This window comes from Odocoileus virginianus, chromosome 33 (assembly GCF_023699985.2).
Source record: "Odocoileus virginianus isolate 20LAN1187 ecotype Illinois chromosome 33, Ovbor_1.2, whole genome shotgun sequence".
Taxonomy (NCBI): domain Eukaryota; kingdom Metazoa; phylum Chordata; class Mammalia; order Artiodactyla; family Cervidae; genus Odocoileus; species Odocoileus virginianus.
In genome coordinates this window covers 2,128,380-2,265,624 of record NC_069706.1, presented here as the reverse complement: position 1 = coordinate 2,265,624, position 137,245 = coordinate 2,128,380, and the positions used below count along the sequence as shown (strand labels likewise).

At 52.3% G+C, this 137,245-nt stretch overlaps 8 protein-coding genes and 4 long non-coding RNA genes across 30 annotated transcripts in view; 6 read left to right on the top strand and 6 right to left on the bottom strand.

Moving 5' to 3' along the window:
* FLYWCH1 (FLYWCH-type zinc finger 1) overlaps positions 1 to 28,154 on the bottom strand; it is a 41,992-nt gene extending 13,838 nt beyond the window's left edge. The window contains exons 1-3 of one of the 2 annotated variants that reach the window (XM_070460753.1): positions 13,562 to 13,834; positions 10,641 to 10,753; positions 1 to 69 (exon numbers count right to left, since the gene is read on the bottom strand). The exon at positions 1 to 69 is cut by the window's left edge and continues 363 nt beyond it. The gene's annotated coding sequence lies outside the window, so the exon portion shown is untranslated. Of the gene's footprint in view, positions 70 to 10,640; positions 10,754 to 13,561; positions 13,835 to 28,067 lie in introns of those variants that run through there. The other variant, XM_070460754.1, reaches the window with a different exon arrangement.
* FLYWCH2 (FLYWCH family member 2) lies at positions 21,798 to 28,156 on the bottom strand. The gene is made up of 3 exons (XM_020910401.2): positions 28,068 to 28,156; positions 23,318 to 23,746; positions 21,798 to 22,109 (listed from the first exon to the last, which is right to left on the bottom strand). The coding sequence occupies exons 2-3, from the start codon at positions 23,646 to 23,648 to the stop codon at positions 22,006 to 22,008; spliced, it is 435 nt and encodes a 144-aa protein (XP_020766060.1). The 5' UTR covers positions 23,649 to 23,746; positions 28,068 to 28,156; the 3' UTR covers positions 21,798 to 22,005.
* Positions 28,157 to 35,383: 7,227 nt separating this feature from the next.
* Positions 35,384 to 37,225, bottom strand: LOC110148423 (uncharacterized). The gene is made up of 4 exons (XR_002317165.2): positions 37,069 to 37,225; positions 36,627 to 36,687; positions 35,747 to 35,892; positions 35,384 to 35,552 (listed from the first exon to the last, which is right to left on the bottom strand). It is a non-coding gene; the product is annotated as an uncharacterized lncRNA (long non-coding RNA).
* A 139-nt stretch (positions 37,226 to 37,364) lies between these two features.
* LOC139032703 (uncharacterized) lies at positions 37,365 to 39,576 on the top strand. The gene is made up of 2 exons (XR_011485271.1): positions 37,365 to 37,514; positions 39,322 to 39,576. It is a non-coding gene; the product is annotated as an uncharacterized lncRNA (long non-coding RNA).
* A 4,130-nt stretch (positions 39,577 to 43,706) lies between these two features.
* On the top strand, positions 43,707 to 62,812 carry SRRM2 (serine/arginine repetitive matrix 2). Of its 12 annotated transcripts, none has more exons than XM_020910396.2 (15): positions 44,784 to 44,970; positions 48,106 to 48,377; positions 49,284 to 49,391; positions 49,581 to 49,745; positions 49,911 to 49,988; positions 50,452 to 50,511; positions 50,603 to 50,635; positions 50,847 to 50,897; positions 51,042 to 51,134; positions 51,795 to 51,993; positions 53,023 to 59,699; positions 60,451 to 60,735; positions 61,801 to 61,914; positions 62,050 to 62,160; positions 62,251 to 62,812. In XM_020910396.2, exons 2-15 carry the CDS (start codon positions 48,136 to 48,138, stop codon positions 62,258 to 62,260), a joined length of 8,226 nt encoding a protein of 2,741 aa, XP_020766055.2. In that variant the 5' UTR covers positions 44,784 to 44,970; positions 48,106 to 48,135; the 3' UTR covers positions 62,261 to 62,812. The 12 variants fall into 12 exon arrangements, 10 of the variants coding, with proteins under 10 accessions (XP_070316377.1, XP_020766055.2, XP_020766054.2 ...); XM_020910395.2 differs by having other exon boundaries at positions 50,449 to 50,511; positions 62,053 to 62,160; XM_070460272.1 differs by having other exon boundaries at positions 50,449 to 50,511.
* Positions 62,813 to 63,108: 296 nt separating this feature from the next.
* Positions 63,109 to 67,167, bottom strand: ELOB (elongin B). Its single transcript, XM_070460279.1, has 4 exons — positions 67,062 to 67,167; positions 66,806 to 66,940; positions 65,466 to 65,571; positions 63,109 to 63,267 (listed from the first exon to the last, which is right to left on the bottom strand). Exons 1-4 carry the CDS (start codon positions 67,062 to 67,064, stop codon positions 63,155 to 63,157), a joined length of 357 nt encoding a protein of 118 aa, XP_070316380.1. The 5' UTR covers positions 67,065 to 67,167; the 3' UTR covers positions 63,109 to 63,154.
* A 132-nt stretch (positions 67,168 to 67,299) lies between these two features.
* LOC139032710 (uncharacterized) lies at positions 67,300 to 68,647 on the top strand. Its single transcript, XR_011485284.1, has 2 exons — positions 67,300 to 67,475; positions 67,953 to 68,647. It is a non-coding gene; the product is annotated as an uncharacterized lncRNA (long non-coding RNA).
* A 5,262-nt stretch (positions 68,648 to 73,909) lies between these two features.
* On the bottom strand, positions 73,910 to 76,295 carry PRSS33 (serine protease 33; the record flags this gene model as incomplete). The annotated part of the gene is made up of 4 exons (XM_070461098.1): positions 73,910 to 74,720; positions 74,918 to 75,087; positions 75,493 to 75,764; positions 76,075 to 76,295. Coding segments are annotated over 4 exons (822 nt in total), but the record flags the coding sequence as incomplete, so codon positions are not given.
* Positions 76,296 to 83,358: 7,063 nt separating this feature from the next.
* LOC110148440 (serine protease 41-like) lies at positions 83,359 to 94,125 on the bottom strand. 3 transcript variants are annotated; one of them, XM_070460187.1, is made up of 8 exons: positions 94,034 to 94,125; positions 93,907 to 93,936; positions 93,795 to 93,821; positions 93,417 to 93,582; positions 92,723 to 92,743; positions 92,460 to 92,617; positions 84,016 to 84,170; positions 83,359 to 83,740 (listed from the first exon to the last, which is right to left on the bottom strand). In XM_070460187.1, exons 1-8 carry the CDS (start codon positions 94,098 to 94,100, stop codon positions 83,492 to 83,494), a joined length of 873 nt encoding a protein of 290 aa, XP_070316288.1. In that variant the 5' UTR covers positions 94,101 to 94,125; the 3' UTR covers positions 83,359 to 83,491. The 3 variants fall into 3 exon arrangements, with proteins under 3 accessions (XP_070316288.1, XP_070316289.1, XP_070316287.1); XM_070460188.1 differs by having other exon boundaries at positions 83,359 to 83,582; positions 92,460 to 92,743; XM_070460186.1 differs by having other exon boundaries at positions 92,460 to 92,743; positions 94,034 to 94,122.
* Positions 94,126 to 100,989: 6,864 nt separating this feature from the next.
* On the top strand, positions 100,990 to 107,021 carry LOC110148439 (testisin-like). Of its 5 annotated transcripts, XR_002317168.2 has the most exons (8): positions 100,990 to 101,059; positions 101,157 to 101,186; positions 101,272 to 101,298; positions 101,516 to 101,681; positions 102,345 to 102,628; positions 104,929 to 105,083; positions 106,255 to 106,361; positions 106,536 to 107,021. XR_002317168.2 is itself a non-coding variant. In XM_070460765.1 (7 exons), exons 1-7 carry the CDS (start codon positions 100,993 to 100,995, stop codon positions 105,713 to 105,715), a joined length of 873 nt encoding a protein of 290 aa, XP_070316866.1. In that variant the 5' UTR covers positions 100,990 to 100,992; the 3' UTR covers positions 105,716 to 105,739. The 5 variants fall into 5 exon arrangements, 4 of the variants coding, with proteins under 4 accessions (XP_070316866.1, XP_020766098.1, XP_020766096.1 ...); XM_070460765.1 differs by lacking the exons at positions 106,255 to 106,361; positions 106,536 to 107,021 and adding an exon at positions 105,572 to 105,739; XM_020910439.2 differs by lacking the exons at positions 106,255 to 106,361; positions 106,536 to 107,021 and adding an exon at positions 105,435 to 105,739.
* A 6,414-nt stretch (positions 107,022 to 113,435) lies between these two features.
* LOC110148438 (uncharacterized) lies at positions 113,436 to 115,396 on the top strand. The gene is made up of 3 exons (XR_002317167.2): positions 113,436 to 113,499; positions 113,715 to 113,820; positions 114,940 to 115,396. It is a non-coding gene; the product is annotated as an uncharacterized lncRNA (long non-coding RNA).
* Positions 115,397 to 121,774: 6,378 nt separating this feature from the next.
* On the top strand, positions 121,775 to 128,380 carry ZG16B (zymogen granule protein 16B). The gene is made up of 7 exons (XM_020910436.2): positions 121,775 to 121,821; positions 124,702 to 124,866; positions 125,702 to 125,771; positions 125,950 to 126,042; positions 126,135 to 126,216; positions 126,443 to 126,548; positions 127,895 to 128,380. Exons 1-7 carry the CDS (start codon positions 121,775 to 121,777, stop codon positions 128,262 to 128,264), a joined length of 933 nt encoding a protein of 310 aa, XP_020766095.2. The 3' UTR covers positions 128,265 to 128,380.
* Positions 128,381 to 137,245: the final 8,865 nt, after the last annotated feature.

The following is a 137,245-nucleotide window of genomic DNA, read 5'->3' as shown; positions in this document are numbered from 1 at the left end:
ACGCTCAGGTCTCGGTAGGATTTGTCCTCCACCTCCCTGCAAGGAACCTGGCAGTCCAGGGGCTCTGTCCTGAGGGAGGAGGCAAAAATCCCATCAGTGGGGACGTCCCTGGCAGTCCAGTGGATAAGACTCTGTGCTTCTAATGCAGGAGACATAGGTTCGATCCCTGGCTGGGGAACTAAGATCTCACATGGGAAAAAGAAGTCCCATCAGTGGAGGGGCCCTTGGGCCAGGGTTCAGGAGGAATCTGGGCTGGAGGTCAGGGCAGGAGGGGCTGCCCTGTGTCCCCCACGCCCGCCCCCACCTTGGGGAAGGACCTGAATGCAGCTGGAGAACCTGGGCCGGCATGTCTGTTGTCTTGGCAGCCTCGTGACCATCACCTCCCCCCACCAAACGTCACTCCCCATCTGTAAAATGTGCCAGAAACAGGGCTCTCCAGGGACTGCTGGGGTGACCAAGGTGCTGACAGCCGTGAGTTACTAGGAGTCCAGGCCCACAGGTGCTGAGCTCAGGGTGGAGTGCTTCCACGGGTGTTTCCCGTTTAACCTTCACCCCACATTATGGAAGTTGATCATTCCCATTGACCCAGGTTACAGATGAGAACACGGAGCACATGGCCATGCAGCAGAGCGGGGGGTCTGGTTGAGCTGGTCCAGGGCCCGCCCCGCACTGCACCTGGGTGACCTGCGCCAGGATAACAGGAGCCGGTCTTCCTGAGCAACGGGCGTCGGGCAAAAGCACTGGGGGATGTGAGCTCAGGTCACTGACCCTCCCAGAAGGCCTGCTGCCCTTCACCCCGACAGTGTCTGTGTCACCAGGAGCAGAGGCTGGGCCCCCAGGGCACTGTGCAGACCCCAGAGGGGAGCCAGGCCCTGGGAGGCAGGACTCTGGGTTCCCAAATAGATCCAGTCCCCTTCCCAGGCCAGAGGCCCGAGCCACCCAGGGCTAGGGGATGCCAGGGCCCCAGGAGGGCAGTGACTTCTGTCTGAGCTGGTGCTGGCGCTGCCCCAGCTGAGTGGGGACAGGGCTGTGGAGGTGTCCAGAGGAGCCGTGGTCACTGAGGGCTCCCTGGCTGCTGGTCTGGAGAAGCAGAAAGGATGGCTGACAGGGGCCGGGCTGGCCTGGAGACCTGGGCCCTGGGGCATCGGTGGCCGGTTTTTCCTCTTGGGGGACTGGGTGGGAAGCATGTTGGGTCTTCCCCACCTCTCATAACAGCCCAGAATCGGACCTCAGCCTCCGGGTAAGTTTCGGCTTCCCCATCTGTGAGCTGTCAGCCCCATTCTGTGTTCTGCGGTCCCGATACCCGGGTCCCCCGTTCCTGCCGCCTGGCGTTTCCTGGTCTGGGGCCCACATGCAGCTCCCCAAGGTCTATCAGATCACGCGCGGCGCTCCTGGGTCCCCGTAGAGGCAGAGTCAAGGCCACCGAGGGCAGCAGCAAAGCCCCGTCCCGATGGGCGGGGATTCAAGGAAACCCAGGGTACAGGTAAGGGGACGCCTGACGGATTCCCCGGCCCGGTCCTTCCTCTAGCGTCAGTCCTCCCACCCCTGCTGCCCCGGTGAGGCCCTTCCCACACCGCCCCTAAGGCCGGCGCGGCGGCCCTGGGCACCCGGGGTCACGTGTGATGGCCGAGGCGGGACAGCGGCGGCGCCTCGGCGCGCGCGGCCGCTCTGGCGGAAAAGGCCCCCACGATGAGCCCCGCCCCCTGGCCGCCCCGCCCCCGCGCGCTGATTGGCCCCGGGGGCACGTCCGTCCGCCAGGAGCCCGCCCCCGGGGCTTGAGTGTTCGGGGTTGAGCGGCTCAGAAACGCGGTGTCGACCCCGCGTCCTTCCCAGGACACTGCGAAAGGCCTCAGGGAGCCGGCCCTCCCTTCCACAGGCTGTTCAGACAGCTCAGGCCGCCAAAACGTTGCGGTCACTGCCCACCCAGCACGCACATTCCTACGGGACCCTGCGCTCGGTCCACAGAGGAGGCAGCAAGGACCCTGACTTCAGTCTCAGGCGATCAGAGGCCGAAGCCTTCCGATAGAGAGCCCCCACATTCCGGTGGAACTGCACCCAGAGTCATGGGCACCCCGAGTCAGTGTAATTCTCTCAACTGAAGCTTCTGTTTACAAAGCTTAAAATATACCACTCCAGTATTCTTGCCTGGAGAATCCCCATGGACAAAAGGAGCCTGGAGGGCTGCAGGCCATGGGGTCGCAAACAGTGGGACATGACTGAGCGACTAAGCACTCACAAAGGATGTACCTCAAAGGATATGGAACAAATTCCAGTGCAACAAAAGACCTCGAACTGTGGCGGACCACAGGCTGTGGAAAGGCTTGGGTCCTTGCAAGGGGCTGCAATTTAGATTTGATTGAGGGTTCCCATTCTCAACCACTAAAGGGCCTTGAAGTGTAGATTGTTTAATGACCGCAAATCCTCCCATAAAGTATGCAGGCCCCTCTGCAATGTGGTCTTGAACCTGGTCTCCAGCCCAGACTGGTCACTTGCTATAGCCAATAGTGCATGGCAGAAGCTTGCTGTTGGGGGGTCACCCTCTGAGACAGCCAGGGAAGGAAGCTATATGAGGGGCCACAAGCAGGATGGAGGCAATGCCTGGCCTGGAGGGGGGCCATCTCCACTGTCAAGTTCAGCGACCCTCCAGCTGTGTGTAACCACAAGAGCCAGGGGAAAGTGGCCCACGCACCCCATGGAATCCTGATCAATAATAGACTACAGTTATTTTAAGCCAGTAAGATCAGGGCTCATTAGTTACGCAGCAATAACTGATATTCTTGGCAAGCAACTGAACATAGTCAGTTTTGACTTTTTGATAGATGGAGTAATACTAATGGATGTGGAATATCCAATATCAAAGGGCTTTTGAACTCTTGAACTCTAAGGGTCATCCAACACAAATTTTAAATCCCTCAAATGCTCACATTTGAAAGGCTGGTAACTCAATGAGAGGAACAAAATATTAAGTATAAAGGATATCAAATGAGAATTGTGCATTTTAAGAATCTGTAACATGATATAAGCCAAACACAAGAGGACAAATGCTCTATGATTCCATACATGATGTAGCTAGAGTAGTCAAATTCAAAGAGACATAGAGACATAGTCAAATTCATAGTTGACAGGGGCTGGCAGGGAGGAGGAATGGGGAGTTAGTGTTTAATGGGATCATTTTGGGCTTCCCCGATAAAGAACCCACCTGCAGTGCAGGAGACACAGGAGAGGAGATGTGGGTTCAACAACCCACTCCAGCATTGTTGCCTAGAGAATCCCATGGACAGAGGAGCCTGGTGGGCTATGTCACAGTCAGATACGACTGCGCATGCACTCATGGGGAACGTTTCAGTTTGGGAAGATGAAAAATTTCTGGAGATGGATGGTGGTGATGATTGAACAACAATGTGAATGTACTTAATGCCACTGAACTGTCACTTAAAAGTGGTTAAAGTAGTAAGTTTTTGTTATGTTTATCACACATGCAAATAAAATTATTTTTTAAAAAACCCCACAACTATAGCAAACTATACACAGTAATGCTCCATTTATCATACTGCTGAATGAGGTTCTCCACACAATGTATATTTCTGATGAAAGTTATTCCTCCATGATTCCAAATTTTACAATTTCTCTTTCACAGTTCATCCATTGAGGATGAATGCTTCTTAAGCTCTAATGACTCATCACTGGATAAAGAGAGCATATAAATTTTATCCTGATTTGGAGAACGAAGTGTCCAATCCAGTTCCCTTGGTACCCCCACACCGGGGCCTTTTCTCCATCTGAACGATCTGCTTTCCCTGGCCCCCAAACCTCTCTGCCTCCTCTGGGTCTCTGCATTTAGGGTTCTCAGGCCTAAGCTTCTCATTGTTGCTGTCTGTCACTCAGTCGTGTCCGACTCTGCGACCCCGTGGACTGCAGCACACCAGGCTCCTCTGTCCTTCATCGTCTCCTGGAGTTTGCTCAAACTCATGTCCTTTGAGTCAAAGATGCCTAAGCTTCTTACATCTCCTAAATCCTAAAACAAAAGCTCACAAAACCCCTCCTTCCCTCAACAGTTAGACTTTTTGAAACAGTCCACACCCCTTCCTTCTCCGCTAGGCCATCTAGCACCTGCCCCCTACTCTTCAGACCACCATCTTCCTCTTTGGCCTGAGCACAGAATTGGCACCTGCTGGGTTAACCCAAAATCCATGCTTCTCTCCCAAACACCTGGTCTGGCCTATATGTGGTCTATCCATGCAATGGAATTTATTCAGCCTTAAAAATGAATGAGGGCTTCCCTGATGGCTCAGTGGTTAAAAAAAAAAAAAAAAATCCACTCGCCAAGCAGGAGACATAGGTTCAACCCCTGGATCAGGAAGATCCCCTGGAGAAGAAAATGGCAACCCACTTTGCCTGGAAAATCCCATGGACAGAGGAGCCTCATGGGCTAGAGTCCACGAGGTCTCAGAAGAGTCAGACATGACTGAGCAACTAGACAATAAAACAAAAGGAATGAAGTTCTGATACATGTTACCATGTGGATGAACCTTGAAGACAGTATGCTCAGCGAAAGATCCCAGACACTAAAGGCAGCGTGTGGTATGAATCCATTCATGTGAGATGTCCACTAAGGATGGAAATGAGATTTGTGGTTGATGGGGGCTGGACAGGAAGGAGGGGGAGATTCAGGAGTGATGCAAAGGAAAATAGGGTTTCTTCTTGGGGGAATGAAAATGTTATAAAGTTGACTGTGAATACACTAAAAACACTGAATTCTACACTTTAGATGGGGGAATTGTATGTTTATGGGAATCATATCTCAATAAAGTTGTTTAAGAAAAATCCTCAAAGAGAGTTCCCTGGACTCAGACTCAGTGCTTTCACAGCCGTGGGCCTAGGGTCAGTCCCTGGTCTGGGAACTAAGAGTCTAAAGCCAAGCAGTGCAGCCAAAAAAAACAAATCACTGTAGGTATGACTTGAGTCCCCAGGGTCACTTGGATAAAAACAGTCTTCACCATAAACAGGCTTCTCACTCTATGGCTTGGTTTCCTCACAAAAGTTGCGGCAGGGAAAGGGGGCATGGATTTGTAAGTTGTTAATATCATATTGTTAAAAACTTTATTGAAAACACTTTTAAATGTTGAGAATGTAACACTGATAAATTATCCTTGATTCTGCCACTCAAATGCACTTGTTTCAATTCTTGTATTAGTGTCTTTAATATACATTTAACTTTCTGTTGCACATACATGTGTTCAACATGTTTGCTATTTTATTCCTCTTTATAGTGGGAGGCCCCCACCTGCAGACCAGATGGATCCCTCCTAAAGGACCAAAGTATTATGTTGTGTAACCAGGCCCCGAACATGAACACAAATCTAAGTCCTCAGCGCAATACCATAATAAAGCCACAAGAGGGTAATGTTACTCCTTGAAAGTACAGCATCCTTGCTAGAATTAGATGTACTACAGGGGGCGCCAGTGATAAAGAACCCACCTGCCAATGCAGGAGACAGACATTTAGAGATAGGGGTTAAATTCCTGGGTGGGGAAGAACCCCTGGAGGAGGGCATAGCAACCCACTCCAGTATTCTTGCCTGGAGAATCCCATGGACGGAGGAGCCTGGCGTTACATGGACCCTACAGTCCATGGCGTTGAAAAGGGTCAGACATGACTGAAGGGACTTGGCATGCACACAGTGTTTATGGAACTAGAATTTGGGAGTTTTTCCATGTTGGATGAATAATTCAGGAAGACTTCCAAAAAAAAAGTTTGTATTTACAAAATATATTAGGCAGAAAGCAAAATCCAATGAACAAATTCAGCAAAGATTACAATTTCTAAGCTAAGTTTGCTCTTTTTTGAAAAACCAAAATATTCCTTGGACAGTGACACTGCCTCTAGACCTCAATACACTTCATTTCTTCTGGCTCATCTCAAGTCTTGTCACATTTGTTATTTATTGACTAATTTATGTATTTGTGACTTAAAAAAAAAGAAAAAAAACCTTCTATCACTAGGAGGAAATACCTCACAACGTTAAAACTAGTAAGAAAAGCGATTAATTTTTTTCCATTAAATTTCTTCTGTTTTCTCAACATTGTTTACAATGTGCATGAGCTCTTTACCATGGGGAAATATTACACACTTTAAAGATAAGCTGCAACTCCTTGCTTGGTAATTGTTTTCTTTAATTCCATATCTCTCAGGAAAAGCAGGGATTCCATTCCTCCCCAAGATGTGTCATAAAAGAAAATAAAGAGGAATATAGATCATGGGGCAGAGAAACAAGTGAAAATCAAGAATCTTGTGGTCTCCGCTGTGGGCCTTGCAGAGCCTCAAAGACTTCCCCCAACACATGTATTAACCACAAAGGGAGAGATAATGACTTGACAGTGGAGAAATCTCACAGACACAGCCTTAAGTGCTCAAGGCCAGCTTCACCAGTAATGAGACATGTCAGCACCATGACCTTCTTGACGAGACGCACCCAGGAGGACACAGCATCATCTCTGGGGATGTTCCTGCCCCGAATGAGCGACCCTAGACAAGTCACTTGGAGGGACATTCTAAACGACTGACCAGGACATGTCACAGTGTCAAGGTCATCATGGAGAAGGAAAGACTGAGGACCTGTCACTGGAGACTAAGGAGACACAAGGACAAGATGCAACATGGGATTCGAGAACAAAGGACGTCAGGGGACAAGCTGGTGAAATGTGCATAAGGTCAATAGTTCAGGTTAATGGAACAGGACTGATTTCCCGGACTTGATCACTGCATGTTTGGTAAGATGTTGACATTCACATGGGTAATGAGCACAGGGGAATTCTTTATATTTTTTTTTGCAACTTTTTTTTTAAAGTGTCTAATAGTAACTCAAAAGGATTTTGAAAACCCAGGTTTTAGACACAGTGGAAGTTGACAGAGAAAATAAGTGAGCCATAGGCCTTCTGGGTGGAAGCAGGGAGGGTGGGGTGGAGGAGAGGAGGGGACACCAAGGTGATACTCTGACCCAGAGCCATGAGGCTGGTCCTCAAGCTGGGACCTGAGCCAAGAACAAACATCCTATGACGTCACGGGTACCTCAAGTGTGGGGATCCATTGATCTCTCTGCATCATTGCCCCCTCTGCTCCTGGGGAAACTGAGGCTGGGGCCTGACACGAGTGGCCCAAGACCACATGGTAGTGAGAGCCAGGCCTTCAGAGCTGCACTGACTGGCCCTACACACCAGCTATTTTATGGCTTAGTACTGCAGCTTGGAGAAGGGAATGGCAACCCACTCCAGTATTTCTGTCTGGAGAATTCCAAGGACAGAGGAGCTTGGTGGGCTACAGTCCATGGGGTTGCAGAGAGTCAGACCCGACTGAGCATCTAACACACTGTGGCTTCCAGCTAATCTGGCCACCAGGAGCCACTGTGGGGGGCTGGAGGGTGGCGCGGGGAGCAAGGAGGGTGTCCCCGAAGCGACCTGCTTGGCGTGGCTGCCCAGCACTGTCTGCTCAGCGACCCCACCCCCAGCCCCGGCTGCTGCACCACTGCTAAGCCATTTCCGGTTTAGCTTCTCAGCTTTCACCAGCAGGGAGAGCGATGTAACTCCCAGTGAAATCTTACAGTACTTTCTTTTCCCAGGTGGGTTCCGACTACACATGCTTCCGGAATCCAAAGGACTGTGGTTACAATGCCTCATAGTCGCCACATGCCATTGAGGTGCCTGGGGCTAGGCGAGGGCTCTGCACAGGTTATTTCATTTTATCTCCCAAATACCCTTATCCTTTAGGCCTGCTGTTCTTTCATTCACTGGTGGCTCAGACGGTAAAGAATTCACCTGCAATGTGGGAGATCTGGGTTCAATCCCTGGGTTGGGAGTGATCCCTGGAGAAGGGAACAGCTACCCACTCCAGGACTCTTGCCTGGAGAATCCCATGTACAGAGGAGCCTGGTGGGCTACAGTCCATGAGGCTCACAAAGAGTCAGACATGACTGAGTGACTTTCACTTTCTTTCACTCACAGAGGAGGAAACTAAAGCTCACTATTAGCTTCCTGTGACCAGGGAGCTGGGCCACTAAAGGACAGCCAGCATGCAAATCTCCTGTGTCTGTTTTCAGGGCTTATATTCCTAAAGTAAGTTAAAAATGGTTCTTTACAAGTTGAGGATTCTAACCCATAGGTATTGACAGGTATCCACTACGGAGTAGGGTTAAGGCCAGTGGTTGTCAGTCAGGGTGGTCTGCCCCCCAGGTGACACGTGGCAAGGTCAGGAGACACTGCTAGCTGTCACAAGTGGAGTGCAGGACAGGCTCCTGGCCTCCGTGGGTGGGGGCCGAGGATGCAGCTCAGATCTCGGGGAGCCCCCACGATCCCCAGGAGGAAGGATCTGGTCTAAAACAGCAGCAAAGTCGAGGCTGAGGAATCCTGATTAAAAGCAGTGTTTAAAAAACAGCACAGAAAAGGTGCACCCATATAATGAGGTTAAGTTCAGTTTTCAGGAAGCTTTTATTTCAATTATCTGTGTATGTAATTCTGGTCTCCGTAAAAATTACTTGGGGAGTTTGATACTTTTATTTTTAAATTTACTTTTTATCGGAGCACTTGATAAAAATGCAGATACTTGGGGTTGGAGATTCCTGGAGCTCTGCCTGGTTACCTCCCCACCAGCCAATTAGAAGAAAGTCACGCACCCTGCAGCCTCCACCCCAAATTTTGCCTATAGAAACTTTCCCCTGAAAGTCTTCGAGAGGTTGGGGGCAGTTTCTGACCATGAGCCACCCATTCTCCTTGCTTGGCCCTGAAATAAACCTTTTGCTGCTTAAAAAAAAAAAAATTCAGATGCCTATATTTCCCATCCAAAATTGTGAGGGTGAGTCTAGAGTCAAATTCAAGAATCTGGATTTTTAACAAGTACCCCTTGAGGCTCTGGTCCTGGTGGATCACGGACTTGGCTTTGAGAAACACTGGACTAGATGCGCTTGAGGTTCGGTGGCCGGAAGATCTGTGGCCACCGAGAGAAGGATTTGACATTCCCTTTGTGCAGGGCATCACATGAAGTGTTTCTCACATGTTATTTCATCTGTCACAACGTACAGGTTCCTTCATTAGCATGTTAAACAGATGTTAATGTTTGTTTATTTTTACATTGATGGGAGAGTCATGATTGCATCTTGTTAAAATGATCCTCTAATAACAATCTAACAGGTCTCAGACACCTTAAGGTATTTTGGGGACCTTAAGAAGAGTGGAATTTGCCCAAATTTTTAAGTAGTACAGATGAAATCTGGGGGAGAAAGCTTGTTGGGCATGGCTTCAGTACCTTGTGATAACATATACCAGATTTTTAAAAGTCCAAACTGAGGTTCCTTACAGAAACTTCCAGCAAAGCAAACTCAAGAAGGCCTATGAGGTGAATTAGCAAGTGTGCCACACCTGTGTAAATGATCAGACCTCCCACCCAATCGGATAGGACCCCCTCATTTCATGCAAAAAATATCTTTCATTGAAATTATGAGGCTTTGGGGGAAATTTGTGCATCAGTGGAAAATTGGGCTTTGTTGGGAGCACAGCCTTTCCGGTTATACCATTCTAGCCTCTTGTTGCCTTTGAGCTGCTTTCATAACTCTGCACAGGTAACAGAACAAGGCAAAATAGTTCTAGCCTGTAGACCTGTTCTTGCTTTCTCACCATGTAAATTAATACAGATAAGTAAGCAATTTCTCCAGGTTTGCCTCTATGTATGCATTCATGTCAATACTCCTGACCTACAGTCTTCTAGAATCTTCTTTGGGTTCCCTTGCAAACTGGTTATAAGATCTTACTGGTTCCTGGGTTAATGGGTTAAGCAAAAGCTTGAACACGCGTTCATTTTATATCTGCAGGAAAGAGTTTTATTTCCTCTGTTTTGATCTTAAGCAAATCTCCCTGGTCATTGGTATTATAATCTGTGGGCTCCAGTCTGCAATTTTATTTACTTATTTTTTTTTTAATTTATTTTACTATTTTGTTTGGCTGTGCCAGGTTTTAGTTGTGGCACTCAGGATCTTCAATCTTCATTGCGGCATATAGGATCTTTAGCTGCAGCACATGGGGTCTAGTTCCCTGACCAGAGATCAAACCTCGCCCCCTGCACTGGAAGTGTAGATCTTAGCCACTGGACCACCAGAGAAGTCCCCAATCAGCAATTTAAAAAATCACATAGGAAATAACTAACCAGCATTGCATGTAATAAAAGTAAGCATTATTTTATGAAACTTCTATTTGCATTATATTTGTATATTTGTTCTAGGTGGATTTCAATTTTTTTCTCTTTTTTTTTTTTGGATGATCACTGTTTGGAGGTAAATACTTGGGCCCTAATGTGTTTGTTTTATAATATTTTATTTTCACTCAGTAAAGAGTGACTGGAGTATTTTTAAGTCAGGCAGATGTGAATGGAAAGTGTGAGAACCTCACAGTTTACGGTTAATCGCTCTCTGATGCTCTTTTCCTCCCCTCCCAAATCGAGGTACAGAGCAAATCTGAGTGCAATACTCAGCTTGCCTGCTCTGATAAACCCAACACCCAAGAGACATGTAATATTACATACAAACTGTTTTCAAACACCAGTGGGTCCAAGCCCTAAGATCCCCACTCAGCTGCTGATGGAGGAGCAAGAGAATTACCTTCATAGACAAGTGAGAACCACCTTCACGGTTCACCAACACCCATCATCAGCGCTGGCTTGCAGGGTGGGAGACCAGGGGCAAATCCCATCACTTCTCTGGACTGATTTCACCTGGGAAACAGGGAAAGTGGTGAATGAGATATCAAATGTGAAATTCTTCCATAAACTGTGAGTCATCACATAAGAGAAGAGGGCGACAGAGGATGAGACAGTTTGATGGCACCACTGACTCAATGGACATGAATTTAAGCAAACTCAGGGAGATGGTGAAGGACAGGACGCCTGGCATGCTGCACTCTTTGGGGGTCACAAAGAGTCCGACACGACTGAATGAACAACAAGCATCACATAAGAACAGGAAGTACATTGTCCAGGCCCAGGAGGGGATCCGAAGGGTAGAAAGGGGAGGTGCAAAGGTCCTGACCTTTGAAAAAGGTCCTGGATGATTCTAAAAGCTGCCCGCCCCCCACTAGGACATGCCCACTGACTGGCTCATGGGCCCTCCTATGATCTGTATGTAGTCTCCAAGTGTGCACACGGGCATTAGTGCTGGGAGAGGCGAAGGTGGCAGTGATCCCCCCAAAGATTAAGGATTCTGTTCCGAAGCAGGGCTTCTCAACCTCAACATCGCTGACATTTTGCACAGATGATTCTTTGTCATGGGGGCTGTCCTGTGGAATGAAGGATGTTCAGCAGCATCCCTAGCCTCTGCCTGCAAGATGCCAGTGCGTGCTCAGTCATGCCCGACTCTTTGCGACCCCATGGACTGTAGCCCACCAGGCTCCTCCGTCCATGGAATTTGCAAGCGAGAATACTGGAGTGGTTTGCCATTTCCTCCTCCAGGAGATCTTCCCGACACAGGGATCGAATCCGAATCTCTTGAGTCTCCTGCATTGGTAGGCAGGTTCTTTACCACCAACGCCACCTGGGAGATGCCAGTCGCATCCCTCAAATCCTGACAACCCAGGTTTGCTGAATGTCCCCTGAGGACCACTGCTCCAAAGCAATTTAGAGGCAGAGGGCACAGAAAGGGAGATTCCAGCTAATGGGACACCCAGCCCCAAATCTCTTAACTCCTGTAGATCACAATCATGGCAGTTTTCACGCTTCCCGTATTAGGCCTAACTCGTCACATCTCTGGACACCGGGTCACACCATCTTCCACGCCCTCCCACCCCACATCACCTCGGGGCTTCCTCTCCCACCACCTCCCTTTTTAAAAAAATATTTCTGCGTGTGTCTGTTGGGGCCAGGCCTTGGTCGCAGCGTGCGGGCTCTCTGGTCATCATCCCGGCACTGGTGATCTTCTCCTTGCCTCGTGTAGACTCTCAGTTGAGGTGTGGGGGCTCTAGTTTCCTGGGTGTGCATGCTCAGTCGTGCGCAACTCTTTTGTGACCCCATGGACTGTAGCCCACCACACTCTTCTGCCTACGGGATTTCCCAGGCAAGAATACTGAAGTGGGTTGCCATTTCCTTCTGCAGGGGATCATCCTGACCCAGGAATGGAGCCTGAGACTCCTGCATCGGCAGGCAGATTCTTTCACCACCTGGTTTCCTGACCAGGGATCAAACCTGGGCCTCCTGCATTGGAAGCCCAGAGTCTTAGCCTCTGGATTACCAGGGAAATTCTGCCTCCTTTTTTTTTTTAAATTGAGCTGCAGGGACCCAAGGGACTGGGTCTGGGAACTCAGTTGTGGCATGCAGGATCTAGTTCCCTGACCAGAGATTGAACCCAGGCCCCCTGCACTGGGAGCAGAGTCTTAGCCATTTGGCCACCAGGGAAGTCCCCCCACCATTTCCTCAACTGCCTTTCTGCCCAGCATCTGGATTCTCCCTACGAAGTACTGACTTCCTAAAGCTCAGCTCGAATCATTTCCTTCTCCAACGACAGTGGAGTCCATCTCCGTTATAAACACTCCACAATCTAGCTCCAGCTTCCCCAAGTCCTTCTAGGAGCTTTTGGGAGAGGAACAAGGTAAAATTGCCTGAACTGAACTAAGTCTTAGAAATGGTTTTGGCCTGGAAAAGCATTAAAGTCAGAATGATAAAAAAATATACCCTTTCTTTGGAACTGAAGTTTACACGTGATTGATTATCTGTTACTGGAGTTCAGCATCCTCCAAACGCAAGGGGTAATGGTAGCGAAAGTGTGTGTGTGTGTGTGTGTGTGTGTGTGTATGTGTGTGTGCGTGTGTGTGCTCAGTCGCGTCAGGCTATTTTGGAGCCCCTGTGGTGGTTAAAGCAAGGGCTTCAAACTGGTCAGACTCATTAGGTCCTGAAATCAGTTTAATGGGTTAGCAATAGTCTTTTTCAAAAAATGGAAAGAAGAGAATAGACTAGAACAAGATAGGATAGAATTTGAACCCAGGTAGAATAGATCTGACTGCGTCATGTGAGGTTGGGGTAAGAATCTCCCTTTAAACTTCTCTCTCAGTAATAGGCATCTACAGGCATGTCAGATATATTTCTCACTGTAGGTTGAGTCTAAAAAGTTTGAAAGCACCAACAGGCAATATATATATTCAGCAGTGGAAGCAGGTGTAACTACAGCAAAAAGTGCAAGGTCACTGGACCTCCGGAGCTGCAAAATCGGGATGGGGCTGGGGTGGATGCCAGGGCGGGGGCAGTGCTGGGTGGGGCGGCCACGATCAAGGAAAGGCAAGCCCATGTGGGGCTCCCTGTCTTGGGGTGTCGGGGCTCAGTCCCGGGGGGTCGGGTGGGCTGCGGGGGAGGAGGAGGAAGGAGGATGCGAATCGCAGGTGAAGGACAAGGGGGCGGCCTGATCGAGGGACGTAGAGTTCGAGGACACCCCACTCCCCAGCATCAGCAGCCCTGGGGACCCCCGGGAGAGCCCGGCTTGGGGCGCAACCACGCCGAGGGACCCGAGACCCTCCCCGATCCGTTGGGGCCCGTCCTCACCGGGCACCGGCCGGGCGGCGACAACAGCGGGGCCCTCCCTCTCCGGAGACCGAGCCTCGCGGCGGGTCCTCTGGCCTCGGGCCGCTGCAGCCACAGGCGTCGACCTCGCGGCCCAGGCGCCTCCGGCCACCGCAACCCGGGTGTCCACTCCCCGCCCCCACCTGCCCTCTCGGGAGCGAGCCCCGTGTCGCGCGCGCCGCTCCGCTGGCCGTAGGGAGCGAGCGCCGCCCCGCCGGGGAGCCAGCCTCTAGCAGCGCACTCGCGGGTTCCTCTCGAGCATGCGCAGCAGGGCCGCAGGGGCTCCATTCTTCCGACAAACTCCGCTTCTCCGGGTCTTCAGTGCGCGGCGGCTGGCGGCCTGACCAATCGGCGCGGGGAGGCGGGGCCAGGGTTCGCGAAAGAGGCGGGGCAAGCCCAGGATTGGGCGGCGACGCCCGCTTAACGAGAGTCACTCAGACCTGAGACTTGGACTGGAGGTCCAGTGCGGTGACGCTGAGAGAGAGCTGGGGGGGCCTTGAGACTTCCGAACCGCCCCAGGATTTGATTCTGCGCTAATTGAGCGGAAGCGATCGTTGAAGTGCATCCTTAGGCCCGTCACTTTCCTTAGGCTGCGGAAGGAGATTTCTTCTGCACGTCACTGAGAGGTAAAATGACCAACCTCAAAGTTGGGCCAGTTTGGTTCAAATTAAATAATGATAATAACAGGTTGTAACTGAGTAAAACAAGAACCCATGACCGATAGTGATGTAGATAAGTAAACGGAGAGATGAGAAGTCTCTTACAGTAGGATGCCGACTAATAAATGAAGAAGGAATGAAACAGAAAATCACCATTTGGCGACCATCGTTAAGTAATAGGATGGACTTCCCCGGTGGCTCAGACGATAAAGCGTCTGCCTACAATGCGGGAGACCCGGGTTCAATCCCTGGGTTGGGAAGATCTCCTGGATAAGGAAATGGCAACCCACTCCAGTATTCTTGCCTGGAGAATCCCATGGAAGGAGGAACCTGGTAGGCTACAGTCCATGGGGTCGAAAAGAGTCGGACACGACTGAGCAACTTCACGACGACGACATTAAGTAATAACTGATTTGGACAAAAATAAATGGCCTCTAAGACCGGAGGGTGAAAGTTAACAAGGAACTAGTATTTGCATATTCCCAAATTACATATTTCTCCACAAGATATTAATTAATTGCAAGAGGGAAAATATTTATTTTACAGTAGAGAAACGGTCCTCAAAGTCTCTGGGGTTTCTGGAAGTCCTCATGGGATATTCCAAAGGTTATATGCCGTGTACCAGGTTGAATGCTGAAGCACATATGAGATCGTGTAGTGCTCCATTTACCTACATTAAAGAGATTTACGCCCCCTCCCCCCAAAAAGTAAAACGCCATTTTTATAAAATTTGTTTTGGAAAATACAATGATTTTCATTAAAATGTTATGCTAACACATACAAGTTTTATTGTATCTTTTTTGGTAACAGATTTATTGGATATAATTCACTTACCATACAATTCACCCAATTAACATGTACAATTGAAACGGTTTTAGTATATTCACAGAGATGCGGATGTAACCACAATCAGTTTTAGAACAATTTCATCACTCCAAAAGAAACACACCTCAGTCCCCCATCCTCCCAACCTAAGCAACTATTAATCTACTTTCTGTCTCTATAGATAGGCATATTCTGGACATGTCACTTAAATGGAATCATACAACCTTTGGTCTTTAGTGTCTGGCTTCTTTCACTTAGCATAGTGTTTTCAAAGTCCATCCATGTTGTAGCATGCCAGCAGTACTTCATTCTTTTTATCATCAAATAATATTGCACTGTATAGACATACCTCAATTTGTTTACCCTTTCATCTGTTGAATAATGTTGGGTTGTTTCCACTTTTGGGCTACTATGAATAGTGCTGCTGTGAACATTCATGTGCAAATTTGTGTGGACAGATGTTTTCAATTATTTTTCCACCTAGGAGTAGACTTGCTGGGTCAATGTTTAACCATTTCAGGAATTGCTAAATTGTTTTCCCCAGGGTCTGCTCCATTTTACATTCTTACCAGCAATGTGTGAGGATTCCAATTTCTGCACATCCTGGTCAACACGTGTTAATATCTGTCTTTCTGATTAGCATGGCATTTCATTGTGAAGTGAAGTGGCACTTCACTGTGGTTTTGATTTGCATTTCCCTGATGGCTGATGATGTTGATCCTCTTCTCAAGTACTTATTTGTGATTTGCATATTTTCTTTGGAGAATGTCTATTTAGAGCCTTTACCCATTTTGAAGTTGAGTTGTCATTTTATTATTAAGCCCCAAAATTCTTTATATATCCTAGATACATGTCCATTGTCAGAGATATGATTTGCAAAAAGTTTCCCCCATTCTGTGGATTGTCTTTTCATTTTATTGCCCCCAGTTAAAACAGGGTCCTCTGAAGCACAGAAGCTCTTAATTTTGATGATGTCCAGTTTATCTCTTTTTTTTTCTTTTCTGATTGTGCTTTTGATGTCACATCTAAGAAATCATTGCCTAGTCCAAGTTCACAAAGATTTACCCCTACATATTCTAAAAAGTTTGGTAGTTTACTTCTTAACATTTGAGACTTAAACCCATTTTGAGTTATCCTTTGTGTATGGGCAAAGTACGGGGCTTCCTAGGTGGCTCAGTGGTGAAGACTCCGCTTGCCAATGCAGGAGACTCAGATTCGATCCCAGGGTCGGGAAGATTCCCTGGAGAAGGAAATGGCAACCCACTCCAGTATTCTTGCCTGGAAAATCCCACGGACAGAGGAGCCTGGCAGACTATAGTCCATGGGATTGCAAAGAGTTGCACATGACTTAATGACTAAGTATGCACAGGCAAAGTAGGGCTGTGATTTCATTTTCTTTCTTTTGTTTTTTGCATATGAACATCCTAGTTGTTGAACATCCTAGTTGTTGCATATGAACATCCATTTGTTGAAAAGACTGTTCTTTTCTCCCTGTAATTCTTTTGGCTCTGCTGTTGAAAAACAATTAACTGTAAATATGAGGATTTATTTCTGGACTCTCAATTCTATTCATGGTCTGTGTCTACCTTGTGCCACCACCACCCTGACACAGTTACTGTTGCTTTGTGGTAAGTTTTGAAATCAGAGAGTGAATTCTCCAACTTCATTCCTTCTCAGGATGGCTTTCGACCCCTTAAGTTTACAGTTGTCATCTTTCTTGTCAGTCTTCTCGAAAATAGATCTCTATTTTAAACTTTGCATCATTGCAAACACACTCCATGGCAATTATTTTCAAGTATTCTTGCTTTTTCCACCTACCTGTATATTATAATGCTCCCCAATATTATAAGCCTATTTACATATGACTGGCTATCTAACTTAGTTATTTTTCTATTGGACACTCATTTCTAAATTTTGCTATTGCTGCTGTGACTGCTTCATTCCTAAGTTTCGGGGTACCTCGGTAAAAAGTATATGGGAATGCTTTGTACACTTCTTGCAATTTTTCTGCATGAAATCATGTCAAAATAAAACGTCAGACGAAAAAAAATCAAAAAAAGAAATAGAAAAGAAAAATGCCCTTTGGCATTTAGTGAGAGGAAAGCATCTTTTTCAGAAGTGATCCAGCCCCTGCCCAGCTATCCGATGCTCGTCCATGAGTCCGGCCATCGCCCATAGGTCCAGCACCCACTCACAGCGCACAGTCACCGCCCGCTTATTCTCTGACCGCCCTGTGCGGAGGGGACCGGGATTGCTCTGGTGCAGGGAGCTGTGGGGCCTGGGAGTGCTCTCCTGGACACTTGGCGGGTGGCGATCCGAGTGGTCCAGCATCCTCCGAGCCGGCCCTGCCTCTCACCCGCCCCAGGTGCAACGACGCCCCCGCTCCCCTCCCGCACCACGCCTGCGCCCTCTGCCCGCCGCGACGCTTCCCAGCCCTCCGCCCGCCCCACCCGGCTCCGCCTTCGTCCGGCTGGAGCCCCCAGACTTCTGGCCGCGCGTCCTCACGTGGACAGAAAGAAGACACTGCTCCTCTAGAAAATGCCGCTCCCCTGACGCCCCTCCCCTCCGCTTCCTTCCTCCGCGCCTCGCCGCATACCCGCGCTCCGGGCAGGTGCGGGTCCAGGTCGCGCGGGGCCCTCCTGCCCACATTCTCCGCACCTTCGGTCGAATCCCCTCCTTCCTGCGTTCTGCGTCCTACGCCTCCCTTTCGGGCCTAAGCTCCGCCTGACCTCCGGCTCGGCGTTCCAGGTCCCCGCATCTCCGCCCCTTGCCGGGGCTTCGCGTCCCGCACCCCTGCCTGTCCGCCCTGAGCGCCTCGCGGAAATCAACAAAAACCGCCGCCCCCGCGTACTTGAGCCTAAGTTAAGGAGCAGGAGGGTGGGGGGGAGAAGTCATAGATCTTAATAAACAGTGAGTCACGTGGTGTCTTGGAAGCGGTACCTGCTGGGGGAAATCAGACACGGCGGAGGAGGGTCTGCGACTTGGGTCGGAGGGTCTGTCGGAGAAGGACTGGGAGCACGGATCTCGGATAGCCGGCCATCTGCCGGATCGCCACTGAGGAATCCTCCCTGGTCCCAGCAGAAGTCACTTTGGAGCCGAGGCCCCGGCCGCAAAGGGCCTGGGTGGGCGTCCCAGGTCCGCTGGACCAGACGGCCTCCGGGCGCGCCGCCTCCCGGCCTCCCGGAGCATCAGCCACGCGGGGAAGGGGAGGGGGCATCCCTGGACCGGCTCTTCAGGCTAGCGGTGGCAGCCCCCAGGAGAAAACATGCGGGGGGATGTGCCGGAAGATGAAGCGGGGAAGGGGCCCGTTGTCAATATTTTATTTTCCAATGGTGTTGCGGGTGCTGGCAAGGATTCCTGAGCGCCGGGTGGAAATGTTGGGAGCGGTGACCCTCCCTGGAGCTGCTATCTCACCCAAGACTTTTGAGAGGATCGTTATCGACCTGGACACAACCGGGATACGTCCAGCGGGACTGGCTGGATGAATGATCCCCACCCCTGTGGTGGTACGTTGTGGTACGCTGTGAAATGGACGCTGGAAAGGCCTTTGTAATATATTAAGAAAGAAATAGGGAATTCCCTGGCTGTCCAGTTGTTAGGATTCGGTGTCACTGCTGCCGCCCAGGTTTGACTCTCCAGAGGAAGTTCAGATCCCGCAAGTCAGAGGGAATGTCCAAGAAAATAAAAGAACTGTATGACCCCAATTTTCTGAATATAAAAATATTTACTACAAACCTATCTCTAGGTGATGGAATTATTGGAAATATTTGTAATATTTTTTCTTAATATTTTCTTATTTATTTCATGACCATGAATTACATTATTTTTAGCTTGAAAGAAAGACCAATGCAAATTATTTTTAAAAAGAAAGTGTACCGTCATCCTATGTATTTTTTTACATTTTATTGCTTATTTATTTATTTATTTATTTATGGCTGTGCTAGGTCTTTGTGACTGTGAGCGTTTTTCTCTAATTGCAGCCGGCAGGGGCTACTTTTCATTGCTTTGCTGGGGCTTCTTTTGGTGGCCTCTCTTGTTGCCGAGCACCGGCTCTAGGGCCCTCCACCTTCAGTAACTTCAGATCAGTGGGGCAGCAGCTGTGGTTCCCCAGCTCTAGAGCACAGGCTCAGTAGTTGTGGCCCACAGGCTTAGTTGCTGTGAGGCATGTGGGATCTTCCTGGATCAGGGATCAAACTGGTGTCTCCTGCGTTAGCAGGCAGATTCTTTACCACTGAGCTACCAGCTGGGCAGGCCAGTCCTCTCTCCCTCAAACCCAGTTCCCTGAAAGAGACCGCCGGCTCCGAGCCCTTTTCAGCCCCCTCCAGCACCTCCAACCACCCTTCCCTTTCCTCTACCCTGAGGCGGGGGGAGGGAGTTGTGTGTGGGGTGGTCTCCTGACTGTTCTCTCAGCTCCCACTTTGGACGCCCCCACCCCACCTCGCATCCATTCTCCTCCAGGTGTCTGGTGAGTTTTGTAAAACCACGCTGACTAGGTTCCCCCTCTGGGAGAATCCTTCCCCACCTCCCTCTATGTTCCATGAACCTGGACCTGCCCGTGGCCTCTAGGCCCCTGGGCTCTGGGCCACTAGCCTCTGCCCATCCTGCCTGCCTCGTGGCCTTCCTGTCCTTCTCTCTCTGGGCCCAAGTCTCGCCTCTCCCAAGCATGCCGTCCTTACCCTTCAGCTCCCTTCACGGGGCTTCCCCAGGCCCCTGTCATACGCTGAGGAGCTCCTGGCCTTTTTTTCGGCAGCCCTTAGCCCCAGTTTTCATGGACTTGTTGCAGGAAGTTCCGTGCTTCCTGTCCAGCTCTGGGAGCCTGGGCTGTGATCCGTTGACCACTGGGTCCTGTGTGTCCTGCTCTGTGAAGACATTAAGTTTCTCCAAAGGTGGGACTTCCCGGTGGTCCAGTGGTTAAGACTGCACATCCAATGCCCACGGCCTGGCTTCAGTCCCTGGTCAGGGAACTAGATCCCATGTGCCACAGCTAATGATCCCGCATGGGGCACAGAAGATCCTGTGTGCCCCAGCCAAGACCTACTGCAGCCAAATAAATATACATTAAAATGAATATAAGACAGAAAAACATATACAATATTGGTCTGGGTGTGTTAAAGAAAGAAAGAAGAAGTCAAGGGGGAAGAAAGCAGCAGGAGGGAGAGGTGAATCTAGGTGGTGCTTCCTGCATGCTTGTACAACTTCTATGGGAGTTTGCAATGTTTCAAAACTTAAAAAATAAGAAAACTTCAACACCTCTGGATTCAGCGTGTGGGCTCCCATCCCGGCTCGGCAGAGGCTTCCTGCCCCGCAGTCCTGACCACCTTTCAGGCAGGGCCACTTGGGCCCCCAGAGGGAGGTACCCTCTTGCTGCTCCTCCATGCAGCCTCCAGGGACCAGTGAGTCAACCAGGCCCCCTCACTGGGGCCCGAGTGCCACTCCCAGCCTTGCCTGGTAGTTGCAGAAAGGGTCGATGGTGCCACAGCACAGTTCAAGGGAGTAGATGCCCGCTGGGACCCTGTCCAGGCCAGGACTGCCTGGAGACCAGGCTGAGGGGCAGGGGTCAGCTCCTTTCCCCACTGCCTCTTCTCCAGGCCCGCTCCACCATTGAATGGTCCCCCCCAGCCCCCCAGCACCCTCAGAACCAGCCCACCACGGGGATGACTCAGGTCTCGGGAAAGGAGAACCGGGTGGGGAATGGGAATCTATTTAAATATAGAATCCAGACAAAAGAACTGTTCAAGTTATGGGTACAGAATGTAAATGTTACAGAGAACCACGCTGTAAAAATAACAGCTGAATGGAGAGTTGGGCAAGGAAGATGCCACTAACTCACTTTTCCCAAGAGGGAGTCAACAGATAACAGATTAAATTTGGAAAATGTTTGAAAACAGAAGTCCTCTAAACTCTGCCTTAAAAAAATAATAATCCATTTCGTTTTGCTCAAAGGCAGTTTCCAAATGACGAGGAACACGTGGGCTAAAGCATCTTGAAGGTATCAGTTGCTCAGTCGTGACTCTTTGCGACCCCATGGATTGTCGCCTGCCAGGCTCTGTCCGTGGAATTCTCCAGGCAAGAACACTGGAGCGGGTTGGGGAACCCCGACTTCTGGTTGAAGGAGGGCAGCAGCAGGGCAGCACCCCAGGGACCTGGAGGCAGGGTGCTCAGGCTCCCAAGAATCGACCTCAGCCCCCACACCACCCAGAGGGAACACAACGGGGCACCGTACACTTCCGTTGGGGTGCCCCCTCAGACTGCAGGCCCACCTCCTCCTCAGCAGAACCTGGGGCTGCCATGAACATTAGGGCCCCTGTGCAGGGGAGCTGTCCTGTGCGGCTCCCTGGAGGAGGCGGCCTTTCTGAGGGTCCAGGAGGAAGGAGCAGGCTGAGGCCTCCTGGGGACTGGCTCTGGAGGGAGAGCCAGGGACAGGCAGGATCCGCTTCCCAGGTGTTCTGGGCTGGAGACCAAAGGCAGCAGAAAGAGGAGGCCTCCAAGTCTCCACCTCATCTCTGGGTCAGAGGCTGGTTGTCCAGGCTAAGAAGGCCCAGGGGTGTGAGGTCCTGGGGGACAGAGGCCCCTGCAGAGCCCCCTGGGGTCTGAAAGATGGTCCAGGCCAGTAAGTGCTAGAGGGGAGGCAGGGGGTGGGGGGGATGGTGGGGGGAGGGGCGCAGGGCGGTTGGAGCTAGGGTCTCAAAGGAGCCAGAATCATGGAATTTTAAAAACCTGTCTACGATAGGACCTAGTGTACAGCTTCTTTTATTCTCCTAAAAAAATTTTTTTTTCTGCTACAAAAGTAAATTATGCTTGATCGGGGCGGGGGCGGGGGGAATTACAGTGCTGAAAGTGAAAACCAGTCAGGGGCTGGGCCCCAGGAGAAGCCCAGTGGAACGTGTAGAAGGCGCAGCCAAGTTCACTGACCCGGGCAGGACGCACCCTCGGTTGTCAGGGCTACGGGGCCGCCCTGGGCTCCACAGGGCCCGAGGTGGACTCCTCCCTGTCCACCGAGGGGCTGGGGGCAGGAGGCCCTGCCAAGCTTCCGTCTTCTTTTCCATCTGGAAGAGAAGGGGGTGGGTCAGGCTGTTGTCAAAGGAACAGGGGGTGGAGGGGTGGGGGGGGGCAAACTTGGGGGTCCTGGCTGCCAGGGGAGGGGTTCGGAGCTGTTGGCTGGCTTAGACAAGTAACTGCTGACTCCAGACACGCTTGCAAAGGCCACTGTCCCAGGGACAGAGGTTGTTTCCAGAAAACTTTGGGCCGATTCTGGGCTGAGCACCGGGAAGCCGCTGCTACCCCTGCTGCCTGGCCAGGGGACGGGGCAGGAGGCAGGAAGCGCTGTGGACAGGTCTGGGGGTAAAGGTGGAGGGGCAGGGCAAGGGGTGCCCATGAGCGCCTGCCCAGGGGCGCCTGGGACCTGCATGTAGCCCCTGTTCCACGCCCCATCTCTGTGTCCAAGGAAGGTAGATTTGTCCTAATTCTCACAAAGGTGCCCTATGGGTTGAGGCCTACGTGGCTCCAGGGCCCAGGCTGATCTGAGAAGTGAGCAGAGGTCTCAGCTGGTGTGGAGGGAGCCCCGGGGATGGCCTGTCACACCCAGCCCAGCTGGAGAAACGGGCTCTGAGCCAGATGCGCGCCCCCCCAACCCATCCTTTGCAGCGACTGGCTGATGGTCTCAGGGCGGTGACTTGGCTCCTCTGAGCCCTGCTTCCCCACAGGTGACCAGGAAGGACCCTCTCCCCCCAGAGAGGCAGGTAGACGCGAGGAGGCACTTGGAATGGAACAGGCCAGCAGAAGGGCTCAAGGGTGAGCCGGGCCCCTTGCAGAGGGGCCTCCGGGCTCTGGGTTCCCTGACTCCTTGAGGATGGCTCCGTGATGGAGCCTGAGGGGTCCCTTAAGTTCCCTGAGAACTCTAGGCTGGTAGCTGGGGATGCCCCCATCTCATGAAAAAGACACATGAATATGTAAATGCCAAAGAGCAGACATGGAGAGAAATAGGCCCAGGAACACAGACACACAAAGACCCATGCAAAGTTACCCTCCTAGGCAAATACACATGTAAAGAGACAGAACCTTAGACACACACATACATGCACGTTGTCATGGAGGCCTACAGACACGCAGAGATTCACACTGAGACATATTTAGACAGACACACAAATGTCCACGGCACATGCACACTCTCCAGGCCAGCCAAGCCTGGCGGTCCCCCTGACTTCGGCCCTCAGAAGGCCCTGCTCCTGTCCTGCTTGCTGGGACCAGGCCTCACCTGTGTCCAGCTTGCTGCGTTTCTGCTCAGGCTCCTGGGGGGTGGCCTCAATGGCCCGCTGAGCCTCAGGATGGATCTTCAGGAGGGCTTTGGCAAGGGTGGCAGGGCCAGGCACCCCCAGGGACATGATGCAGTGCACACCTTTGCGCTTGGCCCCTTCAACTTTGGCACTGTCCTTGGAGGCCGTCAGCAGGACCAGTTTGGAGAACTTCCTGGGCTTCTTGGGGGCTGCAGGGACGACATCTGTGCCCGGCTCAGGGGGCTCAGGCGAGGGCTCCTGGCCGGCCTTCACACTCTCGCCCTCCTGCTCGCTGGGCTCAGGCAGGGGCATTCTGGGACGGGCGGCCAGGCCTCCAGGCCACACTCAGGTCTCAGTAGGATTTGTCCTCCACCTCCCTGCAAGGAACCTGGCAGTCCAGGGCCTCTGTCCTAAGGGAGGAGGCAAAATCCCATCAGCGGGGACGTCCCTGGCAGTCCAGTGGATAAGACTCTGTGCTTCTAATGCAGGAGACATAGGTTCGATCCCTGGCTGGGGAACTAAGATCTCACATGGGAAAAAGAAGTCCCATCAGTGGAGGGGCCTTTGGGCCAGGGTTCAGGAGGAATCTGGGCTGGAGGTCAGGGCAGGAGGGCTGCCCTGTGCCCCCCACGCCTGCCCCCACCTTGGGGAAGGACCTGAATGCAGCTGGAGAACCCGGGCTGCCTTGTCTGCTGTCTTGGCAGCCTCGGGACCATCACCTTCCCCCGCCAAACGTCATTCCCCATCTGTAAAATGTGCCAGAAATAGGGCTCTCCAGGGACTGCTGGGGTGACCAAGGTGCTGACAGCCGTGAGTTACTAGGAGTCCAGGCCCACAGGTGCTGAGCTCGGGGTGGAGTGCTTCCACGGGTGTTTCCCGTTTAACCTTCACCCCACATTATGGAAGTTGATCATTCCCATCGACCCAGGTTACAGATGAGAACACGGAGCACACGGCCATGCAGCAGAGCGGGGGGTCTGGTTGAGCTGGTCCAGGGCCCGCCCCGCACTGCACCTGGGTGACCTGCGCCAGGATAACAGGAGCCGGTCTTCCTGAGCAACGGGCATCGGAGAAAAGCACTGGGGGATGTGAGCTCAGGTCACTGACCCTCCCAGAAGGCCTGCTGCCCTTCACCCCGACAGTGTCTGTGTCACCAGGAGCGGGGGCTGGGCCCCCAGGGCACTCTGCAGACCCCAGAGGGGAGCCAGGCCCTGGGAGGCGGGACTCTGGGTTCCCAAATAGATCCAGTCCCCTTCCCAGGCCAGAGGCCCGGGCCACCCAGGGATAGGGGATGCCAGGGCCCCAGGAGGGCAGCTACTTCTGTCTGAGCTGGTGCTGGTGCTGCCCCAGCTGAGTGGGGACAGGGCTGTGGAGGTGTCCAGAGGAGCCGTGGTCACTGAGGGCTCCCTGGCTGCTGGTCTGGAGAAGCAGAAAGGATGGCTGACAGGGGCCGGGCTGGCCTGGAGACCCGGGCTCTGGGGCATTGGTGTGGGGGTGTCTGTTGGGGGTGACTGGGTGGTGGGCAAATGGTGGGGGTCTTTCTCCGTTTAGCCCAGAAACAAGGCTGTCGCCTTGGCAGACGTCTCATATGCTGTGTTCAGGAAACAGGGGGCAGTGAAGCCCATACTCTTACCTGCCCCTCTGGACCTGCTTCTCTGACCTGGCTTTGAACTGTTTCTTTGAGTTTGTAGTCCATGGGTTGCAAAGAGTCGGACATGACTGAGCAACTGAACAACAGACTCACATGGCTTGAAGGGTCCATGCCCCGCACTTCAAAGTCTTCCAAGACCCCATCTCCCATGACAGGAGCCTGAAGTGCAAGATCAATGTGTGGTTGGGGTACCTTGCCCCCTACAAGTTCCCCTGACAATTAGATATGAGAGCAGAGACCTCCCACTGTGACAGGGAGGACATCTCAGGGGGGGGTGTCCTCAGGTCTATGCTGCCTGGTAGCAAGTCCCCTGACCACTGGCACCCCTAGGATTGATGTTTCATTATCTTTCCCGTGTCTGGTCCAGCTTCTGGATGAGCCAACCCCTGCTCCTCCCATGTTGTCCTTCCCGGCTCTGCCCACACCTGCCCCACAGGGTGGACAACATGGTGGTATCGGGGGCCTGGGGGACACAGGGTCCAGCAGAAAAGATGCTGCCAGTGCCTCCCCTGGCAGAGTCATTCTGGGCAGGAAAGGGTTATGGTGGGAAGTCCCGCCCGCAGGCCTCTGATTGGCCCTGGGGCACATCCCTGGCCTAGCCCAAACCTTTGTGGTCCAGGGATGAAACTCCAGGTGGTTGGACCCCTTCCTCAAACCACATCCAAAAAATTAACTCTAAATGACCACAGGCTTAAACATGAGAGCTAGTGATAAAACTCTTAAAAAAAGAGTTGGATTAGGCAAAGAACTAAAAGTACAGATAACCAAAGAAGAAACACGTAAATTGGACATCATCAAAATTTAAAACTTTTGTGAGTCAAAGAGACTCACAATCTAGAGAGTCAAAAGGCAACCCATAGGATAGGAGAACACTTTTTGCAGATCATGTATCTGATAAAGGGCTTTCTGGTGGTTCAGTGGTGAGAAACACACCTGCCAATGCAGGAGACCCGGGTTTGATCCCTGGGTCGGAAAGATTCCCTGGAGAAGGAAACAGCAACCCCCTCCAGTATTCTTGCTTGGTATTTCCCATAGACAGAGGAGTCTGGCATATAGTCCATGGGGCCGCAAAAGAGTCAGACACAACTTAGCGACTAAAACAACAACATATCTGATGAAGGACCTGTGTCTGGAATTTATAAAGAACTCTTACAACTCAGTAATAAAAAGACAAATAACTCAATTTAAAAATGGGCAAAGAATCTGAAAAGGCCTTTCTCCAAAGAAACTATAGAAGTGGCACATGAGATGTTCAACATCATTAGTCGTGAGGGAAACGTGGATCATGAGATACTATTTCACACTATTAGGATGGATCTAATAAAACAAAACAAAAAACAGACAATAACAAGTGATGGTGAGGTTGAGAAGAAAATAGAGCCTTGACATACTGCTGGTGGTGGTGTATATAGGTGCGGCCAGTTTGGAAAACAATCTGGCGATTTCTCAAAAGGTTAAACATAAAGTTACCATATATCCCACCAATTCCACTCCTAGTTGTTCCTCCAAGAGAAATGGAAACTGACATCCACATAAAAACTTGTACATAGAATGCTTGCAGCAGCATTATTCACAGACACCAAAAAATGAAAGAGCCCAAATATCCATCAACAGGTAAATGAATAAACAGAATGTGAGGTGTCCACACAATGGAATATTATTTGATAATTTGAAAAATTCATGCCATACACGAATAAGCCTTGGAAAGATTAGCTAAGTGAAAAAAAAAAAAAAGCCTGTCATCAAAGATGGCAATTATACATTCCATTTCTATAAAATGACCTGAAGTCTAGAAAATTGGTACAGTAGAAAAATCCATAGGGACAGAAGGTAAATTTGTGGTTTTCTAGGGTTAGCGATGGGAGGGATGGGGGCCAGAAGAGTGAATACTAGTATGGGGGTTTCTGGGATTATGAAAATTTTCCAAAACTGATGGTGGTGATGGCTGCAGAACTTGGTGAATTTACTAAAAGCCATTGAATTGCACATTGTGAGTGAATTCGCGGTATGTAAGCTATCTCAATAAAACTCATATATTAAGAAAAGGGAAATTTTAAGTCTATGACCAGTGGTTTCCCAACTTAACGATACCTAAGAATCTTCCAGAATTCTTGTTTAAAATGCCCAATCCTGGACTCCTCCAACCCCAGACTTCTTTCTCAGTGCGTCTGGAGAGGGGCCTGAGGATCAACTTTTTTTTTTTTAAACCAGTACTCTACTTGATTCTGATACTTTGTGAAACATGGCTGATGCCATGGGTCCTCAGCTTAGGAAGTTTCTAATCTCTCCTTCATAGTTGAACTGTTCTTTGGCCACTCCATAATCACTGTCACATGTGCTTCTTGGAGGGCTGTGATGGTGCTGCTGGTGAGGTGATGGGTTCACTTAGGCATCAGGTTCATATCCTCACAGGGAGATTTTCAAAGTAGCAATAAGATCCAAAATGGGTCAAGAATTGCTATTTGATGGTGTGCAGGGAACGATTTCCCCAAAGTGGGGATTTCATGTAATGACATCTCTTTCCCCTGATCACCATGGCTTAGAATCATCACCAGAGGTAGTCTTAGAGTTAGTTTTACTCCTTCTTACCCGCTGTATTTTGCCCCTAGACCTATCTATGCTGCGCTCAAATGGCCCCCGCTCCCCACCTCTCCCCTCTCGCGTCAGGATCGCCCCTCCTGACCAAGCCGCATGAGTGTCTCCCCTGTCCCTACATCTCAGACCACCAACCGCCAGCCCTGTGAGCATCGCTAGAGCCACAGGGATGGGACGGGACCGGGGCTGGGTGCAGGGCAGGGGCGGTACTGGGTGGGGCGGACGCGGTCAAGGATAGACAACCCAGAGTGGGGTTCCCTGATTTGGAGTGTGAGGGCTCAATCCTGGGGTCGGGGTGGTTGGGGGCAAGGAGGAACGAGGAGAAAGGAGCTTAAATCGCGGATGAAGGACAAGGAGGTGGCCTGAGCGCTGGGAGGCATAAGTGGGGAGCACCCCGCCCCCCAGCATCAGTAACCCTTGGGGACCCCCAGGAGAGCCCGGCAGGGACCTGAGACCCTCCCCGATCCGCTGGGGTCCGTCCTCACCGGGCACCGGCCGAGCGGCGACGGCAGAGGGGCCCTCTCTCTCCGGAGGCCAAGCAGCGGCAGGTCCCTCGGCCTCGGTGTCTGGGGGCCCCCGCCTAGGTTCGGGCTGTCACCTCAGGCTGGGGTCAAGGAACGAGCATGCGCAGTAGGGCTTGTGAGGGGCCGGTTCCTTGGGCCAAAGTGGTTTCTCCGGGTCTTCCCCGCGCGGGGCCGAGCTGGCGGCCTGGCCAATCGGCGCGAGGGGGCGGGGCCATGCGGGTACTGGGCGGGGCTGAGCGTCCTGGGGCTGGCCAGACTACGAACCTTGGGCGGGGCTCTCCCGGGACCGGAGGGTGGGTTTAACTGAGACCTTCCGACCTCCCCCAGTGTTTGACTTAGGCTCGACACTGAGGAAGCCTGGGCACTTGTTTAAGGGCCTCGATCGTCCTCGTCTTCTGAGCAAACAGAGAGAACTTTCTTTATGCTCATCAAAGCCACTGATTCCTCTCTGCCCCCAGCATCCCTGAGGGCACCGCATCTTTGGCATTGATGCTTCTTGGACCCTCGGTCCAACTCTCGGCATTGGTCTCTTCCTCGCTACTGGTACCCCCAAACGCCCACGGGTCCAGTACTCATCTATCGGTCCGTCTATCGCCCATCGGTCCAGGCCCCACCACAGCGCACAGTCACTGCCCGCTTATTCTGTGACCGCCCTGTGCGGTGGGGACCGGGATTGCTCTGGTGCGGGGAGCTGTGGGTCCTGGGAGTGCTCTCCTGGACACTTGGCGGGTGGCGATCCGAGTGGTCCAGCATCTCCGAGCTGAAGCCAGCCCTGCCTCTCACCCGCCCCGGGTGCAACGACGCCCCTGCTCCCCTCCCGCACCGCGCCTGCGCCCTCCGCTAGCCTCAACCTTTCCCAGTCCAACACTCCCCGCCCCCACCCCGGCCCTTCGCCCGGCTGGAGCCCCCAGTCTTCTAGCTGTGTGTCCTCATATGGACAGAATGAAGACGCTGTTCCTCTAGAAAATGCCACTCTCCTGACACCCCTCCCCTCCGCCCCCCTCCTCTTGGTCTAAGTCTGCTCCTGGGTTCCCTGGGCAGAGCAGGTCCAGGTCCCTTGGGGCCCGCCTGCCCGGGATGTCAGGCATTTCCCACGTTCTCTGCATCTTCTCCATCCTGTGTCCTTCAGCTCACCCGCATTCTCCTGTATCCTACTCCTCAAGTCCAAACATCAGCAGAACCTGTGTCTGCCTCCCAAAGGCTCCCAGCTCCCTCCTCCCCATCTGCAGACTCCTCAGCCCCACCGTCGGTTCAGATTCAGCAGTCAGACTTTCAACACCCTCCAATCCTTTCTCCAGGGGTCACGTCATTTCCTAGGTATTTTCCAGGTTCATTCAAAGGTCTTAGTAAGTTTCTTTTCCATTATCTATTAATAATCCACTGACTACTGGTTGTTTCTAATTTTATTATGTTATAAATATCTTTGTATCCAAATGATTATCTCTGATTACCCCCTTTCATAAAATTTCAAAATGAAAGAGTCAAAGAAGGCAAATATCTTTAAGGGCTTTTAGAACCTATTGTCAGATTGTCCCTAAGGAAATGCACAAGATTGGAGTCAGATGCCTGGATTCAAATCCCAGCTCTGGCGTTTGCTAGCTGTGTGACAAGCAACTGCTTCCCCTGTCTGTGTCTCAGTTTTTTCATCTAGTAAATGGGTATAATAATATCACCCACCTCAGGGAGTCATTGTGAGAATTCACAGAGTAACATTCTGTGGGCCTTGGGTTCCAACATTTATATTTCTTTGTCTTGCAGTTCTCAGAAATTTTGGTCTCAGATCTCCTTTATAGAGTGATTACGCTCTTTAAATTATTGAGCAGGTCAAAGAGCTTTTGTTTTTATAGGTTTCGTTTATCAATATTTCCAATATCAAAGTTAATCTGAAAATATAAAATAGCAATGATAAATTCACTGACCATTTCTTCAAACCAAAAATGAGTGAGAAGAATGGCAGTGTGCTACATTTAAAAAAAATCTAATTGGGGACTTCCCTGGCAGTCCAGTGGTTAATACTCAGTACTCCCACTGCAGGGGTCATCAGTTCTACCCTTGGCTGGGGAAATAAGACCCCACATGATTTGTGGCATGGCCCAAAAAATAATCTGTTTCATATCACGTTTGAGAAAAGACAGCTGGCTTCTCATATCTGTGTCTGCCTTCACTCTGTAAGAATACATTGATTTGATTGAAGTGCATGAAGAAAATTTAGCCTCAGATTTTAAAAAAATTGGAAAAGAAAGTAGTCTTTTTAGAGCCTTTTCAGATAATTATGGTTATTCTTTGATACTACACCAACACTCAGAATGTGGAGGTTTTTTAAAGGTTAGCAGCAACATGGAATCTCAGATGATATTCGTGTGCTTTTTGTGTTCTCTTACATGAAAACCCACTGATCTTACATGAAAACCCACTTTGAAAGGATCTTTTACTCGCATGTGATTTTGTAAATCACATGTTGGTCTTTCCAAACATATTTGTTCACTGACTAGATCTTGTGACCGTTGACACATCTTATTATACAATATGGAAAAAATATATATAACATTCATGAATATTGCAACTCTGTCAATATCAGGAAGTTGTGAAGCTAAAGGTGGCAGATACAATCTCCAAAATTGTACTTTTTGCCAAAAGCCTTAGAATTTTATTATTGGCAACAAATTCTGTCAGTTTGGTGTCACTATCTTGATTCACACTAAGAACCATCACTGCTTTCACAACATTGGTGCAAACTCACCACAGTGAAAAAGGCCACAGTTGCCTCAGTATTATTAATACTATGAAATATTCATGGGCCTCCTGAAAGGGCTTTGGAAACCCCTAGAGGCCACCAGAATACACTTTGAGACCTGCGGCACTATTCATTTTTCTTTCTTTCTTTCTTTTTTTATGAGTTAAGTTTTTATTTAGGCAATATAAGGACCTCAATCTTGGAGACAGAACCTCAGACGGCTCTGAGAAACTGCTCCAAAGACGTTGCGGGAAGAACAGCATATATGTGATTTTGGTAAAGGGGAATAGATGCAGTCAAGCACGTTTATTTTTTTAGAAAGTTTCTGCTGGTCTTGTGAAGCTTCTGCTAGTCACGGAAACAGTCGTCACCATATCTAGTGTTTTTCTAGATATGAGGAGGTACTAGAATTGGACTCATAAAATCAGCTCCTGAGAACCTCTCTCTGAAGACCTGTCCTACCAGCTTTCTGGAGAACCGAGTGCCTCGTTTCTGCTCTCCACCCTGGCCTTCAGGGGAGGCCGGAGGGCAGCCGCTGCAGCAGCACATGATTTAATCCTTGTAGAGGCAGATGGCAAGCACCCTGGCAAGTGCCAACATGTGGTTGACAGTGATTTAGTTGCTAAGTCGTGTTCAACTCTTGTGACCCCATGGACAGTAGCTCACCAGGCTCCTCTGTCCATGGGATTTCCCAGCAAGAATACTGGAGTGGGTTGCCATTTCCTCCTCCATCATTTTTCTATGAACTTGTTCATCTTTTGCTTACTGATTTAAGAAACCTTACTGAATTCAGTTAACCCTAGCATTCCATATTTGATGGAAACCTTATCATTTGCATCTGGTGGGGGAGGTGGTTAGGAAACTTGGTGTATGCATCTACACATCTGAATATTTATTTATTTATTGGCCATGCCTCCCCACTTGTGAGATCTTGGTCCCCAACCAGGAATCAAACCAGGGCCCTAGAAAGTGCAAGCAGAGTCCTAACCACTGCACCACCAGGGAATTCCATATTCAGCTAAATCTAATGGTCTTTTCCAATTTTAGTTTCTTGTTTTTTAAAAAAAATCATCCTGGCCTTCTCCAGTGGTACAGTTGATAAGAACCACCTGCCAAGACAGGGGACATGGGTTTGATCCCTGGTCCAGGAAAATTCCACATGCCCTGTGCAACTAAATCCCGTGTACTACAATTATTGAAGCCCAAGCACCCTAGTGCCTACATGCTGCAAATACTGAAGCCCATGTGCCTAGAACCTGTGCTCCACAACAAGAGAAGCTACCACAGTGAGAAGCCCTGGCACCACAATGAAGAGTGGCCCTCTCTCATCGCAACTAGAGAAAGCCCAGCCACAACAACGAAGACCCAGTACAACCAAAAATAGATCAATAAATAAAATTTTGAAAATTAAATAATCCTAAGCAAGTTCTTCCCATATTAGTATTAGTGTGTAAGTATCACAAATGGAGTGGCTGAAACAATAGAAAATTCTCATCTGATAGATCTGGAAGCCAGAAATTTGAGGTCAAGGTGTGGACAGGATGGGTTCCTTCTGAGGGTTGAGTTGCTCAGTCGCTCAGTTGTGTCTGACTCTTTGCGACCCCATGAACTGCAGCACACTAGGCTCCCCCTGTCCTTCACTGTCTCCCGGGATTTGCTCAAACTCGTGTCCTTTGAGTAGGTGATGCCATCCAACCATCTCAGGGCTGGGAGGGAGAGTCTGTTCCAGGCCTCCCTCCTTGGCTTCTAGTTGCATCACCCCGATCTCTGCCTTCACCTTCATAGAGTGTCCTCCTGTGTGCATTTCTGTGTCCACATTTCCCCTTTTCATAAGGACACCTGTCATTTGAACTGGGTCCACCCTAGCAACTTCATCTTAATACGATCATCTTAAGGACTTGATGGCAAAGTCCTTATTTCTAAACAAGGTCACATTCACAAGCACTGGGGATTAGGACTTGAACTTCTCTGTATGGGGAGTGGGAACACAATTCAATTCATAGCATTTGCTTTGACTTGTTTCTAATGGCTTGATAATTTCTCCCTTTCTGTTCGATTCTCTCATGTTTTGGAATTTTTTTTTTGATATATTGCCAAATTGTTTCAAAACACCGATAATGCTTAGAGACTTGTCTATAATTTTAACTGATTGAAAATTGAATTTCTCATTGCCCCTATCAAATAGTTTTTTCGGCATGTGGGATCTTAATTCCCTGACCACAGATCAAGTCCATGCTCCCTGCAGTGGAAGCTGGGAATCTTAACCACTGGACCACCAGGGAATTCCCCTGGGATTTATTTATTCAATAAATACATGTCTAATAATGACTAATGTATATTTCCAAAGGGAAAATTTTATTCTGTGTCAACTGTACTTCAAGGACATTGCTTTTATAAAAAGTAAGTATTGTGAAAGGAAGAAAGAAAGAAGGGAGGGAGGAAAGAAATAAAGAGAGGAAGGAGATGGAAGAGGGGCCTGCAATTAGCATTGAGCTTTATGTCGGAGGAATTTGGAGTGAAGGATATCGCCTGTATTCTTCAGATAGCCAGCCATCTGTCGGGTGGTCAGTGAGGGATCCTTCCTGGCCGAATCACCACCCTCCCCCAACCCCTGCAGAAGATAAGTTAGACTGGTGACCAGGCCTCAAAAGAGTTGGATGGGCCTCCGGGGTCGGCTGGCTCAGACGGCGTCCCCATGCGCCCCTTCCCTGTCGCTAGGAGCATCAGCTGCAGCGTGTCCTCGGGTGGGAAACGTGGGTCTGCTCTCCATGTTGACCTGGGACAAGCAGAGGTCGTGTGCACAGAAAGGCGGTTTGGTTTCTCTGGTCTTCTGTTCCCCTGACCCCATTACTGAATAACTAGAAGACTTCCTGTTTATCCTCTGACATAGTTGTTTCGTGGCCAGTTTCACTCTTTGGCCTATCCTGAGGTGACCCAGATTTAGCCTCAGGCTTTTTGAGTTATTTATAACAGAGAAACAAATATGACATAACTTGGATGTCCATCCACTGATTTGTGGATAAATAAATGCTGGCTATCCCTCAATGCAGCATTACTCAGCCACGTGCTGTGTCTGTGCTAAGTCGCTTCAGTCGTGTCCGACTCTTTGTGACTTATGGATTCGTTGCCTGCCGGGCTCCTCTGTCTGTGGTGTTCTCCAGGCAACAACACTGGAGTGGGTTGCCATTTCCCTCTCCAGGGGATCTTCCCGACCCAGGGATGGAGCTCGGGTCTCCCGCATTTTGTGCAAATTCTTTACTGTCTGAGCCACCATAATAAGGGACCAAATACAGATACCTGTATACCGTGGAGGAACCTGGGAGACCTCACTGCTGGGTGAAAGAAGCCAGACAGTAGATGACAAATACTGTGTGTTCCATTTACGTGAAACGCAGAGAAAAGGCAAATCCATAGAGACAGAAAGTAGACTAGTAATGGCTGGGGGCTGAGAGATTTGGGGGGAAATGAGGAGTGACCACTGAAAGGGGACTGCGTTTCTTTGGGGGTCATGACGGCATTCTGTAATTAGATAATGGTGATGGTTGTAAATGTACTATTACTAAAAGCCACAAAGCTGTACATGCTGAAATGGTGAATATTGGGAATTCCCTGTTGCTCTAGTGCTTAGGATTCAGGGCTTTCACAGCCCTGCAAGGGTGTGGTAGTGGGAGGGGAATTCCATCCCTGGTGGGGGAACTGAGGTCCTGCAAGCTGTGTGGCCAAAATTTTTTTAGTTGCTTAAATTAAAAATGGTGAATATTATGGCATAATATGAAATCTAAATATTATTTAGATTTCAACTAAATCTCAGTTGAAAAAAAAAGAAAAAAAAAAACAGAGAATTCCCTGTGGTGTTTAGGAGTTCATGATTCCATTGCAGGGGGCACAGGTTTGATTGATCTCTGTTCAGGGAACTAGGATCCCACATGCTGCCACATAGCATGGCAGATAAAAAGAAAAAGAAAAAATAATAAATGTGGGAGTTTGGGATTAGCAGATGCAAATTATTACATATAAGTTGGATAAACAACAAGGTCCTCCTGTATAGCACAGGGAACTATATTCAATATCCTGTAATAAATCATAACAGGAAAGAATATGAAAGAGTATATATATGTGTGTGTGTAACTGAATCACTTTCCTGTACAACAGCAGAAATTAACACAGCATTGCAAATCAACTCTACGTCAGTAAAATAAATCAAAGCATAGGTGTCATAAAAATCTCAGTGGTTGCCCACAGGAAGTCGGAAAACTGGCAGATGTGATCAATCCCACATCTGGTGTGAGACGTGTTGGTGTGTGACTGTGAGTGCAGGAGAGGAAAAGCAGGGTGCTTTTCCCTTGTCAGGGCTTCAGAGCACAGAGGCCCCAAGGGGCCCCCCGTGGGCTGAGACGTGGCCCAGGCCAGGCAGCCCTGGAGAAGGGCCAGGAGCCTGTTTGGGGTGGGGAGGGCTGCTCAGGTTAGAGCTGGGCCTCCAAGGACTCTGAATCCTGGGATTCAGAGACCAGTTCTGTAACAAGAGTCAGGCACATTTAATACATGTGTGTTCAACAAATTTATTTTTATGCCCACAAATTATTTTGTTCAAACCCCAAAGATAAAATGTTGCTTCAAAGGATTCCTGACTCCAGGAAGGTGGATCCTCCAGTCTGCAGGGGGCTGGGAGAGGATTCCTTTCAATACATTTTAGGGTTCTTGTTCATTTTTACCTGCAAGAGAAGCAGCTGGGGTCAGGCAGGGCCCAGAACTGACCATGGGAGGAGGACAAAGGCGGCCAGTTGGGTGGGGCCACTAGACCCCCAGGCCAATGGAGGGAGTCCCACCACCTTCTCCCCACTGCACCTGTGCCTCCCCCAAACCACGCCCAGGCTTCCCTCTTACTCACACACTCCCCAATCCCTACCTGTGGTCAACCTAGGACCTCTTAGGGCACGATGTTTCAGCGCTCCTCTTCCAGGCGTAAAGGGCCATCCCAGCGACCACTACTAGTGCAGCGGGCCACACCGCCGACCCTATGGCCATTAAACCCACAGACACAGAGCCCTTTGCCTACAAGGGGGGAATGAGGTCAGGTGACCTGAGTGACCCCAGGGTGACCCCACAGGATGGAGACAGTGAGGGGATTGTGGGGCTCGGGATCCCAGACTGACGGGAGGAGGTGCAGGAACCAGAGAAAAGACAGGGACACTCAACAAGATGGCCCCATCCCTGCCCCTGCACCCCAGCTGAGCAGGAAGAACAAACCCTAAGGTGGATTTACCTGCCAGAGAAGCAGGTGGGGTCAGGCAGGGCCCAGAACTGACCATGGAAGGAGGACAAAGGTGGCCAGTTGGGTGGAGCCACTAGCCTTGCCCCTCCCTCTGCAGTAATTTCAGGGCAGCGACTTGGCCCTCATGGAGACGGCACCCTCTGCCTCCTGGCTTGGTGGGAGGAAACAAGTGCCCACCAGGGGTAGGGGGGGCATCTGGGCCAGGACTGCCTGGGGGAGCCCTCCAGGTGAGCCAGGTATGGGCTCTAGGGTCTGGGGTGAGGGGGGCACTCTGGCTGCTAAAGCATGACTCCAGCCAGACCCGGGCTCCCACAGGTCCCCGGAACCTCCTGGTCTGTAGCTGGGGATGTGCTGGGGTCTCAGTCCAAGGGAAGCAGTCCCTCCACCCTCACCCCCAGGTCCCTGGAGACTTCATCTGTTCTGGAAACAATCAGGGTCCTGCTCTTGGGCCGGGAGCTGTTGGCTGGGCCTGGTCAGGTCTGGCTGGTTTCGGGGTGGGGGACTTGTCTCTCACCATGAAGAAGATTATCCCGCTTTTCACGCCAGTCATCTTCTCAAGGTATCAGAGTTCACCCCTGTGGGGGGACACCTGTAATCTTCCTTCCCACACGCTCCAACTCCCCCAAGGTCCCCCAGGTCCCCCTGGAGAGACTGAGGCCCCTCCGCAACCCTTCTGGAGGGGTTGCCCAGACAAGAGACGACTGCCACTTACCTGGAGCTGACCGGGCGGGGGGGGGGGGGGGGGGGGGGGGTGGTCTGCTGGAAGGTGACAGTGGGGTGCAGGCTGGGCCACCCCAGGGATTGCTGGGTGTGGAGAAAGGAGCATCAAGGCCCCCCCTCTCCCCTCCCCACCCACTTCCTGCCCAACTGCCCCCACCCCGAGCCTGTTCAAAGGCACCCCCACATGTTGGTGCAGCAGCAATCCCACTCTGGTCCCCCGTCTGGCACCCCCTCACCTTTTGAAGGAAGCCGAGCTCTCTCCTCTCCAACTCTCAGCTGTAACTCGGACAGACCCGCAAATGCACTTGGGAGCGCTACTTGCTTTCTCCTCCCTCCCGTGCACCGCACCGCACCACCAGGCAGGGCTTCTTAGAAAAGCACTAGCTTCCCGGAAACCATGTTTCTGAGATCTCGCATGCGTAGTTGCTCAGTCGTGTCCGACTCTTTGCGACCCCTATGGGCCGTAGTCCACCAGGCTCCTCTGTCCATGGGATTCTCCAGGCAAGAATACTGGAGTGGATTGCTGTGCCCGTTCCAGAGGATTTTCTCAACCCAGAGATTAAACCTGCGTCTCTTACATCTCCTGTATTGGCAGGCGGGTTCTTTACCACTACCGCCACTGGGAAGCAATGGTTTGTTCCATTGTTCTCTTTCTCCTGCTAAGCAACAAAAGCTTTTAAAGGTACCAGCTGGGAGACAACTCAGGGCTCTATGGGTGCAGATGAGGGGGAGAGGGAGCGCCCAGCATCTGGGCGAGCTTCCCACATAGCTGGTAAAGGAGCCATGGAGAGGCGGTAGGCCACAGGCTGCAGAAAATGGAGCCAAAGACCCTGTAACTTGGAGCTCTTTGGAGAGGAGGCTGAGCTGCGTAAACACAGCTGCAAGTCCAGCCGCTCAGTCCAGTGCCTGCCCACTCAGTAGCCTCCAGCTCCTACTGATCAGAGTCCCTGTAGCCAATAGTTTTGGCAGCAGACATTTACTCTGGGAGTAAGGGTCCCAGCCGGGAGCCTTCAGTCCTGGGAAACTTCCTGGAGGAGGTGACAATTGGTCTTGGGAGGGCAGTGACTTGGGGAGGGCTGTGTCCTGGGGAGGGCTAGCTAGCAGGAGGAAGCCTGAGGCTTCCTGGGGACAGGTCCTGCAGGGGGAGGCCCTGAGTCTCTTGACACATACCAAACACCACTTATCTTACCATTCACCACCCACCACCCCTGTGTCATCTACTTCCCTATGTTGGCAGAAAATACAGCCTGCCTGATGCATGTGCCTTGACAGCCAGGAGAACAGAGTTGCTCTTTTAATGCAAGGTTTTTTCACCATTACTTCTATCTATCCTATAGATGGGCATTTAGGTTTTTCCCATTTTTTTCATATTATGAATTTGTGCCAATACTATGCATGCACGGATGTCTCCTTTTGACCTTCAGCTGGCATCATGCTCTGTGGCCTCTCCAGGGAGCGGCTCCCACCAATGCTCTGAGGGCTCTGTAGTGTGGGGTACCAGCTGAGGGAGTGCCACTTTATATTTTTGTAAAATATGTTTACATTTTTATAAAGAATGTTTGTATTTTTATAAAATATTTATATTTTATAAAATACATTTATATTTTATAAAATATGCTTATTTTATAAAATATAAATGTATTTTTGTTATATGCTTATAATTTTTAAGTGATAGGATTTTGATTGGGCTTTTATAAAATATAAAATATATAAAATGTTTTTATTTTTATGAAATACATTTGTAATTTTTAAGTGATGGGATTTTGATTGGTTGGTCTTTTATTTTCAGTGTTTAGGGGTTTTTTTTCCCTCAGTATTTTTTAAGATTAAAAATGTGTCATACTTCATTTGAATTTTCATGAAGCCTCAACTGCTAAGAAATAAAGGTAGTGCTCTAAAAAAGCTCTAGAAACCCCCAAGTTGCAGAGAGCATCCACCCAGAGAAGAAAGGGGTGGGAGGCACAGTGTATCCCTGGTCTGTGGCTTACCTGTATGCGTGAGCTTCCCAGGGCTGCCGTAGCAAATTGCCACAAACTATGTGGCTCAAAACAACAGGAATTTGTCTCCCGCAATCTGGAGGCCAGAAGTTCTAACTCGAACCATTGCAGTCTCCCACCCTTCCAGAGGCCCTGGGGGAGGCGTCTCCCAGCCTCTCCCAGCATCTGATAGCTGCTGGCATCCCTTGGTTTGTGTTTGCATCCCTGTTATCTCCGCCTTCATCTCCATAAGGCCTTTTCTCCCGTGCATCTGTCTCCTCTCTCAACTCATGGTGATTTCATCTGGAGATCCTTCACTGGTGACCTCTGCCAAGCCCCTTGCTCTAAACAAAGTCACATTCTGAGATTCCAGATGAACACGAAGTTTGGGGGGGGGCCACTAGTCAACACACTACACTGTAGGATACAAATTACATTTCAAAGAAAAAGTAAGAAATCTTTTTGGGGACTTCCCTGGTGGCTCAGGGGTAAAGAATCTGCCTACCATTGCAGGAGACGCGGGTTTGATCCCTGATCTGGGAAGATCCCACAAGCCATGGAGCAACTGAGCCCAAGGGGCAAAACTGCTGAGCCTGTGCTCTAGAGCCCAGGAGCCGCAGCAAGAGAAGCCACTGCAATGAGAAGCCAAAGCACCGCAACTAGTGAGTAGCCCCTACTCACTGCAACTAGGAAAAAACCTGAGCAGCAATGAAGACCCAATAAGGCCAAAAATAAATAAATAAATACAATTTTAAAAGAAAAAAAAAATCTTTTAGGAGGTTTCATGAAGATTGGAGGGGAAGCCCAGAGGCTGGGAGCCTGGAGAGGAGACTGTCTGTAGAGTCCAGAAATGAAAACACTTGTCCCCACAGTAACCTGCATACTAATGTTCACAGCAGCACTATTCCCAATAGCCACAATGTGGAAACAACTCAGAAGTCCGTCAGTGAATGCATGGGTAAACAAAATGTGGTATATATACATTCAACGGGATATTACTGTCATAAAAAAAAGAATGAAATGCTGACACATGCTACAACATAAACCTTAGAAACATTATGTATTAAGCTTAGAAGCTTAGTACAATAAGCTGGGTGCGAAAGGACAGATAGACTCCACCCTGTGAGTGCTGGGGTGCGCACAGTGGGCCTAATATACTTTCCCAGCTTTAAGAATGCAGAAACAGCCTGGATTGGCAACAGAGACATCAATGGTTTAATGAACAGGGGGATCTTAACACATCTGAGCAGGCCTTCCCTGGTGGCTCAGACAGTAAAGAATCTTAATGCAAGAGACCTGGGTTTGATCCCTGGGTTAGGAAGATCCCCTTGAGAAGGAAATGACTACCCACTTCAGTATTCTTTCCTGGAAAATTCCATGGATGAGGAGCCTAGCAGGCTATACAGTCCATGGAGGTGCTAAGAATTGGACACAAGTGAGCAACTTTCACTTACATGTCTGAGCAAGGTCCTGGAGCAACCACCTCACCATGTGGGGTTGACAGTGGGCAAGACAAAGTGGCAGCCTTGGCTCCCAGGCACACTCCTTAGTGCCCCTTTCATAAGAACAATCAGTAGCTGGGGCCTGGGGCGAGGTCAGTCTTATGCTTAAGATGCAAGTGAAGCAGGCATTGGTCGGAGAGGGCGTGCACAGAGAGCGGAGAATGGCTGTCTTGAGGGCCGATCGAGCAATGAGGAATCTAGAACTGATGCAAGGAGGGGTCCCCTTCTGGGTCTGACAGTGGGCTCTTGTCTAACACTCAGAAGTGAATTGTCTGAGGAGACACACATGCTGGCAAAGCAAGAGACTTTACTGAGGAGGGGTGTCTGTGCAGAGAGCCGCAGGGGAGGAGAACTCAGGGGTCTCGAGGTTTGCAGTCTCGGGGTTTATGGTGACGAGGTTAGTCCTTCTGACTCAGGGTGCTTCTTGGTGGTGAGCGCATCGCTCAGCCAAGCTGGATTCCAGGAAGAAGGATTCTGGGAGGACATGTGGACTGGTGTCTCCTTTTGACCTTTTGCTAGTTCTTTGTTTGGAGGTGGCTTGTTAGTTTCATGTTCCTTATTAGGATCTCCTGTTGTAGAATAACTCATGCCAATGTTAACTGTGGTGCCTGGCCAGGACGGACAGTTTCAGTTAGAATAGGCAAATTCATAGAGAGAAAATAGAATAGAGTTTACCAAAGGCTGGGGGGTAGGAAGTAGTTACTGTTTAACGAGTACAGAGTTTTAGTTTGGGGGATGAAAAAGTTCTGGAAATGGATAGTGGTGATGGTTGCACAACACCATGAATGTATTTAATGCCACAGAACTATACATTCAGAAATTAGTTTAAATGGTAAAATTTACATTCATGTGCACTTTACCACACACACAACAGCTACACTGTAGTAATATTCCTGACCTATGAGGTTAGCCAAAATGGAAAAGCACTGTAAGGTAGTCTATTGGTGAAGCAGCGGGAAACAGGCCCTCTCATATTCTGCCAGTGGGAATGCAAACTGGTACAACCCTTACAGAGAGGGATCAGTCCTTACTAACAAAACTATGTTTGTCTTTATCTTTTGCCCTAGCAATCCAACTTCTAGGAATTTACTTTGAAGATATTGTTGTTGTGACCCTATAGCCTGTAGCCCAGTAGGCTCCTCTGCCCAGCGGATTTTCCAGGCAAGGATACTGGAGGATTAAAAAAAAAAAAAAATGAACATTGGAGGGATTGCCATTTCCTCCTCCAGGGGATCCTCCAGATCTAGGAATCGAACCCCAGTCTACTGCATTACAGGCAGATTCTTTACCACTGACCCACCTGGGAAGCCTACCTTGAAGATATACACTCCAACAAATATGAAAATATGTATGCACCTGGTTACTCATTGCAGCATGGTTTGTGATCACAAAACACTGGCAACAATTTAGGTGCTCATGTATAAAAGAGTAGGGCTTCCCTGGTGGCTCAGATGGTAAAGAATCTGCCTGTGATGTAGGAGATCTGGGTTCGACCCCTGGGTTGGGAAGATCCCCTGGAGAAGGGAATGGCTATCTATTTCAGTATTCTTGCCTGGAGAATTTCATGGACAGTGGAGCGTGGTGGGCTATAGTCCATGGGGTTGAAAAGAGATGGACATCACTGAGCAACACATACTTTCACAAACTAGAAATTTCACGAGATAATTGGTTGACTCCTTCTTAACCAAATGACCAAAGTCAGCGTTGGCAGTAATGGAACTACCGTGTAGAATGTATCTCTTCCTACTGTACACGAAGAACATGTATCACTTCCCTGATCTTCCTGCCAAAAATGTGTAACCTGCATTTTAAAAATATGATGAAACATCAGACATACCCACATTGAGGGACCTTCTACAAAATAAATGGCTTGTACTCTTCAAAGATTGTAATGCCATGAATTACAAAGAATAAGCAACTCTTCTGGATTAAGATGTCTAAGAACACAACATTTATGATTTTGAATTTTCTTTTGCTATTCAGGGTATTATCAGAACAATTGATAACACCTCTATAGAAAGTTTCTAGATTATTTCAATGTTACTTTATTTTGAAAACCATACTGTGGATATGTCAGCTTCCCAGGTTGCACAGTGGTAAAGAATCCACCTGCTAATGCAGGAGATGTGGGTTCAATCCCTGGGTTGGGGAGATCCCCCTGGAGTAGAAAAGGACAATCTGCTCCAGTATTCTTGCCTGGAAAATTCCATGGACAGAGGAGCCTGGTGGACTACAGTCCATGGGGTTACAAAGAGTCGGACACAACTGAACAACTGAGCACAGACTGTGGATATGTAAATGAATTCATAGTTCTCATAATTCATCCTTTTCTCATAGGAATAGGATGTTCTCACAAGCATTAAATGCAGTGATCCACATACAGAACTTAGCACAAAATATTCAGTAAATACAGGTGAAACCATTCACCTCAGATTGGGACTTGAACCCATGTGCCAGGATTTGAACCCAGTCAAAACCCTGCTCGGGACTCAAACCTACAGCTTTCCAACTGAGATGACACACCTGGTTTCAGGACCTAATGAAGCTCAGGTTCTTGGTGTCTTATGGCAAAGAGAACTTAGTGAGATCAGGATGGTAGGGCGGGGGTGCAAACATGTGCCTGTGCCTGATCCCTGTGTGGCAGGGGCTACCACCTTGTTGTGAAGTGATTGTCCTCCAATTAAAATAAATCAACTTTAAAAAAAACCCTCAGCAAGAGACAGTGATATGTAAGAAGTTAATTTATTTAGAGAGAAACTCAATCCACAGAGTGTGGGCCATCTCAGAGGGTGAGTGCAGCCTCAAAAGGTGGTGGTGGCTTTCATGGACTGGGTAACTTCATAGGCTAATGAGTGGGAGGATTCTTCCAACTAATTTGGGGAAGGGGCAGAGATTTCCAGGAATTGGACCACTGCCCAGTTTTTGGTCTTTGATGGTTGGCCTTGGAACTGTCATGGGGCCTTTCGGTGGGTCATCTAGCTCACTGATATGTTAAAATGAGTGTATACAGAGGCTCACATTCTAGACAAAGTTGACTTGTGTGCCATCTTGAACCCATTTAATTCTAATCAGTGTTTACCTCGGGTCCTCAGGATATATCATTTTTTCAAAGATTATGCCCCACCTCCTACCCCTTGGGAAGAGTATCACTGAGAATTTGGTTACAGGAAAGGGCCTTACTGAAGGTGGTGGGTTTTAAGAAACTATCACCCTTCACCCTCACCTGAGAAATATCAGCTTAAGCCCAGAAAGGACAGCCTTTTTCACTTTGCCATAAACCATTCCAAAGGTGCGTCCAGCTCCAGGAAGCACTTGCTAGGAGTTCAAGAAGGTAAGATTACAACATCAGCCCCGGCACCTTTAAGCCAAAGCTACAGCTCCTACACCAAGCGGCGGGTGCCCCGGTCCAGCATATGAGGTGAGTTTATCTTTCCACGATTACAAAGAAAACCTAATAACATCAGATACAAAGTCAAAGGGACCACAGTTCATTAAGTGGCTGCTGCTACAGGCTGCACCCCCCCCCCTCCCCCAGAGATAACCAGGACGACTGGCCTGCCTGAGAATCTCAGCTTCTCCCAACTCTGCTCTGAAAGAGACTGGCTGGTCCTCAGGCTAAAGCAAAACGGACTTAAAAACATTAACCTAAGACATTCTGCAGAGGGCTGAAAAACTTTCGGCGGGAGGGGAGGGTTGTAACATTTTTACCCTGCCACGTATGTAACACGCCTCATGTTCTGCAGGAGAAAATTGCACCTCTGTCTGGCCCCCTTACTCGTAGTCATAAAAAAAAAAATCATTCCTCAGGGGCAACCAGCCCGGTTCAGCGGACGGAAGCTGCGAACATCCCCCTTTGCTGGCTCAGCTCTTGGCTCAGGCCCTGGGCCTATAGCTGGGCTCTGGGATTACCGGGGTGTCCGCCGTCCAGGGTCTGGGGGGAGGGTACTCTTGGGTCCAGAATGATGGGTGCAGCACGGCCCCCGGGCTCACCCCGGGAGGCGTGCGGTGACTTGGAGGCAGCGGTGTTATTGGCCTCGGGCCCACTGCCTCCTAACATGGTGAGACAAAATGGCGGCTTCGTGGGGGGGGGGGGCGCGGGGGAGAGCGAAGCTACCTACGGGTTCCACGCCATGCTAGAACTACAACTCCCAGGATGCTCTGGGTCGAAAGCGGGCGCGATCGAGGGCTAGCGTCGCTAGGCTGTTTGTCCCCTTGCTCCCAGTCGAAAACCCCCTGGAAAGCGTTGCTTGCTCCGGGCCGCTCCCCTGCCCCTCCTCGCAACTGGCTGACGGGAATCGTAGTTCATCGACAACAGAGTTGAATCTCTTTCGGGACTCAAGAAACTACACATCCCGTGCTGATTCGGCGCCTGCGCACAAGGCCGCGGAGCGTACTACGGTTCCCGGCGGGCCTTGCGACGCGCGCGGCTGCGTGCTGACGCGTTTAGTTGGTCGTGCTGACGTGCAACGCGGCCCAGGCGGGGTGCGAGTGGCGCAGTCGGAGCCCGCTGCGGCCCCTGAGGAAGCGAGGAGTCGGCGGTGTCGGCTGAGTCGGGCGGACCGGCGAGCCAGAGCCGCGGCTCCAGGCCCTGAAGGACTCAGGAGCTCGATCTGCGGCAGCACTTCTCCCCCTCGGAGGCGGCGGGCGGAGGCGGCGGCGGGTGAGAGGGTGAGGGAGCGAGCGAGCCGGGTGGGGGAGGGGCGGCGGCCCAGGCGCCAGGCCAAAGCGCGCGGAGAACGGCCCAGGCCGCCGCGCGCACGCGCGTTCGCCGCCCCTAGCTCGCGCGGACGTCCCTGCTCTCCTGCCTCCCCTCCCCCTCTCCCGCGGTTCTTGTCTCGCGCGGGCTTTTATTCCCCCTCCCCCCTGGCAACGGCGCGCGCCGCCGAGTGCACTTGGACTCGCGCGCGTTCTCGGTGAGGAGCGGGTAGCGCGCGACTCGGGCTTCTTGGCTCCTGGACGCGTGCGGCGACGAGGCCCTGTTGCAGCTGTCCTTGCCGACATCTTGTTTTCGGGGAGGGGGCTGCGGCGGCGGGGGCCGGCTGTCGGCTCCTTTGCCCCGCGCCTCGCCGGTGTCCGGCCCATCCGTCCCTCCCCGGGGCTTGGGGTCTGGCCCTGAGCCTCCCAGACTACCGGGCGCCGCGCAGCCCCCTCCCCCATCCCTCAAGGCCGAAAATAGGTCTTGGCGTCTCAGCCTGTGCAAAGAAGGTCTTGAACTAGATGCCTCCTAGATTTAGATAATTTGGATTTGTTACTGTCTGCCATGAAGTATTAAGAAGCGAAGCTTCAAAATGTTTTTGTTTTGTTTTTAATTAAGTGTTCAGTCTAGGTATGTTAAGGCACACCACGTGCTCTTTTCTTTTCTTGCACCTCTTTATGATCTCCTCCAAAGTTGTGTTGAAGCTGGGTAGGCGGCTGCCAGCCCTTTTTTGAGGAGAAAGCTCAGGGTTTTGTTACAATTTGACTCAAAACTCTTCCAGACCTTGGTTTTCACGCAAACGCTTATGTAAGATATTTCTTGGGTCAAAAATTTTAAAAGTTGTGTTTTCTTTGCTTTTGAGTGTGTTGAGTCTAGGCCTCTTTTACTGAGCTGGCGCTTCAGCTTTTTGGGTTCCATAGTCCCTCGTCAGCTACTATGGTGCCCCAGTGCTGAACTTGATGTGCTTACGTATTACTTCGTTTCATTTTCCTGCACTCTCCGCTCCCTTTTTGGTGCGTTTCTTTCCTTGACTGTCATAATACTGAATTTTAAGACTCCTTTTGTCTTGTTAGTTTGACATGTGATAATTCTCCAACAGAAAAAACTGCTTTTTATCTTCTTTTGCAGCTTGCTTTTACTGTCTGCCTTTAGCTTGGGTGACTTTTGCATGCCCATAGTCCGTGGACCCCAGTTTAAGTATCTCCATTTAGGTTTTGGTGATTTGTGTATGTGTCTTTTTGATACACTTCTGTCCATCTGTCCTTTTTGAGCATTGTCTTGGATGCCATGGTATTTCTGTTTTTTGTTTTCTTTGCTGGCTCATTCTCTAAAAGTAGTCTTTTGTGATTGAATACCCTTTGCTTAGCAGCTGCTGGTTATCCTTCTCCAGGGAGTGGGAGGATTATTGTGTGAGGTCGTATGGAAGTGTGGGTGAATGGTTAAACTGAAGAATTATTTGCAGGTCAGAAGCTTTCTGCAAGGGAAGCAGAAACTAGGTAGCGTATAGAGAGCCAGAGAAAATCTAGCTAAAGAGTAAGGAGAAATTTTGAGAAAGTAAAAGCAAAGATTGGAAGATTTCTTGCACTATAAAGAAATTTTTCATTTCTTCACACAGTTCCGCTTACCTTTCCTAGATTTAGCATCATCCTTTACCCCATTATGGTTATTTTTTTGTTTTGTTTTCAGATCTCTAGAGTCTACAACTGGGATTGGTAGGGACCCAGCCTTAGAGTTGGGAGTCGGGGGTAAGGGGTACCAAACTGTTCTAGAGTTGAGCTGTTTTCTTTTCATTCAACATCTACCTGTAAAAGGGGAGGTTACATTTTTCCAGGTGTTTGTATAATGTTTCTTCCAGAGTATTTTAAATGAAACTTTCCTTTTTATCCAGTTCTGTGTTTTTTTCCTTCTGCCTTCACTAATCTCTCCACTTTGTTCCTTGGGTTCTTTCCTGGGGTCCTTTTCACTCACATTTCCCTTGTGAAACTGTCTCGGACAGGAGTTGTTGAAGAAAAAAAGAGTACATGTAGCAGGAGAAAGGAATAGAGTCTATGTAGTCAAGAAATTTAATCAGAAAAAAATTAGCATTTGAGGGTTTTTTCAGAGTCATGTGGGCCTGGATGAGAAAAACTAGGAAGTAAGATAACGAGGGGACTGTTAAAGAAAGTCAACAGTTTGATATTAATGAAGGTGAGGGAGAAAGAGTGGGGTTTTTGTGAATAAGTGTAGGGAAAGGAATGTAGAGAAGGTATGGGGAGCAGTTGACTAGAGGAGGCCGGTTTGATATATGGAGAGCGTTGAGTTGAAAACATAATCTTTTAACAGGAGCTAGGGAGAATTGGGTGAGCCACAAACCATGTGAGAAATCCTATTGGGAAGGAAATTGAAGAAATAACATGTCAGTCAGGATAGTTGATTGGACATGCCCCTTACTTGAGAGATGAAGTATATGAGGATTACGTATCCAGGCTCCATGTGTTTCTGCAGTGCGTGCTGGCCTTTTAGGTTAGGCCTCCTTTGGGATATCTAGGGGTTCTGGAGTCAATTTGTATTCATAATTTCTGGCTACCTTCAGGGTAGCTAGCCTGAAATGCTTAGGTCAGTTCTTGGAAGACTAGACTTGACTGCAGGGCCTTGTGTGCCACAGATCTCTCTCTCTCTCTCTCTCTCTGTTTTTATTTTTTTGTTGGTGTTTGTTGTGCCCTGTTTGGAGGCCTCAGTCAGTTGCCAAGGGTTACGAATCAGAGTAGTTGGTAACGATATCACTTGTGCATATTGGGTTCAAAGGAGAATAAAGGGATAGTGTGGAGAAATTTGGGAGAAATGGGATCTTTGGGGTGGGTAAGGAAAAGCTAGGTACAAACAGAAGTGGCTCTTGCACACTGAGCGTAAAGACTGTAAGAGCTGGTCTTGATTTGGCAGAAAGAAAGGGAAGGATGAAGGAAGGGTTTGTTTGGGAGACCAGGAAGATTATGCAGCCAAAGGAGGTTTAGTGTGGAGAGACCTGTTGAAGTAGGGTTGCAGAAGAGCAGGGATTTGGGTGGTGGTGAGTGGCTAGTTTGGGGCCAGGGGCCTGACCCGTGTCTCCCCGCTCCCCTTCAGGAGCGGTGGTGCCCCCCCGGGCACGGGGCCATGTACAACGGGATCGGGCTGCCGACGCCCCGGGGCAGCGGCACCAACGGCTACGTCCAGCGCAACCTGTCCCTGGTGCGGGGCCGCCGGGGTGAGCGGCCTGACTACAAGGGAGAGGAGGAACTGCGGCGCCTGGAGGCTGCCCTGGTGAAGCGGCCTAATCCTGACATCCTGGACCACGAGCGCAAGCGGCGCGTGGAGCTGCGATGCCTCGAGCTGGAGGAGATGATGGAGGAGCAGGGGTGAGGGAGGTCTTGGGGAGAGCCACGCACCCAGCGAGTGCAGAGCCGGGAGTTAGGTGGGCTGTAGGGAGCGCCAGGCAAGTTGAAAGAGGCCTGGAGAGGAGTGAGTTGTAGGAGGGGAGGCGGTAAAGAAGCTAGCGAATTGAAAGGAGTTGAGGGGCAGTTCAAAGTGGAACCTGTGTCTGGAACATAAAAGGGAGCCTGAGGGAGTCTGAATTATTTAGATGAAGGCATAGGGGAAAGGGGGGCCATTGAGAAATACATGCTTTAAGGGAGAAGTGGGGAAGCAGACCAGGCAAGACACAAGAGCTCGGTAAGCTGATACGTGGTGTTATTGGTAGAGAAAAGGAAGGTGAATGGATGTAAGGGTTGAGGTCTTGGAGAGTAGCAAAGGAAGGAAAACAGGAAATTGGAATAATACCTAGATAAAGGGGATCATGAGTTGGGTAGGGAGGTGAGATTTGTGGAAAAGGAGCACGCTCAGGCAGAAAACCTTTTAGAGCAGTGGTTTTCAAACTTCAGCAGTGGCGTCCCCCCTGTTTTTTTTGTTTTTTTTGTTTTTTTTTTTAACAATGCATGTTACTTTGGAATCCCATGAAATGAAAGACCTGTTCATGTTGATTGAAGTTGGGGAGGAACACTTGGAACTCTGCCTGCTTAACTTTCCTCTTTTGGCCCCGGAGTGTAGCATGTTTAAAATCCACTGTTCTAGAGGGTGTAGTCAGTGGAGGGAAGAAATTACAGGAAAAGAGCAGAATTTAAGAGGGGGGCCCTTTGGGTGACAGTGAGTGAAAGATTCTATGTGTGCATGGACAGGGAGGGATCCTGCTGGGAACAGGGATTGTGACCCTGGGTCTGGGGAGGGTGTCTAGGCAGGCTCTAACCCTGAAGGCTTTTGTTCTTCAGGTACGAGGAACAGCAAATTCAGGAAAAAGTGGCGACCTTTCGACTCATGTTGCTGGAGAAGGATGTGAACCCTGGGGGGAAGGAGGAGAACCCAGGGCAGAGGCCAGCGTGAGTGTTTCCCTCTCCATTTTCTCCGGACTCGCTTCTGCGTTCGCTGTTCTCTCTCCTTACTGTGTGCTGTCTCCCGCTCTTGTCTGCCTTTTCTCGTGGCTGTTAGGTCCATGCCTGCGACTGTGTGGATATGACTCTGCATTTTGTTGTTTATCTCCTTTAGACCTTTGACCTTTTCTCCTCTAGGGTAACTGAGACTCACCAGTTGGCAGAATTGAATGAGAAGAAGAATGAGCGACTCCGAGCTGCCTTTGGCATCAGTGATTCCTACGTGGATGGTAGCTCTTTTGATCCCCAGCGTCGTGCTCGAGAAGCTAAACAACCAGCTCCTGAGCCTCCCAAACCTTACAGGTACACGAGATTAGCGCCAGTTTCTCTTCCTAATTCTAAGCGCTTTGCTCCATTTTTTGTGTGTGAATTATTTCTTCTCAAATTCTTCAGATTTTGTTCTGAAGTTGAAATGTTTGAGAAAATTCATCTTAGCACCCATCTTTGCTTCTTTTCATCTTCACTCAGCCTTGTCCGGGAGTCTAGCAGTTCTCGCTCACCAACACCAAAGCAAAAGAAGAAGAAAAAGAAGAAAGATAGAGGACGGTAAGTTAGTTGGAAAGTTATTTTAGTAGCCAGAGGACTGCACCGGTCAGGCTTTTTCTCTTTGGAAATAGAGAATTTTATTTCTAGGAAGCAGGAGGGAGTTGTCAGGAAAGTCAGGGAAGAGGCATTATCATTCAGGTCTCAGCTGAGAGAAAATACATGTGCTGCTTCAGTGGGGAAAGGCAGCTCTTTTGATCCCCAGCGTCGTGCTCGAGAAGCTGAACAACCAGCTCCTGATTGTGTAGCTCCGCAGAACCGATCAGAGTTTTGAAACTGTGTTCTCTTCTGAAGTTTGTTGCTATAGGTACTTACGCTGCTTAGAGAGTAAAGTTCTGGGTGTAGATCTGGCACATAGGTGCTGTTGGAATGGTTCTGTGCACCCTTTTGAGGATGGATTGTAAGTAGTGTGGGCCAGGGAAGGAGGCAGGCTGAATGACTGTGTTTCTGAACCCATGTTTAGCAGGTCAGAAAGCAGCTCTCCTCGAAGAGAGAGGAAGAAGAGTTCTAAGAAGAAGAAGCACAGGTATGAGGTGGGAGTACATGGAACGATGGGAGAAGCTTGGTGAGTTCAGGCATAGATAATGGTTTATGTTTTATTTATTTTTTATCCACAGGTCAGAATCTGAATCCAAGAAAAGGAAGCATAGGTAAGAGCTCTTTGTGGCTTAGGGAGCGTAGTGGCACATAGAGTGGTGAGCCATTGCTGTGTGATGGCTTTGTTTGCTCTTTTTTTTTCTCCTTAGAATAAAGCTCACTTCCTTGATTTCCTGCTGTTGATTCTCCTGAATAATTCTACTTTTCATTGTTTTTTTCTTTAAAAATGATTTTTATTTTAAATAATCTTGCCTTATTTCCCAGGTCTCCTACTCCAAAGAGCAAACGTAAATCTAAGGACAAGAAGCGGAAGCGGTGAGTAAATTAGCGGGAAATTTGCTTAATGGGTAGATGAGTGCTGCTTGTGAATAGGGCAGTCCAGTAGAAGGTTGAGGGATGGATAAGGGGAGCCTTGTAGACGTGACTGTGCCCTGAGCTGTGATATTGGTCTTTCTTCAGATCTCGAAGTACAACTCCAGCCCCCAAGAGCCGACGGGCCCACCGTTCAACTTCTGCTGACTCTGCTTCTTCTTCAGATACTTCCCGCAGTCGGTAAGGGGTGGTCCAGGAGGAAGGGAGGGAGAGGGACTTGTGGGTTAATCAATTTAATATTTATTGAGCGCCCACGGTGTGCTAGGCGCTGCACAGACCATTCGGAAGACACGGTCCCTGCCCTCTAGGAGCTGACAGGCTAAAGCAACAGGATGGACAGACATATACATTTCCCCTTCTCTTTTTTTTTTTTGTTTTTTGTTTTTGTTTATTTTATTTATTTTGTTATTTTTTGTTTTGTTCTGATATATATGGACTGCCAGAATAGGGGGGGTGGTGGTTTGTTCGTGGTGTCTGGGGGAGGAAGGAATCCTTACCCTGGCTTCCTTAATCGGGGAAGGCTTCCTGAAGGAGGTGGGCTCAGAGGTGAGTTGTAAATGAAGCGGGTAGGGAATGGACTGGGTGGAGGGTTCTGGGAGGTTTGGGGGAGGTAAATATGAAGGGGTAGAGGGAGAACATTTTTGGGAATTGATGTTGAGAAGGAACAAAATGAACTGGACCTGAATTTCAACATGAGTAATTTGAATCTTATGAGTGAGAGAAGGCTTTTTGGAGGAGGGTTATAGTCAGGAAAGGTAGATGGGAGCTGGGGAGGGGGTTTTTTGTTCTCTCCTGAACTGATTTTCTTTCTCTCTTCCCGTCCTCAATTACCTCCCTCAGGTCTCGAAGTGCTGTAGCTAAAACCCATACAACTGCCTTGACTGGACGAAGTCCTTCGCCTGCTTTGGGGCGTCGAGGGGAGGGAGATGTACCTCCCAGGGAACCAGGTACTACCAACATAGGGCAGCCTAGTAGTCCTGAGCCTTCCACAAAGCAGCCTAGCAGTCCCTGTGAAGACAAAGATAAAGACAAGAAGGAGGTATGTTCTTGAGTTAATGGATGTTCTTGGGGTTGCAAGGCTGTGGATTCTGGATAGCTGTTTAAAGTTAAGGGAGGAGTAAGATCAAGTTTTGTTTTCTGATTTGTGTCTTGGTATTCATGAAATTCTCTTTTGCATCTGCAAATCATTCAGAATTGTGAGTTTCAAACTTCACTAGGTATTAATAAATAGGTTTTACCTTACTGTTCCTGTTTGTAAATGTAAGATAAAACTCGGAACAAAAAATTTTCTTTACACTTACTAGCCTTTTACTATTCAGTGTCTTTAGTATTTATTTCATTAAATGCTGGTTGTAGCTTAACTCAGTCCACTGAGTTGCTGCTTGCAGTATGAAAACTACTTTTGGAAAGATCTTTTCCATACCTTTTCTTTTATATTTGCTATTCTAATTCAAATCCTAATCATGTTTTCTTATTTCAACCATCACAATATATTTTTAATTGCTCTTTGTTAAAGTTGTAGCTCTCCTGTTATTTTTCACGTTCTCCAGAGTTGCTTTTCCAAACTGCAAGTTGGATCACCTCAGAAACATAATTTATTTCCTATTTCTCTTGGCTTATGTTTTAAGATTTTTATAACTTGGTCTCTTTTTCTGTGTTTTCCTATACTTTATCCTAGTTTTTGTTATTCACATGCCATGTTCTCAAACCTTTTTTTTTTCCCTTTAATATAGTTATTTTTTTAAGGGTGAAGTCAATCACTTTGGGAAATTGCATTATCTTTATTTTTAAAAATACTCTTCTGCATTCAGCATGTTATAGTGGTTGTGAACTAATAGTACATTAGATTGCATTGTTTTTTTTTCTAGATGAGAAGACTCTTGAGATTATTATAGACTCTGTTTTCATATATTTTTAACTGTATTTTGTATTATGTGATTATTGAATGAATATGACTGCCTGTCGTGAGAAAAAGGTGTTTCATTGGAAGGGGTGTTGGGACCTTACAGATGATAGGAAGTTTTGGTGCTTACATTATCCCTACCCCTACCCTCTTTTCTGCTCTTAGAAATCTGCAGTTCGACCTAGTCCCTCTCCAGAAAGGAGCAACACAGGGCCAGAACCACCGGCTCCCACTCTGCTCCTTGCTGAGCAACATGGCGGCTCCCCACAACCCCTTGCAACAACCCCCTTAAGTCAGGAGCCAGTGAACCCCCCTTCTGAGGCTTCTCCAGCCCAGGGTCATTCACCACCTAAGTCTCCTGAGAAACCTCCCCAATCTTCTTCAGAGAGCTGCCCACCATCCCCTCAACCTACCAAAGTTTCTCGGCATGCCAGCTCTTCCCCTGAAAGCCCTAAACCGGCACCAGCTCCTGGGTCCCGCCGAGAGAGTTCTTCTCCTGCATCCAAGAGTCGCTCGCATGGCCGAGCAAAACGGGCTAAGTCACATTCTCATACTCCTTCCCGTAGGGTGGGGAGGTCCCGTAGTCCTACCACCACTAAGAGGGGGCGGTCTCGGTCTCGAACCCCTACCAAGAGAGGTCATTCTCGGTCCCGGTCACCTCAGTGGCGTAGGTCACGTTCTGCACAGAGGTGGGGACGATCTAGAAGCCCCCAGCGACGTGGCCGCTCTAGGTCTCCTCAGCGACCAGGCTGGTCCAGGAGCAGAAATGCACAGAGAAGAGGCAGGTCTAGATCAGCAAGACGAGGCAGGTCACACTCTAGATCCCCTGCAACTAGGGGCAGATCTCGTTCTAGAACACCTGCCCGGAGAGGCAGGTCTCGGTCTAGAACACCCACCAGGCGGAGGTCACGATCTAGAACACCAGCCAGGCGGAGGTCACGATCTAGAACACCCGCCCGGAGAGGCAGGTCTCGGTCTAGAACACCTGCTAGGCGCAGATCTAGGACCCGATCACCTGTACGACGGAGGTCTCGTAGTAGATCACCAGCCAGGAGAAGTGGCAGGTCACGTTCCAGAAGCCCAGCCAGGCGTGGGCGCTCACGTTCTAGAACACCAGCAAGACGAAGTGGCCGGTCACGCTCTAGAACGCCAACTAGACGAAGTGGCCGGTCACGCTCTAGAACCCCAAACAGGAGAGGGAGATCTCAGTCTAGGACACCAGCAAGACGGGGAAGATCCCGTAGTAGAAGCCTAGTTAGACGGGGAAGATCTCACACTAGAACACCACCAAGAAGGGGCAGGTCTGGCTCATCATCAGAGCGGAAGAACAAATCCCGCACATCACAGAGAAGGAGTAGGTCCAACTCAAGTCCAGAAATGAAGAAATCACGGCTTTCCTCTAGGCGGAGCAGGTCTCTCTCTTCACCAAGGTCCAAAGCAAAATCCCGCTTGTCTGTGAGGCGAAGCCTTTCAGAGTCCTCTCCATGCCCTAAACAAAAGTCTCAGACACCACCAAGGCGCAGTCGCTCTGGGTCATCCCAGCGCAAAGCTAAATCTAGAACACCACTGAGACGAAGTCGCTCTGGTTCTTCTCCGCCTGGTAATCAGAAATCTAAAACACCATCAAGGCAAAGTCATTCCAGTTCATCTCCTCAGCCTAAGATGAAGTCTGGGACGCCACCAAGGCAAGGGTCCATAACAAGTCCCCAGGTAAATGAAGAGTCTGCAACGCCACAAAGACGGAGCCATTCTGAGTCATCACCTGACCCTGAGGTGAAGTCTAGGACCCCTTCAAGACATAGCTGCTCTGGGTCTTCTCCTTCTAGAGTGAAATCTGGCACACCTCCAAGACGGAGCCGATCTGGGTCTTCATCTCCACAACCCAAAGTGAAGGCAGTGACATCACCAGTCCAAAGCCATTCTGGCTTCTCTTCTCCAAGTCCTAGTAGGATGGCATCTAAAACACCTCCAAGGCAAAGCAGATCAGTGTCTCCATGCTCTAAGACAGAATCTAGATTGTTGCAAAGACACAGCCATTCTAGATCTTCCTCTCCAGATACCAAAGTGAAACCTGGAACACCACCAAGACAGAGTCACTCAGGGTCTACTTCGCCATGCCCCAAAGCCAAGCCCCAAACTCCACCAGGGCATAATCTTGGATCAAAGTCCCCATGTTCCCAAGAGAAGTCTAAAGATTCACTAGCACAAAGTTGCTCTGGATCCTTCTCCCTCTGTCCAGGAGTGAAGTCTAGCACGCCACCCTCATTTCTACAACAGAAAGGACAATCTCCAACTTCACCAGACTCCAGATCTGGTACTTCAAGCCCAGAAATGAGACCAAGTCATTCTGAATCTCCATATCTGCAGAGCAAATCTCAAACACCTCCTAAGAGCAGCTGCTCTAGGTCCTCATCTCCAGTCGCTGAGCTGGCACCCAGATCTCCCACAAGAGGTGAATTGTCAGCAAGTCCTAAGCTGAAATCTGGAATATCTCCAGAACAGAGAAGGTCCCAGTCTGACTCTTTCTCATATCCTGCCATAGACTCTAACACTCTTCTGGGGCAGAGCAGATTAGAGCCTTCTGAATCAAAAGAAAAAACTGGCTTAATCCTGCAGGAGGATGTTAGTGCATCACCTCTAAGACCAAGAGACAAGTTGAGTCCTCCTCCAGTGCAAAATAGGCTTGAGTCCTCACCAATACTCAGAGATACCCCTAGAACTCCATCAAGGGAAAGAGGTGGTGTTGGGTCATCTCCAGATAAAAAAGACCAAAGTTCTGCATTAGCTAAGCCAAGCCAAGATGAAGAATTAATGGAAGTAGTAGAGAAACATGAAGAATCCTCAAACCAAGTCCTGCCACATTTGTCTCCAGAACTTAAAGAAACGGCTGGAAGTAATGTTGAATCATCTCCAGAAATAGAAAGGCCTGCTGTACCTTTGACTCTTGACCAAAGCCAGTTGCAGGCTTCTTCAGAAGAAGTCCCTGCAATGGCCTCAGCTTGGAGTGGGCCACACTTCTCTCCAGAACATAAAGAACTATCAAACTCTCCTCCCAGGGAGAATAGCTTTGGATCACCTTTAGAATTTAGAAACTCAGGAGGCCCTGTTGCAGAAATGAATACTGGATTTTCTCCTGAGGGTAAAGATTTGAATGGACCTTTTCCTAATCAGCTAGAGACAGATCCATCTCTAGATGTGAAAGAACAATCAACAAGGTCTTCCAGACACAGCAGCTCTGAGTTATCCCCAGATGTGGTGGAAAAAGCAGGAATGTCTTCAAACCAGAGTGTGTCTTCGCCAGTACTTGATACTATACCCAGAACACCTTCAAGGGAAAGAAGTAGTTCTGCGTCTTCTCCTGAACTGAAAGATGGCTTACCCAGAACCCCCTCAAGGAGAAGCAGGTCTGGGTCTTCCCCAGGACTTAGAGATGGATCTGGGACTCCCTCCAGGCACAGCCTATCTGGGTCATCTCCCGGAATGAAAGATATACCTAGAACACCATCCAGGGGGAGAAGTGAATGTGATTCCTCTCCAGAACCAAAAGCTTTGCCTCAGACCCCTAGGCCAAGGAGTCGTTCTCCATCTTCCCCGGAGCTCAACAATAAGTGTCTTACCCCTCAGAGAGAGAGAAGTGGGTCAGAGTCATCAGTTGAACAGAAGACTGTGGCTAGGACACCTCTTGGGCAGAGACGTCGGTCTGGATCTTCTCAGGAACTTGATGGGAAACCCAGTGCATCCCCTCAGGAGAGAAGCGAGTCGGACTCTTCTCCAGATTCTAAAGCTAAGACACGGATGCCACTCAGGCAGAGGAGTCACTCTGGATCCTCTCCGGAGGTGGACAGCAAATCCCGGCCTTCTCCTCGGCGTAGTAGGTCTGGCTCATCCCCTGAGGTTAAAGAGAAGCCAAGAGCAGCACCCAGGGCACAGAGTGGTTCTGATTCCTCTCCTGAACCCAAGGCTCCTGCCCCTCGAGTCCTTCCAAGACGAAGCAGATCAGGTTCATCAAGCAAAGGCAGAGGCCCTTCTCCTGAAGGAAGCAGCAGTTCCGAGTCCTCTCCAGAACACCCTCCAAAATCCAGAACTGCTAGAAGAAGCTCTCGGTCATCACCAGAGCCAAAGACTAAGTCTCGTACTCCGCCACGCCGTCGCAGCTCCCGGTCATCTCCTGAGCTGACTAGGAAGGCCCGGCTCTCCCGTAGGAGCCGTTCTGCATCATCCTCACCAGAGACCCGCTCTAGAACTCCCCCAAGACGCCGAAGAAGTCCCTCAGTATCTTCCCCAGAGCCGGCTGAAAAGTCGAGATCCTCACGCCGGCGGCGTTCAGCATCCTCTCCACGCACTAAGACAGCTTCAAGGAGAGGCCGTTCTCCTTCACCAAAGCCTCGTGGGCTCCAGAGGTCCCGTTCCCGCTCGAGGAGGGAGAAAACCAGGGCCACCCGACGTCGGGATAGGTCTGGATCTTCTCAGTCAACCTCTCGGAGAAGACAGCGGAGCCGGTCGAGGTCTCGGGTTACTCGCCGTCGGAGGGGAGGCTCTGGTTACCATTCAAGATCTCCTGCTCGGCAGGAGAGTTCCAGAACCTCCTCTCGACGTCGCAGAGGTCGCTCTCGGACGCCCCCAACCAGTCGGAAGCGTTCCCGCTCACGGACATCACCAGCGCCATGGAAACGCTCCAGGTCTCGGGCTTCTCCAGCTACTCACCGGCGATCCAGGTCCAGAACACCCCTGGTTAGCCGACGGAGGTCCAGGTCTCGAACTTCACCAGTCAGTCGGAGACGATCCAGGTCTAGGACATCAGTGACTAGACGAAGATCCCGATCGAGAGCTTCACCCGTGAGTCGAAGGCGATCTAGGTCCAGAACACCACCAGTAACCCGCCGACGTTCAAGGTCCAGAACACCGACCCGCCGGCGTTCCCGTTCTAGAACGCCACCAGTGACTCGAAGGAGGTCCAGATCTAGGACTCCACCAGTAACCCGGAGGCGATCTCGAAGCCGAACCTCCCCTATCACTCGCAGAAGATCGAGATCCAGAACATCCCCAGTCACCCGAAGGAGATCACGATCTCGCACTTCTCCAGTAACTCGAAGAAGGTCTCGCTCTCGAACCTCTCCAGTGACACGCCGCCGATCTAGATCCCGAACTCCTCCAGCTATTCGGCGCCGCTCCAGGTCTCGAACCCCATTGCTGCCACGCAAGCGTTCTCGAAGTCGCTCGCCACTTGCTATTCGCCGCCGTTCCCGATCCCGTACTCCACGAACAACTCGGGGCAAACGGTCCTTAACAAGATCTCCTCCGGCCATCCGCAGGCGTTCTGCCTCTGGAAGCAGTTCCGATCGATCACGTTCTGCTACTCCTCCAGCAACAAGAAACCATTCTGGTTCTCGGACACCGCCTGTAGCTCTCAATAGCTCCAGAATGGGCTGCTTCAGCCGTCCTAGCATGTCACCAACTCCTCTTGACCGCTGTAGGTCACCCGGAGTGCTTGAGCCCCTCGGCAGCTCCAGAACACCCATGTCTGTCCTGCAGCAAGCTGGAGGTTCCATGATGGATGGTCCAGGTCCCCGAATTCCTGATCACCCGCGAGCATCTGTACCTGAAAACCATGCACAGTCGAGAATTGCACTTGCCCTGACGGCCATCAGCCTTGGCACCGCGCGGCCGCCTCCGTCCATGTCTGCGGCTGGCCTTGCTGCGAGAATGTCCCAGGTTCCAGCCCCAGTGCCTCTCATGAGTCTCCGAACGGCCCCTGCGGCCAGTCTTGCCAGCAGGATCCCTGCAGCCTCTGCAGCAGCCATGAACCTGGCCAGCGCCAGGACACCTGCCCTGCCCTCAGCAGTTAACCTAGCTGACTCCAGAACACCAGCTGCGGCCGCAGCCATGAACTTGGCCAGCCCCAGAACAGCGGTGGCACCTTCGGCTGTGAACCTCGCTGACCCTCGTACTCCCACAGCCCCAGCTGTGAACCTAGCAGGAGCCAGAACCCCTGCTGCTTTGGCAGCTCTGAGTCTCACGGGTTCTGGCACAGCCCCGACTGCTGCAAACTATCCGTCCAGCTCCAGAGCACCCCAGGCTCCAGCCCCTGCAAACCTGGTGGGTCCTAGGTCTGCACATGCCACAGCACCTGTGAATATAGCCAGCTCAAGAACCCCTCCAGCCTTGGCCCCTGCAAACCTCACTAGTGCTAGAATGGCTCCAGCCTTGTCTGGTGCAAACCTCACCAGTCCCAGGGTGCCCCTCTCTGCCTATGAGCGTGTTAGTGGGAGAACCTCACCACCACTCCTTGACCGAGCCAGGTCCAGAACCCCACCAGGGGGCCCAGGCTCCAGAACCCCGCCATCTGCCCCAAGCCAGTCTAGAGTGACCTCTGAGCGGGCTCCCTCTCCCGCTTCTAGAATGGTCCAGGCTCCCTCACAGTCTGCTCTTCCTCCAGCTCAGGATCGGCCTAGGTCCCCTGTGCCATCTGCTTTTTCTGACCAATCTCGATCTTTGCTTGCCCAGACCCCCCCTGTAGCAGGGTCTCAGTCCCTTTCCTCCGGGACGGTGGCAAAGACCACGTCCTCTGCTGGTGACCACAATGGCATGCTCTCTGGCCCTGTCCCCGGGGTGTCCCACCCAGAGGGTGGGGACCCACCTGCCTGTGCGGGGGCCCAGCAGCCTTCCACATTGGCTGCCCTGCAGCCAGCCAAGGAGCGGCGGAGTTCCTCGTCCTCGTCGTCCTCTAGCTCCTCCTCCTCCTCCTCGTCGTCCTCGTCCTCGTCCTCCTCCTCCTCTGGCTCCAGCTCTAGTGACTCGGAGGGCTCTAGCCTTCCCGCTCAACCTGAGGTAGCACTGAAAAGGTGAGGGGGCTTTGTAGGACTCTTGTACGGGGAGGGCTCCGGGGATGGTTGGTGGGAGTGGGGAGGGAGAAGCCCTATCCAGAGGTTCTTTGCTCTTTGCGAAGAGGTACGGGGACCCTGACCCTTAAGTTGGGGGTAGAAGAGAATGCTGGGGTGGGGGTTAACGGGGGGAGGGATGGGACAGGTAAAAGTCGACGAAGGTTAATTCTCTAGAGGATAATGATAAGTTTTCCGTCTCTACAGAGGACAGAACTAGAGGAAATGGACTTAATTTTACAGCAGGAGGGATGGCAGTTAGACCTCAAGAGGAACTCCCTGGGCTGGAAGGATCTTCAGAGGTCATCCTATCCCTCTCCCTGCCTCCAGGCAGGACGGCCCCTCCCCCAGCCAACCCGCACACACAGTGGCCTCCCCAAGCTGCGGCTCTCCTCTCCAAGGACGGAGACCACCCAGCTCGGCTTCCACACCTGAGCCCAGGGGCCTTATTCCTCCTTCAGGGACATTCTTGAGGTTTAACCTTGATCCCTTTTGCTGCGGGCCCCAGCCTGTTGCTTGTGTTAGCAGAGGTTGGGTCAGCTGGGGCCACGCTCTCCAGAGAATGCGCTCACAGGCTCCCGGCTCAGCTCTCAGCTCGGGAGAGCTCCCAGGGCCTTCCTCAGCACCCCTCCCCCACTGCCGTTCCTCCAGGCCAAGGAAGGTAGGGTTGGGGCTGGGGCAGCTTGTCTCCACGTGACACCTTCTTCTCCCACAGGGTCCCCAGCCCTGCCCCAGCACCCAAGGAGGCTGTTCGAGAGGGCCGTCCTCAGGAGCCAGCCCCAGCCAAGCGGAAGAGGCGTTCTAGCAGCTCCAGTTCCAGCTCCTCCTCCTCTTCTTCATCATCCTCCTCCTCTTCCTCCTCCTCCTCCTCCTCTTCCTCATCCTCCTCCTCCTCCTCCTCCTCCTCCTCCACTTCTTCCTCCCCCTCCCCTGCTAAGCCTGGCCCTCAGGCCTTGCCCAAACCTGCAAGCCCCAAGAAGGCACCCCCTGGCGAGCGGAGGTGAGTGCTGCCTTGCTGGACACAAGGGTGGGGTGTGACCCTGGGGTGTGTCTGCTCGTACAGGAGGAGTTGGGCTCTCCTCTCCCTGCCTGCTCTTGTGCCCTGTTCTGGCGGAGGGCTTCGCCATCCAAGCGGGTGCGTGAGCCAGAATTGGGGAGTCCTAGGTTCCTTCCTCTCCCTGCCCCTGACATATAGTCTGGTCCCAGGTCCCAGGGATTCTAGCTTTTACGTCAACCTGTTACTGTTACCAGGGCTCTGGTCTGGCCACCGTCATCTTCTCCCGACTCTGTCCACAGCCTCTTCCCTGTCTCCCTGCCTCCACGCCATTCTCTTCCACACGTAGCCAGAGGGATCTTTCTAAAACCGCACATCTGGTTACTCCCTTCACTCCACAAATCCTTCCGGGACGCCCTGTGGCCTGCAGGATAAAGCCCCACCTCTGCGGGAATGGCGTGTGAGGCTCTTCACCAACTGGCCTTGCCTGCCCTGTGTTCTCCTCTCCTGCCCGCCCCCACACATGCCCTGTGCTCCAGCCACACTCAACAGCGCCTTGCAGTCTAAGGAGAACCCCATGCCTTTGGACATGCTGTTCCTCCTGCCTGGAATTCCCTTGTCCGCCTGGTGAACTCCTCGTTCTGCAAGACTCCGCTCAAACAGCACCTTCGAGAAGACTGCCCTGCCCCTTCCCTACCCTGCCCTTGTCTTCCCTCCCTTGGGTCCCCAGACCTTGTGTACACCCTGTGTACGACTGTGGGGCTGCTTCCCACACATGGGGCCCAGCGAGCCTCCCTTGGCCTCCCTTCACCATCAGACTCAGCCCCTCCAAGGGCAGGGACTGTCTTTATCTTTGCGTCCCCCGCTGCACCCCGTGCCCCACCTGTTGGGGGACTCGGTGGATGGTGTGCGGGCGGATGGGTGAGTGAGCGGATGAAGGTGGGTCTGAGGTTGGCCCTGTGTGGTATGAGGTTTGGCGGTCAGGACCTGGGGTGGGGTGGGGGTGGTCCTGAGTGTTGGCTGCTGGGTTTGGAAGAGTGTGGCACTATGGAGACCTGCTCTGATCCCCAGGTCCCGCAGCCCCCGGAAGCCAATAGACTCCCTCCGGGATTCCCGGTCCCTCAGCTACTCGCCCGCTGAGCGCCGCCGCCCCTCACCCCAGCCCTCACCGCGGGACCAGCAGAGGTACAGTCGCCACTGTGCTCTCCTGCCAATTGCCCAGTCTAGCTGCTGCTTTCTGCAGAATGTTGTTTTAAGGCTCCAAGGTACCAGGTGTTGGTGATGTGCTCTGTGTGGTCTCATGATGGTTCTCTGTTGCAGCAGCAGCGAGCGGGGTTCCCGGAGAAGCCAGCGTGGGGACAGCCGCTCCCCTGGTCACAAGCGCAGGAAGGAGACACCCAGCCCCCGCCCCGTGCGGCATCGCTCCTCGAGGTGAGTCCTTGTCACACTGCGGGGCTGGGCTCACTGCTGAGAGCGCCGGGCTGCCTGGGCCTCTGCACTGATGACTCTCTTCCGTTTCAGGTCTCCGTGAATCCTTTCAGGGGAATTCCATCCTGCCCCAAGTTCTGGAGCCGTGGGGCGCGCCCTCCTTTTCTCCCCAACAGAGCCGGGGGATGGGGTCTTGTCTGCCCTCCCCCAACCCTGGCAACATCCCATGGGGGAGGGCTCCCTTATTTCCTTCCCTCCTTTTTTTTCTTTGTTCTGTGAAATGTTAATCTCCGTGAGTTTTTCCTGGTTCACATGTTTTGGGGGGTTTGGGGTGGGTTGGGAATGAGAATGGGAGTTGCGGGAGGGGAGGATATGGTTTGGGACTCCCAGGTCTTGACTCAGAAAGGACTTTGAAGGCACTGCCCCTCTTTAACCCTGAGTTCCTGGGGGGATGATGGTTTGGAACCTGCAGACCTGTGCGAGTTACACCCAGAAGGAAGGGGAGTTGACATCAGTTGGCTCCTCCTGGCCTCCCAGTGAGGTTGTGGCCCCTCCCCCCAACTTTTCTTCACGTTTCTTAAAGGCATTTTGGTTTTTTAAAATCTGTACAGCAAGAGCAACTTTTTCTGTCAAATAAAAATGAGAAATGCAGGAATTCGGTCTACAAACTTTATTGGGGGTGGGAGGGCTAGGAGAGGAGCTGCTTTTGCTTTCTGGCTGCATCCCCTGCCCCCAAGGGCCACGTCTTAGGGGAGCCTGGTGAGGCTGCCTAGATCCCCCACAGAACCCAGCCAGCGTGCTGGGAGGGGCTGCCCTGGAGAAACAAAGCGCAAGATCCTTTTTGTTCCCAGGCTGAGAAGGCTGGGCTGGAAGAGGCTGAGGGTGGGCCACACAACAGGGAGGGGGATGCCTGAGTCAGGAGAGGGTGTGCAGAAAAAGGCAGCAACCAGGTGGACACCCAAATCTTTTATTCAGAGGGGACAGTTGGGGAGACCTCTCACTGCACAGCCTGTTCGTTGGCGCTGCTTCCTGAGTCCTGTGGCTTCATCACATCCGGCAGCTCAGGTGGGCTGGAGAAGGGCTCGATGCGCAGGGCCTCGAATGCCTCATCTGGGGGAGAGAAAAGGGGGCCTTGCTGGAGTTGGGGCGGCCTCCGCTGCCCTCCCCCAGCCTGGCCACGCAGGGGCCCTCTTCCTTACCCTCTGTCTCCTTGAGTGAGCCTCTGGGCTTATCTGCATCCACCTACAATCTCCCCCATCTCCCCATTCCCTTCACACTTCTTCCTGCTTCACATCATGCCATTATGTTGCTCCACATGTTCCCACATCAAGCTTTTTCTTGCCTTGCCCTCTGCCACTTAGAATGGCTGCTGCCTCCTAGCACCCAAGGGCATTCAGATATCACCTCGTTCCTCTTCAGAGAAACCTTCCCCAGGCACCCTATACAGTCCCTCTGTTCCCAATGCCCAGGACACACAACCACCAGTTGGGAATGCCCCATTTCTCAGGACCACTGCTCTACTAGGAACAGCGGGTCCCAGGATGCTTAACCTATCTTGTTCTCAGAGCAACTGAACTGCACTTTTTCTTCTGCATGAAAAACCTCTCCACCTGGCTCAGGATCTCAACCAATTAGGCTCCCTGGCTAATCGGTTGAAACTGGCCTCTAGTGGGGAGATGACTATCTCTACTAGGAGCCGGAGATGCTAAGCATCCTGCAATGCAGATGACATCACCACCAGAATCATCCAGCCCCAATGTCAACAGTGAAGACACCTGGCCCAGCTTAATCACCTCTCCCCATTCTCTGTGGAAATGGTCTGCAAGGTGCCATTTAGCACTTGACACTGTCATCATAGCTCCCTACCTACGCAGCCACTTTGGGGGGTAGAGACCTGTCTCTACACAGGGAGACAACTCCCCACCCATAAGTGTACTTTGTGAGTAGAATATCAGCCTGTCTTCAGTCCACACCACAGCCCCCATCAAAATGGCAATTCCTTACCTGAGGTGCTGCCACCCAAGGTGCAGTCACCACAATGTATGCCACAACTGGGGGTCATGGGGAAAAACCACCTCACTGCACTGTGACAGTTTTCACCTGCAAGATGGTTGAGGTGCTGCAAGTCCACAGAGTGCCTTTGTTCAAATCAGAGGAACAGATACTTTCTCTTGGATACATGCACATACTTGCAGCCTGGCCTAGCTTAGGAAGAACACATGTACTTTCAGCCCTCCCCTACCTGCCTCAGAGAACACATTTATAGAGCACTGCACCTGCCTGCCCACGACTGAGACTCAAGGGAACCCACAGAAAGGCCCCCAGAATTGCCTTTTCCTGAGTACCCATGGGGTCTGGGTGCACGAGGGCTCGCCCCCTCGCTGTGAGGCTGGTCCCGGAGTCCTCTTTGGAGACCACGCCAGTCTGGGAGGCACGGGGCATGAAGTAGCTGTTCGAGGACACAGCTGCTGAGGCTTCACTTGCTTTGTCCTCAACAGAACAGGATATTTGTGAGGCTAAAGTGTAACTGAGGCTATATGCTCCCTCCTGAGCCCTCGCTAAGATTTCTTACAAGCTATAAAAATAAACTTGTAGCTTCATCCAAATTCACCAGCCCCTGGGTCTACAACTGTGAAAAGACCCTATAACCCCTGTTTAAATTTTCAGAGGCAAAGGATAAAATTTAAATCTTTTTCTTGGGAAAAAGATACACACTGGAGCAACATAACCACCCCCACCACTCAGGTATCTTAAGCTTTGGTCAGGCTGGCACGCGGTTGAGCAGAGTATCGGCTCTGAGGGCAAGAAAGGGCAGAACCCAATCTAGCCTCTGCAGGCTAAGCTCACTCATCCTTAAAATGATCCTAATAAAAGTCTGCCCAGTACAGAGATGCACCATGGAGACAGCAGGTGGCATGGCTCAAATAAGGTGGCCCCGCTCAAACAAGGGCCTGGCAGCCTGCATCTGAGACTGACAGCAAGCCTGGGCATCCGAGGCTCCCAAATGGGGATGGCAGTGCTTACCCCTCAGGGCTAGCCAGAGGACTGGACTGGACTGGACAATGGAAATAAAATGCAGAGTGCAGGGCCAGGCCTTTAGTCCTCTGTAAGTGTAAGCCAGTACTGTGACTAAGGATCTGTGAATCTTCCAAGTAATGGGTTTCAGCTTCCACAAGCATCTCACATGCTTTACATTGCTTGTATTTGGTGTACGGGGAGACGGGGTTCACGAGATTTGGAGGAACAACTGCAGGCTCCCTGAACACCCCTTTCACTGGCTGTTTCCACCCTGTCGCTGCCCCTCTCACCTGCCCTGAAGGCTAGCCCCACAGTAGCGGGGGCCTGAGGCCGTGCTGTCTGACTGGTGAAGCCACACTCGCCCAACGTCTTGCCGTCGTCCAGAAGCTGGTCGTCCTGAGGAGAGAGGAAGGCAGGGTCTTAGGAGAGGCCCCAAGAGGGGCAAGGCACAAAGACTTCTCTGGTCAATAGTTACACTGAAAGTCACAAGAGGGAAGAGACACAGCCCCAAGTAGGGCCCAGAACCACCCCAGAGTATGTAAGTTTCCAGGGCTACACCCAAGACTCTCCATATCAGAATCTCCCAGGATAGGGCTCTGGAATCTCCCCTGCTCCCCACCCCCCCACCCCCTAACTCTAGGTGAATGCAATTTCAAGTGCCAGTGAACCAATCTGGCCACAGGTAGATTTGGTTGCACCCCAGCTCTACCACCTTGGACAAACAGGTTCCTTTGATGTGAAGTTTTCTTATCTGTAAAATACAAGTTATTGGAATTCTCAATTCATAGGGCAGCCAAGAGGCTTCAATGAGCAAAGGACACACAGTAGAACAAACTCAGGCAGCAGGAAACGTCCTTATCACAGAAATCCCAGTAGATGAGGAAAAAAAGCCTTTACAGACAAAGGGAGTGGAGCAAAAGATCAGTTTCCAGGCAGAAGCAGATCAATGCACTTGGGTGAGCGACCTCTTGCCGAAAGACTTGAAAGAGGGGCGATACTCTGGACTGCCCCCAAAACGCCAAACCCCAAGCCATCCTTGCTGAGTAATTGCGACTGGTTTGTAAGGGGAAACGGAGGAGGGCAGGGGGCTTTTAGAACATTACCAGTAAACTGAGGAGTAACAAACAGTTGTTGGGGGAAGAAGTGGTGGGACCTGACGCATTTCAACACCCTCCATTTCTTTACATTAAAGAGTGTCTGGGCCGAGGGGCGAGGGATAGGCTTTCAGAGGATTAAGAGCATCGCGGCTAGCATCGCGGCTGAAATCCTGACTCTACCAACGACCTTGGGTTGGTCAACTGGCCACCTCCGAGCCTCAGTTTTCTTCACGGCCGAGCTAGGAAGTCAAGCGCCAGAACGTCGCAAGGGGACCGTAGTTAAGAATGAGATGAGACGCCGGCCCTCGGCGCTCAGCATAGGGTCTGGCGCGAGCAGCTCACGCCCTCCTAATCGAGAACCTCGGTGCAGTGAGCGCTATCGGGGCTTCACCTCCCCGAGTTCGAGCAACGGCCCCAAGCGGGGGAGTTCCGGCCCGCGGAGGCCGGTCGCCGATGTTTACATCAACGACGCTGCCGCCGTGCGCCCACGGGCGCCTGCAGCCCCCGGGCGCCCGGAACCTACGGGACCGCACCTTGTACAGCCGCTGCTCATCCGGCGGCCGCTTGAGGATACCCTCGACGATGCGCTTCAGCTCGAACACGGTGCTCGACTCCTTGGCGTCCGTGAAGACGGTGGTCTTGTGGCGCCGGATCATGAGGAACACGTCCTGGGGGCGGCGGGCCGGCGTGAGCGCGGCCCCGCGGCCCCCCCGCGCGGCCCCACGCCCCCGCCGCCCCCGGCCCCGGCCCCGGCCCCGGCCCGGCGCCCCTCCCCCCGCGCCCGCTCACCATCGCGGCGACTGCCTCTCCCCCTCGACGCGCCGGCGCGGCCGCGCTCCGCCCCGTTCCCGGCAGCCCGCGCGCCGGCCCCAGCGTGCCCCGCGCCCAACGGCCCCGCCCCGTACCGCCATTTTAAGTAATCCGCCGGGGCGGGGCGCTCCGGCCGAGTGTCTGGCCGCCATCTTGGCGCCGTGGCGCGGGCGGGGCCGGTTGGCGGAGTGGGGGAGGCGGTGGAGTCGGGCGGGGACCGAGCGCGGGAGGGACTGTGGGCGGTGGAGCCATCTTGGTTGTGGCAAAGGCGAGGTCCGCGTGTTGATGCAGTCAGGCGGAGGCCTGGGCGCAAGTCCATCATTCTTGCAGGGAATACAGGGCTGAAGTTCGCAAGTGTAGGGTGCCTCACGTCCCAAGGAGAGTGTATGAATGGTATGTCTTGGTCATCGCGGAGTCAAGACAGTCACATCACAGAGAGACCTGGGCTGCCGTAGACGTGGTATTCATCACAGTCAGACCTAGTAATCTGACTCATGATTATGGAACTCCCTGGTGGCCATTTTGAGCAGGTGTTAAATTCCGGATCTTTCGGCCACCGTATCAGAAAACTGTACTGTCTCCCCCGACAGCCTAGGTTGTGAGGATTATTTAAACCAGTTTAGCGAGGCTTTAGGCCCTGTAAGGACCCTTGAATGCTGTTGTTGGTGTGAGGCAGTGTGAAAGCAGCTCTTTGCAGGAAACTGCCCTCAGTAGGAAGCTCCTTTTCTTGTTACTAGCAAAGCTAAATTGTAAACAAGTTTTGAACGAGCACGCACATCCCCTCCTTGAAACCATGCTTTACCCATCTCTAGGCTAAGCACACCTTTCAAATTTTTAATCGCACAGTATCTTGCCATATTCTTTCCACAGATCAAAAAAGGAGAAATGAAGAATTCAGCAGGTGACTGGATTGCTTCCCTAGCCTCTACTTCAGTAATCTGAACAAACTATGAACAAGATAGCCTCTAGAGGAAGAGCACAAGAAGTTGACTACTTGGGTGAAACAGGAGGGAAGCGGGAAGGCACAACTTTTGAAAGAATGACATAACCAGAGGGCATAGCACAAACCGATTAGAACCAAATGGGTCCAAGGTGGCAGACAAATCAAGTTGACTAGACCTTGCTCCTCAGTATAAAATAATTATAACACAGCAGCAATCTAATGTGAGCCACCATGACAGTTTGGCCCTCAAAGATCTCAAAGGTTGACCCTCAAAGACCAAAAAGTGGGCAGTGACTCAACCCCTGGAAATCTCCAACCCCTTCCCCAAAATAGTTGGAATAATCCTCCCACTCATTAGCCTGTCCCCGGAGTAGGAAATGGCAACCCACTCCAGTATTCTTGTCTGGAGAATCCATTGGACAAACTAGCCTGGCGGGCTACAGTCCCTGGGGTCGCAGAGAGTCTGACACGAGTGAGTAACACTAACACATTAGCCTATGAAATTACCCAGCCCATAAAAGCTAACCACACCATATTTTAAGGCCACAGCACTCACCCTCTGCGACGGCCTGCACGCAATGGAGTGTGTTTCTTTCTGAATAAATACATTTCTTAGCTATCACTTTGTGTCTCACTGAATTCTTTCTGATATGAGGTTTGTTAGGTCCTGAAACCAGGTCTGAGATCTCAGTTCGAAGACTATTGGTTTTGGCCGGGTTCAAGTCCCAAACTTGTGAGTTTAAGTCCCAAGCAATGTTTTGGCTGAGTTGGAGCCCCAGCACATGGATTCAAGTTCCAATCTGAGGTAAACAGTTTCATAGGGTGATGGTGACAATTCTGACACACAGTCTCAAGGACTAACTGAGATTTCTTCCCTTTAAAAGTTTTTGGGGGAGGTTGAGTCCACCATCTCCCCAGATTGCCAGCATTCTGACCTGCCTATTGAGAAACTTGTATGCAGGTCAGGAAGCAACAGTTAGAACTGGACGTGGAACAACAGACTGGTTCCAAATAGGAAAAGGAGTACATCAAGTCTGTATATTGTCACCCTGCTTATTTAACTTATATGCAGAGTACATCATGAGAAACCCTGGGCTGGAAGAAGCACAAGCTGGAATCAAGATTGCTGGGAGAAATATCAATAACCTCAGATATGCAGATGACACCACCCTAATGGCAGAAAGTGAAGAGGGCCTAAAGAGCCTCTTGGTGAAAGTGAAGGAGGAGAGTGAAAAAGTTGGCTTAAAGCTCAACATTTAGAAAACTAAGATCATGGCATCTTGTCCCATCACTTCGTGACAAATGAATGGGGAAACAATGGAAACAGTGGCTGACTTTATTTTGGGGGGCTCAAAAATCACTGTAGATGGTGATTGCAGCCATGAAATTAAAAGATGCTTACTCCTTGGAAGGTAATTTATGACCAACCTGGACAGCATATTAAAAAGCAGAGACATTACTTTGTCAACAAAGGTCTGTCAAGTCAAGGCTATGGTTTTTCCAGTGGTCATGTATGAATGTGAGAGTTGGACTATAAAGCTGAGAGCACCAGAATTGATGCTTTTGAACTGTGGTGTTGGTGAAGACTCGTAAGAGTCCCTTGGACTGCAAGGAGATCCAACCAATCCATCCTAAAGGAGATCAGTCCTGGGTGTTCACTGGAAGGACTGATGTTGAAACTGAAACTCTAATACTTTGGCCACCTGATGCGAAGAGCTGACTCATTGGAAAAGACCCTGATGCTGGGAGGGATTGGGGGCAGGAGGAGAAGGGGACAACAGAGGATGAGATGGTTGGATGGCATCACCAACTGGATGGACTTGGGTTTGGGTAGACTCCGGGAGTGGGCGATGGACAGGGAGGCCTGGCGTGCTGTGGTTCATGGGGTTGCAAAGAGTCAGACACGACTGAGTGACTGAACTGAACTAATTAAAAGCACCTTTCTTTTGCCACCAACATTTGTGAGTATATAATTGATTTTGTGAGTGGCAAGCAGTAGGACCTCCATTTGATAACTAATTAGGCCATCGAACAGCCTAACTTGTTAGAAGCACCATGCATGGCCAAAGTTGGTGTTCCGTCTTCCCAGGCAGAGGGTGCCCTGGGCACCTACCTATTCTTCTGCCCAGGTCCACTGTAGCTCTTGAAGGGCATGTGGACTTTGCTTCCCTGTCTGGCCACCCCTCATCCCTACTAACAGCCTAGGACTTCCTCCTTGGACACTCTCCTGTGTCACCCCAAATTGCAGTTATGCGAGAGCAAGGCAAGGAGGCTTTTCTCACAACCTCTCCCAGGGAGAAGGAGAATCTCATCTGGGTCATTGCAGGCATGTGCCAGAGAGGCATGCTGTGGCAGCACTGAGAAATGAGCCAGTGGTGATCCTGGATGCTGAGCAGCTCAGTAGTTACCGAGGCCACAAACTGGTAATTCTGTGAAGTGGGCAGAATCTGAAGATGCTGCTGCCTTGGCCCCTGAATCAGGTTGGTGGCTAGCCATGCAGGCTCTGGTCTCAGACCTGCTGAGATTCAAATCCTTGCTCTGGCACTGAGTGTGCAGCCTTGGGCAGTTAACCTCACTAAAGCCCAGTTTCCACCTCTCTGAAGCGGCAGAATAGCTGTTTGTAAAGTTTGTGGAGCCTTACTGTAAGCAGATGGGGGTGTGTGTCCCTGGAGAAAGTGAACCTAGTATGGTTTTATTGACAGAAGAGAAGCCATTTTTGGCCTAGGCCATTTTGTGATCTAAGCCTGGCCTCAAGGCAACCCCCTTCATGAATATGCATGTACCCTTAGCTTAGAACTTCCTCACTTCTGCTGTCCAGGGAGACACTGCTTTTGAAGAGATACTCAAAGTGTTCTCCTCACTTGCCACAAATAATGAATCCTTACTTCTTGGTTGTGTCTTTTTGCTCAACACCCACTAAGAAGCAAACCCAGCTTTTGGGTAATATCACCGAGAGTTAGTACTCAATAAATATAGATGTTTCCTAAACTATAGCCATAGTTATGATTTTTGACTTCTGACCTCTGGCTCCTTAGGAGTCCTCTGAAGCCCCTTTCCTTCCTGGGTCTCCTCCCTCCCTAGGCCTCAAGGCAGCCCTTCCCCTCACATGGGATCTCTATGCACCCTACGGTGCTGTGGTGGGGGGTAGGTTGCAGGAGATAACTTCCGTCCTCGTGTCAGTGAGTACAATGACACCTCCTGCAGGGAGCAGGGGGTCAGGAGAGGCTTGAGGGAGGTGTAGAGGTTCAGCCCCCAGCCCCCAGCTCTGTAGCTGGGTGCAGACCCTCCTCAAGATGGCAGGTAAGGCAGCTGGCCAGCTGCTCTTGCTTTCCTGCACAGGAAGTCCGCCTGGGTCCTTTCTGCCCTGTTGCTTCAACCACTCAAAGCTCACCATGGAAACTCTCCCTGGCTTCTAAACTAAGTGTGTAGGGTCTTGGCTGGTGGACCTTCTCCTTTGCTCTATTTAAATTTCTTAAAATGTTATTAATGAATAGCAATTGTCAGGGACTTCCCTGGTGATCCAGTGGCTAAGATTGTGTGCTCCCAATGCAGGGAGCTGGGGGCTTCCCAGGTGGCTCAGTGGTAAAGAACCACTTGCCAATGCAGGGGATATAAGATACACAGGTTCGATCCCTGGGTCGGGAAGATCCCTTGGAAGAGGGCATGGCAACCCACTCCACTATTCTTGCCTGGAGAATCCCAAGGACAGAGGAGCCCGGTGGACTACAGTCCATGGGGTCACAAAGAGTTGGACATGACTGAAGTGACTCAGCACGCACACACTGGGTTTGATTCCCTGGGCAGGGAACTAGATCCCACATGCCACAACTAAGACCCAGTGCAGCCAAATAAACAAAATACATATTAAAAATAAATAGTAATTGTCAATCACTGCTAGTTACTAGTGTGTCATTCATTTCTAGCATTTTACAACTATTTTCTATAAGGGAAGTGACATAACTCACTGTGGAATTTGAGTCCATGGCCCAGATTCAAATCTAGCTTCACATCCTGCCTGCTGTGGGTCGTGGGGCACATAACCTAGCCTCTTTGGGCCTGTTTCCCTATTCATGAAACGGGAACACCTCCCGAGTGTTCAGAGATCAGTTGAGAGCCCACCAATGCCTGGCACAACCCGAGTGCTCGCTGGGCAGATGGCTCGCTGAGTCATTTTGACTCACCTGACAGCCCTAATGGGGCAGATGTTACCAGGTCAGATCACAGATGGGGAAACAGGTGCATCAATACTCCGAGGAGAGGCTGGGCCATCTGGCTGCAGCGCTACCAACTGGAGCAGGTGAAAGGCTAAAAAATACCTGCATGGAGAGAAGCCCAGCGTCCTGTCCCCGGCAGGGGTGGTTCTCAGGGCTACTCTGAATGCCCCTCCTGGCAGGTCAGGCAGGCTTTCTGAGGCCTGCGGGGACGGGGTGCAGCGTGAGACTGATGCTGGGCCCAGTCTACCCCTCACACACCCCCTCCGGGCTCACTGGCCTTGCTGATGGCGGGATGCAGCGGCGCAGGGTGCTGTCCACTGAGCCTGCGGGCACAGAGGAGCAGTAGAGTCTGCATTACACCTCCTGGGCCCTTGTACCCCCATTCCCGAGAGCCGCAACTGAGCCCCCGAGCCCGTGCTCTGCAACGAGAGAAGCCACCGCAAGGGGAAGCTTAAGTGTTGCAGCCAGAGAAAGACTGTACAGCAATGAACGCCCACCACAGCCAGAATTTAAATAAATAAATAAAAAATATAAATTATATAGAAGTAAATTATATATATATAAAAGAAACACTGAGCTCTGAATGGGCCCCATTACTCTGATCATGGCAGGCCCAAGGCTGAAGCATCCTGGCTCTTAGTCCCTGGCTTGTTCTGGTCTCAATGCCTTGGGAGGCGTCTTGAGGATGTTCTCTTGGCAGGCCCCAGGCTGAAGGCGGGATGGGAGGACAGTCAGCATCGCCCAGCCGGGGCTACTAGGGCCCCACCGCGATACGCTCACAGCCTTTCGCCTGGCCCGCCATGGCCAACCTCTGCCTATGATGGACGGCACTCAGCCTAGGGGAGGCGGCAGCCTGGAGCTCACTCGCTGTTCACAGACCCACCCTCCTTCCCAGCCGGGTCTGGCCCAGCAGCCACCACCTGCTGCAGTCACTTTTTTCCCCTGGGACAAAAGAACAAAAAAGGAGGGGGAGTTCCCTGGCAGTCTGCTGGTGGGGACTCAGCACTTTCACAGCAGAGGGCAGTGGTTCAATCCCTGGTTGGGGAACTAAGATCCCACAAGACACATGGAGTGGCACAAAAAAAGAAAAGAAAAGGAAGGGAGCCACGGCTCAGGCCTGCGCGGGAGCAGCCGCACTCAGCGCCGTCCAGCCAGGCTGCCCCTTCAGGAACAGCCCCCCTCGCTCCCCTGCCCCCCACCCCCGCCCCTGTCAGCTCCGAAGGCTGGAGTCTCCAGGTTCTGTTCAGGTTCATGTTCCTCCTGATGCTCTAGAAACTTAGCTGTCTACATAGGCGGATGACCCTTGGCCTGGGGGTGAGAAGATGGCAGAGGGGGCGAGGACACCAGGTACCAGCACGTGAGGGTGGTCAGGGAGCTGAAAGGGCCTAGGTCTCCAGGTGCAGGTGGGGCAGGGAGGTCCTGGGCCGGGAAGCCCAGACCCACCCAGGGCACGGAAAGGGGGAGTGGCAGAAAAAGCTAAGGACAGCAGAAACTACGGCCAGGCCTACCTGGGGGCCCCTCTTGGTAAAGAGCATGATGCCAAGTGCCCCAGGCTCCTGAATGCATGGGAAGGCCAGGGCTGGTGGCCGCCAACCTGCCTCCTGGGGCACCTTCACTACAGCGGGGCAAATAGGAGTTTTCTACTGCTATGGCAGATGACTACAGACACAGCAGCTTAAACACTAATTTATTACATCACAACCCTGTGGGTGGGCTCAACGGGCTGAAATCAAGGGAATAGACTGTCAGGTCTCTGGTCCGCAGGCTGGGGGAGGAGTTGTTGGCCTCCAAGCCTGTTCAGGTTATTGGCCAAATTTGGTCCCGTGCAGCTGTTGTGCCGAGGCGCTCCTCTCCCCACTGGCTGTCTGCCCGGGGCCACCCTCGGCTCCTCGATATGTGGCCCCTCCACCTTCAAAGCTAGCAAAGGATGATCGTCTCCTTGGGGTTGGGTCCTGGTCACGTTTGAATCTCTCTGACTCCTTCCGGAAAAGAGAGGCACACAGACCAGACCCAGCACTGACTCACTTGCCTGTCTCTGGGTGCCTTGGCTGGAGTTCAGGGCGGGTGAATAAGAGCAGGAAGGGAACAGAGGGCATGTGAGACCCCTAGACACACGGGAGGCTCCTAGAGGAGGGTTGGCAACTCGCATTTGGTGAGCTCCATGGAGGATGCCGGAGACAGACAGACGAATGGATGGATGGGTGGCTCCTTGGCTTTATCAGGCCTCTGAGCCTTCGGTCAGAAGGGTGAGGGATGTGTCAGTCCCCAGACAGACTGGGCAGCCGAGGGTCCCCAGAGTCTGGCTTCAGGTCAGTCACTGCATCAGATGTTGAGGTGAGCCTGAATCCAAGGGCTGTAGGTGGCCACATTGGTATAGACCCCTGGACGGTTGGGCAGGGCACAGCCCTTGCCCCAGCTCACCACACCCACCAGGACCCAGCGCCCAGACTTCATGCAGACCAGGGGTCCTCCAGAGTCACCCTGCAGGAGAAAGGAGAGCTTAGGTCCCAGCCCCCCAGGGACTCTGGGTCCCAGGCTGCCATCCCTCAGTGGTGCCTCTGGGTCGGGGTTCAGTACACTGAGCCTGCAGGTGGTACATCCTGGGTCCCGGGTTCTAAGGAGATAGGGTGCTGGCCACAGGGGCGTGGGCCCCAGACGTTCTAGGCAGCTTCGCGCACCTGGCAGGCATCCTTCTGGCCCCCAACGTAGCCGGCGCACAGGCTCCCTGGCAGTACTATGTGCTCGACCCGGGGCACGCTGGTGCCCTGGTGGTAGAGGTGGTCACAGGTGCGAGCGTCCAGCAGTGGCACCCTCACTCCCTGCAAGGGTCGCCACTCCGGGAGCGGCACTGGAGGAGAAGGGGGAGGTCTAAGAGGTGGCAGAGACTTCTCAGATGGCACTAGTGGTAAAGAACCCGCCTGCCAATGTAGGAGACTTAAGAGGTGTGGGTTTGATCCCTGGGTTGGGAAGATCCCCTGGAGGAGGGCATGGCAACCAGTATTTTCGCTTGGAGAATCCCATGGACCGAGGAGTCTGGTGGGCTACAGTCCGTGGGGTTGCAAGAGTCGGACACCCAGGAAGAGCCCGCAGAGGGTGAGGTGGAAAGCAGGTATTGGTGGGAAAAGCCTCACCTGCCAGCCCAGGGTTCCCTGGCCTGACAGGGAGGATGTCTGAGTCCCTGGAGGTCAGAGCGAGCTGGGGAGAGAGCCCCTGGCCCTCCCCCAGTGCCCCTGTGCCCTGCCTTCTGCCTCACCTCCTGGGCGGAGGCTGCCCCAGCCAGTGACCCAGCAGGGTGTGCCAGGAGGCGGGCGGGCCCCAGGCTCGGGCAGGCAGACGGGCTGGACTCGGGTGCTCAGGGGTGCTGGGCGGCGCAGCAGCAGCAACGCCAGGTCCCCGCGGGCCCCGTCCTCCGAGTAGTCCGGGGGCAGCAGCACCCTCCGCACGGGCGCCAGGAGAGCAGGGGGCGAGCTGGGACCCAGGTGCAGCGCCCCGAGGCGCACGCGGTACTCAGCGGGCAGCGCCTTCCTGCGTGACGGGGGCGCTAGGTCTAATTAAAGCAGCTCCCCCTCCAGCCCAGGAGCGCTCATCCCCGCCGCCCTCTCTCTTAGAGCCCGGGGTGAGACTTGGGCGAAGTCTGGGCGTGGGGTCCCGGTGGCTGTGGGACGCTGGAACGAGGGCTGTGCCCTGCCCAACAACCCGGGGGTCTGTACCAACATGGCCCCCGGATCCAAGACCTTCCCTGGGTCTTGCTCCACCCGCCCCGCCCCGGCAAACCTCGACGAGGAGCCCTAGGGGTAGGGGACCGTCCCTCGGCGGGGCCTGGCTGCCTGCTGACCTGGGGAAGCAGTGTGCCGCCGTCAGCACCCACTGCGGGGCGATGAGCGAGCCCCCGCACACGTGCGTCCCGCGGTGCTGGATGCTCGCCTGCCACGGCCACTCTCCGGCCCGGGCGTCCCGGCCGCCCACGATACGACTGGACACCCGAGGCTGCCCACAAGCTGGGAGGACAAGGGGACTTGGGGTGGGCAGAGCAGTGGGGGACGGGGAGGCGGGGGGGCGGGGTTAGGGAGGGGGTGGGGCGGGGTTAGGGAGGTGGGTGGGGCGGGATTAGGGAGGCTGTGGGGCCTGGGAGACGGGTGGGGGCGGGGTTAGGGAGGCTGTGGGGCGGGGAGACGGGTGGGGGCGGGGTTCGGGGGCGGGGTTCGGGAGGTGGGGGGGCGGGGTTCGGGAGGTGGGTGGGGCGGGGTTCGGGAGGTGGGTGGGGCGGGATTAGGCAGGCTGTGGGGCGGGGAGACGGGTGGGGGCGGGGTTCGGGAGGCTGTGGGGCGGGGAGACGGGTGGGACCGGGGTTCGGGAAGGGTGGGGCCGGGGAGACGGGGAGCGGGGTTATGGAGGGGTAGGCACAGGGGGTTTCTGCGGCTTCCTTACCTTCAGATGCCAGGGTCCCGGCTGCTCCTGGAGGTGGAAGCAGGGTAGCGACTGGATTAAGGGTCTGGTGTCAGGTAACGGGGTGACGGGGAGGGCGGTCACAGATTAGGAAGGAGGGTGGCATGTATATGTCGCACTGACTTGATGCCAGATTTTTGTGCAATCGGCTACAGGATTAAACCCTCCCCAGATCCCTGTGAGGTGGGGACGTACACCCATTACACAGACGAGCACAACCAGAGTCAGAGAGCCCAAGGTCAGTGACAGAACTTGAACCCCTGGAGCCAGTAGTGGGGGTGTGCTAGGTCACTTCAGTCATGTCCGACTCTATTCAACCCCAGGGACTGTAGCCCACCAGTTCATGGGGTTCTCCAGGCAAGAATGCTGGAGTGGGTTGCCATTTCCTTCTCCCAGGGATCTTCCCCACCCAGGGATTTAACCTGCGTCTCCTGTGGCTCCTGCATTGAGGCAGACTCTACCGCTGAGTCACTGGGGAAGCTCTGGAGCCAAGAATAGGATGCCTGAACTTCCCTGGTGGTCCAGTGGTTAAGAATCTGCCTCCCAATGCGGACTGGGAGACAGGTTCAATCCCTAGTTGGGGAAGATCCTACATGCAACAAGAGAAGCCACAGCAGTGAGAAGCCCACACACGGCAGCTAGAGAAAGCCTGGAAGGAGCAAGGAAGACCCAGTGCAGCCAAAAATAGAAAAAAGGGTAGGATGCCTTAGAGTGCTCTAGAGGAAGCAGGAAGTCTGGGCAGATGGAAGCCAACGCTCCTGTGGTCAGCACCCCCAGCCCCGCCCCCCACTTACCCAGCAGCAGTAGGAGCAGGACCTGGAGGGAGGAAGCCCACTTCATTCTGTCTTCAGGGCTGGGCCCAGTAAGGGTGGTACTGCCCAGGACTAGCCTGGCTGGAGCCAGGCAAGAGAAGAGGAGGATCAACCCCCGCCCCAACCCTGAGCTCCTTTTGTCTTCCTTCAGACGCTGGTTGGTCCCAGACCTAGCCCTGTGGCCCAGGTTCTATGCCCTATGCCCAGGCCCCAGGGACCACCCCTGCCCCCTCAAGTGCTGCACGATTTGGGCGCCTTAAGTCTCCATGCAAGCTCTGGAGCCCAGCCCCTCCCCCATCTTGTATTTCCCTGATAGGTGCCCCCCAACCCTGTTCCCCGCAGGCCCCGTATCCTTTTCTCACCCTTGCAGTTGGTGTCCTCCCTGCTAACTGGGCTGGGGGAGGATCTGGGGGCTTAAAGAGCCAGGAGGGGGGTGGGGGCCAGGAGGTAATTAAGGAGGTCAGGGCGGGGCTGTGGCTTCCTCAGTCCAGCCTTGAACAAAGATGCTTTGAACAGTGCTTTTGCTGTGGCAAGAAAGGGACACCTGGGTTTCTTGAAGGAAGCCTGGCTTGGGCCAAGGTGCATGGAACTGGGGGTGGGAGCCTGAGTCCAGCCAGGCAAGGGTGGAGTGGAGGGTGGGGTGAATGGCATGGGGTGGGGGTGGGGGCCTGGGCTGTACCCACCCCCTGGAAAGGCTCCTGAACCTCCTTTAACCAAGTCAGTGCCCCCTCCAGCAGCTGTCCGCTTGGTTCCCCGTCCTGGGGGCCTTTCTGTCCAGCACACCCCCTCCTTGGCTGTGTCCCAAGGTGATGTGTGACAGGGGAGATCTGATTCATGCCTGTTTGTTTCCCCTCCATGAGGCAGGGTCTGGGTCTCTGTCCCTGTCTTAACGCAGGCTGCCAGGACAGCACACCACAGTGTCCGTCACTCAGTCGTGGCCAACTCTTTGCGACCGCACGGTCTGTCCATGGAATGCTCCAGGCAAGAATACTGGAGTGGTTTGCCACTGCCTTCTCCAGGGGATCTTCCCAATCCAGGGATCAAACCTGGGTCTTCTGCATGGCAGGTAGGTTCTTTACCATCTGAGCCCACAGACTGGGGCTCAAGTTCCATTCTGGAGGCTGGACGTCCAAGAACAAGGAACTGGCCAGATGTGAGCCTCTTCTCTTGGCTTGTAGGGGGCTTCCCTGCCATCTCACTGAGTGATCACACAGCCTTCTCTTTGTGTCTGCTGGGCATGAAGGGTAGTTGGGGGGGGGGGGTGCTGCTGTCTTTTTATCTTTTCTGGTTGTGCTGTATGGCATGAAGGATCTTAGTCCTCTGGCCAAGGATTGAACCCAGGCCCCCAGCAGTGGAAGCATATATTCCTAACCACTGTACTGCCAGGGAAGTCCCCTGGTGTCTCACTCTTTTTTTTAAAAAAAAATTATTTATTTATTGGCTGTGCCAGGTCTTAGCTGTGGCAAGTGGGATCTAGTTCCCTGACCCGGGGTCAAACTGGGCCCCCTGCATTGGGAGCTCAGAGTCCCAGCCACTGGACCATCAGGAAAGTCCCTGGTATCTCCTTCTATAAGGACACTAATAAGTCCACCCTATTACTTCATTTAATTACATCCAGAGTCATTGGGGTTAAAGATTCAACATATAAATTTTGGAAAGTTCACACATGTTCTTCCCAGGTGGCTCAGTGGTAAAGAACCCACCTGTCAATGAAGGAGACACAGGAGACACGGGTTCAATCCCTGGGTCAGGAAGATCCCCTGGAGGAGGAAATGATAACCCACCCCAGTATTCTTGCCTGGAGAATCCCAGGGACAGAGGAGCCTGGTGGGCTACAGTCCACGGGATCACGAACAGCTGGACACGACTGAGCACATGCACAAATATCCAGTCCCCAATGGCAAGAGCAGTGCCATCACGGAGTGGGCACTGAGTGTTCGGGAGTAAGTGCGAGGGGCCAGTAGGCACGGGGGGTGGCGAGGGTGAAGGAGACGAATGAGGGGAGCTAGTGGCGAACCAGCCCCAGGCCTTCCATGCAAAACAAGGGAGGGCGGCCTGGGGCCTGACTTCCACTGTCCACGGTCCAGGACCAGGCTCAAGCCCACGCTCCAGTCTCTGGAGCTGGTTTGTAGAATGTCGCCCCTCCCACCCCCGAGACCTTGGGAGAGTTTCCTCTTCTGTAAAACCCGCCCCCCTCCCCAGGTGGTCGTGAAGTTTAACGGTTAGCCCTTGCAGTGCCTGGAACCGCGCCAGGCTGATGGAAACGCTCTAGAAGGGCCACGAGAATAAAAGCAGCACTCTCCTTGAGGTGCCTGACCTTGGTTACCCCAGATCCAGCCGCCACTGGAGGACTTGGCTGCAGTGGACCCAAGTGGGCAGAGCTGGGGCAGCTGGAGAGGCTGGTGGGATGGAGAGTGACCCATGACTCTGGGGACACACAGCCATCTCTGGGGATGTGGGCCATACCTTGAGGGGGGGTTCACTGGAAGGCTGGATGCCCAGTCCAGCAGGGAAGCTGAGGGGGGCATCTACCTGTTGCAATTTGGGAGGCCTGGAGGACACTTGAAGGCAGGGACCCCGAAACAAATTCCTCCTGAGGAACTGGCTTATGGTGGGAGGATCTGAAGCTGGTTGACTAATGGGCAATCAAACCTGAGAGGAGTAGGAAGGGAACCCCTTCCCAGGGGTTTACCCCAACCCAGCTCCGTGCCTCAGATCGAGAAACTGAGGCACAGGCCCCTGCTGGCCCACATGCCCTCAGTCTCACCCCTGAGTCACCCTGCACAAACGGACCCTGGACAAATGTCACCTGCTTGCCCGTCTCACCACCCTCCTCCTGGGGGCCAGGCGGAGGAGGCCAGCTTTTTCTGCTGCCGGACCTGCCCCGACTCCCAGGTATGGGCAAATGATCCAAACAGGGCCAGCATCCCACCATGGCCCCTAGGTAACAGTGATGGGTCAAGAGGTGACATGTGACCCCAGACCAGCCAATCAGAATCCTCCCCTGAGATTTTCACCCTGGAGGAGGGAGGGAGGGAGGACCAATGGGCCCAGACAGGGGAAGCCATGGCTGGGGCCACAGGCAAGGACTCTCAGCTGGCTCGAGAGCCTGGAAGCTTCCAGACTGAGGAACAGTGCCCTGTAGAATTGGAGCTCCTCATTCCAGCCATCCTTAGGCTCGGCGGGCTGCCCTGTATCCTTCTAAACCAACTTTCCTTCACTCATGCTGGTTCTGAGAGTTGTAAGGCTGCTTCCAATCAAAGTCTTTAAGTGCCAAGAATGAAAACAAAGTAACATTCAACAAACGTGGAGGGGAGGTGTGCCCCGAGCCGGCTGCCCTGCCAGTGTGTTTCAGGATGGCGGCACCCAGCCCACCGCATGCAGCACAAGACTCGTCTCTGATGAGCGCCCAGCTCTGCTCTTGGCCAGACTCACCGGCACCCTGCAGATCTGGCAGCAGATGAGGTGGGGGGTGGGGTGGCCTTCCCGGGACCCAGGTGTTTTTCCCACTGATGTCCCAGCGCAACACAGGCCCTCTAGGAGGGCTGCAGCCTGAGCCCACCCCACGCCAACCCCAACAACCGGAGTCATGCAAGGAGGGACAACGGTGTGAGGTGAGCCGGGCCGCAGGGAGGGGTGCACTGTGGCACCGGGCTGGGGTAAGTGGCCCTGAATAGGACGCTATGGGGAATGTGTGCCTGGGCGGGCTTGGCGGTATTTCTGTGGACGAGACTGTCACGCAGGCACTAGGCCACCAGAGGGTACTCGGCCTGCTGCTGGAGGAGGGGCTGTGACACGCTGCCAGGCAGGCCTGCGGACAGTGTCACGGGGCAGCGGGGTCTGGGGCCCAGCGCTTCACAGGCATTAAATCACGCGGTCCTCCGGTAACACACGGGACACCAGGCAGAGAGCGTTCTGTGTGGGGCCAGCCCGGAGAGCCTTTGTGGGAGATGAGTGGGAACGCCCTCAGGTTTTGACTGCTCCGAAGGGCAGATGGCAGAGGGTGGAAATCTCAAAGCAGGTGAGTCCCACCTGGGAGACATGGAAGACAGCAGCCACCAGGTGCCTGCCGGCCCCTCTGAGTCACGCACACCACACAGCCTGGGGTCGACATGGGCCGCTGTGAGCTAGGTGACTTAAGATTCTGTCACCTCTCTGGGACTCAGTTTCATCATTTTTAAAAAAACATTTATTTACTTTTGATGTTGAAGAATTGATGCTTTTGAACTGTGGTGTTGGTGAAGACTCGTAAGAGTCCCTTGGACTGCAAGGAGATCCAACCAGTCCATCCTAAAAGAGATCAGTCCTGGGTGTTCATTGGAAGGACTGATGTTGAAGCTGAAACTCCAATACTTTGGCCACCTGATGTGAAGAGCTGACTCATTGGAAAAGACCCTGATACTGGGAAAGATTGAGGGCAGGAGGAGAAGGGGACAACAGAGGATGGGATGGCTGGATGGCATCACCGACTCGATGGACACGGGTTTGGGTGGACTCCGGGAGTGATGGACAGGGAGGCCTGGCGTACTGTGGTTCACGGGGTCGCAAGGAGTCGGACACGACTGAGCGACTGAACTGAACTGAACTGATTTCCTTTTGACTGTGCTGGGTCTTCGTTACTATGTGGGCTTTCCCCCGTCGTGGCGAGCGGGGGCTGGCTACTGTCCGGCCGTGCTGCCTGGCCTTCTCGTTGCAGTGGCCTCTCTCGTTACGGGGCACGGGCTCAGTAGTTATGAGGCTTACTGGCTCTGCAGCATGTGGGATCTTTCCAGAACAGGGATCATACCCATGTCTGCTGCATTGGCAGCCGGGTTCTATACCACCAAGCCACCAAGGAAGCCCCTCATCATTTTTAAAACTTATTTATTTTATTAAAAAATATTTATTTATTTGGCTGAGTCAGGTCTTCACTGCGGCCTGTGGGCTCAGTAGTTGGGGAAGGGAGAGCTCCAGCTTTGGGGGCTGCTAAGGGGCATGAAAGTGGTGTCACGGCCGATGTGGCTTTTGGGCAGGCAGGAGTGACGAGGACACCCCTCCCAGACTCCTCCGCCTGCCCCTCCACAGTGACCAGCCCTAGCCAGACCAGAGCTTCTAGCACCTTCTGTGCTCGAAGCACCTGTGGGTCCCATGAAAATGCAGATCTGCCCGAGCAGTTCCCAGGGGCCCCAGACAACACTGCTGACCTGTCCATTGGCCACACTGAGGCTGTGTTCTGGGAGCCCAGTGGGGCCGGGGCAGACATGCTTGATGCTACCCCCTCCACCCAGGCCACACGATGGAGCTTGGAGCCTCCATGCCCCCAGGACAGCCCTCAACCACAGGGAATCAGGAGAAAAGTGCCCACACTGGGTCTTTGTCCCCAGGCGATGCTGAGGTGTGTCTGTGTGAACTCTCGGGGCAGGGAGGGGGCCCAGCCAGACTGTGCCTCAGCTGCCACAAGGGTCAAATGTCACTGGCTCTCACCCCTTCTGCCTCAGTTTCCCCACTCTTCACTGGGGCTTCTTGGCATTGCCTCCTGAATGAACTACCCGCACCCTTGTGCTGGTCCCAGCTCAGCCTTTGGGGACCGTGGTGAGACCAGAGTGTCTGTGTCTGTGTGGTGGGGGACACGGTTTGAGCACTGGGGAGTCTGGGGGCATTTCCGCACAGCACCCCCACTCCAGCCCTCCGAGCCCCCAGCCACCCTGGTGCTACTAACGTCCTCTCAGATTGAACTACCTGAGAGGGTTCTGTTGTTTGCAACCCAGACCTGGGTGGATGATGATTTAGGAGTTGAGGAGTGGTCTTGGGGTGGACAGGACGCAGGTGACCATGAGGGTGTCCAGGAAGCCACCCGGAGCCACGGAATGTGCTGCGGGGCATCAACTTGAATATACACACTTTATTAGCAAAGGGGACAGAAGGGGACGAGGCCTGATCCAGCAGGCCGTCCTGCCACCAGGGTGCCCCCAGCCCTTGGTGAATGTGCCCGGAGCTGCGGTAACTACAGCATCCTCATGGACTCAAGTGTGCACAGGCCATCCACAGGAGTAAGGGAGTCCAGAGCAGAGCCAGCAGCCACCGACAGGGGTCTGGCCTGGGTGTGCTGCGGGCCGTCAGCAATTGGATCCAGTTGAAGTAAAGACTGACATTGGTGTAGACACCAGGCCGGTTGCGCCTACCACAGCCCACTCCCCAGCTCACAATTCCAATCTGAATCCACCGCCCATTCTTTTCGCAGACCAAGGGTCCGCCTGAGTCACCCTGGAAAGCAGTGTGGGTGAGCAAGGCCGAGGGTGGGGCATGAGGGCCCCCAGGAGAGGCTGGGAGAGCAGAGTCTGTCCTCTGGATTTCACATAAAGATCCAAGGAGGTACAATGAGTGTGAAACAGGAAGCTTCTTTTACAGACTGGATAAATGAGGTCTACAGTGACCTCATGAATAAACTCTGAGGGTGGATTGGTGGGGGGTCAAGGGGGTTGCCCTCAGAACCAAGATGGGGAGGAGTGGTATGGCCCTCACTGGAGCAGGGTACTCACTTTGCAGCTGTCAGCGTTGCCATCCTCAGAGCCAGCACAAATCATGTCATAATTGATGTTGCTGTGGTAATAAGGCTGCTGGAACAGGTAGGAACACCTGGATCTGTTTATGATGGAGACCTGCACTTCTTGGAGATTGTAGGGAGGTGGCAGCTCTGCCAGGGGTTGAGGGCGGGAGAGAGAAAGAAACAACCTTAGCCTCTCCTCTGCCATCTGGGGAAACGGGGTAAGAAGGTTGGGAGTGGACTTCCTGGGACACCCACAGTACCCAGGACATGGCTCCCCTGCTCCAGCCCAGCGCCCAGCACATGGTGGACCACAGAAGGGCCCAATGGATGGGGAGGCTGTTACAGCTCCTCCCCCAGATTCAGTTTCCCTCTCGTGGCATGCAGATGACAGGCCCTGCCTGGACCAGTGGGGAGAGATCCTGGCTGAAGCATACACAGAGGGGAGGGGCTGATGCGGCTGATCTTGTTTGTAATCAGTGTACTACAGCTGCATGATCCGGGCTGAAGAGTTCCCAAATTTGATGAAAGATACGACTCAGTGATAAAGAATCCGTCTGCCAGTGCAGGAGATGTGGCTTCAATCCTTGGGCTGGGAAGATTCCCTGGGGTAGGAAATGGCAACCCACTCCAGTACTCTTGCCTGGAAAATTCCATGGACAAAGGAGCCAGGTGGGCTACAGTCCATGGAATTGCAAAGAGTCAGACATGACTGAGCACGCACACACACGTGAATCTATACATTCAAGAAGATGAACAAACTCCAAGTAGGATAAACACAAGGAGATCCACATCGAGATACATTCTCATCAAAATATCAAAAGGCAAAGGGAGAATCTTATTAAAAAAAAACGTTGAGAGAGAAGACACACATCAAATATAAGGGATCTTTGGCAAGACTGACAGCTAAATTCTTTCCAGACACCCTGGAGCCCAAGAGGCAGTGGGATGACATATGTAAAGTGCTAAGAGAAAACAGTCAACCAAGCATTCAATATCATGCAAAACTACCTTTCAAAAAATATGAAGACGAGATTAAGACATTCCCAGATAAAGAAATGCTGAGACTGTTCATCATAGTAGGCCTGCCCTTCAAGAAATGGAAAAGGGACCCTTTCAGGCTGAAATGAAAGGACAGTAGACAGAAACTTAAACCCACAGGAAGAAATAGAGAACAATGGTGAAGGTAACTACACAGGTAAATATAAAAGCCAGTATTATTATAATTTTGGTTCATAACTTTTTTCTCTATACAATTTAAAAGACAAATGCATAAGGATAATTATAAACCTGTTAATGACTACACAAAATATAAAGATGTAAACTGTGACAATAACAACTTAAAGGAGAAGAATAGAGTTGTATAGGAACAGAATTTTTGTATGCTATTGAACCTAAGTTGGTATTAATTCAAAACAGACTGTTACAAGTTTAAGTTATTAACTTATCTCCAGAGCAACTGCTGAGAAAATAACTAAAAAATACACAGAACAGGAAATGAGAAGAACATCAATACAGTATACTAATAAAAATCAATTAAACAAAATAAGAAATAAGATATAAGGCATAGGTATAGATATAAGATATAGATACAAAATATCTATATCTTCTACATCTGACAGCATATAGAAAACCAACAGAATAAAGGAAGCAGTAAATTCTTCCCTATCAGTGATTAATTTTAATGTAAGTGGATTAAACATCAATTAAAAGGCAGAGATTGGCAGAATAGATTAAAAACAAGGATCCAACTATATCCTGTCTGTATGGTTAGAAGTTATTCCGTCATGTCTGACTCTTTATGACCCCATGGACTGTAGGCTGCCAGGCTTCTCTGTCCATGGGATTCTCCAGGCAAGAATACTGGAGTGGGTTGCCATATCCTGTCTACAAGACAATAGTTTTAGATCCAAATGCAAATATAGGTTGAAGGTGAAAGGTTGGAAAAAGACATTCCATGCAAATAGTAACCAAAAAGAGCTGAGGTTGCTGTACTGTTAGACAAAATAGATTTTGAGTCAGAACGTGTCATAAGAGTCAAAGAAGGACATTACATATTGATAAATGTGTCAGGTCTTCAAGATAAAATAATTATAAATATCTACACATCTAACAACTGAGCCCCAAACTACATGACACAAAATTGATGTAACTGCTGGGAAAAATAGACAGTTCTAGAATAACAGCCAGAGACTTCAATGTCCCACTTTTATTAATGGAAAGAACAATCAAAGAGAAGACCACTAAGAAAATAGAAGTCTTGAAGAGTCAGTAGACCAGAACAATCCCCCCAAAGAAGAGCAGAACACACTTATTCTTTTTAAGTGGATACAAAACATTCTCCAAGATAGATGTCAGACCACAGAATGAGTTAGAATAAAGTAGAAAAGACTGACCGCATAGAAAACAGCTGATTGAGGCTAGAATTCTGTTCCTTCAATAACAGAAGGAAAACTGAAAAATTCACTATATGGAAATTCAACAACATACTCCTAACCAAAGAAGGAATCATGAGGAAAATTAGAAAGCACTGTGAGATGAATGGAAATAAAAACACAATATATCAAAAACTCATTGCAGTGCAGCAAAAGCAGCTCTCACAAGGAAATTTATAGCTGGAAATGACTATGTTAATAAAGGAGAAAAATCTCAAGTTAATCATCTAACTTACGGAACTAGAAAAAGAAGAGCAAATTAAACCCAAAGATAGAAGGAGGAAGGAAATAATAAAGAGATAGATGCAGGTTAAAAAACAACTAGGAGAGGGAAAAACAATAGCGAAAAATCAACGAAAGCAAAAGCTGGTTCTTTGAAAGATCAACAAAACTGAGAGTGAAAGTGAGGACACGATCACTGACCATAAAGAAAATTTAAGGACTATCAGTGATACTATGAACAATTGTCTGCCAACAAATTAGATAACCTCGAAGAAGGGAGCAAATTCCTAGAAACACACAAAATACCAAAACAAATTCAAGAAGAAATAGAAAATCTAGGTAAAGAGATTTAGTCAGTAGTCAGAAATCTCCCAATGAGAAGTTCTGGGCCAGAGAACTTAAATGGTGGCATTTATCAAACACAGCAACAGGGGTTTTCCCAGGTGGTCCAGTGGTTAAGAATCTGCCTTGTAATGCAAAGGATGAGGGTTCGAACTAGGATCCCACATGCTGCAACTAAGAGCCCACAGAGCCAAGCAAGTAAATATATATATATTTTTAAACATAGAAATAAATTAACATCAAACCTTTTTGAACAACACTTCCTAACTCGTTCTGTGACAACAAAGCCCAGATAAGCTATCTCACAAAAGAAACTACAGATCAACATATATGCAACAATCCTCAACAAAATACTAGCAAGCTGACTTCAGCAGCATTGCTGTTGTTTGGTTGTTCAGTCGTATCCAACTCTTGGCAACCCCCTGGACCACAGCACGCCAGGCTTCCCTGTCCTTCATATTAAAGGAATTCTAACACCATGACCAAGTGAGATTTATCTGAAGAGTGCAAGGGGGGTCCAATATATAAAAATCAATCAATATACTGTATACTGTAGTAATAGAACAAAGGAAAAAACCCACATGGTTATCCTGATTGATGCAGGAAAATCCAACGCTCTTTCATTATAAAGACAACCAGTAAGCATAGAGAGAACTTTCCTAACCTGATAATGATCATATGTGAAGCATCCACAGCTAATATCATATAGAACTGTGAAAGACTGAAAGCTTTCCCCCTAAGACAAGGATGCCAGATTTTTTTGCCACTTCCACTTAATATTTTATTGGAAGTTCTAGTCAGAGCAATTAGGCAAGAAAAAGAAATAAAAACATATTCAAGTTGGAAAGGAAGAAGTGAAACTCTCTTTATTCACAGATGACATGATCTTGTATACAGAAAATCATAAAGAATATACAAGAAAGGACTAGAATTAATAAACTTCACAAATCTGCAGATCTGAAATTGACATAAAAATCAATTATATTTCTGTACACTGCCAATGAACAATTCCAAAACAATATCAGAAAAGAAAATTCATTTATGTAATAGCATCAATAAGAATAAAATAGTTAAAAATAGATTTAATTGAGGAGATGAAAGATCTGTACACAAGAAGCACTACAAAAGATTGCTGAAAGATATTAAAGAAGATCTAAATAAATGGAAACATATCTCATGTTAACAGACTGGAGACTTAATATTATTTCAATGACAGTACTCTCCTAAAGCAATTTACAGATTCAATGCAACCTCTATCCAAACTCCAAAGGTCTTTTGAGTGGAAATTGACAAGCTGATTCTAAAATTTATGTAAAATATCAAGAGACCCCAAATAACAAAACCAATATTTGAAAAAGTAGAATAAAGTTGGAGGACACACGCTTCTCAATTTCAAAGCATGATTGGAAGGTACAGGCATCAAACAATGGAGTCCTGGCAAACGGATAGAAACACAGACCAATGGAACATAATTTTGAGTGTAGAAAAACAAAACAAACCCTTTCTTCTTTGGCCAACTAATTTTTGGCAAGGGTGCCAAGACAATTCAGTAGAGTAGAGAACAGTCTTTTCATCAACTGGTGTTGAGACAACTAGATATCCAAATGCAAAAAAATGAAGCCAGACCCCTTATCTCCCACCATAAACAAAGATCAACTCAAAATGAGTCAAAGACATACTTATCAATATAAGAGCTAAAACTATAACAAAACTTAAACACTTCAAGAAAAATGAGAGTACATTTTCATGACCTTGAACTTGAAAATGATTTCTTAGACATGACATCAAAAGCTAACGCAGAAAAAGAAAAAAGCAACCAGAACTTCATCAAAGTTAAAAATGTTGTGCATCAACAGACACTATCATGAACTTCCCTGGTGGTTCAGTGGTTAAGAATCCACCTGTCAGTGCAGGGGACACAAGTTCAATCCCTGGTCCTCGAAGATCCCACATGCCATAACTACTGAGCCTGCAAGCCGCAATTACTGAGGTTACATGCCGCAACTACGGAAGCTGCAGGCCCTGGAATCCATGCTCCACAATAAGAGAAGTTACTGCAATGAGAAGAAGCTTGCACACTGCAACTAAAGAAAGCCCATGAGCAGCAGCAAAGACCCAGTGCAGCCAAAAATAAATAATTAAATATATTTTTAAAAAATAGACACTATCATGAAAGTGAAAAGAGATGTGGTCCGTGAGTCTTGGTTCAGCCCTGCGTCTGAAGTGCTATTCCCGCATCAACACCAGGGACTGACAACATGGAGCAACCTGGGAGGAGGGAGGTTATGATCCCTATTTCGAGGAATTTGAAGTTATGTAAGAGGATTCAAAACACAATTTTCAGACACTAAAGCCTACCTGTTCGACAGAACTTGGGCGAAGTCTTCATTTCAACTTTCAAATCTTTAGCTCTTTATCCGTTTCCTGGAGATTATCGTAACCCTCCTTCCTGGCATCACTTGGCCCTCTGCTCATTATGAACCCCAACAAACCAGCTGGTCTCACCCCTAGCTACATATTAGAATCACCTGGGAAGCTTTAAAATACCCCAGCATCCATGCCACATCCCAGACCAATTAAATTTATGCAGTGAGACCCAGGTACCAGTTTAAAAAAAAAAAAGAAAAAGAAAAAAAAAAAGGGAGGGGGAAGAAAAAAAAAAAGAAACCCACAAAATAGGAACAAATATTTGCAAATCACATCTCTAAAGAGTCTAGTATCCAGAATATATAAGGAACTATTACAACTCAACTGCAAAGGCAACTCAATTTTAAAATGGGTTGGGGTCTTCCCTGGTGATTCAGTGGCTAAGACTCCCTGCCCCAATGCAGGAGGCCCAGGTTCTGTCCCTTCTCAGGGAACTAGCTCCCACATACAGCAACTAAAAAAAAGAAATCCCTCATGCTGCAACGAAGACCAACGATCCCTTGTGCAGTAACTAAGACCAGGATCAGCCAAATAAATTAATTGAATATTTTTAAAAATGAGTTGGGAACTCCCTGGTGGTCCAGTGGTTACAACTGCTTTCACCGTTGAGGATCCGGGTTCAATACTTAAGATCACACAAGTCGTGTAGTGTGGCAAAAAAAAAAAAAAAAAAAAAAAGGGTAAGGTACTTAAATAGGCATTACTCCAGGGAAGATACACAAATGGCCAACTAGCATGTGAAAAAATGCTCAACATCACAGGTCATTAGAGAAAATGCAAATCAAAACCACAGTGAGAGGGTGCTTCCCTGGTGGCTCAATGCTTATGAATCCTCCTGCCAAAGCAGATGTAGGTTTCATCCCTAGCCTGGGAAGATCCCATATGCTGTGGAGCAACTAAGCTGGTGGGCCACAACTACTGAGCCTGTGCTCTAGAGCCCAGGAGCCGCAACTGCTGAAGCCCATGTACCCTAGAGCCCAAGCTCTGCAACAGAAGAAGCCACTGCGATGAGAAGTCTGCACCCCACAACAGGAGGAAAAAAGCCTGCACAACAACAAAGACCCAGCACAGCCAAAAATAAATGAATATTATTATTTAAAAAAAACCACAGTGAGACACCACTTCACACTCATTAGGATGCCCTCCCCCCAAACAACAAAAACCTGGAAAACAATAAGTGTGGAGGAGAATGGAGAGAAATTATAACCCTCATTGTTGATGGGAATATAAAATGGAGCAGCTGCTATGGAACACTGTCAGCCCCTCAAGAAGTTAAAATAGAATTATCATGTGATCCAGGATTGCACTGCTAAATGCATTCACAAAATAACCGAAAAGAGATATTCAAGCACAAATTTGTATACTAATATTGACACAAATACCCAAAAGATGGAACGACACAGTCATCAGTGAATGAATGAATAAACAAATTGTGATACATCTATACAATGGAATATTATTCAGCTGTAAAAAAAGAATGAAGTTTTGATACATACTATAACATGGATGAATCTTGAAAACTTTATGCTAAGTGAAGGAAGCCAAACATGAAAGGTGACATCGTGGATGATTCCATTTTACTTGAAATACCCAGAAAACATAAATCCATAGAGACAAAAAGCTGGTAGTGGTTGCTAAGGGCTGGCAGGAGGGCTGTAATGGGGAGTGATTACTTAATGGTTATGGAATTTCCTTTGGGTGTGATGAAAATATTTTTGAACTTGATAGAGTCAATGGTTATGCACTGTGCATGTTTGAAATGCCATTGAATTATAGACTTTATTTTTGATGTGGACCATTTTAAAAATCTTTATTGAATTTGTTACAACATCACTTCTGTTCTATGTTTTGTTTTGTTTTTTGACCGCAAGGCATGTGGGATCCAGCATGCTGCAGTCCGTGGGGTCACAAAGTCGGACTCGGCTTAGCAACTGAACAACAACAACATGTGGGATGTTAGTCCCCTGACCAGGGATAGAACCCACACCCGCTGCGTTGGAAGGTGAAATCTCGACCCCTGAACCAAGAGGGAAGTCTCGAATTATACATTTTTAAATGGTTGATATGAGAAATAACGCAAAAAGAAAGAAGGAATGAAGTATTGACACATGCCAAAACAAAAATGAACATTGAAAATGTTATGCTCATGGCTAATTCATTTTGTCATATGACAAAAACCACTGCAATGATGTAAAGTAATTAGCCTCCAACTAATAAAAATAAATGAAAAAAAAAAAAAAGAAAATGTTATGCTGAGTGAGAGAAGCTAGGCACCAAAGACCGTATGTTGTAGATCGTGTTCATATGAAGTGATCAGAGTAGGTAAATCCATAGAGACAGAAAGCAGATTAGTGGTTGCCAGGGACTATGGCCAAGGACAATGAGGAATAAGGAGTAATGGGTAATAAGCTTGGGATTTCATTTTGAGATGATGAAAATGTTCCATAATTAGATAGTGGTGATACCCACACCACTCTGAGTATCCCCCCCCCAAAAAAAAATAACCCCTCTGAATTTTATGCCTTTTTTTTTTTTTTTGGTCATACCACATAGTATGTGGGATTTCAGTTCCCCAGCCAGGGATTGAACCCATGCCCCCCTGCAGTGGAAGGGCAGAGTCTTAACCACCAGACCACCAGGGAAGTCCCTGAATTGTACACTTTAAAAGGATGATTTTTATGCTTTGTGAACTGTATCTCCAAAAAAAAAAAAAGCCCGGTGCTTTTCTGATAAGTGCACCCCAAAACCTCATGCACCCCAAAACCTCTCACACCCCTGCAGGCTGGGGCTGCAGGTCTGGGCAGGGGGGGCCTCTGGAAGGGAGGGGGAGCTGAGTGTGGGTGCAGAAAGCCCTGCTCTGCAGTGGGGGAGGAGGTGAGGGCCGACGGCTGAGGGGACGAAGCCAGCAGAGTGGGCACAGACCGAGGTGGGGCCCCTGGAGCTGGTGTGCGGGGCGGGCACAGGGTCTGGTGGATACCGCTCCCCGCCCCCGCCCGTCTGTCCCCAACCTCACTCTCTATCTCACTGATGTCCCCCCAGCCAGTCACCCAGCAGTCATTCCGGTTCTTGAACTCGGAGGAGGAGGACACGATGCAGATGGGCTGGACGTGCTTATTGAAGGTAACCGGGGAGGAGAGCTTGACCAGCGCGATGTCGTGCTGTGATTTTCTCCTGAATTGGGGGAATGTGATAATATCCTGGACTCCATATCGACGCAGGAAGGCCCGCAGGCTCCAAATGGATGGCGTGGAAGACAGTTCCCCGAACTGGACTGACCATTCGGAGGGATAACTGTTCCTGGCAAGGGAGGAGAAAGCCCTCAGGGGTCTTCAGAGGGAGGGTGGGACCCCCCAGCGAGCCTGGGGCTGTTCCCAGAGCCTGAGACCTCTGGGATGCTGCCCGGCTCACCCTGGACCCCGTTAGCACGTCCTCCTTCCACAAAGAGGCCAGGGTAGAAACGGGGAGAGCCCCAAAAGCCCCAACCAAAGTCCCACACCTGGGGACTTCGGGCAGGAGGGTGCTTCCCCTGCCAGCTGATCTGGCTGGTCAACTCAACCATCTGTCGCCTCCAGGGCCCTGCTCTCAGGTCCCGCCTCAGGGGACCAGCAGGTTCACCGGGGTCACACAGGCTGGGCTCCAAACAGCCTCGGGGGCCACTGACCCCACCAGCCGGGCTCCTGTCCAGCACTTACCTCAGCTCATTCCTCCCCCCGGGGCACACCTCCGCTGGGAGGTGGGGTGAGGAAGGTGGAGGCTGGAGGTGCCATTTGGGGACAAATGAAGCGAGAAAGAGAACAGGACACACAAATGTTCCGGAAGAAACCGCACAGGTTCTCGCGCCCGTGTGCAACGGGCTGCAGCCCAGCCTGGGGCTCAGGAGCACACGAGGGCCGCGGCCACGTGGGACATGGGCGCGCGTCCTGACAGACCCGGGACGCAGGGTCAGCGGGTCCCCTGCCCCCAGACTCACTTTTCAAAGCAGTGCGCGGCGGAGAGCACCCAGCGGCGGTTGAGCAGGCTCGCTCCGCAGCTGTGGACTTTATTCCAGCGCAGGCTGCCCTGCCACGGCCAGCGCCCAAGCTTGGCCTCATTTCCACCCACCACGCGCACCTGGATGCCCTGGAGGCCACAAGGCCCTGGGATGGACAGACGGACACCAGGCCGAGCTGCAGGAGGCAGGCTCATCCTGCCCACCCTCACCTACTGGGAAGGGAAGGGACCCCCCGGGGGAACCGCGCGTCCTGGGGTGTGCCACCCAGGAAGCGTCGAACGCTGGGGACCCGCCCCTCGTGGCCCGCGGGCGCCCGCCCCATCCTGCCCCCCCGGCCCCCCGGGGCCCATCAGTTACATGAGAGCATCGACGAGTTCTGAAAACCTGGAGGGGGAGAGGGAAAGCTGAGGCGACCTTCGCGCTCGGGCCCACGAGCCCTCCGCGGGGAAGCGCCTCCCGCACGCCTTACCTGGAAGCAGCAGGTCCTTGTCCCGAAAGGCTGGGGGCAGGAGACGAGATGAGCTCCCCTCTGCCTCCTCGCGCCCCAGCCGCCCCAGTCACCCCGGCTCGCGCCCGCAGCCCTCGCCCGAGCTCACCCTGCTCGGCGATTTCGATCCGCACCAGCAGCAGCGCCAGCAGCTGCGCCGCCCCCTGCGGGCGCATGGCCTCGCCCCCCGCCGCCCGGCGCCCTCTCTGATCCCACCCGGCGCCCTCTCTGATCCCTCCCGCTCCAGGGCCCCGCTGAGCGCCCCCTGGGGGAGAGGGAGCCGCGGGAACCCTGGGCGCCCCCGCCGGGCCGTCGATCTGGCTGGTCCAAGGTTTGTTTGGGTACCTGGGACGTCACAGTGCCCGGCTTTGAGCTTGTTACTGGGACTGGTCCCCAACGACGTACCTTGCTGTGGCCCGGGAACCGGTGCGAGCAGCCGACCCCTCTCGTCCGCCACGCTGGGGGCCTGGCCGCCCCCTGCTGCCCTCTGTACTAGCCGCTTCTTCCTCTAGCAAGGACCAAGGACCTGGCCCACCGTCAGGACTCTCATGAAAGCACAGTCCCAAGTCCTCACTGAGTGCCGATTGGGGCCGGGCACTGTTGGGCTGAGCCGGGAGGAGAAGACCACCCACAAGCCTCTCCTGGGGGACTGGTGGTCTTGGGTCTCGTCCTTCCCTCTGCGGGCCTTAGGCTGGTCCCCGCTTGTGGCCCAAGCTGCCCCCTAGTGGCAGGTTCCAGCTCTTTTTGTCACCCTCCTCAGGGTGATTTTCAAGTTGAAATCGCCTTTTACAAACGTTCTTACCTGGGTCCTACGGGGAAGGAAATGGCAAAAAAAAAAAAAAAAAAAAAGGAAGAGGGAAACACCGCTGGTTATTCATTCCCGTGTCCCTGTGACTCTACAGACAATAACCCGGGAGGAACCTGTGCCTCCTTGGTGCCCCTATGTGTGCACCCAGTGATGAGTCCCCAGGCATTGGCTTCTGGGGGTGGGGTCCCTCCAGGCAGGGGAGGCAGTCTGGAGTCTGGACTTGGAAGACTATCCCAAGGAGGTGGGATATCCCAGGGATACTGGGCCCTGGTACCCTCAGTGGGGCCCAGGTGGTGACTCTAAGTGAATGAGTCGCTGGGGGCCAGAGCAGGCAGAGCAGGGTGTTCTTGACCTGGGGAGCATTGGGGATACACGGGGGGCATGCCTGGTGCTTGGGGAGCATGGAAGCTTCTCCAGAGGTTGAAGCTGGGCTGTCAGCACCCCTCCTGGACTTCACACGCTGCAGAAGGGGCAGTGGGCGTGGGCTCCGGCTGGTGGGCTCAGGGGCACTCTGTGTGCAACAAGGGGTGGGGTTTCCCCTAAGAAGGCCCCCTCTGTGGTCTTTGTTACACAGCGCTTGTGAACGGCCAGTCCCCGTGAGCTCCCCGGGTCAGGGCTGAGTGCAGCCCCTTGCAAGAGATGAGGCGCAGTACCAGCACCTGCCTCCCCCGCACCCAAGGGACCGCTTACACAGGTCCTGCCCTGGTCCTTGACAATGGTCCCGGAGCTCTCGCCTCCTCCTGACCGCCTACCTGCCTGTCCCCTGCCCCAACTGTCCTTTCCTGGTGAATACCAAGCTTGCTCCAGCCTCGGGCCGGCCTCTTCCTGAGGACTTCTTGCCCAGATGGTCACAGGGCAAGCTTCTTCTGAGCCTTCAAGTCAAGCCCATATGCCCCCACTGACTGTCCTTCTCACTGACCTGTTGTATTTCCTTCCTGAAAGTGAAAGTGAAGTCCCTCAGTCGTGTGCGACTCTTTGCAACCCCATGGACTATAGCCTACCAGGCTCCTCTGTCCATGGGATTAGGCAAGAGTACTGGAGTGGGTTGTGCCATTTCCTTCTCCAGGGGATCTTCCCGACCCAGGGGTCAAACCCCGGTCTCCTGCATTGCAGGCAGAGGCTTTACCATCTGCACCATCAGGGAAGTCCATTTCCTTCCTAGAACTTGGCAATATCCAAAATGATCTTGTTCCATCCTTTGCATATGCAGCTGTCGACTGCCTCCAGGTACTGTGTGTGACACAGCTGGTGAACGTTCAAGGAACTGGAAGACTGATGGAGGTCCCAAAGGACCCCCGCCCCTGCCTCCTCTCCCTGCCCCTGAACCTGCGGCCCTGCCCTGTGCTCCCTGCGCCGGTGGCTGGCCTACATTTCTCCAGCCAGTCCTTAGGCTTCCCTGGAAAGATAGGGGTTGGAGAAAGAGGAAAAGAGATATGGAGCAAGCCCAGGGACTTCTCTGCTGGTCCAGTGGTTAAGAATCCACCTTCCAATGCAGGAACCCTGATTCCCTGATCAGGGTACTAAGATCCCACATACTGTGCAGTGCAGCCAAAAGATTAAAAAAAAAAAAAGTACCTATCTTGGATTGCTCCTCGCATCAGCCTAGCCTGCAGGCAGCTCCCCCTCCAAGGAGCTCCGTGGGTCTCTGAGAAGCCCCGAATACTTGCATACGTGCTCACTCTCAGTCACGTCTGACTCTTTGTGACCCTGTGGACGTACCCCACCAGGCCCCTCAGCCCGTGGGATTCTCCAGGCAAGAATACTAGAGTGGGTTACCATTTCATTCTCCACCCAAATGCTTGACTGAGGCCAAAGTCATGCTCAGTACTGCATTATTGCTTTTTCATTTACCTGATCTCTTGATTTCCGAGAGAAAAAAACTGGATTTATTAGTTTTTTGAGTATTGAGAACATTTTTATCTTATTTTTATGTATAATATCTTATGTTTTACTTTTATTATTTCAAAATAAAAATTGTTATTGGGGTATAAAAGCTCATGCCTCTTATATCTTTTCAAGGGCTTATAACTCTTACCAATGTAAAATACCCCTGTGGCTCATAGCTCATTCTCAAGACTTTGAGCCTTGGGTTCTATTTTATCTGAAAGTATCTTGTACGTGATAGTCCACAGCCACTTTCATCTTGCTTGCGACTTTCCCACCAATATATATCCTCAGTCAAAACAAAATAAAAAGATGTTTAGAAAGAAATTGAAAGAAAGAAAGTGAAAGTGAAGTTGTTTAGTCGTGTCCACCGCATGGACTGTAGCCTACCAGGTTCCTCCATCCATGGGATTTCCCAGGCAAGAATACTGGAGTGGGTTGCCATTTCTTTCTCTGGGTGATCTTCCCAACCCAAGGATAAAGCCTGTGTCTCCTGCATTGTAGGCAGATGCTTTACCATCTGAACCACCAGGCAAGTCCTAGAAAGAAATTACAAGAAGTTAAATTTCTTAATCTACTTATGTGTGCATGCTAAGTCGTGTCTGACTCTTTTTGACCCTCTGGAGTGTAGCCCACCGGGGTCTGTCCATGGGGTTTGCTAGCCAAATACTGCTGTGGACTGCCATGCCCTTCTCCAGGGAATCTTCCCGAGTCTCTTATGTCTCCTGCACTGGCAGGCAGGTTCTTTGCCACTAGTGCCACCTGGAAAGCCTGACCTACATATGCTTGGCCTTTATTGGAATAGACTTGCTGGAATCCTTGTAAAATAGTAAAGTACCTCCACTAACAGTATTACAGATTTTTTATTATTGGAAAAAACAAACAAACAGAAGTTTCATGATTTACTGACACCTTACGGGGATGAAGAAAGACATGTCCTGCCTGTTTGTGATTTTTTGTTTCTTTGGTCCCAGAAATTATTTTGAGAATGTCTAGATTATCAGAATTATGTAAGAGCCAGTGCATTTACTAATCTGATTTACTAATCTGATGTAAAGACATCCTTGTAATCAGCTATACCCCAATACAAAATAAAAAGTTTTGTTAAAGAAGAGAAAAAAAGAAAGATAATACCATTTGTAGCAACATGGATGGACACAGACATTATCATACTAAGTGAAGTAAGTCAAAGAAAGACAAACATCATATGATATCACTTACATGTGGAATCTAAAGAGAATGAAACAAATGAACTTATTTATGAAACAGAAATAGACTCACAGACATAGAAAATAAACATATGGTTACGAAAGGGGGGAGGGATAAATTTGGAGTTTGGGATTAAAATATACATACTGCTATATATAAAATAGACAACCAACAAAGACCTCCTTTATAGCACAGGGAACTATACTTAATGTCTTGTAATAGCCTATAATGGAAGGGAATCTGAAAAAGAATGTGTGTGTGTGTGTTTGTGTGTAAACCTGGGACTTTCCTGGTGGTCCAGTGATTAAGACTCTGAGCTTCCACTGCCAGGAGGTACAGGTTTGATCTCTGGTCAGGGAACTAAGATCCCACATGCCACATGGCACGGCCGAAAAAGCAAACAAAAAACAGAGTCACTTTGCTGCCACCTGAAACTAACACAGCATTGTAAATCAACTATAGTTCAATTCAAAATTTTTTAATAAGTCATAAAAATAAAGGCATGCTGACACTCCTGATCATCAAATGTCCCTTAGAACTCACAGCCATTCAACAACTCTTTTGTTATTTTGTTGGTGGTGTTAATTTAATGCATCTCTTTTTGGTGTGCTGGGTCTTCCTTGCTATGCGGGCTTTTCTCTAGCTGTGCCGAGCAGAGTGTACTCTCTACTCGTGGTGCTCGGGCTTCTCTTTGCAGGGGCTTCTCTTGTGGCGGAACAGGGGCCCTAGGGTACTCGGACTCCAGTGGTTGTGGCTCCCAGGTTCTGAGGCACAGGCTCAGCAGTCGTAGTGCACAGCATGTGGGATCCTCCCAGATCAGGGATCGAACCCATGTCTCCTGCACTGGCATGCGGATTCCTCACCCCTGAGCCACCAGGGAAGCTCTCAATTACTCTTTCTGTGCTCACGAGTGTCTGCTCACCTATTCAGAATGATACTGAGGAGGTAAAAATCGATATGGAACCAATATCGTGTACAGACATGCTTTTTTTCCCTCCCTTTGGCTGCGGTAGGCCCTTGTTGCTACTGGTGTGCTTTCTCTAGTTGCAGCCAGCAGAGGCTACTCTTTGTTGAGTTGCACGGACTTCTCCTTGCAGTGACTCCCCTTGTTGCAGAGCATGGGCTCCAGGCGCACAGGCCTCAGTAATTGAGGTACACGGTCTTAGTTGCCCTGCAGCTTATGGGATCTTCCCGCATCACTTGCATTGGCAGGAGGATTTTTAATGACTGGATCACCAGGGAAGCCCCCCGACCTGCCTTTCTAATGGTTTGCTAATGGGGATTCTAGAGGCAAGCCTGATCGTCACCTTTTCTCAACCCCCTATTTTATTTCACTTAAAGCACTTTTTATTGTGGAGAAATGGAGAGACAAGAACCACTCTTTCTTCATTATTGCTTGTTTGGCTGTGGTGGGTGTTAGTTGCGTCATGCAGGGTATCTTCCTGTGATATGCACGGACTCTCTAGCTGTGTCTCTCAGACTTCAGTAGTTGTGGCGACATGTGGGATCTTAGTTCTCCAACCAGGGATCAAACCCTCGTCCCCTGCATTGCAGTGCAGATTCTTAACCACTGGGAAGTCCCAACAAGAACCAGTCTTGACTGTCACTCCATGTCTCTACGTTTCTCTTTCATGTAATACGTCCCCTTTAAACTCTGGCTCTGAGTTCTCCGTGTTTCACTGCTCCGTCTTCAAGTTTGCCAATTCATTTTTTAGCTATGTCCATTTTCTTATTCAGGTGTTTGGCTAAGCTGCTTTACTTCAGCAATATTTTAAATTTCCAGACACTCTTTCTTGTTCTCTGATTGCTTTGTCTTCTGTAGTATAATTCTTATTTAATGCTGATAAACGCCTCTTCAGGCTTTCTGAGGAAACCAGTTAGAATTTTTCAAGCTGTCAGCTGTTCCATGTAATATCTCAGTTTCCTCTGGAGTCAGTTCAGTTTATTTGAACAGATCCTTCCACTGCATGCACACATTTTCTGTGAACATTTCTTCATTCTTGGTTGCTGTGCAGTAAAAGCTTAACTGAACAGGTCTAGGATGGTCAAACCCTTCATAGTCCAAAGAAAGGGCTGGCCCTTTAACAGCTCAGGAAATAACATCCAGCCCTTGGAGAGTCCTGCCTGAAAAGGCTGTCTGTAGATCTGGGGTCCTGGGGCCTCTCCAGATGGTTGCTAATGATGTAGTTTATGCTGCGGCCTTGGGTCAGACTGGATCAGCTGGACCTCTGGAGGGGCTGCAGTCTGAGAACTAAGGTCAGCCACGTGGGCACTCCATACCTTTGTGATGAAATCCCGATAGAAACTCCAGACACCAAAGTTTAGGTGAGTGCCCCTGGTTAACAGCAGTTCATGAGTGGGAAAATTAAGCAGTGCCCATCCGACCCCTCTGGAAGAGGACAGCTGGAAGCCTGCACCCGGTCTCTCCCAGACTCTTCTCTGCACCTTTGGCATGTGCTGATGTTATCTGTATCCATTCACTGTAAGGTGCGATAATCACGAGAGGAACAGCTTTTCTGAGTTCTGTGAATCCTCCTAAAAAATTACTGACTTTGACTTTGTGCCCACAAAGTGACTTTGGTGCCCGCAACTGTGTCCACAAGGAGTGGAAGCAACCTGTAGGCTCTGCAGAGATAAATGAGGCTCCGTGTCTGGCAACGGGCAGGCAGGGAGGTTAGGAGCCCCCTAGATGGTCAAATCAGGCCAGCGTTTATTCTGTGGGTCCCTGGAAGGTCATCACTTTTATTTAACAGCCGATAAAACAGTGCCCGGCCCCAATCGGCACTCAGTGAGGACTTGGGACTGTGCTTTCATGAGAGTCCTGACGGTGGGCCAGGTCCTTGGTCCTTGCTAGAGGAAGGAGCGGCTAGTACAGAGGGCAGCAGGGGGCGGCCAGGCCCCCAGCGTGGCGGACGAGAGAGGGGTCGGCTGCTCGCACCGGTTCCCGGGCCACAGCAAGGTACGTCGTTGGGGACCAGTCCCAGTAACAAGCTCAAAGCCGGGCACTGTGACGTCCCAGGTACCCAAACAAACCTTGGACCAGCCAGATCGACGGCCCGGCGGGGGCGCCCAGGGTTCCCGCGGCTCCCTCTCCCCCAGGGGGCGCTCAGCGGGGCCCTGGAGCGGGTGGGATCAGAGAGGGCGCCTGGGCGGCGGGGGGCGAGGCCATGCGCCCGCAGGGGGCGGCGCAGCTGCTGGCGCTGCTGCTGGTGCGAATCGAAATCGCCGAGCAGGGTGAGCTCGGGCGAGGGCTGCGGGCGCGAGCCGGGGTGACTGGGGCGACTGGGGCGCGAGGAGGCAGGGGGGAGCTCATCTCGTCTCCTGCCCCCAGCCTTTCGGGACAAGGACCTGCTGCTTCCAGGTAAGGCGTGCGGGAGGCGCTTCCCCGCGGAGGGCTCGTGGGCCCGAGCGCTAAGGGCGCCTCAGCTTTCCCTCTCCCCCTCCAGGTTTTCAGAACTCGTCGATGCTCTCATGTAACTGATGGGCCCCGGGGTGCCGGGGCGCAGGATGGGGCGGGCGCCCGCGGGCCACGAGGGGCGGGTCCCCAGCGTTCGACACTTCCTGGGTGGCACGACCCCAGGACGCGCGGTTCCCCCGGGAGCCCCTTCCCTTCGCGCACCCCAAAGATGAGGGTGGGCAGGATGAGCCTGCCTCCTGCAGCTCAGCCTGGTGTCCGTCTGTCCATCCCAGGGCCTTGTGGCCAACGGGTCATCCCAACACGCATAGTGGGTGGAAGGGATTCAGCGCTCGGGCACTGGCCGTGGCAGGGCAGCCTGCGTCTGTGGGGCTCCCACTTCTGCGGAGCGAGCCTGCTCAACCGCCGCTGGGTGCTCTCCGCCGCGCACTGCTTTGAAAAGTGAGTCTGGGGGCAGGGGGCCGGCTGACCCCGCGTCCCGGGTCTGTGCCAGGACGCAGCGCGCATGTCCCACGTGGCTGCGACCCTCGTGTGCTCCTGAGCCCCAGGCTGGGCTGCAGCCCGTTGCACACGGGCGCGAGAACCTGTGCGGTTTCTTCCGGAACATTTGTGTGTCCTGTTCTCTTTCTCGCTTCATTTGTCCCCAAATGGCACCTCCAGCCTCCACCTTCCTCACCCCACCTCCCAGCGGAGGTGTGCCCCCGGGGGAGGAATGAGCTGAGGTAAGTGCTGGACAGGAGCCCGGCTGGTGGGGTCAGTGGCCCCCGAAGCTGTTTGGAGCCCAGCCTGTGTGACCCTGGTGAACCTGCTGGTCCCCTTAAGAGGAGGGCCCTGGAGGCGACAGGTGGCTGAGTGACCGGCCAGATGAGCTGGCAGGGGAGGCACCTTCCTGCCCCAAGTCCCCGTGTGTGCAACTTTGGTTGGGGCTCTCGGGGCTCTCCCCGTTTCTACCCTGGCCTCTTTGTGGAAGGAGGACCTGCTAATGGGGTCCTGGGTGAGCAGGGCAGCGTCCCCGCGTTCTCAGCTCAGGGAGCAGCCCCGGGTGTGCTGGGGTGGCCCACCCTCCCTCTGAAGACCCCTGAGGGCTTTCTCCTCCCTTAATAGCAACCAAGATCCCTTTGACTGGTCGGTTCAGTTTGGGGAGCTGTCTGCCACACCATCCATTTGGAACTTGCAAGCCTACTACAACCGTTACAATGTGGATCGGATTTTCCTGAGCCCCTTCTATCTGGGAGCTCCGGTGTATGACATCGCCCTGGTGAAGCTGTCCTCCTCGGTCACCTACACTAAGTACATCCAGCCCATCTGTGTCGTGGCCTCCATCTCCGAGTTTGAGAACAGAAGTGACTGCTGGGTGACCGGCTGGGGCGACGTTGAAGAAGAGCTGAGTGAGTCTGGGGACAGCCGCGTCTGGGCCAGGCGAGGGTGGCAGTGTCGTCGCCCGCGGGTTCTAGCTGCGCCAGCCTCACGCGGGCAGCCTGCTCAGTGCTCTCTCCACGCTGGCTCTCCACTCTTGCCCCTCGCCCGTAGAGCAGGGCTTTCTGTACCCTAAGAAAGCCTAAATCTCCCTTCTCTTTTGGAGATTATGAGCCAGAAACCAGAGAGGAAGACCCAGGCTAGCACCCCCAGCCTGCTGGGTGTCTGTTGGGTGCTGCGGGGGGAGAGGGGGGTGTGTTTCAGGAAACCCTTCTTTCTACCCCAGCAGGGTTCTCCCCTCACCCCCTCCATCCAGCCTCCCACTCCAGCTCCCCCACCCCTTCTGCACTGACAGGGACGGTGGGAGTGGGGAGCCCTCCCCCCTGGGAGTGCCAGCTCATTCATTCTCTCTCCTTGAAACTTCGAGCCTCGCTCCAGCCTTGTTCCCACTCAATATCTGCGGGGCTCCGTGTGCTGGCATTAGTGAAAGTGAAAAGTGAAGTCGCTCAGTCATGTCCGACTCTTTGTGACCCCATGGACTGTAGCCTACTGGGATCCTCCATCCATGGGATTTTCCAGGCAGGAGCACTGGAGTGGGTTGCCATTAGCTGCCACCCATTTCTCTCTCACCCACGAGTCCCTTGAAACCGCTGGGCCCAGGCCCCCCAGAGGGGCTCAGGGGTTAAACTGCGGGTCACGCTGCTCCCTGGCCTATTGCGGCCCTGCCTTGCCCTCAACCACAGCAGCCGTGATAGACCACGCTCCCCTGGTGCACCGTGTGTCCCAACACGGTTCTGGGCTCCAAGGACTCACTTCCTTCTGAAGTCTGCCTGCCTAGAGGCTGGCAGCATCTTTATGCCTGCTTTACAGACGAGGAAGCCCGGAGAGGCCTGGAGAGTTTCCCAGGCCCTGGGGATCCATGGAGAAGCCAGGACTCCTTGGCCCAGAGAGGGTAGCCAGCCACACACCTGGCATTGCCAGCGAGGAGAGGGGAGTCGATTGGAGACCTGCCCCATCCTTTTCTTGCACCGCAGGGGGCTGGAGAAAGTGCCCCAGTGTAGACTTCTTGGGTCCAAAGGGCTGGACGGCCATGAGCTGAGCGACCCAGCCAGGCTGACACTGCCCCTCCCCCAGCTGACAGGCGATCACACCCAGCGCCATCTGAACCCTCACTCCCACAGGTAGAAGGTGACCTCTTGACCCCACCCCCAGAGCTGATGTACTCTGTACTAGTGGGGAAACCTTGGGCAAAGCACTTCATCTCACTCTGCCTCACCTTCCTCATCTGTAAAATGGGGTAATAATAGTTCCCACCAGAGAGGCTAGTTCTGAGGCTTAAAAGCATTCCTATGTGAGGACTTAGCAGAGAGCCTGGCAGCCAAGAAACGATTGCCTCACCAGCTTTCAGTGCTAATGGGGTCACCATCCTCTGCAGGACAAGGAGGTGATTCAGGTCTAGACTCTGGACAGGCCTGGGTTCGTATCAGGGCTTCTCAGGGGGTTCTAGTGGTAAAGGACCCACTGACCTATGCAGGAGACGTAAGAGACCCAGGTTTGATCCCTGGGTTGGGAAGACCCCCTGGAGTAGGTCATGGCAACCCACTCGAGTATTCTTGCCTAGAGAATCCCATGGACAGAGGAACCTGGTGGGTTATGGTCCATAGGGTTGCAAAGAGTTGGACACGACTGAAATAACTTAGCATGCACGGGTTCATATTTGGCTCTGGCGGCTCCTGGTACTTTGCCAGGATTGGGGGAGGGTGACCTTCCTCCTGAATCTTTCCTTACCTGAGACGGAGGCTGATTGCACTGCATCCCAGGAGTGCTGCAGGAGCGCCTGGTAGAGCTCTGGGCTCAGGCTGGACAGGCGCGTTGCAGGGGGAGAGAGAGTGCGCCAGGCTGCCCCACGTCCGCAGGCACTGGGCGCTGGACTGTGCAGATCCTAAACTGTCCCAGCTGCACCAGCCCCACCCTGGACGTGCTAAGGTCTCTCTCCAGGGGCTGGAGCGGGGGCTGGAACAGGGCCTGTTGTCTGTAGGCTACAGTGAGGGAAACTATAACAGCCTGTCCCTCCTCTAGGCCCTTCCGTGGTGTGTTCATCACCCACCACGTGCTGGGTGCTGGGCTAGAGCAGAGGAGTCAAGGACAATGTCCCAGGTACTGTGGGTGTCCCAGGGTCCCCCCGCCGCGTGCCTTCATAGCCTGTGCCATTCTGATGGCAGAGGAGAGGCTCAGGACACCATCTTTCTCTGTTCCCTCTACTCCTCGGCAGGTCTGCCATATCCCTACACCCTCCAGGAAGTGCAGGTCGGGATCATAAACACCACCATGTGTAATCACCTGTTCTCAATGCCCGATTTCCGCACTGACATCTGGGGAGACATGATTTGCGCTGGTGACCCTCAAGGTGGCAAGGATTCCTGCTTTGTGAGTGTCCCTCCCGTCCCCAGCTCGCGCTTCTGGGCCTGTAGTACCTCATCACCCCAGGCACCCCCCACCCCCCCGGCCAGAAAACACCCTGCATCCCTGCCCTCCATTTGGGCCTTGTGTCCACCCTGGGGGCGGGGGTAGGGACGACTGTTCCGCTTTGCAGATGCAGAAACTGAGGCTTGCTCACTTCTGTGGAGGGGAGGGGTGGGATTTGCACCCCGTCTGCCTGGCTCCACAGCCCCTCCTGCTCTCCCAGCCTCTCTGCTCACCCCTCCTGCGCCACCCCAGGCTGGGCTCACCCATGCTGGTCCCCAGGGTGACTCAGGTGGGCCCTTGGTCTGTGAAAAGAAAGGGCTGTGGTATCAAGTTGGAGTCGTGAGCTGGGGAGTGGGCTGCGGTAGGCCCAACCGGCCGGGTGTCTACACCAATGTCAGTGCGCACTACAAGTGGATCCGAGAGGTTTTGGCCAAAAACAACACTTGCAGGCTGGACCCCTGCCTCCTGCTGCTGCTCCTTCCTCTGCTCTGGGCTCTCCCATTCCTGCAGCTGGCCTGAGCCCAGCCAACGGCCCGCGAGAGTTGGGGCCATCTGCTGAGTCAGGCCCAGTCCCCTTCTGTCCCCTTTGTTAATAAAAGTGTATATGTTCAAGTTGACACCTTGCCGCACTTTCGGTGGCCCAGGGTGGCTTCCTGGACACCCTCATGGTCACTCGCGTCCCGTCCACTCCAAGACGACTCCTTAACTCCTAAATCATTGTCCACCCATCTGTGCTATGTGGGTTTTGCTTGCAAACAACAAAATCCTTTCAGGTTAGTTCAATCGGAAAGATCATTTATGAAAGGACTCTCAAGAGTCTTCTCCAGCACCACAATTTGAAAGCATCAATTCTTCGGCGCTCAGCCTTCTTTTGGTCCAGCTCTCACATCCATACATGACTCCTGGAAAAACCATAGGCTTGGCTTGGGAGGCTTATGTCAGACCCAGTGTTGTCCTGGGCAGACGAGACCAGGGAGCTCCCTCTGGGCCAGAGTTAGTCCCCTGAAGGTGGAGAGGGCAGGACGGAGGAGGAAGGTCCTGGGAGGTGGGCAGTAGGGCCCAGATATGTCACCAGCCCTGTTTGCCCAGGTCTGGCCCTCAAGACACTGTGTCCCCCACTGATCCCTTCCAGGGACCCATACGGGGACCTGGGCCTGGCCTGGCCAGGAGTCTGTAGAGCCAGCAGGGGTGGAGCCCAGGAGCTTCTGAGCCGATACCAGGAAGACGGGCAGCCATGTGGTGAGGGGACCTGGGACAGGGGAGGGGTGGGTGTGGGGGTGTGATCTCTGCTTTCAGACCTGGTGACCCATGAGTGACCCAGACAGACCTTCTTGTGACAGGGAGGGAGTGGCATCTAGTCGACAAGTAAGTGAACAAAACCAAGAAATATTCACATCTCCCCTCTGTTTTCAGGATGGCCTCTGAGGGCCTCACACCCCTGTCCTGGGGAGGAAGGTCTCCCACACACGGTGCCCACCCAGCTCTGGCCCGCCCAGGCTGCTGTGCAGTTCGCGGGCAGCACCCCCTCCCCGCCACGAGAGGAAGTTCCCACGTCAACCCTGAGAGGTGCTGGGGGCAGAGCCAGAGGTGGTGCCCAGCGCCCAGTCCCCAGACCAGCTTCAGGTGGGGTCCCCCAGGCTGGATGACGGTGCTCCCTTCAGAAGGAGAAGCAGGCTGCAGCCAGCCACCACACCATCCTCACCCCCCTCAGTATCCACCTCTGGGAATCTCACCTGAGACCGGTGGGCCTCTCAGGAAGCCTCTTATCTGAAGAAATAGCCCCCTCAGGCCATCAGGAGGCCCCGTGGGTGGCCCTGAAGGTGTTATTTTGATTTAAACATGTCACAAACTGTACAGCGGCCTGGGAGACACACCCAACTGTCTTCTAAACTGGAGGTACCAATAGTATCTTCCCACCAGCTATGAATGAGTTCAGCTTCATTTTTTATATCTAAAAATTAGTACCTTTCCTACAGATGGTTAGAATAAAATGAGTTAATTTATAAATGGCTTAGAACAATATCTGGTGTAGGAGAAGCAAGTCCCTGGTGGCTCAGTGGTAAAGAATTCACCTGCAATTCAGGGGATGCTGGTTTGATCCTTGGGTTGGGAAGATCCCTTGGAGGAGGAAATGACAACTCTCTCGAGTATTCTTGCCTGGGAAATCCCATGAACAGGGGAGCCTTACAGGCTACAGTCCATGGGGTCGCAGAAGAGTCAGATACAAATGAGTGACTAAACAGCAAACACAGAATAAGCACTATGCATGGGCTCTCATCACCACCAGCACCCCGACCACCACCATCATCACCATCGTCACCCTGTGACCCAGCCAGCAGGATTCTGAAAGGAAGAGAATGCCCAGCTCCTGAGGCCCCAGTATGAGCACCAGAATGACCACCTTACTTCTCTTTCTCTGGATCAGTTCTAGAACAGCCCAGTCTTCCTCAGCCATGGCTCCATTTTAGCAGTGGTTCCCAACATGTGTACCATGGAATGTTATTTCCCAGGGCTAACAGACTTCATTTGTAAAAGGATCCTATGACCACAGACGTTGGGGAAAGTTAAATTTTTTAAGAGATTTTTTTGATGACCTAGAACCTATTATACAGAGTGAAGTGACTCAGAAAGAAAAAAATAAATATTGTATTCTAATGCATACATACAGAATCTAGAAAAATGGTGCTGAAGAACTTATTTACAGGGCAGCAATGGAGAAACAGACATAGAGAATAGACTTATGGACATGGGGAGCGGGGAGGAGAGGGTGAGATGTATGGGAAAAGTAACAGGGAAACTTACATTATCAGTGTAAAAAGGGGCTCTGTATCAATCTAGAGTGGTGGGATGGGGAGGAAGATGGGAAGGAAGTTCAAAAGGGAAGGGATATACCTATAGCTGATTCATGTCGAGGTTTGACAGAAAACAAAATTCTGTAAAGCAATTATCTTTCAATAAAAAATAAAAAATATAAAGAAAAAAAGAAAAATTAGTTTTTCAGAATAAAAGTTGTAATAATAAAAAAGTTTTTTGTTGCAGAACTTTCCAATGACTTTTATTTGCTAAAATGCATCAGGAATCTGAAAGAGAAAATATGGTGGGTTGCGTTTCCCACATTTCTTGACCATAGAACCCTCACTTGTGAGGGATTTCTCAAGGGATGTGTGGATGCTGCCCCACCGTCTCTAGGGCCAGGCTGAATCTTCGCAGTTCCCTTCTCAGATGGATTTTTCTCCAGAACAATTTCCTTTCTTTTCTGCACCTGTCCCTTCCGGGTGCCCCATCTAACACGAGGGGGCGGTAGTGAGCTGAGATCCGGCTGCTCAAGCCGGGCCCGGTGTTTACCTGGAAGTGAGGAAATGGCACAACATTGACATTTTCCTATTTTACTAAATACAGCCGGTAGTGAAAATACAGCGAATTGAGGTGCCTGAAACAATGCTCATTTCCATGCACTCATGTCTATATTATAACAGCTCTGGGCCCTGCCTTCCCATCGCCCTCACCCTCATTGTCATTCACCAGCTGCCCAGGTTCCCTGCATAGAGTCCCTCTTCACGGGGGTCTCCCTTTCTGTCCACCTCCAGGAGATCTCTCCTCTACAGAATCCGATGGCAGAGCCACCAGGTCATCTGACTAATAAAGAGGCTTGTTTTTCCTTTTAAAGTGGGAAGCAGATCATGGCTTGAAGAATTGGCATGTGTCCTGCCTGGGGCTGCTCATCACGCTCCCAACCTGGGCAAATGATCAGATAAGGGGAAAATCGCTCTGCAGTACTGGACTTCTTAGCAAAGTAAAAGTAGCTTTATGATGATTATCAAAATAATGCCTTCCTGTTAGAAAATAAAAATCAATCAAAGGAGCTCAAAGAAGAAACTTAAAAAAAACCATCAGAGCCAAACTTCTAATCAGTCTCCTAGTGTTGGATAGTTGAAAAGTTGTTGTCATTAAAAACGATATCTTCAGGAAAACCTTAATTTATAAATTCGGCACACCTTCCCAATCACTTCCACTCATTTATTTATTTGGCTGCACCGGGTCTTAGTAATGGTATGCAGGATCATTTAGTTGTGGCAGGTGGGATCTAGTTACCCGACCAGGGATCGAACCAAGGCCTCCTGCGTTGGGAGCATGGAGTCTTAGTCATTGGACCACCAGGGAAGTCCCTCTCATCGTTTCTTCTTTTTTTCCCCATCATTTCTTAGGATAACTTTTCTGTGGGTGCAATGTTTTAGCCAAATGGGCTTCATGTTTGTAAGGTTTTTAAGTTGTGAGAAGGTCCTCAATACACTCCCCCAGGGAAGTAAGAGAACCCACTGCCCACATTGTTCCTGACCCTGGGAACCTCCAATTTCATATCTTTTGAGAACTTATAGGTTAAAAATGTATCCCATTAAAAAAAGAACAATCATTTTTACTTTGTAAAATTAGTACAATCCTATTTTAAAAATGGAAGCGATACGAAAAAGAACAGAGAAGAGAATAGAAAAATGTCCTAAATTCTACCATCTGGAAGTGACCCTAGTTTTGTTTGAACATTGTTCCAGAAATAGGTTTGGAAAGACAAGCTCAAGGGCAGGCAGATGGAAGGAAAGATAAGCAGGTGGGGCACATGGAGACCTGCTTCTCTTAGACACTTCCAAACTCTAGAAAACAACACAATATGTACAAACAGAGTAATTCGCTAAGAATGCTGGACCCCAGCAATTCTTAGTTGGTGAAGCCTCTCAAAGATATAAGCAGAGGCTTCCCTGGTGGCCCAGTGGTTAAGAATCCGCCTTGTAATGGGGATTACAGGGGACACTGGTTCGATGTCTGGTCCGGGAAGACCTCATATGCCAGGGAGAAACTAAGCCTGTGTGTCACAACTACCAAACGCACACGCTGCAACTACTGAAGCCTGCACGCCTAGAGCCCCTGCTCCACAAGGAGAGAAGCCACGGCAACAAGAAGCCCACGCTCGCAACTACAGGGTAGCCCCCACTTGTCGCAACTAGAGAAAGCCAATGCCTAACAACGAAGACCTAGAACAGACAAAAATAAAAAGTTAATTAAATTTAAAAGAGAGAGAGCTAGGCAGATAGGCTTGCATTGACGTGGGTCTAGGGGCTTGTAGGCAGCATACAGTGGATCTGGGGTTCATGAGAGGCTCTCAGAAAACCTCGGGCTGTTTGGTTAACTCCCTGCAGTGGGTTGGACCAGAAAGCAAGCCCTCACCAAGAAGTGAGTCCCTTGGAGCCTTGATCTTGGACTTCCAGGCTCCAGAACTGTGAGAAGTAAACCTCTGTTGTTTGAGGCCCTCCCCCTCCCCCCGGTCTGCAGTGTTGGTTACAGCAGCCCAGGCTAACACCAGGTGAAAAGCACTTGTGTCAGGGCAGCCTCAGGGAATTGAACCTGGAGATCTTGCCTCCGTCAACCTGACTCTTGGGTGGAGGTCATTTTATTTTCAGCACTTGCACTAATGGGACTTTAATTACATATGAGATCAGACAAAAACATATGGCCAGGCTACCTGGTGTTCCTTTAAAAATACTGAGTTTCTCTGCAGAAAGCTGGAGATAAATGTTTTGCTTAGAGCATTCAGTGAGATTTTTAAATGAGTGAGTAAAGAGGGAGAATCGAGAGCTTCAGAAATACACAGCTAAGTTGTCTCTCCGGAGGGGCCACCTGGTGTGGCTACAGACCCCCAAAGGCAAGCGAGGGAAAGTCATTCAGTCATTTCCGGCTCTGCAACCCCATGGACTGCAGCCCGCCAGGCTCCTCTGTCCGTGGGATTCTCCAGGCAAGAATCCTGGAGTGGATAGCCATTTCCTTCTCCAAGGGATCTTCCCAACTCAGGGATGGAACCCGGGTCTCCTGCATTGCAGGCAGAGTTTTTACTGTCTGAGCCACCATGGGAGCCCCACCAGGCACAAAGGCCAGCTTTGGACTTCTCTCGGGACCGGGACAGAATGCCCCTTCCCTTCTTGATCTCCCCCCTACCCTACTCAGCAGGATCTTCCATCTGATTCCTGGGGCCTCGGACATCGGATGGGGCCGCCTGCAGGACCCAGCACCCCCTGCCCCGCCCCGGGAGCCTGAGCCTGGGACGCAGGATCCAGCCTCCAAGCAAGCAAGGCAGGGGCTCCCGGCCGAGGGGCCCAGGGAGGCACCCGCCAGCCCTGAGTGCGCTGGGCTGAGGCCTCAGTCGGTGTCGGAGCCCACGGGGAGGGGGGCAAGGGATGTCAGTCCTGACCTGCCCTCGACCCACGCGCCAGTCGGCCCAGCAGCTGCCCCGGCTGGGAGAAGGGGACCCAGCTGTTCCGGGCTCCTGGAAGACTGAGATCCGGGGCACGCCCACAGAGGGGATTATGGTTTCAATGCTCCTAAACCCCCTCGTGCGCAACTCTGATCCCCAGGGACAAAGGGCCTGTGTTAAATCTCCCCAGTGGGCTCAGAGCCAGCACTGGGCCAGGGTGACCGAGGGGGCGGGGCTTCCAGCGTAGGTGTGCATGTTGCAGGAAGAGTGCAAACTCCTGGGTGTAGGGATAGCCGGGCAGATGTTAGAAGGTGCATCCTGTGTTGCACACATGCATTGGTAAGCACGTGTGTGCATGCGTGCCCCTTATAACCATGCGCCTGCCATCTATGAAAATGTGCTGCCCATGTGTCCTCAGGCGAGTCCCGTCACGCCGCCTTGTCCAGTCCGGCAGCCAACACTTCCTCCAACTCCCACCCCAGGTACTGCATCCTGGAGTCCCAGCCAGACAGACCCTGCTTTTGAGCTCACACCCTGGCAGTCTGCAGTGAGAATGAAGCCTCCTAACTGGCAGCTTTTTCAGAAAAAGTGCCTGACGCTGGGCTGGGGCAGGAACACAGGCCCCTTTGTGCCACCTCTGGGCCCCTTCTTCCAGCAGCTGTACCTGCCGGGGTCCTAGGCCTCCTGCGTCTCTGCCTTCCCAGGAGGATCCAGGGCCCCGGGAGGGCTTCTCTGCCCCCTGCAGCCGGCTGCCCTTCCCTAGAGGCACCACGTGGCTGGAGGCCTCTGGGGGCGCGTGCGGAGCTCTGGAGGACAGGTGAGGGCCTCACCTTTGCCACAGGAGTCAGGGTGGGGGCCTGAGCCCTAAGGAGCCTGTCTAGGGGGACCAGCGCAGGCCCGGAAGGAGGAGCCAGCTTCTGGACAAAGCTGCTTTCTGCTCCATGTGTGCTGAGTTGCTCGGTTGTGTCCGACTGTTTGTGACCCCGTGGACTGTAGCCCACCAGGCTCCTCTCTCCAAGGGATTCTCCAGGCAAGAATTCTGGAGTGGGTTGCCATGCCCTCCTCCAGGGGACCTTCTTGACTCAGGGATCAAAGCCATGTTTGTGTCTCCTGCGTTGCAGGTGTGTTCTTTACCGCTGAGCCTGTAGGGAAACCCAAAAGGGCGATAACACTTGTTTATTGGCAACGGTATTGACATTTCATGAACTTTTCAAATCTCACATTCTTCTTCTGAATTTTTACTAATCATTTAAAACGTAAAATGTATTCTTAGCTCACGGATTGTGTAAGAAGCAATGGCAGGTGGGACTTGGCCTGCGGATTGCAGTGTGCTGACCCCTGGCCCCGGGTCATGATGTAAGTAAGGGAGGTGGCAGCTAGACAGGGCCTCCACCCCAACACCAAGCCCCCAGCACTACCATCCCGGTGAAGCCAGAGTCCCGGGTTCCTGGCAGCCAGCTCTTCCCCAGGAGGCTGTGCACACACCAGGCCACTATCTGGACCCCTTTTGCTTGTCATCATGTGGGGGTTCTGGACCCTGAACCGGGTTCAACATGAGGCAGGAGCCCTGGGCCCCACGAGGCCCTGTGGGCAGCTACGCTGAAGCACCCCTGTGAGGCTGACCCTCTTTGGTCAGCTGGGAAGGGCTCTCAGACACCTCCCCCACCTCTGAAGTCAAGGTCAAGTGCAGGGGCCTAGAAGAGAGACCCAGAGGTGAGAGTAGAATACCGGTCATTGTCTTCCTGTATTTGTGTAGGCTGCGGGGCCAAGACAACCACAGAGCTCGTCCGGGAGCCTCCCCCTGGATGGCTCTGGGGATTCCCCCAGGAAGACCCCCTCCCAACTCCTTCCTGCCACCTGCTGACCCCTTTGCTCCTTCCTCCTGGAGGAGAGCCCATATGGCTCAGGAGGGTATAAAAGGCCCAGTGGAGGACCTCCAGGCGCCAGCAGACTCCCAGCACCAGGACTGGACCACAGGACTCCACAGGCCAGATAAGGCCCCGCCCCCCGCCAAGCTTGGCCCACGAGGTCAGGGGAGGCCCCTCTCTGAGATCAGATGGCCTGTCCTCTTCTCCCCAGGAGCCATGCTGCTGTGGCTGACCCTCGCCCTCCTCTGGAGCCCCACCTGCTGGGCACAGCGTAAGTCTGGTTGGGGGCCCCCCCAGCCCATCCCCCTGGAGGCCCCCTCCCTCCGTCCAGGGCTGGGGCCTGGGCCAGCCCTTGTCACAGACGGACTCTGCTCTTAGGCCTGTCCCCTCGTAGGAGGGACTGTGTCCTTCTCTGGACAGAAACAGCCAACATGTCACTGTGTGTTTATTTTTTTCTCTTCCCCACCTGGTTCTTTCATCTAATAGAAGTGTATGGGCGTGGAGGAGGTAACTATTTCAGTACCTCTAGAGACTTCCAAAACGATATCACCGGGATTCGAGTGTTCATAGGTCCTCTGGGCCTAATCAAGAGGTGAGTTGAGCAGGGCCTGGAGCCCCTCACTGCATCCCAGCCCCTGCCCCTGTCTCGGGAACCTGGGGAGGGGGCTGGTCCCTCCTCCCACCACCCTCACTGGGGTCCTGATGTCTCCTGAGTCAGCTGAGGCCTTGGGGTCCTGGAGCCCCCAGCCAGCACCCTCTGTCTGTCCCTCTTCCTCTGCTGTTTCCTCCCCTGCACACCAGCCCTGTCCCCTCCTCTCTCCCCCATCAAGTCCAGCCTCTGCTTCTTGGGTTGATCTAAAGGGAGGGGTGCTTCTACCCACTGTCTCCTTTCAACCCCAACTCAGCTCAACCAGGAATGGTCTCTCAGTTTGAGAATGCCTATGGGAAAGCAGAAGTTCTGCCCAGGTTAGAGTCAAAGAGAAAAGGAAGGAGGGTCAGAGTGGACCACTGATTGAATACTAGAATTGTAGAGACAGCAAGCCCAGGGTCTTCCCCTAATCGTTAAATGGGGGCTTTGCTCCAGGCCTGGGGTAGATATCTGCTCTGCAATTATGGGGTCCCAGGGACCTGGGGAGAAGGAATGGGCCAGAGCAGCAGGCACCATCGGGGCCAGAGTGTGGGTGGGGCCATGTGAGGAGGGGACACTCTGGGATGGACACTGAGGTGGGGGAAGGTCACAGATAGGGGTCACCTGCTCCTGGGGCCCCCACCTGGTCTAGTGCAGTGACTGGGGCTCCAAATGCTGGGCCCGGCGTCAGTTCCCCTCTCTGAGCCAGGAGACCAGCTGCAACTCCTGAGGGCCCTGGTGACTGTGCACCTTGGGGAGCTCTCCTGATGGAAGATCTCAGTCATTGCTCCCCCAGATCATTCCCACTTTGCAGATGAGCAAACTAAGGCCAGGAGAGGCTGGTCAACAAGCCCCAAATCACAGAGCCTGAAAGTGTCAGAGCAGGGGTTAAGACCAGGAAGGCACCAAAGTCACGTGCTCAGGCACTTATGCTGTAGTGATAGGCTGTCCTTGCTGATGCTCAGGCACTTATGCTGTAGTGATAGGCTGTCCTTGCTGATGACGTTGGGGGTGGTGTTTAGAGGATTGGGGATTGGCGGGTCATCCATATCCTGGACCTTCAAAGCTCCCCCTTCCTCTCAGTATCCAGGTGAGATATGGCTCTTCCTGGAGTGCGAAATATGGAGCCCCAGGTGGGACACCTCAGGAAACCATTCTGCAACCAGAAGAACACATTATAGGAATCTACGGCTCCTATAAGAATTTCCTCCGCTACTTGGTCATATACACAGACCAAGAGAGGCAGTACCTATTTGGGAAGGAAGATGGCAACACCTTTATTGAATTCCCTGATGACAGTGACAAGGTGCTCACCAGAGTCTACGGCCACTACAGGCTTCTGGGCATTACTAGCATTGGCTTTGAATGGGGTTATCCTTGATTCTAAAACAAATAGCACCTCAACCAAAGAGAAATGTCCATTCCTGAGTTTCCAGGTCTGATCTGTGGGTTACCCTGCCAAGGCCATCTGGTTGGTGGTGGGCACAAAGCGGCAGGGACCTGAGTGCAGCCCTGAATCAGAATCCACCAATAAATCCAGCTTCTGCAGCCACAGTGGGTCCAGGGTGCTCCTTGGTCTGGGATGCGAACAAAGCCTTCTGAGCTCTTGGGATGAGGCCTCCGGGGCGGAGCTGCAGGAGGAGGCAGGAAGGGGTCTGACAGCCCAGGGCTGGGTGATTCTGACAGGATGCAGGGCCTGCCCATGCAGACCCCAGCCGATCCCATAATCTCTGAGGATTCGGGGCTCCCAGCGGCCCCATCCTGACTCTCTGCTGCAAGGCCATCCAGGGAACCTGAGCTGTCCAGGCTCAATTCCAGGATTCTCTGAGTGTGCAGGGGCTTGGGGAAGCCACTCAATCATTCATTCACCCATTCGGAACAGGTATGCCCCCTGGCTGGCTACGGGCTCCCTGTACTCTGGAGGAACAGATAATGGGCCATGCGTCCAGCTGGGGGTTCCCCATGGGGAGTGGATGCAGAAGGAGATGGAGGCAACTGGTGGTTTCATCTGCATTGATAGTGACAGGTCTAGTGCCCTGTGCTCAGGCACATGCCCAGTGGTGGGTGTGCTTCAGGGAAGATTTCCTGGAGGAGGCAATATCTGAGCTAAGTTTAAGGGCTGAGTGAGAGCTGGCCAGGTGGGGTTAAGGGAGGGAGGCCTTCCAGGCCAAGAGATCAACATGGGAATGGCCAGAGCCAGGCATCCCCAGGACCCCACTTCTTGAAAGGCGGGCATCTGTTATAGCCTGAAGGGAAAGGAAAGCAGCCCCCAGGCCTGGCACATTCTCTCAACACCTCCATCAGACTGCAGCAGCCTGCCCCTCAGCCACGGTGCAGAGGCCGCCCTGTCCCCGCTCAGCTCCCTGCCCAGCAGCCCTAAAGGGACAGGACTTCTGCTTCCCCGTTTGCAGAAGGAGATAGCGCAGGCCCAGAGGGCACAAGTGACAGAGTCGGGATTGAGGGGGAGGAGGTCTGGCTGCAAAGTCTGGGCTCAAACCCCCAGACCAGCGAAGGTTTCCAGATAGATCCTCATCTCTTTGTGGAGATCCTCACCAATATGTTCCTCTTCTCTGATTTTAAATTTAAATGCCTGTTGAGGGTCACTTGGGCTTCTCTGGTAGCTCAGATGGTAAAGAGTCTTGCCTACAATGTGGGAGACCCGGGTTTGAATCCTGGGTCAGGAAGATACCCTGGTGAAGGGCATGGTATCCCACTCCAGTATTCTTGCCTGGAGAATCCCATGGACAGAGGAACCTGGCAGGCTACAGTCCACACAGGAGGGTCACTCTGTGGTTTTAACCTGGAGTCTGTGGGGAAAATGCAGGAATCCATGAACTCAGGTGTGGAAGAAAGCTTCAATGTTTTCATCATCTTCTATGGAATTTTCATCTTTCCTTTGGTATAAAGGGTACTTCAGACCACTCTTTCACATCACCTGTGACCTTGTCATGTAAATTACAGTCCTCCCAGATAGCTTGAATTTCACATTCAGCATGACTTCTAAATTCTGGCTGTTTGCAGATTTGCCTTTCTGGGTTTTTTTTTTTTTTTTTTTTCCTTTTTGAATTTTGGCCAGGCCTCAAGGCACAAAGGTTGGTCCCCCGACCAGGGATCGAACACAGACCTTCACAGCCAAATCCGTCACTAGGCCACCAGGGAACTCCCAGATCTGTCTCTTCCTGAAGCAGTAATAAAGGCACAGGGGTTCACAGGACGCTGGTGAGGCACACGTCAACAGGTGTATCTGCAACTGCTTTTCAGGACATTCCCTTCTTTCTGGTCAGGGAAGGCAGAAGGAAGGATCCAGAGAAGGCAGCAAGACACACAGCAGAGCTTCTCCAGCCTCACACGTGGCAGAGGGGGCTCTCCAGCGTTGTCTTCATGGCTTCCTGGCGTCCTGTTTGCTGAGGGCTTAGCTGGCTGGCAGCTCTTCTGCGTCCCCTCCGCTGCGGGCGGGCTTCCCACTTGCCCCCAGGGGGTGGAGTGGGTGACAGCTGTCCTCCGGTGCCCTGGGAAGGTGGGTTGGATTGTGCTGAGATCTGCATGTGCCCCTTAGCTGGGGGACGTTTGCAAGAACCAGGGACAGGGAAGAGACCTAGGAGCAGGGCGCCTGGAGTTCAGCGGTGTCTCTGCAGATCCGGGGTGATGGCGTGTGGCAGTGATGGTCGGGCTCAGGTCTTGTCCCCAGGATCCTGCCTGGCCTTGGCCACCATGTCCCCAAAGCGCCTTGGGCAAGGTGATCAACCTCTCCCAGGCTGTTCCTTCAGTTACGGTGGGGAAAAAGCAGTGACGTGATGTCACCAGGGTTCAGACATTTGATCTGGAGGCCTAATCCGAGTGATACCTTATTCCAAGTCTATGGAAGGGGCAGGGGTTTAGATTTGTAATTTACACAGGAAATCTACCAAGAGCTCAGGCAACTCCACCCAAGTGAGGGAAGGGTGGGGCCTTCTTCCACCTTCTCTGCAGCCAGCCTCTGTTGGGCCATTGTTTCTGTGTCTCTCCTTGGGGGTCACCTCGGGTGGAGCCTGCCTTAATTCTTCCTTCCCACGAACCCAAAGCCCCCCGGCTCTGTGCATCTTGGGTGTCTCTGAACAAACATCAATCCTGGAGCGGGGAGGGGGGTGCTAGGGTCGGGAGGGGAGGCCGGTGAGTCTGCGTCCGTCCCAGCGTCCGGCTGGGGTTTGGGGCACACTGGAGTCCACGGTCAGGAGTCCCCAGCAGCCTGGACTGGAGTCCCCGCAGTGGACGCGCTAGAGGCGTCACCCGGCGGCCGCGTCCCGCACCCGCGCTGCGGCACCAGTAGGGGCGCCAGCCGCCGCCGGGTACCGCGCGCTCCCCCCGCCCAGGCGCCGCTCTGGTCAGTCCGCCGGCCGCCTGCACCGGCTCCTCTGCCTTTCGGGAATCAGCTTCAGGTGGGGATTGGGCCCTGAGAAACCATTCGCGCAGTCGCCCGCCGCGGTGACCGACGTCCCCGGCCCCCCGCCTCCTCTGGGAAGCAGGACCCAGCGAGGCCCAGTCCCGGATCCGCCCCCCGCGCGGGGCTTCCTCGCGGTCAGGTGGGCTCCGATCACCTGTCGGGACCGGAGGCCAGGTGACCCCGGGCTGGTACCAGTCGGCAAGGCCAGAGCGACGCTAAGTGCCCGCATTGAATAAAGGTCCTGCACGCAGGTGAGCACGCCTGGTTCTTGTTCCCGAGGGCAGTGGTTCCAGGGGCCCCCAGGCTCACTGTCCCCGGGTGCTAGCCGCCGGCCTGCGCACCGTGTGAGCCCCGCATGCGGATCACCCGAGATGCTGAGGACCGGGGCAGCGTCCCCACCACGCGTGACTCCGTGGGTTAGGGCTCGGCCTGGAAGATGCCTCGGTGTTTGCTGTGGGAACCATGAAGGAATCCCTGAGAACTGGCTCCTGAATGAGGCTGAACTGTGCCCGGGCGTGGGCTTCGCAATGAACCCCCACAACGGCCCCCACCCAGTTGGCACCCTGCCTCGCCCCCACACCTCTGCCCCAGCTGCCCGCTCTCCTCCATATCCTCCTCTTCTCCTGCCTTCCTCAGACTAAGGCAGGGCCTGCTGTGAACATCTGTCTCTTCCACCAACCTCCTTCCATCAACCTTCCATCCTGACCTTTCCCCAACCAGGAGACACTGTCAGGCGACCCCCTCCCAGCTTGCCAGCTCCAGAGGAGGTGGGCACCAGAAAAGGGGTCCAGACTCCTTGGGACTGAAACAGATGTCCCTGTTAGCAAGTTGGGGCAAGGAATTAATTCTGCAACAGAAAGGAGCTAGTTCCCAAGTGCCGCTGGTGGAAGCTACTCCTGTTGAAGAGTTTTGTTTGTGTGTGAGCAGTTCTCCTGTGATTTGATTTATTCCTGCAGTAGTGGATGGATGGATGGATGGATGGAAGGAAGACTAGCATTGATCCTGAACGCCCATGGGGTCAGACCTAATGCCCGGGGGTTTCACAAGTGTGATCTCATTTAATCCTCACAGCCCCTCTCAGAAGGGAGAGAGGCTCCTATCTTCAGGAGAGTTGACGTACTACACCCAGTGAGCTGTGGGATTAAACCCCCCACTGCTCTGCCCCCGGATGGACATTCAGATGTCCATCCAGGGTCCATCAGGTGCCCTCTGTGGAGAGACGTTCTTTCCTGTGTCCCCACACCCCACGTGCCCACGCACTTCAGACTCCCACGACTTGGGGTCTCCCTGCAGGTTTCCTTCTGCTGCTCTGGGAACTCGGGGCCAAGACGCTCAGGGGCCTTTGGCAGAACCGGCCTGGTGCCCATGAGCTCCTTCTCGGCGGTTCTAGAAAGTTCAGAGACCAGACACGTGCCACACCTGAGCCCTGGGGTCCAGGCTGAGGGAGGGGCAGCTTATCCTGGGCTTGGTTCCTGCTCCTCATCTGGTCTGTGGTCAGACGTCAGCCTCGCGGCCTTTGGAACATTCCAGGAACATTCCTCTAACCCCTTCCTTACCCACGTCCCAGCTGAGCCATGCAGGGTCCTCGCGTGTGCGCTGTGAGCGGTTTCTCCTCCGCAGCACTGACCAGCGTGGCGCCCGGCCCCTCCCCTGTCCTGTCCCTGGACGGTGGCCCTCGTCCTGGGCCCGCCAGATGCCGATCAGGGCGCAGGGGCCGGCCAGCCCCGGGGCCTTGAGGGACATTCAGCCATGTAGCCGGGGGTGGGCAGCCAGGGGCCAAGAGGAGCTGCTGGAGGTGGAGCTCCCTCCGCCCCCCAGGAGAACCTCCACGGGCCCCAAGAGACCCTCTTTGTCTGTTTTCCAGGCCGGGGCTGGGGTGGAGTTCTAGAAGCACAAGATCAGTCTTCCGAATCCTCTGCAAACAGCCTCTGGAAGCTGTGGGCAAAGAGGACAAAGGGATCCTGGAGCCTGGATCCTGGCCGAGGTCGGGCTGCAGGCTCTGGGCTTCAGGCTCCTTCCTCCTCACTCACTGGTGACAGCGGGAGGCGGGTGGAGGCGGAGGTACCCTGGGAGCGGAGCGGCTTCTGCTGTCTGCTGCCGGCAAGTGTGCGGGGTCTGGGGGATATACACACACAGACACAGACACAGAGACACACACACACAGACACACACACACAAACACAGACACAGACACACAGACACAGAGACACACACGCACAGACACACACACACAAACACAGACACACACACACAAACACACACACAGACACACACACACAGAGACACACAGAGATACACACACACAGAGACACACACATAGACACACACAGAGACACACACAGACACACACACAGATACACACAGACACACACACACAGACACACACAGAGAGACACACACAGACACATACAGACACACACACAGACACACAGAGATACACACACACAGAGACACACAGAGATACACACACGCAGACAGACACACACACAGATACACACCGACACACACACCGACACACACATAGACACACACACAGACACACACACACACACAGACACACACACACAGACACACATACAGAGAGACACACACAGACACACACACACAGATGTGCACTCCACACAGGGTGTTTGGCTTCAGTGATGACCAGCTGTCCCAGTGTTGGGGCCAGTTGAGGAAAGCAGGAGCGACTCCGTCTTGAAGCCTGTCATTGGTCTTAAAGATAGGATGTGGACTGGGCCTGAGCCCTGCCCAAGACTGAGGAAACCATTGCTGGTGAAAACCAGTACTCCTGGAGCCTTCTGTCCTTACAGACAGCAAACAGAGATTGCTGTTGGGGTCAGGCTGCCCCTTTTAGATTAAACATCCCCCCTTGATGCATAATCATTATTTCCCCCTCTTTAACCTTAATTGTTTGTTCTCCTAGCACCTACTTGTTGTAAAACTCAATCATATACAACAAAGAGGTTGCTAACATGTAACCAGTCACGTAGTAGGGGGTATGAAACTGGGCCTCTCAGAAACAACAGGGCCCTTGCTGGGAACTGATTCCCCTTGGACCTGCTGGAGTAATAAAGTGTACTTCACTGTCTTGAGTGTCCTCCGAGGTGTGTTTTGCGACTCCGGATTCCACAACACCAGGACTCACGACGCACCAGTCTTGGGCCTCAAGCGCCTGGCTGTCTCCTTCAAAGCCCCCATTTTTTTTTTTTTTTTTTTTTTGCTTGTTTGAGTTTCTGTTTTTGGCTGTTGCACAGCTTGTGAGATCTTAGTCCCTCAAAGCTTGAGCCTGCTCTTGGCCGTAAAAGTGCTGAGTCCTGACTGCTGGACCACCAGGGAACTCCCAAATCCATTTGAGATTCACCATCTTCTGTGTCACCACCAAGGCTCCCGAATTGCAAATCTCACCGGGAGGGTGAATCTGGACTCCATCACTCGGGGTTTACAGGGCCCCAAGTAAGAGAAAGGCCACCGGCTGCAGCAGGGGTGCGGGGGGCAATGACGCTGCTTGAGGGAGACCTGCAGGGTTCGTCCACCCTGTCTGTGTAGGTCGGGGGTGTAGACACCAGGTTGGTGTGGCCTCAGGAGCGGGGCGGGCAGGGGGCCCTGCTCGGGAGCCGTGAGCAGGTGTCCTGGGCCGGGGTCAGGGGCTGGTAAAGATAGGTAGCAATGAGAATCGGAGCATCGGCTCAGCTTGCTGCGCACACAGGCCCCTGGCCCCACATTCTGGCCTGTGCTCGGCTCTGCGTCCAGGGCCCCGGGTGGAGACCCCCCTTCATGCTCAGTGATGACAACCTCCTGGTCAATAAAGCACAGCTGCTCCCAACCACGTAAATCAATCAATCAATCAGGACAGAGGTGGAGCAGATGCAGGTGCTGGGGGCTAGGTGAGGAGCCTGTGGTCACTCTCCACCCACCCCGCCCACCCGAGGAAGCTGTAACCCCGAGGATGCCCAACTAGGGGGTGAGGGGGCCCCACCTTCCTGCTCCTCGAGGCCGTCCCCAGCTGACATGCAGTGGCCACGGTCCTCAGGGGGCCCCTTGGTCTCCCACAGTCTTCCTGGCCTCCCTGGAGGGGCCGCACCCTGGAGGGCCGGGCCGGTGGGGACCGGGCCCAGCCTTTCACATCAGACGTGTCTCATCCTCTGTTTCTCCTCCAGCGTCTCCTACATGTGTGCCCCCGGCCTGGATCCTTGGCTGAATGTCCAGGGCTGGGCCTTCCTGGAGGCTGAATGTCCCCAAGGGCCCCTAGGAAACCAGACAGATGGGGGAGGTGTGGTCACCCTCCTGGTCTTAAAGGCCAGGAGTGCAAGGACAGGGCGAGCCCCAGTTCTCCGTCCGGGCTGGGGGGACCCACCCCCACTGAGGGGCTTCTGGGTCTCCTCCTTGATTCTTTCTCCTGCCCCAGCCCCCGCAGGCTCGCTGCCCCCCAGGCCGGGCCTTGGCTGGCAGCCCTATCCCGGACATCCAGGAGGTTCCCTGGAGGATGAGAGAAGTGGGAGACCCCAGCCCCACAGGAGAGCAGAGTAGGGGCGGGGCAGGGGTGGAGGGTCCCCTCGGGGTCAGCAGATCGGGCATCAGGAGCAGCAGGAGGCCGCCCAGCCCCACGGCCCCTCCTTCTGCAGACTCGGCTCAGGGGTCAGCGGCCTGGATCACTTATGGCACCCGGGCCGCAGCTCACCCCGGTCCTCTCGGGCTCCTGTCCTGCCCTTCCAGGGAGATGGCTGAGAGGAGGCCGGGGACAGCAGTCTCATCTGAGGCCACCCCCTCCTAGGAGCCAAGGTTGGCGGAGCCGGTCCGGCCTCCCCGGAGTGGACATGGAGCCACACCATCCTGCAGGCAGCTCGTCACCCCTGTGTCTGGGAGACCCAGGCTCCAGTCACATGAGCTGTACCTCAGAATAATTAAATAGAAGAGGAAATTACTCTTTACAGACAATTTGCAGCTAATTAGCAGAGAAGGAATTGTAGAATATCACCATGTTGCAATCAAATAAATAAATTGATCTTTGCAATGATGTCCAGCAATTGCCTTCATCAGCAAGAGATGAACAAGCGTCGCACACCTCCTGATAGAAGACACACCTGCCACTCTGAAGTATCTTGTCCAGAAAAATTTATTTGTATTTTCTCAAGCCTCTGGATACAAATATCAATAAGCAGGAAACACAGAGGCAGGAAAATAAGTTAGAGTCTGCACAGGATGGGTTACGAACTGAAAGTTGGGCTCCCTCCAAATCCATATGTTACAGCCCTGCCCCAACAGGATGGGAGTTGGGCAATGGGGTCTTGTGAAGTCCTTATGTGAGATGAGGGCCTTAGTGTGGGGCCCTCTCAATGGAATCAGAATCCTTGTAAAAGAGACAGCAGAGAGCTGGCTACATCAGCCCTGGGAGGGCACAGCAAGAAGGTGACTGTCTGCAGGGCAGGAGAACTCCCCTAGAATGAGGGCTTGCTGCTTACGTGTGTGGGGTATACACAGGTGGAGGAGCATATGCAAGCTCCTCTTGTCAGGAGAGCTGGCAGGTGTGTGTGTTTGAAGGTGTATCTGCCTACAAGCCTGTGGTACCTTTTGAGCTGCAGTTCAGTTCAGTCACTCAGTCGTGTCCGATTCTTTGCGACCCCATGGACGGCAGCACGCCAAGGCTTCCCTGTCCTTCACCAACTCCTAGAGTTTACTCAAACTCATGTTCACTGAGTCGGTGATGCCATCCAACCATCTCATCCTCTGTCATCCCCTTCTCCTCCTGCCTTCAATCTTTCCCAGCATCAGGGTCTTTTCCAATGAGTCAGTTCTTTGCATCAGGTGGCCAGAGTATTGGAGTTTCAGCTTCAGCATCAGCCCTTCCAATGAACATTCAGGATTGATTTCCATTAGGATTGACTGGTTGAGCTTATGTCTGTGTATATGTGGGCTTCCCAGGTGGCACTAGTGGTAAAGAATCTGCCTGCCAATGCAGGAGACGTGGGTTTCAATCCTTAGGTGGGGGAGATCCCCTGGAGGAGGGCATGCAACTCACCCCAGCATGCTTGCCTGGAGAATTCCATGGACAGAGGAGCCTGGTGGGCTGCGCTCCTTAGGATTGCAAAGAGTCGGACATGACTGAAGCCACTGAGCATGCATGCGCGTGTGTGTGCATCTCGAATAATCGTGTGCTCTGTGAAAATGCACCCCTGTGCCCTCGGGCAAGTCCTGTCATCCCCTCCTTGCCCAGGCTGGCAGCCAACCCTTCCTCCAACTCCCACCCCAGGTACTCTTCCTGGAGTCCCGGCCAGACAGACATTCCTTCTGAGCTCAAGCCCTGGCAGCCTGCAGAGAGAAGGAAGGCTCCCAACTGACAGAAAAATCTGAAAAAGTGCCTGACGCTGGACTGGGGCAGGAACACAGGCCCCTTTGTGCCGCCTCTGGGCCCCTTCCTCCCGCAGCTGTACCTGCCGGGGTCCTAGGCCTCCTGCGTCTCTGCCTCCCCAGGAGGATCCGGGGCCCTGGGAGGACTTCTCTGCCCCCTGCAGCCGGCTGGCCCTGCCCTTTCCCAGAGGCATCATGGGGCTGGAGGCCTCTGGGGGCACGTGCGGAGTTCTGGAGGACAGGTGAGGGCCTCACCTTGGCCACAGGAGTGGGGGGCGGGGGCTGAGCCCTAAGGAGCCTGTCCAGGGGAACCAGTGCAGGCCCAGAAGGAGGGGCCAGCTTCTGGACAAAGTTGCCCTCTGCTCCCTTCCCTGCACAAAGGCTGGTTGTTGTATGAAGCCCTCCAGCCTCTGCAGCCGGGACTGCGGACAGAGTGTGGTCTCATCCCAGGCAGGGAAGAGGGGTCCACCAGGAATCCTGACGTGGTGGGTGAAGGGCCACACATTTGATGTTTCCAGGTCATAAAGTACATGGAACATGCTCCCCAGTGCCACTTCCAGCCTGAACACAGCCCCAGACTGTATCCAGATGATGAACCATAACACGTGTTTATGGACAATGACATTGAAACTTCAGGGTTTTCCAATTGTTGCAAATTTTCTTGAAATTTATTCTAACCATATCAAAATGTAAACAGTATTCTAAGCACACAAGTAGTGGGGGAGAAACCCATGGAGGGTGGGACTTGGCCTTCAGGCCATAGTGTGCTGACCCCTGGGTCAGCCACATGGTGTGAGTAGGCAGGTGGCAGCTAGACAGAGCTCCACCGGACAACCGCCCCCAGCACTGCCATCCTGATGAAGCCAGGGACCCAGGTTCCTGGTGGCCAGCTCTTCTCCTGTGAGGCCATGCACACACCAGGCCATGCTCTGCACTCCTTCTCTTTGTTACCACGGGGGGTTCTGGACCCTGAACTGTGCTCTGCTCGAGGTAGGAGCCCTGAGCCCCATGAAGCTGCTGCAGGCAGCTACCCTGAAGCACCCCTGTGAGGCTGACCCTGTTTGGTCAACTGGGAAGAGCTCTCAGGACACCTCCCCCACCTCTGAAGTCAAGGTCAAGTGCAGGTGCCCAGAAGAGAGACCCAGAGGTGAGAGTAAAATACCTGTCATTGTCTCCTTGTATTTGTGTAGGCTGCGGGGCTAAGACAATAAACACAGCACATCCGGGAGCCTCCCCACTGGATGGCTCTGGGGTTTGCCCCAGGAAGAACCCCCACCGTCAGCTCCTTCCTGTCCCCCCGGTGACCCCTTTGCTCCTTCCTCCAGGAGGGGGGCCCCCAGGGCCCCAGAGGAGGGTATAAAGGGCCCAGTAGAGGGTGCCCAGACACCACCAGACTCCCAGCACCAGTACGGGACCAGGTAAGACAACCTCCCCTCCCCACCATGGTTGGGCCCATGAGGTCAGAGGAGGCCCCTCTCTGAGATCGGATGGCCTGTCCTCTTCTCCCCAGGAGCCCTTGACTCTCCAGCCAGAAGCCATGATGCTGTGGTTGACCCTCGCCCTCCTGTGGAGCCCCACCTGCTGGGCAGGGGGTAAGTCTGGCTGGGGCTCCCCTGTCCAAAGCATCCCCCCGGAGACCACCCTCACCTCCCACCATCCGGGGCCCGGGTCTGGGTCAGCTCTTGTCACAGACTAACGCTGCTCCCAGACCTGTCCCCTTGTCTGGAGGGGCTGTGCTTCCTGCTGGACAGAAAAAAACAACATGTCACTATGTGTTTATTTTCTTTTCTCTGCCCTACCTGGTTCTTTCATTAATAGCTTTGTATGGGCATGGAGGAGGCTCATATTTCAGTACAACTGAAGACAATGAAAATGAGATCACCGGGATCAGAGTGTTTATAGGTATTGCTGGCATAATTAAGAGGTGAGTTAAGCAGCGCCTGGAGCCCCTCACTGCATCCCAGCACCTGCCCCCACCTCGGGAACCTGGGTCCCTCGGGTCCCTCCTCCCACCACCCTCACTGGGGTCCTGATGTCTCCTGAGTCAGCTGAGGCCTTGGGGTCCTGGAGCCCCCAGCCAGCACCTTCTGTCTGTCCCTCTTCCTCTGCTGTTTCCTCCCCTGCACACCAGCCCTGTCCCCTCCTCTCTCCCCCATCAAGTCCAGCCTCTGCTTCTTGGGTTGATCTTAAGGGAGGGGTGCTTCTCCCCACTGTCTCCTTTCAACCCCAACTCAGCTCAACCGGAAATGGTCTCTCTGTTTGAGAATGCCTATAGGAAAGCAGAAGTTCTGCCCAGGTTAGAGTCAAAGAGAAAAGGAAGGAGGGTCAGAGTGGACCACTGATTGAACACTAGAAGTGCAGAGACAGCAAGCCCAGGGTCTTCCCCTAATGGTTAAATGAGGGCTTTGCTCCAGGCCTGGGGTAGATATTTGCTCTGCATTTATGGAGCCCAAGGGACCCGGGGAGAAGGAATGGGCCAGAGCAGTAGGCACCATGGGGGCCAGCGTGTGGGCAGGGCCAGGTGAGGAGGGGACACTCTGGGATGGACACTGAGGTGGGGGAAGGTCACAGATAGGGGTCACCTGCTCCTGAGGCCCCCACCTGGTCTAGTGCAGTGACTGGGGCTCCAAATGCTGGGCCCAGGATCTGCTCCTCTCTCTGAGCCAGAAGACCAGCAGCACCTCCTGAGAGCCCTGGTGACTATGCACCTTGGGGAGCTCTCCTGATGGAAGATCTCAGTGATTCCTCCTGCAAATCAGTCCCACTTTGCAGATGAGCAAACTGAGGCCAGGAGAGGCTGGTCTGCTGCTGCTGCTGCTTAGTCGCTTCAGTCATGTCCGACTCTGTGCGACCCCATAGATGGCAGCCCACCAGGCTCCCCCGTCCCTGGGATTCTCCAGGCAAGAACACTGGAGTGGGTTGCCATTTCCTTCTCAGATGCATGAAAGTGAAAAGTGAAAGTGAAGTCGCTCAGTCATGTCCGACTCTTAGCGACCTCATGGACTGCAGCCTACCAGGCTCCTCCATCCATGGGATTTTCCAGGCAAGAGGACTGGAGTGGGGTGCCATTGCCTTCTCCAGAGGCTGGTCAACAAGCCCCAAATCACAGAGAAGGGGTTGAGACCTGTCTCAGGCACCAAAGTCACGTCAAGGACTTATGCTGCAGGGACAGGCTGTCCTTGCTGGACATGGGGGAGGGTGGTGTTTAGAGTATTGGGGATTTGCGGGTCACCCAGACCCCGGACCTTCAAAGCTAACCCTTTCTTCCAGTATCCAGGTGAGGTTTGGCTCCTCCTGGAGTGAGAAATATGGAGCCCCAGGTGGGACCCCTCAGGAATTTGTCCTGCAGCCCGGTGAATACATTACAGGAGTTGGTGGCTCCTACAAGCTTTTCCTCCGGCACTTGGTCACCTACACTAGCTATGGGCGTAATGCCACATTTGGAGAGAACGGTGGCAGGAGCTTTTCTGCCTTCCCTGGCGGGAGTGAGAAAGTGCTCACTGGAGTCTTCGGACAACATAAGCTTCTGGGTATCTCCAGCATCGGCTTTGACTGGGATTATCCAATAGTACAGTCGACCTATAATCAAGAAAGTACTACCTTATCCCCACAAGAGCTTGAAGATACGTCTAGGAAATGAGCACTCCTGGGACCCCAGGGCTGGGCTGTGTGTTACCCTGCCAAGGCCATCTGGCTGGTGGTGGGCACAAGACACCAGGGACCTGAGTGCAGCCCTGAATCAGAATCCACCAATAAATCCAGCTTCTGCAGCCACAGTGGGTCCAGGGTGCTCCTTGGTCTGGGATGTGAACAAAGCCTTCTGAGCTCGTGGGGACAAGGCCTCCGGGGCAGAGCTGCAGGAGGAGGCAGGAGGGAGCCAACACCCCAGGGCTGGGTGATTCTGACAGGATTCAGGGCCTGCCCATGCAGACCTCAGGCCGATCCCATAATCTGGGAGGATTGCGGGGGTCCCAGAGGCCCCATCCCCTGCTCTCTTCTGCAGGCCCATGCAGGTGGCCTATGCAGCCCAGGCTCAATTCCAGGATTCTCTGAGCATGCAAAGGGCTTAGGGAAGCCCCCATTCATTCACTCATTCAGAACACATGTGGCAAACTCTGGCTTGCAAAAAGCTCTGTGGACTCTGGAGGAATAGAGAATGGGCAAGAGTCCAGCCAGGGGCTCCCCATGGGGAATGGACACAGAAGCAGATGGAGACAACTGGTGGTTTTGTCTGCATTGATAGTGACAGGTCTAGCGCCCTGTGCTCAGGCACAAGCCCAGGGAGGGTGTGCTTAGGGAAGACTTCCTGGAGGAGGCAACATCTGAGCTAACTTTAAGGGCTGAATGAGAGCTGGCCAGGTGGGGTTAAGGGAGGGAGGCCTTCCAGGCCAAGAGATCAACACGGGAATGGCCAGAGCCAGGCATCCCCAGGACCCCACTTCTTGAAAGGCGGGCATCTGTTACAGCCTGAAGGGAAAGGAAAGCAGTACCCAGGCATGGCACATTCTCTCAACGCCTCCATCAGACTGCAGCAGCCTGCCCCTCAGCCACGGTTCAGAGGCCGCCCTGTCTGCCCTCAGCTCCCTGCCTGGCAGCCCTACAGGGACAGGACTTCTGCTTCCTCGTTTGCAGAAGGAGACAGTGCAGGTCCAGAGGGCACAGAGGCTCGGCCTGTCACACGGCACTAGTGGCGGAGTTGGGATTGAGGGGGAGGGGGTCTGGCTGCAAAGTCTGGGCTCAGATCCACAGGCCCAGCAAAGATTTCCAGACAAACCCTCATCTCTGGGGAGACACTTGCTGACATGTTCCTCTTGTCTACCTTTATTTTTATTTTACTTGCTGGTTGAGCGCCACATAGCGGTTCTTATTAAAAACAACAGTGTTAACAAATTACGTTCAACTTTCTCAGCCTGAGTTTCCACATCTGTGATGATGGGAGATTGACATTCACTGAAAGCTGTTGTGAGGATTAAATCAGATAATTGTTAAACCACCTGGCATCCCGCCTGGCCCTACTTGGGTGCACGATTACTGTCATCTTTCCATCCATTCATCCATCCACCCACCCTTCATCCCCTCATTCAAGGAATAAATCAGATAGGAGATAAATAAATCAGATGGGAAACTTGCTAGCAGACACACAGATCTCTTTAGGAGAAACCCATTTCTATAAGCAGCACGTGGGAACAGAATTTCTCATGATATAAGCCTATCTGCTCTCTCTCCCCCCACCCCACCCCTGTCCCAGCGCTCTCAATCCTCAACTGTAAAAGGAGTCCTCACAGACGTCCTGGGTGGCTCAGTAATAAGGAATCCACCCGCCAATGCAGGAGACATGGGTTCAATCCCTGGTCTGGGAGAATCCCACATGCCACAGAGCAGCTAATCCCATGTGCCTCAACTACTGAGCCTGTGCTCTGCCAACTTAAGCACACCTGAAAGGTATTAGTTTGTTCACGAAAGGACCACCCCTTCAAGGTGGCAGGGACATTTCATGCATCAAATGAGAAAGTGAAGATCTTGGAGAAAATCCGTCTTCTACAGACAAGAGACAACCTGGACCAGATCGCACCAGTTTGCATTTCTGTGGTCTCTGTGGGGCCCATGGGTGAGCCCAGGCAGACATAGACAGTCTGGCAGTGGGAAGGAACATTCTCAGGCTGTGAAGTAAGAGAACCATTTGATCTTCCTTCACCTGTTCAATATAAATAAAACCAATAGCTGGGCAAAGATCTGGGGTAAGACTTCACAAAGGACAATATACGAGTGGCCACCATGTACACAAAAAGATGCTCATCATTGGTTGGAGGATGGCCCAAGTGTCAGGACTGACAACGCCAGGTCTTGGTGAGGATTCGGAGCCAGTGGGATGCTCCTATGGCTGGTTGAAAGGTAAAATGTAAGAACCTCTTTGGAAAGCATTTGACAGCTTACTGTAAACTTAAACTTACATTCACCATGTGAGTCATCAATTCCACCCCTAAACATTTACCCAGGAGAAATAGAAACTTATGTCTACACAAAGATTTACAAACAAATATGCTTAGGATCTTTATTCATCATAGCCCCAAATGAACAACTCAAGTGTTCACCCACTGATAATTTAGACAAGATGAAGTAGAAATAAAATACTACTCAGCAATAAAAAGGTAACAGCTACTGAAATGCAATTAACATAGATGAATTTTGTTATGTTATGAATCCCATTACATTGATTAAAAGGAGACAGACATGAAAGAGAAAATACCATATAATTTCATGGATGTGGAATTTTAGAAAAGACAAAAGTAATTCATAGTGACAAAAGCAGGCCTGTGATTAGGGAAGCTGAGTTTGGGATGGGACCAAATGCCGAAGGGCGTGCTAGGTGCCCTTTTGGGATGGCAGAAACTTTTCTCAGTCTGAGTGTGGTGGGAGATGCATAAACATCAGTGTATACATTTGTCAAAAACTCATCAAACTGTTACCATACATGCATTTTATTGCATGTAAAGGGTACTTCAATAAAGCTGAATAAAAAACAAAATGGAAAACCGGGGAGAGAATATAGCTGACTATGAAAACCTTGTGGAGGGTCACGTGATCATGTTAGAAGAGGCAGACAAGATCACCGAGCAAAACCTGGACAGACGTGAGAGAATGAAATGGAAAACCTGTATTCACAAAAGCTTTTTTAAGGTCAATTGTGTAAATGAGATAAAATAGCGGAACTTCCTGCTTAGTGGATACTGGGTTTCTGAGGGGTAATAGAAAAGCTCTGGAGCTGAATAGCAGTAATATTGCAAAACCAGCAAATGTACTTAATCACGGAGTTGTTTTCCTTGAAAAGATCTAAATGGTAAATTTCATGATTTGTGCATTTACCCACAATAAGAATATTTGCCAACATTATCCAACATAGGAATAGATGTGGAAAAGATCACACAATCCATGCTTAGCTGGAAACCCCCGAGAGATAGGGCCCAGGACTGGAGAAGACGGGAATCAGAGGAAAGACCCCATGGCCAAGGGCATGGGGTGACTGTAACTGACGGGACGAGGGTGCAGGCTCTGTGAAAGGGGGACCCAGGTCTCAACAAACCAGAGGAAACCGGAAACTTCCCGGAGAGGACAGTGAAAGCATCGGAGCTTTTCTCCTCATCCTGGGTCACGGATCCCTGAGTTCTTCCCGCAGACTCCAGGCTAAGAACCACCAAGTAGCCCTCGCTGAGACAGGAGGGAGGCGGCCAGCAGGCAGTGAAGACAGGCTGGACCAGCTGAAGCCAAGGGGACTCTGACAACAGCTGGGTCCTTAACTTTAGCTCATTCTGCCTTCGTTTTATTATTGAACATCACACCCCTTCACCACAACAGTTCTGAGTGTGACCATAAAGACCAAAATATAGACAGTGGCCAAATTCCTGAAAATTCCCACTCTATCCAGAAATAGCAAGAATGTCCCACCACTCGTTACTGTGTGAAATGACTGAGTCTGTAAAAACCTCCAACCCCAAGCCCTGGCACCGCTCTAGGCTTCGGAGATGGACTGCCTTCTGCCTATGACGTGTGCTTCTCCCCAAATAAACCTGCTCACCCCTTATTCTGACGTGCTCTTGATTTCTTTTCTGGGTAAAGGCAAGGATTCTCTCCGGGGGTCCCTGCGGGGCCCAGGACCTGACACTCCCTCTCCCACACACAACCCGCATTTACAACTAATGTAAAAGTAGAGAAGAGGAACACATCATTGAGGGAACTGCAGAGAGATGATGATCAGTAAGGAAACCTTCTCTGGGTCTGTGGACATGAGCCCAGACTTTGCAGCCAGACCTCCTCCCCCTCAATCCCGACTCCGCCACTAGTGCCGTGTGACAGGCCGAGCCTCTGTTTCCTCTGGGCCTGCACTGTCTCCTTCTGCAAACGGGGAAGCAGAAGTCCTGTCCCTCTAGGGCTGCTGGGCAGGGAGCTTAGAGGGGACAGGGCGGCCTCTGCACCGTGGCTGAGGGGCAGGCTGCTGCAGTCTGATGGAGGCGTTGAGAGAATGTGCCAGGCCTGGGGGCTGCTTTCCTTTCCCTTCAGGCTGTAACAGATGCCCGCCTTTCAAGAAGTGGGGTCCTGGGGATGCCTGGCTCTGGCCATTCCCGTGTTGATCTCTTGGCCTGGAAGGCCTCCCTCCCTTAACTCCACCTGGCCAGCTCTCACTCAGCCCTTAAACTTAGCTCAGATGTTGCCTCCTCCAGGAAGTCTTCCCTGAAGCACACCCTCCTCTGGCCTTGTGCCTGAGTTCAGGTCAGTTGCTCAGTTGTGTCTGACTCTTTGTGACCCTATGAACTGCAGTACTCCAGGGTTTCCTGTCCATCACCAACTCCCAGAACTTGCTCAAACTCATTTCCATAGAGTCAGTGATCTCATCCTCTGTCATCCCCTTCTCCTCCTGCCTTCAATCTTTCCCAGCTTCAGGGTCTTTTCCAATGAGTCAGCTCTTCCCATCAGGTGGCCAAAGTATTGGAGTTTCAGCTTCAGCATCAGTCCTTGAAATGAATATTCAGGACTGATCTCCTTTAGGATGGACTGGTTTGATCTCCTTGTTATTCAAGGGACTCTCAAGAGTCTTCTCCAACACCACAGTTTAAAAGCATCAATTTTTTGGTGCTCAGCTTTCTTTATGGTCCAACTCTCACATCCATACATGACCACTGGAAAAACCATGGCTTTGACTAGCTGGACCTTTATTGATAAAGTAATGTCTCTGCTTTTAATATGCTGTCTAGGTTGGTCATGGCTTTTCTTCCAAGGAGCAAGTGTCTTTTAATTTCATGGCCGCAGTCACCATCTGCAGTGATTTTGGAGCCCAAGAAAATAAAGTCTGAGTACAGGCTCTAGACCTGTCCTTATCAATGCAGATGGAACAACCTGTTGCTCCATCTACTTCTGCATCCATTCCCCATGGGAAGTCCCCGGTTAGACACATGGCCCATCCTCTATTCCTCCAGAGGCCAGGGTTTGCCATATGTGTTCTGAATGAATGATTGAATGGCTTCTCTGGAGCTGTTTGCACACTCAGAGAATTCTGAAATTGAGCCTGGACAGCTCAGGCCACCTGCATGGCCTTGCAGCAGTGAGCCGGGGTTGGGGCCTCTGGGAGCCCCGAATCCTCAGAGATCATGGGATTGGCCTGAGGTCTGCACAGGCAGGCCCTGCATCCTGTCAGAATCACCCAGCCCTGGGATGTCAGACTCCCTCCTGCCTCCTCCTGCAGCTCTGCCCCGGAGGCCCTGTCCCCACGAGCTCAGAAGGCTTTGTTCGCATCCCAGACCAAGGAGCACCCTGGACCCACTGTGGCTGCAGAAGCTGGATTTATTGGTGGATTCTGATTCAGGGCTGCACTCAGGTCCCTGCCACCTTGTGCCCACCATCAGTCAGATGACCTTGGCTGGATAACCCATGGCCCAGACCTGGGGACCCAGGAGGAGTCATTTCTCTTTGGTTGAGGTGCTATTTGCTTCAGTTTGAAGGATAATTCCAGTCAAAGCTGATGTGGGTAATGCTCTGAACTGTGCACTGTCCATAGACCCTGGTGAGTACCTTCTCTATGTCAGCACAGGAGGCAGCAAAAGTGTTGTCTAATTTCCTTTCAAACTGATGAACATCGTAGGTGAGTGCATATGAGCAAAGATTGAAGGTATTTCGTGTAGGAGCGGTGGATTCTTATAATGTGTTCATGCTGCTGTAGGAGCAATTCCTGAGTTATACCACTTGGGTCTCTGTATTTCTCACTCCAGAAGGAGCTGTATCTCACCTGGATACTGAGAAGAAGGGGGAGCTTTGAAGGTCCAGGACTTCGGTGATGCCCCAAATCCCAGGTCCTCAATTTCCCATCATCAACAAGGGGATGTCACTGCAGCATAAGCCTGTGACACATGACATTGAAATGTGAGACAGGCTTCCTGGTCTTAGGTCTCCCTGCTCTGCCGATTTCAGGCTTTGTGATTTGGGGCTTGTTAGCCAGCCTCTTCAGCCTTAGTTTGCTCACCTGCAGAATGGGACTGATTTTGTGGAGCAGTCACTGAGATCAGGAGAGCTCCTCAAGATGCCCAGTCACCGTGACCCTCAGGAGGTGTAGCTGGTCTCACGGCTCAGAGTGGGGAGCTGACCCCGGGCCCAGCATTTGGAGCCCCAGTCACTGCTCTAGACCAGGTTGGGAGGCCTGAAGCAGGTGACCCCTATCTGTGATCTTCCCCCAGCTCAGCGCCTGTCCTGGAGCCTACCTCCTCACCCGGCCCTGCCCACACTCTGGCCCCCTAGATGCCTGCTGCTCTGGCCCATTCCCTCTTCCCAGGTCCCTGGACCCCATAAATGCAGAGCAAAAATTTACCCAGACTTTGAGCAAAGCCAGCCCGCATTCAACCATTAGGGGAAGACCCTGGGCTTGCTGCCTCTGCACTTCTGACCCTCCTTCCTTTTCTCTTTGACCCTAACCTGGGCAGAACTTCTGCTTTCCTATAGGCATTCTCAAACTGAGAGATCATTTCCAGTTGAGCTGAATTGGGGTTGAAAGGAGACAGTGGGGAGAAGCACCCCTCCCTTAAGATCAACCCAAGAAGCAGAGGCTGGACTTGATGAGGGAGAGAGGAGGGGACAGGGCTGGTGTGCAGGGGAGGAAACAGCAGAGGAAGAGGGACAGACAGAAGGTGCTGGCTGGGGGCTCCAGGACGCCAAGGCCTCAGCTGACTCAGGAGACATCAGGACCCCAGTGAGGGTGGTGGGAGGAGGGACCAGCCCCCTCCCCAGGTTCCCGAGATGGGGGCAGGTGCTGGGATGCAGTGAGGGGCTCCGGGCGCTGCTTAACTCACCTCTTGATTAGGACTAGAGGACCTATGAACACTCAAATCCTGGTGATATTGTTTGGAAGTCTCTAGAGGTACTGAAATAGTCACCTCCTCCAGGCCCAAATATCTCTATTACATGAAAGAACCAGGTGGGGAAGAGAAAAAAATAAACACACAGTGACATGTTGGCTGTTTCTGCCCAGAGGAGGACACAGTCCCTCCTACGAGGGGACAGGCCTGAGAGCAGAGTCCATCTGTGACAAGGGCTGGCCCAGACCCCAGCCCTGGAGGGAGGGTGGGGAGGGAGGGGGGCCCCCAGGAGGATGGGCTGGGGTGACCCCCAGCCAGACTTACGCTGTGCCCAGCAGGTGGGGCTCCACAGGAGGGCGAGGGTCAGCCACAGCAGCATGGCATCTGGCTGGAGAGTCAAGGGCTCCTGGCGAGAAGAGGACAGGCCATCTGATCTCAGAGAGGGGCCTCCCCTGACCTCGTGTGCCAAGCCTGGGAGGGGGGGCCTTACCTGGCCTGCGGAGTCCTGTGGTCCCGTCCTGGTGCTGGGAGTCTGATGCCTGGGCACCCTCCTCTGGGCCCTTTACGCCCTCCTGGGCCGTTTGAGCCCCGGCAGGAGGAACGGCCAAGGGGCCAGTGGGGCAGGAAGGAGCTGGGGGCTCTTCCTGGGGGACCCGCAGAGCCGTCCAGGGGAGGGGACGCGCTGCGTTCACTGCCTTGGCCTCGTGGTCACCACAGACAACACGCGACTCAGGGGCATTTTACTGTCACCTCTGGGCTTCCCTTCTGGACCCTGCACCAGACCCTGACCTCAGCCGTGGGGCGGTGTCCTGAGAGCCCTTCCCAGTTAGAGCGAACAGGGGCAACCCCTCGGGTGCTTCAGGGTAGCGCCCCCAGCAGCTTCCCGGGGCTCAGGGCTCCTTCCTCGTGCAGAACCCGGTTCAGGGCCTCATTCGGGCCTGGGCAAGGCCTTGTGTGCCCTGGGCTTTCCCCTCCAACCCTCAGAGCTGCAGTGGGCAGTTCAGTTCTGAGGGCCTTGGCAGGTGGTAGAGACACCCCGGGCCTGGCCCTCCACGGCCTGTCACTGGAAGACGCCTGTCACCTTTCCTTCCAGCCGGATCTGTTGTAGCTGGGGATGAACTGGGCTCTGTGGGCTATGGGATGACTGACAGCAAGGACCCCAGGACAGGAGGGGTCACAGTGATGCTCCGGGTCAGTTCTCCCCAGAGCACCTGGGGCCAGGCCGAGGGGTCACCTTGTCTGGGAGGGGAATGGGGGGCTTCTTGAGGGCTGAGGATCTGAGGGCCTCGAGGTCCAGCAGGTTCAGGCTCCCTGTGACTGGATGGTGCTCAGGTTGTCTGCACAGCCTCCCCGACCATTGGGAAGAGCCACAGGGTCACAGAACTCAACACAGGGGTGACTGTGGGCGTGGAGTTGGAGCCTGTCAGGTCCAAACCCCCACTTCCCTCCTCCCTGGCCCCACTTTGGGGTGCTCAGGTCACCCACATGTCTCAATTGTCCCCCTGTTATATGCGGGAAGTAATAGCCCTTCCTCACAGGGGTTGTGAGATTTCAGTGACACCCTTCTCCACCCAGGGTGAACACCAGGTCTTACACCTGTGGGCAGGGGAGCAGGTTTTCCTTTGAGCAGACTTTGGAATCGAAATGGCAACCCACTCCTGTATTCTTGCCTGGAAAATCCCATGGACTGAGGATCCTGGAAGGCTACAGTCCATGGGGTCGCAAAGAGTAGGACATGACTGAATGCCTTCACTTTCACTTTCAAGATTAGGAATGGCAGACCTGT

Coding starts and splice junctions, on each gene's coding strand:
- FLYWCH2 (XM_020910401.2), bottom strand. CDS start 23,648: ATGCCCCTGCCTGAGCCCAGCGAGCAGGAGGGCGAGAGTGTGAAGGCC. Junction 22,110..23,317: donor ACGCAGCAAGCTGGACACAG/GTGAGGCCTGGT, acceptor CTTCTCTTCCAG/ATGGAAAAGAAGACGGAAGC.
- SRRM2 (XM_070460272.1), top strand. CDS start 48,136: ATGTACAACGGGATCGGGCTGCCGACGCCCCGGGGCAGCGGCACCAAC. Junction 50,512..50,602: donor TCTAAGAAGAAGAAGCACAG/GTATGAGGTGGG, acceptor TTTTATCCACAG/GTCAGAATCTGAATCCAAGA. Junction 60,736..61,800: donor GCACCCCCTGGCGAGCGGAG/GTGAGTGCTGCC, acceptor TCTGATCCCCAG/GTCCCGCAGCCCCCGGAAGC.
- ELOB (XM_070460279.1), bottom strand. Junction 65,572..66,805: donor ATGAGCAGCGGCTGTACAAG/GTGCGGTCCCGT, acceptor CTCTCTCCTCAG/GACGACCAGCTTCTGGACGA. Junction 63,268..65,465: donor GGGGCTAGCCTTCAGGGCAG/GTGAGAGGGGCA, acceptor TCTCTCCCCCAG/ATGAGGCATTCGAGGCCCTG.
- LOC110148440 (XM_070460186.1), bottom strand. CDS start 94,100: ATGCGCCCGCAGGGGGCGGCGCAGCTGCTGGCGCTGCTGCTGGTGCGG. Junction 93,937..94,033: donor GATCGAAATCGCCGAGCAGG/GTGAGCTCGGGC, acceptor TCCTGCCCCCAG/CCTTTCGGGACAAGGACCTG. Junction 84,171..92,459: donor GGACATCAGTGAGATAGAGA/GTGAGGTTGGGG, acceptor AACCCCTGGCAG/AGCTGCCACCTCCCTACAAT.
- LOC110148439 (XM_020910437.2), top strand. CDS start 100,993: ATGCGCCCGCAGGGGGCGGCGCAGCTGCTGGCGCTGCTGCTGGTGCGA. Junction 101,299..101,515: donor GAACTCGTCGATGCTCTCAT/GTAACTGATGGG, acceptor TGTCCATCCCAG/GGCCTTGTGGCCAACGGGTC. Junction 101,682..102,344: donor GCCGCGCACTGCTTTGAAAA/GTGAGTCTGGGG, acceptor CTCCCTTAATAG/CAACCAAGATCCCTTTGACT.
- ZG16B (XM_020910436.2), top strand. CDS start 121,775: ATGACGCTGCTTGAGGGAGACCTGCAGGGTTCGTCCACCCTGTCTGT. Junction 121,822..124,701: donor GGTTCGTCCACCCTGTCTGT/GTAGGTCGGGGG, acceptor TTCCTCCCGCAG/CTGTACCTGCCGGGGTCCTA. Junction 126,043..126,134: donor CAGCACCAGTACGGGACCAG/GTAAGACAACCT, acceptor TCTTCTCCCCAG/GAGCCCTTGACTCTCCAGCC.